General features: G+C 50.4%; 1 protein-coding gene across 3 annotated transcripts; it reads right to left on the bottom strand.

The window, feature by feature from the left end:
• Window positions 1-13,057: 13,057 nt before the first annotated feature.
• On the bottom strand, window positions 13,058-83,244 carry WSCD2 (WSC domain containing 2). Of its 3 annotated transcripts, none has more exons than XM_081113669.1 (9): window positions 82,610-83,244; window positions 34,892-35,788; window positions 30,533-30,647; window positions 29,907-30,091; window positions 24,063-24,184; window positions 22,633-22,807; window positions 21,973-22,137; window positions 20,854-21,054; window positions 13,058-15,051 (listed from the first exon to the last, which is right to left on the bottom strand). In XM_081113669.1, the coding sequence occupies exons 2-9, from the start codon at window positions 35,277-35,279 to the stop codon at window positions 14,699-14,701; spliced, it is 1,704 nt and encodes a 567-aa protein (XP_080969795.1). In that variant the 5' UTR covers window positions 35,280-35,788; window positions 82,610-83,244; the 3' UTR covers window positions 13,058-14,698. The 3 variants fall into 3 exon arrangements, with proteins under 3 accessions (XP_080969795.1, XP_080969796.1, XP_080969797.1); XM_081113670.1 differs by lacking the exon at window positions 13,058-15,051 and adding an exon at window positions 19,556-19,754 and having other exon boundaries at window positions 82,610-83,228; XM_081113671.1 differs by lacking the exon at window positions 13,058-15,051 and adding an exon at window positions 19,557-19,762 and having other exon boundaries at window positions 82,610-83,228.
• Window positions 83,245-144,179: the final 60,935 nt, after the last annotated feature.

Genomic DNA, 144,179 nt, shown 5'->3' on the forward strand with positions numbered 1-144,179 from the left:
CCTTCGTGGGACGAGGAGGGCGCACGTCAAAATCTCCGGTGTCAGATTTTGAGGAGAGGCGGGAGGGGGGGGGGCGTGAGGGGTTGCTCTCTCCTTTGGAAGGAGGAAGTGGTGTCTGGATGTGTTTGTCACTTCCGCACAGCCCTGGGAATCTTAGGACCTTTAGAGTTTAGGACAGACTCTATTTCATCAAATGCATCCCTTCCCACTCACCCATTGTACAGATGGTGAAACTGAGGACTTTTTTTTTTTTTGCAAATAAGGTGGGGACCCCCTGCCTCACTGACTGCTGTGAGAAGAGATATGTATGAAAATGCTCATGGGAGGCACTTTTAAAGCATCATCATGGTAGAGACCTGGGCATTCACCAAGCCACCCTCTTCACGTCTTAGTTTGTGGTCAAGGTGTTTGGTGCAGATCTGCCCTGAAGGACCCCAGCCCAGAATCTGAAGGGCCCCAGCCCAGGATCTGAAGGACCCCCAGACCAGGATCTGGGAGTTTCCAGCAGAATTCTGGCTTGGGGGGTGGGGTGGAGATCTTGGGGAAACCTGGCACAGGGCAAAAACATGTTGTGTTTAAGTCACAAACTTCACCCTTAAAATTGTCCTGGCTTTTAACAGGGGAGGGTTACTCGATATCAGGGTCTAGGTGGTAGTTCCGAGTGCAACACAGCATGGCATGGCATGCCCGTGACTTTCTAGGTAAAAACCCAGTTGTCTGAACGTATAAGATGAATGCACTTCCTGCAGCAAGTTACGCCTCAATAAAAGGGTTTTTGAGAGAAAAGTCATTCATGTCTGCAGGAGTGACTCTCCCTTCCATTGGCGCTCTGCGCAGAATCAGGGCAGGTTCTCTCTGATTCAAAAGAATATCACAGACGGATGAGGTCTTTGCAGGGTCCATCCAAGAGCCTCAGGAAGGACTGAGCCCTCCCGGGGGTCCCCCAACCCTGTCCCCCAACTCAAAGGGCCTTAGATGGTTATGACACAGGATCCCATGGGCTCAGGAGTCAGACCGCCGGGGCTCGAATCCCAGCTCCACCATTTTCATCAGCTCAGAGTTAGGGCTAGAATTAGTCTCTATGACCTTGGCAAGCTACTCAACTTCTCCAAAGCCTCAGCTTTCTCACCTGTGAAATGGGTACAATAAGAATTAGCTGCTCACAGGGTTGCTGGGAGGATTAAATGAGATGCCACGTGTAAGCATTTAGCAGATGCTGGGCTCACGTGCGCCACCCTCTTTCATCTACACGGGTCTCCCTGGTCTCCCCATATCCAGGCTTGCTCCCTACAACCCTCTCTCCACGAAGCAGCCCGAGGGGGCTTCCATCACAGAGTACAACCATCCAACTCCAGGACTGCTCCCTCCATCCTCACCTCCTGCTGCTCTGCAGCCCGCCTGCCTCTCAGAAACAAGCAGCTCAACAGCAGCAACACGAATGCACCCGAGACCGTTGCCACCTCGGCCTTCGCATGGGCTGTTCCCTCTGTTCCCGGCCACTGTGTGCACGACCCGTTCCTCCTCCTCCTCCTCCTCCTCCTCCTCCTCCAGGTCTCAGCTCACCTGTCACCTCCTCAGAGGGTCCCTCTTCACCTGTCCCCCACTTCCAGTCGGCCCCACCCCCATCCACTGCCTATTAGATAAAAATGTTTTATTTTCATGACAGTACTTCGTGCCGGTCTGGAAGCTGCCTCCCCCCTACGGGGTGTGAGCTCTATCAAGGGCAGGGGCCATGTCGGTCTTGCTCGGCTCTGTATCCCCAGCACCCAGAGCAGTGCGTACACAGGAAAGGTGCTCGTACTGTTTTTGTTGAATGAATGAATAAATGAATGACCATAGGCTGCTGTTATTTGTGTCATCACCACCATGGAGTTTCATGACAATCACTATTCTGATACACCATTGGTAGAGTATATTCGCATTTTCCCCCATATCGATGAAGCTTGGGAAGGGTGGGGTCATCCCCATTTCACAGACATGGAAACTGAAGCTCTCGGTCGCTTAGTCAGAACTGGAGAAGCCAGAGTTCTTTCCCTTGGACCATCAGGAGCAGTCACACACGGAGGAGATTTCTGTTAATTACACACCAAGGAGGTTTCTCCTCCCTCGGCCTTTTCTTTCCCCTTTGTCTTAATAATGGCAGCCTGAAAATAAAGCAATCAGATGCCTCCCTCCCCCGTCTCCACCCTCCTCCTATTGTTTTGTAATTCTCTTCTGGCCCAGGGCTCTATCAAGGATTTGGCTGGTACAACTGTGACGGCCACAGGCTTCCTGTGTTTATCCTTCCACTTTGAAATCGTGGATGGAGCAATCCACTGGGCGCCAGGTCTGGGTCGGGAACTGGGCGAAGCGACGGCAGAAAGCAGAGCCAGATACCTGACCCCAGGTGTCCCTGGAGCCCAGGCGCCTGGCCCTGGGAGAGACGGAACTCAGGATTTTCTTTTCCGTGTTTCCATCATGCAGATGTTGGGTGCCCATAGAGCAAACATCTGGATGATTGAATGAGTTTCTGGTGTCGGTCGTGCCTCCCGGATGCTGGTGCCAAGCAGCTGGGACACATACAGGAAGGTGGGAAAGGGGGCTCCCAGCCTTGGCTGGTGTCTGGGAATAGCCTTTGAGCCCCTGGTTATGGCAGGCAATTTATTATTATTTAAAACATTTTTTTTATTGATTTAATAGAGAGGAAGGGAGAGGGAGAGAGGGATAGAAACATCAATGGTGAGAGAATCATTGATTGGCCGCCTCCTGCATGGCCCCCACTGGGGATGGAGCCCGCGCAACCTGGACATGTGCCCTGACCGGGAATCAAAATGTGATCTCCTGGTTCATAGGTTGTTCAACCGCTGAGCCACTCCAGCTGGGCATGGCAGGCAGTTTACAATGCCCAGGGCACCGCCCAGGCTCCAGTGCCTGACTGGGAAGGAGTGACGGGCGATGGGATTTCAGGCAGGGTGACAGGCAGCCTCAGTTTCACATCTATCACCCCATTTCATCCTCGCTGGAAACCTGAAGGGTAGACCCAATTTAATTTTAGAGATGGAGACGTTGAAGCTCAAAGGGGTCAAGTGAGTTTCCCGGAACCATACAGCTATCCACCTGTTGATTTTTGTTGAGCACCTACTCTGCGCCAGTCACTGTGCTAGGCTCTGGGGGAATACAACAGCTGTCGCCTTCCTTACTTTCATACATCTTTCAAGGTATTAGTGCGTGGCAGAGCTGGGATTTGAACCCACCTCTGTATAGCTTTGTGGCTTCTACTCTTTCCCTCGATATCCTGCTTCCTGAGTTAGAGAAGTTAGTACAGAACAGAGAAAGGCTTTCTGTGTAAAGCCATGGATCTCTCGGGAGTTGGAGAGCAAAGACTCACATCTCGGCTGGAGCTGCTGAATTGAGCTCGATTCTGGGAGCCAGGGCGCAGCTGTCAGCAGCTGCTCCCCATCCCCGAGTCCCCCAAATAGGAGAGTGATCCGATCCAAAGCTTTTCCCTCCTTTGAAAGAGCAGCAGGGTGGGCGATGGCGCGGCTTTACCCACATGAACCGCACGCCCACGTGGGGTTGCAGACACCGAGGCAGGTTGAAGGAATAGATGGGGGTGGGGTTGGGGTGGAGCGGGTGTTCCCTGGTCCCCTTCAGGTTCATCGAAGGGACCATTGCAGCTGTTGGAATCTGAGATGTCATCCCTTTCTGCTTCCCGAGGGTAAGCCTGGTCCCGGCCCCTGACCACGGCACCTTCAAGGACAAAGATGGCTCTATGGAAACAGCTTGCTGGTTCTTAACATGCCAGGTGACAAGGTTCTTAGGGTCGGCTGAGCTGAGGATCCCCGATGGGAAACCAGTCCCATCAGAGGTGAGCCAGGGCCGGAACCCAGATGCCCCTACGTCCAGTCCCGTTGCCCCTGCTCTACAATGTGATTGTCCATTCCCAGCAACAGCCCCGTCTTTTCCTCACATGCTGGCTCAGACACGTCCATCCACGGAACCTTGAGAAGCAGGGAAACAGAAAACCAGCGCCACTTCCAAGGCCGGGAATATAAATGAAACGAATAAAAGTCCTTCTTATCCACGCTCTTTAGACCCACAGCTTGAAACACACCAAGCAAACGTCAAAAGAAACAAGAGGACTTCTTTCCATCAGGACGCATTTGGCTTCAAGTAACAGAAGCCTCCACTCCCAATGGCTGAAGCAAGGAGGAAGGTGCCTTCCTTCCCTAACAGGGACACCCGGAGTTTGGGAATTTAGCAGCTGTGCCTGACCGGGATTCGAACCAGTGACCTTTGGGTTCATGGGCCGACTCTCAACTGCAGAGCTACATGGGCTGGGCTGTTGTACTGTTTTGCTCCCCCCCCCCCACCCCCCCACCCCCCGTTTACTGAAGCAACAAGACTGCATTTGCTTTGTTATCTCTGGGGGCCGTGCCTAAGCCAGGTCATTGATTCAGGAGGCTGCACCAACCTGCCTAAATTATGCATTGGAGCTGCACACGGAATGCTGGCTACAGTTTGGGTGTGTGAAGAAAATGTAATTTCTTTGTCTGTAGCTGACCTGGTCTTTCCTCTCAACCCCTCCCACACCACCCTGCATTGGCAACAAAACAGCACAGAAACCAAAACAATTAGGCGTTATCCATGTTATGGGTTGCGTGGTGTCCCCCCAGATCCATAGCTTCACGTCCGGACCCCCAGGACCTCCGATTGGGACCTGCCTTACAGAGGTCATCAGGTTACAATAGGGTCGTTAGGTTGGGTCCTAATCCAATATGACTGGTGTCCGTATAAAAAGGGGAAACGAACAGACACACACAGAGGAAAGAGAGACACAGGGAGAAGGGAGGCCTGAGCCAGCCTCCCCTGCAAGGAACGACCCTGCTGACACCTTGACCTTGGACTTGCAGCCTCTAGACCCGAGACAATACATTTCTGTTGTTTAAACCGCGCCCCCCCCCCCCCCCCCCCGCATGTGTGGTATTTTGTTACAGCAGCCCCGCCACGCTAATCTAACCCGTTTCACCATTTTAGTCCAAATGTCCGTTTTGCAGGTTCCTGGGCTAAGTCTCCCCTCGGTCAACACACTCACCCTCTCCAAGACACCGTGGGCCCTGCTTCTCTCCTGGTGGTTTTGGGCGCTGAGGGTGGGGCTTGGTGTGAGGGTCTGGGGGGTGGGGGTGGGGGAGTCTGGAGGTGCAGAGAGCCCTCTGCCAGGATCTCTCTCCCTGGTCCTGCGTGAGTGGGAAACCATGGAAAGTGGACTTCGCTCTGGGCCTGGCTGCTCCCACAGGTAACCTGCCCCCCTGCACCCTGGCTGCCCTCTTCTCAGCGAGAATTGGGGGGAGGCACCCCAGCTTGTCTGAAGGTCACCCGTTCCTGTCCCATGACTGCCCTGCGGGCTTTCACCCACGTCCAGCTCCGTCACGGGATCTCTGTAACCTGAGGGGGTCACGTCCCCCTTCTGGGCCTCAACCTTCCCTTCTGAAACATAGGAAGGGTTTTGACAAGAGAACTTGTCAGACGTGAGCACAAGACAAGTACCCACCTGATGCCAAGTGTGTCGATCGCACATCATCTCATTGACTCCTTCCCGAGCCCTGGGAGGTGGCCATGGCCGTGTCTTAAGGATGTGGGGACTCAGGTGTGTGTGTTTCCAGAGCCTTCTGCTCAGCCAGATGACCTCTAAGGGCCCTTTAAGCTCTGACATCCCAAGATTCCAGGCATTAAACGGATCAGGGCTCAAATCCTGCCTCGGCCGCTTCCTCGGCCTGTGACCTTCTGGGCAAGTTGCTTCACCTCTCTGAGCCTCGGTTCCTTCATCTGCAAAATGGGTCCAATCACGCGCACCTTGTGGAGTTACTGAGATAACTAAATGCTATACAACAGGCGTGGCCCAGGGCAAATGTGCCTCTTTGTGCCCTTTTCCTACCCACACTCCGAATGCTGTGCGAGGAGCCAGCTAAGGGAGACCAGGTCTCTCCCCTCCGCAGCAAACCCTGCCCTCCCCACCTCCCCGCTGCCCTGCGCCACCAAACTCCAGCCGCAGCAGCTGCGTTTAATTGGATTTAACTTAATAGTTTTATCGGATGCCTTTGGTTCAGGGGACGAAGAGGCCTCTGGGTAATTTGCACGTGTTTTTTTTTTCCTCACAAACCAAATAAAGAGCTGCTAACCATAAACAAGTCCGTTTTAATTGGATTAAGGGGAGGCTTGGCCTGGGGACTTTAAACCGTGGAGGAACTGGAGCAAAAAGGGCTCTTGGAGGTTTCAGATTTTCTGCTTCTTTGGATCCCAGAGCCCTTGACACCAGCTGCTGGCTTCCTTCCAGAAGATTCCGGTTCCCAGTGCCCCAGTGGAGCAGAGGAGAGCTGTCCCTGCTCAGATGAAACATTCGTAAACTGATAAGCGCACGGGCTCTGGAGCCAGCCAGGCTGCCTGGGTTCGAATCCTACTTCCGCCTTCTATTCCCTTTGGTCAAGTGAATTTTACCTCCTCGAGCCTCAGTTTCCCCATCTGGTAAATGCCATAGGGTTGCTGTGAGGATTAATTTAGCTCATCCAGTGTTTGGCAGAGGGCCCTTGCCGGTTCAGTTCTTGATTAACGCCAGCTCATCTTTATTTATCATAGTCATTGATTTTCCTCCCAGCAAGTTCTTCCCATCATCAGCGCCCCAGGCTCTCCCCATAAGATGAAGGGTTTGTGCCATTTGTTTCCCAGGTTCCCTGTGGCTACAATTTCCTGGCTCTGAGGTCTCAACCCCAGACCACACAGGTCTCTCCCAGCAGCCACCCTTCTAGCCCATGTGACACCCCCTTTCTCAAAAGAGAAAAGGCGCCCCTTCCTCCAGTCGCTTCAATGTCATTTTCCTGAAAGATTTCAGTGTCTGTTGAGGGCTCTGTTCCTGGTTTGCAGAGGGCCGCCTTCTTGCTGTGTCCTCACAGGGTGCAAAGAGAGATCTAGTGCCTGTTCCTTTTTTATAAGGCCCGGCCCTCACGACCTAATGGAATCCTCCTCACTTCTGAAGGCCTGCTTACCCCCAACACCAGCACCCTGGGGGGTGGGGCTTCAACATATGGATTTGGGAGGCCGCGAGCCTTTAGTTCATAGCAATCCTTGATCCCGTACGTTAGCCAAGGGCAGACAGGTCCCAGAGTTATTGCAAATGGAATTTCTCATTTGCGAAATCTTCCAAAATAGCATTAATGATAATAGTAACGATAATAAAGATAATACCTCTGCTCTTTCCCTCCTTGTGTATATGGTGACTGTGCCTAGCACAACCACCCCAGTCGTTCCATTCTGTGATAATCTCCATTTTAGGGATGAGGAAAGTAAAGCTCAGAGACATTTGGCTGCTAGCCCCTGATCACACAGCTGAGCCCAAATGTAAGTCAGGTTAGTCAATGCGTGAGAAGCTCCCTGACCCATTCCCACCCATTTCACAGAGGGAATGAATGAATGAATGAATGAAGCAATGAATGAGCAGCTCCTCTTTCATTACATTACATCAGGGTTTGTCAGCATTGGCCCTACAAATATTTGGGGTCAGATTATATATATATATATATATATATATATATATATATATATATATTTCAGAGAGGAAGGGAGAGGGAGAGAGAAAATCGATGAGAAAGAATCATTGATTGGCTGCCTCCTGCATGCCCCCTACTGGGGATCGAGCCCACAACTCGGGCATGTGCCCTTGACCGGAATTGAACCTGGGACCCTACAGTCCACAGACCGACGCTTTAACCACTGAGCTAAACCAGCTAGAGCATGGGGTCATATTATTCTTCATTGTGGCTGGTTGATATGTGCTTTATAGAATGTTGAGCACTATCCTAGGTGTCTCCCTAATAAATGCAATAGCATCTCTCCCTCTCCCAGTTGTGAAAACCAAAAACTATCTATCTCCAGACATTGTTAAATATCCCTGATGCATAATCTCCCCCCCCCCCCCCCCCGCCACCATAATTGAGAACCACTGTTTTAGAGATTAGGGTTTCATATTCGATTTTGGTTGAAGATAGGGTTCCGCTGCCCTGCTTTGGAAATGGCTAGATCGGATGATTTTTAATTCCCTGCTTTTGGTCCTGAGGGTTCTCCATGCTGCCTGTAGCTACATGCAGCACTGTGTGTGTGTGTGTGTGTGGGGGGGGGGGTGTATGTGTATGCTCACATCTTCCTGGGGAGACGATGCGTGGTTTTCATGCGATTTGCAAGCTGCTCTGAGAAGCCCTTTCTGCAGTCCCTTCCCAGTCTGACGATTGGCACTTCGAGGGTTTGAGACCCTCTTTCTCTTTTGTTCTGCCCCCCCCCCCCGCCTGCCCCTCAAATTTCCCTCCACCAGCGTCATCATAAAAGGGTCTCAGGCCATCGTTTCTTCTCCAGCAGTCTCTCCTGGGGATGAAGCTGTCACCTTGCTTCCATCAGTTGGGAGGGGCAGCAGTGCAGGCAAAAAGGAGAGAATTTCTGGAGAATCACTGAGCTGTGCGGAGTATGAGATTATTGCTTGGCAGTTGCCATGGGAACCTATAAACCAACTTTGCCGCTCAGAACCCAAAGTCATCTGGGGCTCCGGCTCGCAGCCTGCTGCACGAGTGATGGCCTTGCCTCTCTCTCCTTTCACCCCACCCCTGGGTCCTCGGCCCCACAAAGGCCAGCTGCCTTCTCCATGTCGCTTTGCCAGAACCATCCCTCCCTTCTTGGCTCTGGGCTCATGCCTCCCCCAGGATGCACTATGGTGTTTAGACATAGGGACTGAGGCTTGGCTGCCTGAGTTCAAAGCCCAGTTTTATCATTCCCCGCTGTGTGACACTGAGTGAGTTACTTAACCTCTCTGAGCCTTGATTTCCCCGACTGTAAAATGGGGAGACCTAGTGTCCCCATCTCCCAGTGATGTGATACACAGGAAGTGGCTAGCACAGCGCCCAGTGTGTAATTAGTACTCAATACACATTAGCTGCTATCATCCCTGTGCGTGGTTTTACATTCCCCGTTCTTTTTGGCCGTTGTCTGGGCAGGTGGATCCTTCTATCCATTCACCCCAAAGTTCGTGAGAGCTGAGAGATTGGTGGATGGTGTTAAATGCAATCGATGTGTTCATCCTTTGATTGGCTAAATATCTGCTCATCCCCTAGTCTGTGCCAGGAAATCCAAAGGTGAAGTCCCTGACAGAGTTCATGCCCTGGTCACACACACACACACACACACACACACACACACACACACACACCACATGGCTAAAGTGATCAGACAATGGCCATGTCCAGAGCAGTGACGGCAGAGGTTAGAGAAGTCGCTGAATTTGGTTCTTGGGTCAGGCAGGGGAGGCTGCCTGGAAGAGGAAGAGCTGAGTGTCAAGGGGGCAGAGATATCAGCCAGAACAAAGCTTTCCAGGTGGAGGGGACACTGTGCCTAGAATCACAGAAAAGACAAGAAATGGCACAGTGTGTGCCTGTGTGCTTTGGGCAGCTGTGTGCTGGTAAATACTTAACAACCGGCTCTCCCCCACACTCCCCAAAAGAACACCCCAAACCAAAACTAAAAATCCTGACTTTGTTGCATTTGCCATTTTTCCTGGTGTAAATATTCTCACTGTGGCCAATTTCAAGCTACCAATGTGATGTAACTGAGTGTGAATTGGAGAGAATATGTGCATCATTGGCTCTTGAGAGCCCGTATGAGTGGGCCACACCACACAACTCATGGGGTTTGAGGATTCAAGTGTGTGTGTGTGTGTGAGGGGGTGGTGGGGGGAGGTATGTGGGGCAGGAGAAAACCCAGTTCAGCACTGAGAGAAAATTCCAGACAGTGAGGGGCATGACTTAAGCCTGCTTCAGCTGATGACTGGTCGCTTTTCTCTGAACACCCTTCATATTCCTGATTCACGAAATCAGCAAGCATTTCCCGAGCACCTACTATGTGCCAGGTGCTGTGCTAGGGCCAGGGATGCATGGATCATAATGCATGGAAGGCCAGGGATGCATAGAGGATATTGACGATCCTTTGTGGGCGTCTGCTGTCCTGGTGCCTGGGCACGGGCCAGTAGTTACCAACAAGGCAACTGGGAACACAACTGGCCTCCCGCAGGCCCACAGCATCCCTCCCACCGACGCCTGGCTTTTGTGAAAACCTGCTTCAGAAGGTCTGGGATAAGGGTTGGGCATTCTCAGGTTTGGAGGCCCAGGTAACTATGGTTACAGGTTGGGTACCTGCCCCTCCCTCCAGTCCCTCATTGTAGGACACACACGTCTTGTCCCCACCAAGATCAACCGTCTCTCTCACTTCTGGTGACTGTGCACTCCCCATCATTGTTTAGTGAATGACTCAGGATACACAGAAACCGTTTTGTTGGAACACATTCTATTCCATAATGACTGTTCAGTTCAATTAGCTCTCAGCGGCCTGAAAGGCAGACGCGGGGCCCGCCCGGATGTCTCCCCACCTGCGTTTGAAATTGGATTTAAGGGGGCGGGTACTGGGGGTGGGTGAGGGGATGAATATTTTATCACCTCTTCCTCCTCGATGTTCCGCCTGTTTCTTCTCATTTCCATGTTTCTCCCCCTGCGCGCCGGCGGATCACAGACTGTAAATTTGAGGGGAAATTGTCAACGTGCAAACGTGATAAATAAACATGTTGCTTTCGCGAGGACGATGCGATGATCACCCAGATTTACAGCCCTCCTCGCCGCCGGTGTGTTGCATTTTGGGAGAAGCTGAGCGAGGTTTTCGGTGTTTGTGGGTTCCCCTGACCAACTTTCTGCCCTTTGCCCCCATCACCCCACTCCCCCCCCCCCCCGTCACTTAAATATCAGCCTGAAAGAGGGGGGAGCAATTCGTCTCCCTGGAAATGATGCATCTTGACAGGTGTTTTCTTTGGGGACATTATTTATAGCTGCAAAAGCGATCCTATGTGGGGCGCTTTTGTCTCCTCCCTCCCCATTTGCTGTTTCTCTGAGATTGAACGTATTTTTATTTTCCCCGTGGGAAAAAAGTACTGGAAAAGTGATTTAACCCCTCCCCCACCCCCCCCCCCCGCCCCGCCCACCTCTCCACATTTTCTACCCTGTTCTGTCTTCTGTCTTTGGGACAGGCTCTGGGGTGCTGGTTTGAACCCAAGGGTCCTCCCCTGAGCAAATCACTGTCTCTGTGCCTCTGAGGCCCCTAGGGCCGCTCTTGCTCTCCCGCGCTCCTCGTCACTAATTTATAGAGAACTGAACGCGATATTGCCGTGTCTGGCTCCACCTCCCCCCCACCCCCCACGCCCCCAACTAGATGGTGAACTCCAGGGGACAGGGAGTGACATCAGCTCACAGCCGTTCCCCTCCCTCCCTGCTGTCAGCCCAAGGACCTCCTCCCAGGAGCTGCCCAGGAAGAATCGTGGGGGCCTCTCGGCCTTGTCACTTCCCCCTGCCCACATCCGGTCTGTCACCAAGCCTGTGGCTTCCTCCCTCCACTCTCTCCATGCCATATGTCTCTCTCTGACCCCACACCCCACCTCCCCCCAACCTCTCCGATTTCTGGTGTCTCCACAATGCCAGGCACAGAGCTGGTCTCGGACCACGGGCCCCTCTCAGGAGGGTCACAACAGCAGTGTCATGACTGGCTTCCCTGTGTCCAGGCTTGACGCCCACTCCCACCCCCACCCCCACCCCCAGTCCTCACTGTAATAGCTAAGGGATGGGGCAGTGGAGCACATGCCTGCAGATTCTGTTGCTAAGGAAACCACTTCCTTGGTTACTGGCCTGGGTAGCATGTGTCTCACTGTGTCTGGATCCCGCTGAGTCACGCCCACTCTCCGGGAAGACGAGGAGGAGGAGGACTGGGGAGAGGACAATAGGGTGGTGAGGAAGGGAGGAAGGGCAGGGAGACAGGAGCTCAGAGCTCAAGGGATAGATGTAGAGATGCTTGCACAGCAGAAGCAGAAACCAAGAAAGAGATACTGATGAAATGAGGGAGAGGAAAGAGAGAGGACAAGAAAGGAAAGAGGGTTATGAGCAGCTGGAGGAAATACACGAGACCACAAGAAGGGAAACTGAGAGAGGGGTAATGGGAAGGAACACGGTGAGAGAGGGAGAGCGGGGGAGGGGGCAGAGCAATGCGCCAGAGAAGGGGGGAGGGAACTGAGGCCGGGCCCCTGGGGGATCAGGGCTCAGTCTGTGATCAGGATTCCAGCTTCATTGTGACTCAGGATCAGTCATCTGGGACCAGGTCAGACTGGGCATACTGGTTCAGGCTCAGGCTGGGACCAGAGTCCAGATGTGAGACGGGGGTCAGAGGTTAGCTTGGGGCCCAGTGGATCACCACAGAAGGACTTGTGGGGCCAACAGAAGCCCCTGGAGGAGGAGGACCCTCCCTGGATCCTGGAACAGCCCTCCACTCTCCCCTTCCTGAGGTCCTCCTTTCCAGACCTCCACCCCCCCTCCGGGTCCGGGCTCCCCTTCCCCCTGCCTGTCCCAGCGGCTGACCGCCCTCTCCCCCACTGTCCACGTGGTTGCGAGCAGTGCCCGGGGCCGCGGCCCCTTCCCAGAGAGGCCCTCTGCCTGTGCGGACAGAGGCAGGCCCTCCCTCCGGGGCACTGGGAGGTGTGGACACAGAGACTCACCGCCCACCTGGGAACGGAGGGCCTTTTCTGACTCTTTGCCTCTCAGTGGCTTCCAAGCAGGGGCACTGACACCTCACCCTAGTACCCCTTCCCTCCGTACCCCCACACCTCTCCCTGTCCATCCTCCCCCCCCCCCCCGCCACCACACACCATGGACAAAAGGCCCGGGTAGAAGACGTCCCTCCACAGGCACCTTCTCACGCCCAGGTTCACACACACCGGCACATCCTCCTCCACGCGTGTGTGACTCCACACATAGGAACCCACACACACCCCAGAAAGGGGCCCTTGGCGCACCTGTGCGGGCGGGGGGGGGGCAGCCTCGGGTCAGTGTCACACACAGAGGCACACAGTTCTCCACAGGCAGTTCCAGAGTCACCCAGACACAAACGGGTGTGCACCCCAGACACCCCCGAAGAACACCCCACTGTGAGCGCGCCTTACACAACACTCCGCCACGGGTGGAATTCTCAACAAAACTCACTTTTAATGATGGTGTTGACCTGAGGAATCTTCAGACAGAGGCCCGTGGCCCGAGGTGACCGCCGGCCAAGAGCGGCCCAGGCCATGACCCAGAGGCTCCCAGAGCGAGCTGGCCTGTGGGTGGGAGCGGGGGGAGGCTTCCCCAAAGACTAGACATGAGCCCGGGGGAAAGAAACGCGGTACAAAATACATTCAGAGCCCCTGGGCTAGGGGGGTCCTGGGGTCGTCCACAGCCGACAGGGGAGGGGCTCAGGACGAGAATCCCAGGTCTGAGCCCCTGGCCCCTTCGCTTTGCATGGCCGGCTTCCAGGGGGCAGAATGTATTAGTCATATTCCTCTTAAAAAAATATATCTCTTTACGCTCGCCTTCTCCATGGCCTCCTGGCTACTTGGGAGTGAGCCTGTCCTTGCACCCCAAGGCTTTAGGGGGGCTGCTGGGGAGGGGGTGCTCTGGACAGAACAGTGAAGAGCTGTGACCTATGGCTTTTGCATCTACGTGATGGGGGCGGTGCAGGAGCTCAGGTGGGAAGCCGCTGGTCTCCAAGGTAGGGAAGCGGAGGGATCCTGGATCCATGCTTTCGAAGATCGAGGATCGGGGACACGGGGTCCCCAGGAATCCTTTGGTTTGATGTCTCAGCTTCGGGGAGCGGCGTCTGTGCGGAAGTGAAGAGCCATCGCATTCGCTTCATTCCTCAAAGGCCTCGAGTGGGAAGCCACCCCTTTGGGACTGTGATCATGGGAGGCCAATGGTCAGGGAAGGGAGCTGGGTCTCTTTTGGGTCTGGTCCCACCTGGCCGGGAGCACCCTTGCTCTCTCGCTGGAGCGCGCAGGCCCCAGCGGCGGGGGTCAGAGGCAGTGTGAGCTCCATGTGCCGCACCCGCGGTGGAGGACTGTGACCGGGCTCTCGTTCTTAGAGTCTGCACGGGCCCTCGGCCATCTGCTGGGCTAACTGTTGGTGCCCGGAGAACCCTGGACGTGGGACCAGGGATCCCCAGGTCACCTCCTGGGCCCAGTGGGGGAGGAAAGAGCAGAATTTGACCTTAGCTCCGTCTCAGGAGCAGTGTGACCTGGGGGTGGGCTCATGATGCAGGGCCCCACCTGGTGGTGCCGGTGAACCTCCTGCGAGCACTGGGGCTCCCCCACCCACCGGGAGTGTCAGAAACTGGACGCTAGAGAGAAACCTCCACAACCCTTCTCCCACCCAAGTGGCCTGATGAACCCGGGGCCGCTCGCTGCTGTTTGGTGGAGAGAAGAGCCCGCGAGAGCCCAGCCCTGGAGGGCGGAGCGCCGGGGGCACCTTTCCCAACATCCAGGTCCTCAGCACCATGGGAGGCACCCGAGTCTCCGGGACACCCAGGAGCCCGCCCTCCCACGGGGAGAACCAGAGTGGTGGGGGCAGGGCCGTGGGAGACAGAAGCCTGTGTGGCTGGGGCTCCCCCCATCAGGGGCCTCCTGGGCTGTGAAGGGCTGTGAGCAGGTGGCTGTCCCCCGAGGCTCCTGTGTCACGCAGGAAACGCGCTGAAGGCCAGCAGCAGCCGAGGGGGCTGTCCCCAGACCAAAAAGGGGCCAGACGGGTGGGCGGGGTCCCCAGGGGTCTCGAGGCCCCTCCCGGTGGGCCCATCATCTGGGGTAGTAGTCGTCGGGCACGCCCGTGAGGTTCCGCCCCTTCAGGGCCGCGTCCACCAGCTTGATGTAGGCCTGGATGGTCCTCCGCATGTCCGCCGTGTAGGGGTCGTACTCCAGCTTGCGCAGCCCCGAGCGCTTGAAGTTGCCGTCCTTCTGGCTCTCCACGCACAGCAGCCGGTCCTCGCGGACGGCCACGCCCAGCAGGCGGACCATCCGGCCCAGCTGCACGAACAGGTCCTGCTTCAGGTCCTCGAAGTGCACCACCAGCACCTTCTTGCCGAACTTGAGCCAATCCAGCGTGTGCGTGGCCCACCACGGGGCGTAGTTCCTCACGAACTCGGGCCACTCTGTGGAGAGAGGAGGGAGGGCCGAGTCAGAGGGCGGAGGGGCTCCCGGGACCCGGGTCCGAGTGGTCGCTGTCACTCACAGCAGTGAGAACACCTCAACTCCTGGTAGATCTCCACACTCCCCTTGCTAGGTTTGTAAAAGGACAGGATGGACTGTCACCAAAATTGGGAAGGTATTTTGGGGATCATCTGACTTGATGCTGGGGAGGGGGGAAGGGAGGCCAGCCGGGAGGAGGCTGAGACAGAGAAAGGGAGGCCAGCCCAGGAGGATGCTGGGACAGAGGGAGGGAGGCCAGCCCAGGAGGAGGCTGGGACAGAGGAAGGGAGGCCAGCCCAGGAAGAGGCTGGGACAGAGGGAGGGAGGCCAGCCCAGGAGGAAGCTGGGACAGAGGAAGGGAGGCCAGCCCAGGAGGAAGCTGGGACAGAGGAAGGGAGGCCAGCCCAGGAGGAAGCTGGGACAGAGGAAGGGAGGCCAGCCCAGGAGGAAGCTGGGACAGAGGGAGGGAGGCCAGCCCAGGAGGAGGCTGGGACAGAGGGAGGGAGGCCAGCCCAGGAGGAGGCTGGGACAGGAAGGGAGGCCAGCCCAGGAGGAGGCTGGGACAGAGGGAGGGAGGCCAGCCCAGGAGGAAGCTGGGACAGAGGAAGGGAGGCCAGCCCAGGAGGAGGCTGGGACAGGAAGGGAGGCCAGCCCAGGAGGAGGCTGGGACAGGAAGGGAGGCCAGCCCAGGAGGAGGCTGGGACAGAGGGAGGGAGGCCAGCCCAGGAGGAGGCTGGGACAGAGGGAGGGAGGCCAGCCCAGGAGGAGGCTGGGACAGAGGGAGGGAGGCCAGCCCAGGAGGAGGCTGGGACAGGAAGGGAGGCCAGCCCCAGCTGGAGAATCACGGGGCAGGCTCTCCGAAACCCTGAAGCCAGACCCACTGCTTTCCACGAGGACAATGCCAGGTGCTCCCTCCAGAAGGAAATGTTTATTGAAGGAGTGTCAGTGAGTCTCCTATGCCCCGCTGGGGAGCCCAGATGGTTCTTAATAACTAAATCTGCACCCCTTGCCGGGTGATGGATCCCCGTGATCTCAGTGCATCCTGACGACTACCCTGGAAAGAAAGGACTACTCTTCACTATCACCGTTGGGTAAACTGAGGCCCAGAGAGGTGAAGTGATTTGCCCAAGGCCACGCGGCCAGGGAGCACCATCCAGACCGGGCCTGGCTGATTCCAGGTTCTGATCTTGCTCTTTTGTTATTTCGAAGGCACCAGCAGCCTCACCCCTACATTCTCCCACTGCCTCCCACCCAGCAGGGGCTCAATAAATAGTTCTTGAGAGGAACTGAAATTCCCAGCCGCCCGCCCGAGCTGTGATAAAGGACTCCTCTTTGTCTGCAGAAGACACCAGGCCCTGTGGTGGGGCTCCCGCTCCCCCAGAGCTCCTGCTGGCACACCCTGACTGCTGGGGAAGTATTTATGCTGGTGAGAAGGATATTCTTTATCCCTAAAATAGATTATTTACAATGTATCTGGCTAATTGGGCCTACACTGTTATAATGGGTTGAGACCAGATGTATCTGGGTGATTAGAGAAAATTTAGCATGAACATAGTCTGTTTCACTATTTTTTTTTTTTTTTTAGAATTTTCCCGCTCACGAGTCACCTCCCAGCATCCCCGGTGATTCAGGACAACTGCCGCTCCCGTGGCAGAAGCCCCTGGGGATGGAGACAGCACTCAGTCACCAGGGACACAGAGATCCCGACTCCGGGCCTGGCCACTCTGACCATCGCAAGTGGTCACTGCAAGAGGGCTGCAGGGTGGTCCTCAAGGAAAAGGGAGGGGCCTGGTGGCCGGGTCCCGCAGCAGGTTGGCCTCCTTGTTGGTTGCACACCTCCGTGGGACGGGAACGTGTGTGGCCTAAGCACCCACTGTGAGTCAGGGCTGTGTTGGGCAATGTGCAGGCATTACCTCATGCAGTGCCCACAAGGAGCCTGAAGAGTAGGAATTACTAGTACTAGCCCCATTTTACACCCAGGGGAGAGAGCGGAAGCTCAAAGCACGAAGCCACACGGTGTATCCAAAGCAGGATTCGAACCCACATCCAACCTAGGCTGAGCCTGGCTCCTGCCCTCCTAGCAAACCCTTTGAGCTCCTGATCTTTTCAGCTCAGGCGCTCTTCTCTCCCGATGTTGTCTATGACGACTTTGCAGACAGACTGCCTGCGTTCAAAACCTAGCTCCTCTCCACGTTAGCTGTGTGACCTTGGGAACATTAGTTGATGTCCTTGAGCCTCAGTTTACCCATCTGTGAAACGGTGACTGTGCTGGACCTGCATCCTAGATGCTGTGTAGATGAAATGGAGTGAGATTTACCAAGGCCCTGACTCAGGGCCTGGGATACAGGAGAGAAATGTTGGCCCCCAGCATCTCTGAGGTGCCCCCCAGGCCCCATCATTTAGGTCAGAGCTTCCCCCTAAGACCACATGTGATATCCAGGCAGTCTGGGCAGCAGCTGTATCCGCCCCCATGGCACAGATCCCTCAATTAAAGCTACTTCGTTAGAAAGAAGAAGGATAAAAATAAAAAACAAAAGCCATGATTAGCTCAGGGTTTCCAGCAATGGATTGCTGCCTTCAAACTGGGCAACGAAGGCTCACTGAGCCACGGACCACTGGTCACGGGGGCTGGCTGCGCCGGAACTGTTGCGCACGTGGGCCTGGCCACGCGACTCCCCCTTCCTGTGGATGGGAGGAACGGGGCCTGATTAATAGCTTCACTGGACTCAGTTCCCCGCGGAATCATTAAGCACAGGCCCTGTTTCATTAAGCAGACTCAGGACAATTCACCTTGTGTAATCACAGCACATAAAACTTTGCTTTGGACCCACTCCAGGGACACCGTAAAATTAATGTTATGGAACCAACTGGGGGGGGGGCATTATAGGAGCCTCAACCCAGCTCTAATCCGGAGGGGACACAGGCCGGGTGGGATGGACACGCTCAACAGCGGGGTGACCTCTGCCCTGAGGGAGGTGACCCTCACATTCAAGCTGAGGGCATCCTAAAGCAGAGACTCTCAAACTTTCAAGTGCGCATGAAGCTTTTCATTAAAATGCAGATTTGGATCCAGTCAGACTGGGCAGGGGAGAGGGGTTGAGATTTGCTTTTCCAAAAACCCCAGTGAAGTCGATGCCACTGGCTGACAGGCCACTGCTGGAGAAGCAAGGATGTGAAGCAGCGGCTGGAAAATCGGAGGGCGCGTCGGAAACACCGGGAGGGGTCGCTGAAACACAGGTGGTGGCCGGGCCTCCCCGGAGTTCTGACTCAGCAGGCCAGGGGCAGAACCTGCTGTTCTAACGGGCTCCCAAGTGATCCTGACATGGCTGGTGCCGGGCCCAAAAGTGAGGGTCTCAAACCCAAGTGCCAGATGCAAACCCAAATGAGAGAGAGGGTGGGTGTGGGCTGTGGGGCTTGGTTCTTTGGGGAAGGCTCTGGGCCAGAGCTCTGGAGGACCTGAGTCAGGCTTGGGAGGGGAAGGTTCCCCTTCAATTCCAGACTCATATGGGGACCCCAGAACCCCAACATGAGATGTGTGTGCTGAAACCCCCCACTCTCTCACCCCCCGAAGCTTCCAGGCTTAGCCAATCCTAACCATCCCTTCTCTCTTTTTAAAGCTCCCAGCTGTCCTGAATGAGGAAAAAGGCAAGGCGGCCCCTTTAAAATGGTCTGAACCCGAGACACTGGCCTATGCCAGGAGAGGAGAAGCTCTGGGCGCCCGGTCAGCAGTGCCCCGGGCAAGAAAGAGCCTGGTAGCTGGTCAGCACCCAGCTCAGTCTACACCAGGGGCCTCGGCCACATGACTTCCTCCCTTCCTGCGATGGTGTCTCACCTGTGAAATGAAGGGTGATTATGGCGCCTTTCTTACCTCCTCGGCCATTAGATGGTTTAAATGAGATAATGAAGGCTAAGTGCCTGCATCCCCCTGAGCTTCTCAAGGGAGTCCCCCCTTTTCACTTGGGCGGCAGGACCGTGGCAGGCCCCCGCCTCTCTCTGGGCCTCAGTTTCCCCCTTAATAAACAGAGGATGAGGCAGGGTTCTCAGTCCCGCCTGAACACTGGAAGCAGCTGGGAGCTTTACAAATGCTGATGCCCGGGTTGCAATGCAGTCACGGCCCCGGGCGCAGCCTGAGCACGGATTTTCCCACACTCCTCTGGGGGTTCGGATGCACAGCCGGGCTGAGGACCACAGGGCTCAGATCTCTCAGGTCCCCTCCAGCTCGGCAAGCAGAGGGTCTGTTCCCGGGACAGGCTCCTGCCATTTGCATCTGCAGACTTTCCCGCCTGGCCCTGGCCGGTGAGTGCTCCCTTGCAATTGTTCTACAAATAAATAATTCAGAGGCCTCTTTGCTCCTGGGAACAATAGAACAAATGCCACCACCTGTCCAAGTTTTCATCCCCTCGCTGAGCGGGGAAGCAAGGCGGAGAGAGGGACAGATGGGTGAACAGGAACCAGGGCACGGTTGGTCAGGCCGGAGGGTTTTAATCAACAACATCAACATTGAGGGTGTGATTGGTGGATGCCGAGTCCGCTACATCCTGCCAGGCTCCAGTCCTCTCGGGAGGGACCAGGGCTTTGGAGCAGCTGGGAGCCGGGGGAGGGCTGAGAGGAGCCGGAAGCATCCCTCCTGACTTCCGGCTGGAACAGCCTCGTTCCTGGATGAATTCTGGGGGGCTTGAGCGGGGGAAGAGCTTGCATTTACAGGGGCTCTAAACTGGGTGAGTCCTAACCACAGACATTTCATTGAATCCACCACCGAGGATTAGCACAGTGGTTAAGAGCAAGGGCCCTGGAGGAAGATGCCTTGGGATCCAAACCCCAGCTCCCGGGACTTCCTGAAAAGTCTCCTTGGCCTCCCTGAACGTAGCTTGTCCCATTTGTAAAATGGGTTAATTGTGGGCGAATTGATGTGATTCTCTTTACCACCATGGAGCTACGGGTGCTAACTGATAGGGGCGTTTGAGACCCAGTAGGGTTAAGGGTACTCAAGACGGCAGACGTTGGGTCAGACCTCAACGTTCTCACCACGACCCTGGGCTGCCACCCACCCCACACTGAGACATCCGTCCACGCGGCAGCCACCTTCTCACAACGTCAGAGTTGACTCTCAAACCCAGGTCATCTTAATGAAGTTCAGTGGTGGTTGGGGGGCCAACACTGCCACTTTCCAGCTATGTGACCTGGGTGCCAGACACCTAACCTCTCTGAGCCTCCCAACCCAGAGCTGTTGGGCTTGTTCATCAAAGTGACCCCTCAGGACCTCATGGGCGACCTCAGGGCCACTTAGCCGTTGACCTTGGTCTGGATTTGGGTCTCCTGACTCTTGAACCTCCGCCTCCTCCCATCAATCAGATCACATCAACCTGAGGGTCTCCATTTCCATAATGCATCATGGGTCACATCTACTGAGTGGCTTGCAGGGTTAAACTTCTAGAGCTGCCCTCATGTTACAGATGGGATGATCTGAATTCAGGGCGGTGGGGAAGCTTATCCAGGAAGTGATGGAGCTGGGATTAGAACCCAGGGGCGTCTTGCTCCACAACCATATCCTTAACCACTGGAGCATCCCAGCCTAATTCCCAGAGGGTGATGCTAGCAGACGGGTGGGATGTGGGAAGAGCACTAGAAGCTGAGGGTCTGGAGTCTCACGCATGCCCTCAAGGAGGCACTCCTGGACTCCTCGCAGGAGACAGCACTGGCCCAGTGCACTGCCCGCTGCACCCCAGGACCCCTCTCCTCTGTACCCCTCCTCTCCCTAGTCATACCTTTGCCCTTCCAGTGCGCATGTGCAGCGAAGCCGATGTGTCCGCCATACTTGCGGTTGAACTCCGCCATGAGGGCCTTGTAGGGGTTACGGATGAGCAGGATGGCGGCATCGAAGGCCTCGATCTCCTTCTGGCCGCTCTCGTGTGTCTTGATGCAGATGGTCCTCCCGCTGCGCCAGTGGTCCCGCTCACCTTTAAACCCTTGCCATGGGGAGCGGGGGTGGGGGGAGGAGGACACGTGGCCGGTGAGTGGTGGGGGGGTGGGGAGGCAAGAAGAAACCCACCCCGCCCCCTGCTGGGCCCCTTCGGGAGTCTCATACATTCACTTGTGAAGGCCTTCATTCTCTTACATGTTTATTGAGCACCTACTATGTGCGAGGCACTGGGATGGGAACTAGGGATAAAATGATTTGCAAGGTCTCTGGCTGACTTAGGTATCCTTCTCCTTTATGTTCCTCTACCCAGGGCACTCCATCATGGCCCTCGTTATTACTCATATATTCATGTCGCTATTAATACTAATAATTGTTGGCATTTATTGAATGTCTACCATGGGCCCAGTGCTGTGTGTGACAAGTGATTTATATACTTTGGGGGGTGTGCGCAGAAGGTCTGTACCTGGCAAGTAGGCCATTCCTCCTCCTACACCCTCAACAGGCATCACTACTAGATGAAGGCACTTTGTTCCTGGAGAACAGAAGCTCAGAATCCTTCTCAACACATCGTCCTAAAGCAGGGATTCACTGGAACTGACACATGAGATGAAACCACTCTGGATCCATGAACCAAATGATCTGCAAGGACCCTTCTACAATTTGTGACAATCTCGGATTCCCTGACAAATAGCAGTAGGTAATCAATGTCCCCAAAGTGAACAGAGTTATTGGATCTCTGTGCACAGCTCAGAGTTGCTGGTCAGTAAATGTCTGTGTTGAGGTACCTGCACAGATTAGGTGTTCAAGGAATGTCTGCAGTGATCTAAGCAAAGGGAAGGTACCAAGCACATAGTAGGTCTCAATAAACATGCTCGGTTGAGCTGAGCAGCACACAGTAGGTGCTCAGGAAGGGTAGTCCCATGGCCTCCCAGTGTGCCCTTTGGAGCCCAGGCAGCCTCCTCACCTTTGTTGTAGAGAGAACCATCGAAGTAGTAGCTGCCGGTGTAGAAGCCGGTGGCCAGCTCGATGAGGTGGCGAGCCCACGTGTTGCCGGCACCTGGGAAGCTGGCCAGAGCGATGAGCTGCTTGGACTTGGCTGGGAGGAACCTTCTGTCCATGCAGCGGTTGTCTGCAAAGAGCAGGGCATGAGCAGGGGTCAGGGGCAGATGAAGCCTGGGTGTGAGTCCCACCCCTGCCACTTCCTAGCCGTTCGACCCAGTGCACATGATGGAACCTCTTCTGGGCCTCCGTTTCCCCATCTGTAAGATCACGCAGTGGGTCTGTGTTGGAGACCCAGGCCTCCCCGTCCCAGCCCGGATGCGTTCCCACTCAATGCCACAGTCTCCATTTTAAGAAAAAAGCTACCAAGGAGGTTTGCAGTATGAGGGATAGAGTTGAGGGTCCTTGGAACCCACCCCCCTTGCCTGGGCCTCCCTCTGTGGCCCATCCAGGATCTCTAAGCCCGGTCAAGGTCACCAGCCCTGCCCCTGCCCTCCGCCCTCCGGCCTCCGCCTCTGCCCTCTGGCCTGCACAGTATGGGCTGTGTGAAGTGGACTGTCCCGGGCACCTCTGGGAGGGAGGCCCTGGGAGAACAGGCAGGATCGCTAGGGGAGGCCTGGCTTACCCTGCACCTGTGTCTGGTACACGATGAAGTAACTGGGGGTCCCGCAGCTCTCAAACTCCTCCGCGCTGCACTTCTGGGCACACAGCTGTTCGTCTTCTCTCTCGTGCAGGGGGAATCGCGTTGTGGGGAAGCCACAGTGGCAGGCGGTGCCTGCAAGGGCTGCCAGCGGGTACTCCTGGGGAGGGAGAGGGAGAGGATGAGGAAGAACTCTGCTAAACCCCTGGACACGGAGCAGCCGAGTCTTCCTGTCTCCATCCCTCTCCCCAACTGAGGATCCCGAAACTTCATGAGTGAACCCCACTTTTACAACGTGGCCCCGTCTGTGCACCTCCTGCACTATGGTATTCTTCCAGCTTTACTGAGGTATAACTAACAAACAAAAATAGTATGTCTTTAAGATGATGTATACGTGGTGAATTAATCATCACAATCAAGCTAATTAACATACCCGCCACTTTAATGGTGACCATTTTCTGTTGTTTCCCTGTTATTTATTTATTTGTTTGTTTGTCTCCTTTCAGTCCACTCACTTTTTGGGACTTAAATTTCCAAGGAAGCTTGTACCACTCCCAGGGCTTCCATGGTTTCCATACTATAAATGCAAATACGATGCACACACAACAGTGTAATTAAGTTCTCACTAAGACCTTCTGCCTGCCAAGACTGAGCCCTGTGTCGGCTCCATTTTTCCTGCAGAAGGGAGATTAGTTGAGGGTAGAGCGTGTTCAAGACACTGCAGCACTGAGATGAGCTTTCTCCTGGAGGAACTGGAAAAAAAACTGAGAAGTAAATGCCTTTCTCACGGCGTGTCACCCGCCACGGTCCATGTCCCCGGCCTGACGGTGAGACAGAACCCACGCCTCGGGGAAAGCTGCCTGGATCCACGCTTTCAGGCCGAAGAGGATCCTGGGACCTGCGTGGACCACAGTCTTTGCTGGGAGAGCGGCTCCTAATGGCCTTGTTTGTTCTATGGGACAGCAAAGTGGGAGCAGGACGACCTGATTCGGAGGGCAGGGGGACTGACTGTCCATTGTTCAGTCTGTTTCTACTCAAACCCGACAGCCGAATTTCCCCCGGAAGCCGGCCCAGGAATAACCTGGTAACGAGCCAAGGTCGCTCCTACAAGGCTAGGTCCAGCGAGTTTTATCAGAGTAGGTTTGGTGTCTCTCTTAGCAGTGACGGGAACTCAGTCCGTCCCAAGGTGGGACTATCCCTGCCTTTACCTTCCGAAGGCCATGCTTTTAGGCCCAGTTCATTCCTGAGTATTCCTCACAATTGCGAGAGACACTGACCCTGTGTAACTCCTACTCGGGGACAGATGACACGGGCACACCCTCTCCCACGTCACGGGTCACAGGAGCCCTCTCCAGCCCAGCATCCTGTTCCTCCAGCCGTTCCACACCGCCCCTCCCTCGGCCCCCCCGTCTCACCTTCTCTGTGCAGAGGTCCACACACTTGTCCACGGACATGTTTGGCATGGCGGCCGTCACAGGCAGGGCCAGGGAGAGGTTGTGGGGCCTGCGGAAGCAGCCTCGGAAGACCGCGCTTCCATCTGCAGAGCCAGAGGGAAACGGGTCGTCAGATCTAGGCTGGGAGAACCACCTTCTGACAGAAGCACTTTTAAACGAGAGCCCAGAGAAGGCAAGAGTCTTGCCCGAGATCGCACAGTGAAGCAAAACGGAGACTAACGAGCTAGACAGCTCAATGCTCTCCTCCACCTGGGCATTCGTCAGCAATCCAGGTCACGGGGATGTTCCTGCTGGGCCACATCACCCCGCTTCTTTGTCAGCACACCTAGGTCTCGCTTCCCCATTTTCAACTATGGCAACTCCCCGTTCAGGGAGCTGAGAGATGCCAGGGAGGGTTGACGGGAGGGAGGGCAGCAAAGGGCCCAGGTTTGTCCTGCCTCTCCTCACAGCACCAGGGTAGCCCTCTCCTCCCATCACCTGGGGGTTTAGGGGGAAAACCCACCCAGTGCTGAGCACCTGCAGGCTGCAAGGGAATGATGTGGGAGCGACTCCCTTTAAAATAACCCCATTTGGAAATATCCCAGTTAGTTGACTGTAAGGAGACTTCCTTCCAAGGAGTGGGTGAGCCTCACCTAATCAGTTGAAGGCCTTAAGAGCCAAACAGGTTTCTCAGAGGACTTCTGCCTTGAGACGGCAGCATTAGCTCCTGCCTGCACTGCCAGCCTGCTGGTCTGCCCTACAGCTTTTGGACTTGCCAGCTTCCTTAAATAAATATAAACACATTCTATCCTGTCTGTCTGTGTGTCTTTCCACCTACCTAACCTCCTTCTGGTTCTGTTTCCCTGGAGAGCTCTTGAGTGGTAAGAAGTAGGATTATAGGCAATTTTTATTCCCAACTTTTTTGTAAAACTTTTCTACAGTGAATATGTAGATTTTAATATAATAAAGACAAACTAAAAAAAAAAAGTGGCCCCAGTCAAATTTATTGAAAGGTTCATGAGGCCCATTTAAAACGGCTCGGTTGTTTTCAGAACTCTGAGCTGCACATCCCTTTCTAGAAGCACAGCTTTCACGTAAAACAAGGGGCGCGGTTGGTGCAGTGTGAGTGTCATTGGTGCCAAGGATGTTGCACACACTGTATCGGAACGAATCCTCAATGCAACCTGTGAGGCAGGGGACACTCTGATCCTGCTTTGCAGACAGAGACCCTGAGATGTGACACGGCTCCATCACTTTTCCAAGTCCCTCAGCGAGCGAAGAACAGAGCTGGGCTTTGACCCCAATCTTGTCTGACATCACATCCTAGTTTCCACCTCTCTGCTGTTCTGCGGGAGGCCTGCTGCTTCTCACGTGGTGGAGCCCTAGGGATCCCGTGCTGGCCCCGTGCATTTCCCAGAAACCCTCTCAGGCCCCACCGCAGGGGCCCGAGGATCACAAGGGCCCATGCCCCACATTCTGACAGAGCCAGCTCCTCACTGCCAGGCTAGCTGAGACGGGGCCTGACCTCCGCGGCTTGGGGGTTTTATGAGCGAGAGGCGAGCAGAGCAACTGTTCAGCAACTCTCTCTTCTGGGGGCAGAGGAAGAACAGCCCGGAACCAGCTGCAAGTGCCTCTGAAGTCCCATTATCTCTTTGTTCTGGGGCTTCACAAAAAAAATGAAGTAAATGTCATCAGGCGTCAGCTTAAAGGCGGGCGTGGAAGAGTTCTCCTTGGTTTGAAAGAGGCTACCTTCCTCCCCCCGCCCCCCGATAATTAGGCCAAGCTCCACTGCATTAAAGATGCAGGCGAGGAAGAAAGGCAGCGAGCTGGGAGCTGTTAGCAGCTCCCTATAATCAGAGAGAGATGGAATTACACAAAGAGCCTAACTGTCTGAGAAGAATTCAAACCAGCCGTTTCCGGGCACCACCGCAGGCTCCCGTGGGCTTGTGCAAATTTAAAGAACCTGAACTGGGTGTTGCTCAGCATAGATTGAGGAGTTTTCATTTTAAGAAGATGGGAGGGGTGTTTACAAATACTCCATAATAGGCCCTGTGCTGGATGCTTTCCCCATTTGATCTCACTGAGGGGGTCCCAGCAATCTTTAAAGGTTGGAATTGCCCCATTTTACAGATGAGGCGGTTGAGGCTCAAAGAGAATACATGGCTTGGCCAAGGTCAACAGAGCAAATAAGTGAGAGAGCTGGCATCGAAACCATGTCCGCCTGACTTCAAAACCCGCGTCGCTCCCACAGCCTTCTGGGATTGTGTGAAGGGGGGAACAGCTAGGCAATTCTCCCCCCTCATGAGGGAGAAGGAGAAAAAAACGTCTAGTTACCATCTCCTTGGTTCTGCACTGCATAATTCATGAAGGCCTGCATGAATGATAAAATTCAGGACTCCCAGACATACATCAAGGGCAAGGAGAGGCCTGCAGGCCAGGCAAAGAAGGAGCTAGAGTTGGTCTATCCATCAAAACGGGACTTTTCCGGTGATCATCTGAGGCTCCCCTCAGCAGAAGTGGTCAGAATGGAGTATCAGTGAGCATAAATCACCAGCATGAACAAAATTCCCCTTCTAACTTTGGAAGACCAAAAGAAAAAAAAAAATCACCAGAACTCACAATGGCACACAAAATCCACTACATGAACTGTGAACCATGAAGTCAAGGATCTGTTTTGTTCAGTCATCATGTAAGCTTCGTAAAACTTTCCCACAGAAAAGGCGAAATGAGAGGGAAAAGGGCTGAGCCCTGGGAGAGGCTGGCCTGCAGACATGGAGACTAGGCAGAGCTCAAGGATGGTCAGCACCATGGACAGCCGCCACGGGACTGACATGTAGAGATACTCTTCCTTGTTCCGATGGACCTTGCAACACAAATCTTGCAAGAATCTTCCAGGAAAATGACATTTCTAGCAACACCCGATAAAGCCCTGATGTTCTCGAATCACGGCAGGTCTCTGCCCCTGGAGCAGAGCTGCCCTCGCCGACACATTTAGCCAACTGCTGTGAAAAGTGTAATCCAACCAAGAAGGAAGTCCGTTTCTCGGTTCTTTTGTAACAATGGGGAAGGGTCCGTGAGAGTCGGTGTCAAGGCAGAATAGCAGGGTGCCTGCAGGCACTTGCTCTGCCAACCTTTTCATTCGCCTGCTGCCGTGGGAGCCTCCCAGCGCCTCCCTACGGAAGGTGGATGTCCCCCACCTGCCCCAGCGGTGCCTGGAAGGTAACAAGCCCCCTTTGAGTCCGCACCGTCTTCAAGAGTTCTGTGCCACTGCTCGGGGAAACACAGCCACGGCACAGTGCTGATTCCAACGGGTGATGCTACAAATGAGATTTGGTGTCCGTCCTCCCTGCCTCCTGGAGGCAGCAGGTCGTTTCTGTGACGGATGGAATACCAGCGAGTGTCATGTGCTGGTGACCTGGAGCCTCCCGTTCTCCAGGCTTCGCTCGCTCTACTCCCTTTGCCTGGATTTCTCTCCCACCTCTTGGCAATGTGTCTTGAGTCTGGATATCTCCCTCTTCTCCATCACGCGAAAACCCATGGGTCTTTCGAGGCCCTAATCAAACAGCCCTCCTCAGGGAGCCTTCCCGAAGGAGGCTCCATTGAGCCACTTCTGTTCTCTGGGCCTCAGTTTCCAAAACTGTAAAATGGGACATCGGAAAGGAAGGCGCTTCCCACACGGCACCCAACACCTGAACTCTGCTGAGCCTGGACTTTTGCTCGTGGCTAGAACACAAGGCTCTCTCTTTCACCTGGAAATCTCCTTTGAGGAAGATTCAGCTCCAATGTTGCTCCCTTGGCACATACCCCTCCCCAGTGGCCTTGGGCCTGTCTCTCCACTAAACACTGTAGGGGCTGCTCACAAGCAACCAACCCGCCCTCCTACTGTTACAAGGGCAAAACACATCCTTGCTTAGTGGTCTTCATGTGTTGAGACTTATATTTCAGTTTATTAAAAAGTCCCAGATGATCAGTGAGCATTTTATTATAATAGGTGATCTCAGAAATGTGTGTGTGTGTGTGTGTGTGTGTGTGTGTGTGTGTGTGTGTGTGAGAGAGAGAGAGAGAGAGAGAGAGAGAGAGAGAGGGAATGAATATCCAATTTGAACATTAACCAAAAGGACATCTGGCCGATATCTGGCTAATGATACTCACAGCCCCATCCTTGTTACCTGGCTCATCCCATCCACTGGTTGTTTGAGTGGCAGCATCTTTCCCTCTAAATACCATGACACAAAGGCCATCTCTTCAGATGGTGAAAGCCACCATCAAAACAACATAAATATTGGCACAAGGGTTCAGTGATGGGGATGATAAATCTACCATCAAATTAAAACCTCATTACATGAATGGCCAAACCAGGAACTGGCTGTGTGAACATTCTCCAGCCTGGATTTTTCATACGCCACCTGCGCCCTCTGCCAGCCAGGCCTGCAGACCCACAGGGAGGCGGGTGGGGCATCCATTTGCAGAAACTGGCCCCTTTGCAAACTGGCAGCAGGCTCACTCGACCTGATTGCAGAGCAAAGCTTGAACCGGGCTTCAAAAACATGGCGTTTGTAAAACAGAATACATTATCGAGCAAACCATGGATGAATTTTTATAAACAATGGCATGTGCGTGCAGACAGGCGTGAAGTTCTGTGTGGGCAAGCCTGCATTCCAGGCGGGCCTTATGGGTTCCACTGGGGCCTAAGGCCTTATTGCTTATTAAAGTGCGGTCCCTGGACCAGCAGCCTAGCATCACTTGGGAGCTCCTTAAAAACGCAGTATCCCACCCGGACCTGCTGAATCAGAATGTGCGTTTTAACAAGATCCCATAGGCTTCAACTGCACGGTCAAGTCTGGGCAGCGCTGGCCCCAGGGTAAACAGGACCATCCTCAGCCCTCCATCTTTTGTCAAGGCCATTAGCTCTTTTTACAGGTCTGAAGGTCACCTTTAATTAGACTGCATGGCCTTGGGCAGGTTTACTTAAATTCATTAAACCTCGCTTTCCTCACTATAAAATTCTCAATGGTAACATCCCTGCCCAGAAAGGTTGTAGGGAAGGTAAATGAGATGGGTCCTGCCGTGGGCTTAGCACGGTGCCTGAAACAGGGCAGATTTTGACATTCAGATATTAATTGCTTTTAAACATCCACAGAGGGGACAGTGGGACGGTGTCCATAGCAGAGGCCTGGCTCCCATCCTCTCCATTCGTCCCGCTTCCTCCCTCCCTCAGGTTGGAAACTGAGAACTTTTCCAACAAGACTGAAGCACTGACAAGCGAGGAATGAACTCTCTCCACGGGAGCATTAAAGACACAGGCTCTGGAGTTGGTTTCAATTCTCTGTTTACGTGACCCTGAGCCTCAGTTTCCTCATCTGTAAAATGGGAGTAGGTGACGCATAGTGCCTATTTGAAGCATGAGTGTGAGAATGAGATGTACTATTCCATATAAGGGACTTAGCAGAGGGTGCATTGTCTGCCACGGTCATTGTTATTGTCATCATCGTTAGAGACAATCTGCTTTCAGAAACTCAGGAAGGACAGGCTCAGCTCAGGCTCTAGCTCGGATGAAGGAGGAAGATGGGGGCAAGTGGTCCAGCAGGCAACTCAGGGTGGGGGGGGGGGTGGAAACATGCCAAGCAGCTGAAGCAAAGGGCTCTGCACGGGGTGGGTGGGAGGTGAGTCTGGGCAGGACTGTGGCAGCCTTGGAGGGCAGCCAATAGCATGGGAGTGATGGGAGCCATGGAAGGTGCGGGGTAGACATGCAGGTAGGCAGGTGAGGGCCAGGGCCCGCTGGCCAAGGAAGGAGCCGCAGAGAGGGGCAGTGGCCAACTCACGTACACCTGCGGGCCGACTCCTGGGCCAGCTGCAGCCGGTAGACGGAGAGGCGGTTGGCGCCGCCGCACAGGCTGCCTCGCTCGCCCTTGCACTCCATGTCGCACTCGGCCTCGCTCACGTTTGTCGCCTGGATCTTGTGGCCGCAGTAGCACTCGGCGCCGAACTCCAGCCCGGCATACAGGTAACCCCTGGGGAAGGCTGCAGTCAGGCCAGGGCAGCTGCCACCATGGAGACCCCAGGGACAGGGAGACTCACCCAGCAAGGAGACCTGGGGATGGGAGGGCTCTGGGGGCCAGGACCCCTAGGGACCACCCACCTGCCTTCATCGCCGCCTGGTGTCTTATACCCCCATTCACCTATCCACATACACATACCATGGCCATATTGACTGCCACCTGTATACACCTTCAGCACAAGGCATGCTTCACACACATACATACACACACACACACACACACACACACACGCACACACGCACGCACTTATGCATCCACAGCCTTACAAAACCCTTTCTTTGTGGCCCCATGCTCACCCTCCATCACATGCTCCCATGGAAAAGAACACCACAGGCAGGAACCTGAGAAGGAAGGGGTCTGAAACGAATGGAGCCTGGGACGTCGGGGCCCTACCGTTCTGCACAGTTGTCCTGGCAACGGAAGACGGTCATCTTTTTGTAGTCGAAAAAGGACACGCCTCGCAGGGCCCGGCTCTGGGTGTCGTCCAGGTAGCAGCCGATGTACTTGGCTTTGGGGAGAGGAGAAAAGTCAGACAGGGCTGGGGTCAAGGCTGAAAGGGTGACAGGAGTGAGCAGGTGTCTTGGCTGTGTGGCCTCATGGACTTCTTGGTACCAATTCCTTCCTCTGAGCAGAAAAGCAGCCAGGAGAGACTGACAATCATGGGCATTGGTAGTACCTGGTCCCTAAGGGTAGCGGAGTCCCAGGGGTAAGGCTGGGGGCCCTGAAGGCCAGCAGAGATGAGGAGGGGACTCCTCTGTGGCCAGGGTTAAGGTCAACCCCAAGCTCCACTGGTGACGAGTGGGCCCGCGGGAATCCAAGCAATGAGACCCACACTGAGACAGCTCTGAAGAGCCTGATCCTCGACATCATGTTATTATTTCTACAAGAGGCCTTAAGATATTTCCCTTAGAACGAACACGGGACTCAAGGTCAAGGCCTTCCTCTAGCCCTGGTCACCTTCTAGCCCTGGCCTCGGGGGGGGGGGGGCGGGGGGAAGATTGGGCCAGTTCACCTCTCTTGGCCTAGCTTTCTTCATAGTGGGGATGAGCATACCAACGCGGCGAGGTTAAAAGGGGACGACCTGTGTCGATGTTTCTACGTAGTGTGTTGCACACAGCAGGCCGGACGTTAAGGGGAGGGGGTAGGACACTGGCCGGTCACAGTGCTGCGTGTCAACTTCACAGGCTGCCTCCACTGGGGGCCAAGGTGAACGCTCCCATCCGAAGGGAAATTTTAAATTATGTCCAACGACCATCTACGAGGTACTTCATTTTCTTAAAGGTAGTAAACGCCTCCCTGTACTTTGTGGTAAATAGCAATTCTGACCTACGAAGATCACACTTACCATTTATAAAGTCCTTTCCCATAGGTCTGACAATTATTACTATTAATTTGGACACAGAATTTGCCAGGTGCTTTACATGTTGAGTTTTTACAATGATCCTATGAGATAAGCACTAATATCCCCATTCTACACAGAAGAGGAAACCAGGGCCCAGAGAGGTGAAGTCACTTGCCCAAGGAACTACAGCTTGCGCATCTGAACCCAGGGTTGTACCCATACACTCTGGCCCATCTTGCTGCTTCTTAACTCTGGGGAGCTTTGCGATGACCCACGTGAAGGGGGAAGTGCTGGCATGCTCACACTCTTTTCTTTTCTTTTTTAGAAAACGTTTTTATTGATTTTAGAGAAACAGAGAGATAGAAATGTCAGTGTAAGTGCAATATCAATGAACTGCCTCTTGCATGGGGCTCGAGCCCACAACCCGGGCATGTACCCTGACGAGGAATTGAACTGGTGACCTCTTAGTGCAGGGGTTGACGCCCAACCAACTGAGCCACACTGGCCGGGGCACTCACACTCTTCTTAGATGACTGATCAGAGGCCCAGAAAGGTGGAATGGCCTGCCTGAGCGCGGCGGCTAACTGGGATCAGAACAAAGGTTCCATGGGATCCCAAACCAGTGCTCTGGAAATTGGACGCAGGATCCAGCCAGCCCTGGAATTACACGGCCCCCAGAGGGATGACCGAGGCCAATACCACATGCCGCTTGCTCATTCTCCCTGGCTGGCTGCTGTCTGTCTAAACTGCGGGCTCCTCGCCCCCTCACTCCTGCTGCAGAGCAGGGTCTAGCAGAGGGAGCCGGCTCGCTGCATGGCGCCCCTCAACACCGCTCTGCTAAGTGCAGGATTTGTCAGCCCCGCAGGAGATGCGCCTCGACCTCCATCACCTTGAATTTCTTGCGAGAGACAGAGGTGATCTGGCCGACTAAGAACAGTTCATCTTTTAAGAGAAACATCGCCTCCCTGGAGCAGGCGTATCACACGGTGACAGCTCTAGGGGAGCCCACGTCTCGTCACTGTGCTTGTTCAACAACGTATGTCCCTCCTGCCACAGATGGGATCATGCCCTGTGACCACGGGGAGACACTCACCTTGGCAGGGCCAATCAGTATTGTCTCTCCCACCAGCCAGTGATGGATTGCTCTGGGGAAGGGCACATGACCCATTCGTTCGATTCTTATAAATTAAAGCTGGGTGTGTGTGTGTGTGTGGGGGGGGGGGGGCGGGAGATCGGTTTCTCCTGGGATATGACGTTGGCATTCTCTAAGGCCAGAGCTACCAACAGCCACAATCTCTGGTACCAAAGTCACTCTGTGTTGAAGAACCAAGCTCAGGCAGACACAGCAGAGACGAGAGTAAGAAATCATTCATTTAAAAATCCAGCCCCTTCCATAGCTGGGGACAAGTCCCAGTACATTTTCCTCTTTAGCTTAAGCTGATTCAAGATTTCAAGATGGGTTTTTGCCCCTTGACTGATATGCTGATTCTCAAGCTAAGTGGCTTGGGTCTGTGCAGCTCTGAGGGTCTACCAGGGGTGGGCAACCCCTGGCACGTGTGCCAAACATGGCACGCCAATAACTTTTGCTGGCACGCGAAACCCTTACGTACACCTTAAGAGACATCAAGTAGGTGTAACATGTCTTAAAAAATTAGGGTTGGCACGCAGAAGAATTTTGAGTCAGAGATTTTGCTGGTTTTGGCGTGCACTCACAAAAAGGTTGCCCAACCCTGGACTCTAGACTCTAGACCAGTGATGGCGAACCTATGACATGCATGTCAGAGGTGACACGTGAACTCATTTTTTTGGTTGATTTTTTTTTAAAATGGCATTTAAATATATAAAATAAATACCAAAAATATAAGTCTTTGTTTTACTGTGGTTGCAAAGATAAAAAAATTTCTATATGTGACACGGCACCAGAGTTAAGTTAGGGTTTTTCAAAATGCTGACACGCTGAGCTCAAAAGGTTCGCCGTCACTGCTCTAGACCAAATCCGTGTCAGGCCTTTCTACTCCTTTTGTTCCACGCACCACACCAAGTCCCAGCTTGACAGAAGGGCATCTCCATCCTCACCAAGGAGCCCTTCATGGAGGGAGAATGGGGAAGGGTGGTTCCTTGGGAGAAGAGCTGGGATTCAACTGTACGTCATGTGCCCCCAAACCTGGGCTTTTAAGTGCTGCTGCACCCCCCCTTTCTCCCTCCCCTAGGCCAGGCATCAGGATGAGATGCCCCATGTAAAGACTTTTGTATGGCTGGCTGGCGTGGCTCAGTGGTTGAGCACTGACCTATGAACCAGGAGGTCACGGTTTGATTCCCAGTCAGGGCACATGCCCAGGTTGTGGGCTCAATCCCCAGTGTGGGGCGTGCAGGAGGCAGCCGATCGATGATTCTCTCTCATCATTGATGTTTCTATCTCTCTCTCCCTCTCCCTTTCTCTCTGAAATCAATAAAACTATATTTATAAAAAGAGACTTGTTGCACGGACAGATGATGTTCTGTTCCCTCATCTGTCAATAGGAGGGATAAAAAGACACACGGCCCATGGGCATATTATACACTGCGACCTGCCGAGTGGCTGAGCTCTCCTGGCCAAAATATGGATATGGAGGCGGTTTCCTCCCCGTCCTGGGCCAGGGCTGGGGACGCCTTCCCCACCGACACTTCAGTGCAGGTGGTGACAAACACAACGTGGTCCCTGTCGGAGTTCTCCCTCCCGCCTAGCCTCCAGATACGTGTGGGTGCCTCCAACCACTTCAGCCCTTTCCCCAGAGCCCCGCCTTCAAATCTTGCCCAGGCGGCAGAATCCCTCAGACAAGAAGGGGAGGCCAGGGGTCTAAGACAGTCCACATCACAGGCCACTTGAGGGTGGATGAATGGCTGAGGCCACACCATCTATCAGCTCATCTCCACTGCTGTGCACATATCGCTGAGATGGCAAAGTCACCCCAGCTGGGCTATTTGTCTCAAGCCCAGAGACCAGCAAGGGCTGAGCATGGGAAAATGCCCTCCCCGTGGTGTTTTTTCCTTTCCTTTCCTTTTGTCTTTTGCTTCAGTTAATCTTCTTCTCCAAGAAATGTTGCTCTCTTCAATAAAGGTGATTTGTTAAAAGGGGAGCTAACCGTGACTAATTTGTATCCCTTTTATTCACTGTCTGTGGGTAGATTCACAAACAGGGGACCGTGCATACGAAAAGAACGTTTTTGAGGTCAACCGGCTCTGGGTTCAGATCCTGCCACAGCAGTGGCCTTGTGCTATTTATTACTTATGCTCCCAGAGACACTGTTCTCCTGCCTGAAAAGTGGGAATAGAAACAGAGGTGTTGTGTCCCCCCCTAAAATCCATATGTTGAAGTGCCCCCTCCCCCAGCATTTCAGCCCCCTCCATGCCCAGGTGCTCGCCCCTCTTACCTCGCTCCTCCTCCTTCTCCCGGACAGCCCTCCCCTTGAGGGCTCGGCTCCAGGCTCCACCTCCATAGTCGCCCAGCTTGGCTCTCTCATTCCCATCTTTGCCCTTGAACCAGGGTCCGTGTCCGTATCTGTGGGCGAGGCTCAAGGTTTCCCCCGCGTCCCTGAAGCCTCTGCCCAGATGCCAGTCTCCGAGGAAGGGCAGCTCGGCGCCCTCGGCCGGGGCCCTGGCGGCAGGGCTGGCCTGGTTCTGGGAGACGGCCGGCTGGCCCACAAAGCCAGCATGAAGGAAGACGAGGCTTCCGGCCGTCAGGTAGAGCACCAGGAAGGTAAAGAAACGCACAGGTTTTCGGCGGAAGTACCGCTGGAACTTGAACCAGAGCTTGGCCATAGCGGGATCATTCCGGACTGGCTGGCCGGGGCTTGGCTGGAGGGGCCACAGGGCAGGGATGGAGGGGGCTTCCTTTCCCCAGCTCCCCTTAGGGTTGGAACCCCTGGGAGCCTTCAGTCTTCTTCCTTCTGGAAGGCAACTGCCAGGATCAGAGCTGGAGGGCGTCTAGCACGTGGCTGACCAGCACACCCAAGGTCTTTGGGCCACAAGAGGAGTTTTGAGGCTCAGGACACCCAGGAGTTGGTCCCATTTTCCTACATCTTGTTCTTGGCCTCAGAGAGCCCCAAAGAGCTTTGAGAAGAGCAAGTGGAGGAGGATTCGCGGGTCAGCAGCAGCCACAGCGCCCTCCTCGCCTTTCTCAGCTGCTCAGGCCGGTTGGGGCTGGATTGTTTCACCGAGGCCGTTTCCGGCTTCTTTCCCAGCTGGGGACCACACTCTGTGTGTCCACTCGTGGAAACAGAAGCTGGCGGGCTTCCATCCAGTCAAGCATCAGGGCTCAGGGCTGCCACCTGCAACGCAGCACAGACACTGGCATGAGAAGCTTCCACACAGAGGCCGGAGCTTGAAGGCTCTCGAACATTTCACTCATCGATCGGTTGCCTCTGGATCGGTTGCCTCCTGTGTGCACCCCGACCAGGGAACAGCAACCTTTCAGTGCATGGGATGACGCTCAACCAACTGAGCCCCACCAGCCAGAGCCATTTTTGAAAAAAATAAAAGTTTAGTGAGCAGCTACGATATGTAGCAGACACTGTCCTGGGTGCTGGAGATAAAGCTGTGAATGAGAAAGGCTCACATTCTAGTGGGAGAGGTCAAGTCCATGGTCCCTCTCCTTTATACAATGAAGAAAAGGGGGAAAAAGGTTTATTTAGCAACATATTCATTCACTAAGATTTACCCTGCTTTGTGCCACGCCCTCTGTGTATTATCTCATTTAATCTTCCCCATGGTCCTATGGGAGGTCACTATTTCCCCATTTTACATCTGAGGAAACTGAGGCCACAGACTTGGTGAGTGGTGGCATTGGGATTTGAACTCAGGATCGTCCAAATGTAAAACCACAGCTCTTATCCACTGCCTTTCTGACCGTGTCCTTTCCCCACATGGTCTGGACTTCATTTGGGAATTTGGAGAGGGTCCCTGAAGCAGCAGCCATCTGCACTGCCTCCCACTGACCAGCAGGGGCTCACCCTTTGGACAGGGTCCCTCAGAGTGTGGTCTGAGAAGCATCGGATTCAGAGTCACCTAGAAGCCTGGTTAAAGATGCCTGACTTCTCCAACCAGGAGAAGGGAAAACCTAAGGTGTAACGAGGTGCCCTCAGGTGATGGTGATGAGCACAAAGGTTTCAGAACCACTGCTTTAAGAGTAAACCTTCAGGATCATCACCAGGAGAAAAATAGTACGTACATTAGAAAAGAGAAAAGAAAACTCAGTTTGGCTGGTGTTGTTTCATATTAACACCAGCAGGGGGCCTCATCACAATCTTGGTCAAAGCATGGATTCAACTGTCAGCCACTGGGCCATCTGAATGGTAACAGCCCCTCCTAATCCAGACAGTAGCACGGGAATTTAATTAACTGTGGTTCAAGGTAGAGACAGCCAATCCCCCATATACCTTTCCATTCACCCAGGAACTAAGTACTGAGCACCTACTACGCACCAGTTATTATTCTGATCACTGAACAAAACAGCCCCCAATCCATGCCCTGGTGGGGTCAAACTATCTGTTCACCCATAGATCCATCCATCGCTCCATCATCCTTTAATCCATCCATCAGTCCACATACCCATCCATCCATCAAGTCACAATCTATCCACCCATCCATCATCCATTCCTTAATCCAACCATCAATCTACCTACACCTCCATCCACCCACCATTCATCCATCCATCCACCCATCTGAACTGTAACAGCACTTCATCTATCTAACTCTCCACCTATCTACTCAGCGACCCATTCTTCCATTCATTTAAAAACACGTGTTTCTTGCCTATCTTGTGTGTGCTTGGGATGCAGAAATAAATAATTCAGAGTCTCTGCTTTCAGATAATTCAGAACCTCCCCTGAGAAACAGCAATTTAAATAATCACTACACTAAATCACTGTACAGATAGACAGTGATAAATCCTGTAGTAGATGTAAGTATAAGATATAGAACAGCAATTAATATGAATAACTCATGTTTGTTGAGCACTTACTGTGTGCCAGACATTGCTCTAAACACATAATACTCTGATTTCATCCTCATAACAATTCTATGAGGGAGATCTGTATTGATTTTACAGAGGAGAGAAATGAGGCTCAGAGAGGTTAAGTAACTTGTCCAGGGCCACACAGTTAGTAAGCCGCAGCTGGGGTGTGAACCCAGGGCCAGTGGATTTCACAGGCTGTATTCCTAACCTTTGTCTAGACTGGTCTTGTATCCCTTTGAGAGCCTGATGAAAATTACAGACATACACACAGAAAAGAATGCTTGTACATAGGCACTCAGATTTGGCTTTACAATGTTAGGGGGTTTGAGGACCAGGGGGTGAGGAGTCCTTGGAATGTGAGAGCCCAGAAAAGTTAGGGTTTGAAAAATAAGGGTCTTTGAGCTGGCAGGTCTCTCAAGAAGGACACCCCAGGGAGGAGGAACTGCACAGATGAAGGGGGGGGGGTCTGGGGGGGAAGAAGCTTCGGGCATGGTGGGAACGCAGGTAAGCAGTGGGCAGGGGCCGGACCGTGAGGAGCCTGGGACGCCAAGCTCAGGAGCCTGGGCTGGGCTCTAACATCGCATGTGGGGATCACGGGAGTTTTGTGATCACACTGTCACTTGGAAGCTTCCTGGCAGTGGATGGTGCCTCCTGGTGTTCCATGTGCAAGAACATGCCAGATGTTTTTGCAGCTGGGCCAGGATGAGAAAAGGCCAGCAGCCCTCATGGGATGGACAGGGGTTGCCAACCCTCCAGAGGCTTTCAGGCAAAAGCATGGACTCTGGAGGCAGGCCGACCCGGGTTCAAATCCTGCCTCTCCCATGGGGGCAAGACACCTCTTTGCACCCACTGAGGTGCCTCATCTGTGAAGTAAACATAAGAATCTTGACATCACACAGATACACTGCTGGGAGGATTGAATTAAAAATTGCAGGAAGAGGTCCTAGCTGGTTTGGCTCAGTGGACAGAGCATCGGCCTGCGGACTGAAGGGTCCCGGGTTCTATTCCAGTCAAGGGCACATGCCCAGGTTGTAGGCTCAATCCTCAGTAAGAGGCATGCAGGAGGCAGCCGATCAATGATTCTCTCTCATCATTGATGTTTCTATCTCTCTCTCCCTCTCCCCTCCTCACAGAAATCAATAAAAATATATTTTTAAAAAATTGCAGGTAGAGTGTCTGGCACATAGTAGGTGCTCAAGAAAAGGGCCCCGCCCCCACCCCGCTCATGGGCACACGTGAGCAGCCCCTGAAGCCATTTGCCAAGCAGCTGTCGCAAAGATTTGGGCTGCTGTGTTCTCCATGGCCTTTTCTCTCTCTGAGGGTATTTCTGGGCCTACTCCTTTACTGTTGTTCCCTTCTTATTCTTTTCTATTTCAGCACATCTTTTCTCTAAGTGGGTGCCAAGTGGGTTTTAAGAGGATGATGAGCTCATTGGGAACTGTCAGGGAACAGACGGAGGCCTTGGTGGGGTGGGGAGTGAACAGGCCTCCCAGGAAGGGACTGAGGAGGGGGCTCCTCCTGGGAAGGGGGTGCTGACTGAGCCTCCCATACCACCCTGCCAGTGCTGGGAGGCAGGGGCGAGTCGGGAGGGAGAGCAAACTGGATCTGAGCTCCACGGGGTAGGACCATGTCTGACCTCTCACTGTGTCAGCCCCAGCATGTGGTGCGGTGGGTCCCCAGGAAACACCAGTGGGGGAGATGAATGCAAAGAATCAGGGACCAGCCTCCCCACCAGGGCTTGAGCTACACCCACGGCTCCACGCCAGGTGTCAGAGCACCTGGTGACCGCCTCGGAGCACTGTCCATTCAGGCTCTGTGGAGGTGACATCCTGCATTACTCAGCTCTGGCTGGGCCAGGGGTTCAGGGTCCCTGCTGAGCCGCAGTCTCACCTATCCAAGGGAACCCCAAAGTCTTCTCTGCCTCTCATATCCATCCATCATTTCCTCCCCACACAAGCACCTCTCTCTCTCTCTCTCTCTCTGACAGAAATTCTACCCCAAAGATCATGGGGAAATGAAGCTAGCTGCCACTTGTTGAGCGTCTACTATATGCCGGACACTATTTAAAGGTTTTACAAACACATTCTTACAACCTTGTCTCTCCTGGCAGCCTGTGAGCAGGTGTGAAGGTCCTCCCTGATCCACAGGTTGCGCATCCACAGCCTTGGGTGGGGGCTCGGTTGGCCTTCAACAAGCCCCTCCGCCTCGCAGTCTCCACTTGTTCATTCCACGTGGGAAACCGCGACCGCATTAGCATCCTCCCTGGTCAGCGCAGCTATGAGGCCAGGGCAGGCGTCATCACCTCTGAGCTGCAGCTTTCTCTCCATTAAGCGGGGTTTGACCATAGACCAGGGGTGGGCAAACTTTTTGACTCGAGGGCCACAATGGGTTCTTAAACTGGACCAGAGGTCCAGAACAAAAGCATGGATGGAGTGTTTGTGTGAACTAATGTAAATTCAAAGTAAACATCATTACATAAAAGGGTACGGTCTTTTTCTTTTTTTTTTTTAGTTTTATTCATTTCTAACTGGCCGGATCTGGCCCGAGGGCCGTAGTTTGCCCAAGGCTGCCATAGACTCTCCCTCCTGGGGTTTGGGGAGGATTCAATGAGAGGCTCCCTAAGGCTGGATGGAGTGCGTGCTTGCTGAGACCTGGCAACCATCGCTTCATGCCTCTTCGTTTTACGTGAGACCCCTCTGAGCCTCAGTTTCCCCGTCTGTCGAGCGTGGCAGATGACGCCTACCCTGCTCCCCTCTCAGGGCTAGCGGGAGTTTCTACAGGGCCGTGGCCCAGGGCCCCCCTCGGCGGGAATGGTGGCATTTGGTTACTGCAGCCCGTGTTTCCAGGCGGAGCTCCGAATGTCTAAACACAGCCTATTTTTAGCCCACAGTGAACCTCTGGGGTTAAGCTGCCAAGAAAATGACTGGCGGGCAGAGCTGCCCTGCGGGAAGGGAACACAGAAGGTGCGGCCGGCCTCACCCTCCCTCCCCTGAAAGGGCCACAGTGCTGCTCCTTCCAGATTCCGGGGCAGGCGGATCTGGCTGGAAGCCCGTGAGGCTGGGCAGCAGTCCAGCCCTCTCTCCACAGCCCCCTGGACTCTACTTAACGGCACAGGATCGGGGACCAGCTGACCCCCTGGCCATCCAAGCTGGGCCAAGATAGGTCCTGAGAGAGCGGTTTTGTGATTTCTTCACAGGTCTAGGTAGGAAAGGCAGCTGGGGATGTCCAAGATACTGGGAGCCCCAGGCAGAGGTGAAATTTTAGTCTTGGTCTAATGATAAAAATATCAGAAATCGCTGGTATTTGTTGAGCATTTACTATGTGCCAGGCACTGTGCTGAGCATTTTATTCCCACTGAGCCATTTAATGGCTCACGAGAACCCCCATTGAGGTAGCTAGTCATCTCTCGGTGTCTTCAGTTTCCCCATCCATAGAATGGGGAAATAATAGTACTTATCTCATAGGGTTGGTGTGAGGACGAAACGAGTTAATATATGCAAGTGGCACCTAAGTGTTACCTTTCATTATAATAATTTGTTGGGCATATGTGTGGTTTTTTGCCCCTTTTCCTGGTGTAATTACCCCATTTTCCTTCACGGAGGTTCTCCACCATCAAGTCTCAGCTCATATGGCTTGGGCAGAATGGAATCTCCTCACTAGCTGCAGGAAACTAAGAATGCAACTGCCTAAGAGTGCAATTGCTAGGTCCTACTGTGAGCATTTCATGACTATCCTGAGAAGTGCCGACTTGTTTTGCAAAGTAGCTGTAGTGACAACAACTTTCAGTAGCGTGTGAGCATTCCTGTTGCCCAAATCCATGTCAACACTTAATGCTATCAGTCCTCTTCATTTTGGCCAGCTGGTAGATTGGTACAGATGCTGGATGTGGCCCGCCCATAGAGGTAACTTCCAAATGCCATGCAAAGGCAGCCTCAGTCAGTGACTGATAGGTGTTGGGGTACACATTCCCCAGGTCTCTGCTGAACTAACTCTGAAGCTGTGTTTATCCTGAGGCTCCCCAGAGGGGCTCAGCCTCGATCACTCTCTGTGGTAGCTGACTTGACAGCACACGCCTTATGGGTTTCTTCCCCACTCAGGGAAGGGAAGGAGCCACACGCTCTTTGCCTCCTAAATAAATGACTTATCAATGATACCAATTACTTGGAATATACCAAGATTTGTTCAACCTTTTCCTTATCATTAGATAGGTAAAATGTTTCCAGTGTCCCTCCCTTATAAACAAGTATGCTATGATTCACCTCCTTTTGTCCTGATTCCTGAGAAGCAACACAGGACGTCTCAGCAATGATGAGATGTAGGCACGCTTATACCCATTTTACAGATGAGGAATCTAAGGCTCATGGAGATTATGTAACTTGCTCAAGCACATAGCCTGCCAGAAGTGGAGCATGGATTTGAGGGCAGAACTGTCTAAGCCTCAATGTCATGATGCAATGGCACACACCCAGTGGACCACCAGGACAGCCGGCCCTCCCGTACCCACTGCATCTCTCAGTAACATCCCTCAGCTGAATCCCAGCCGCAAGGGAAGGACCTTCCTGAGCTTGTAGACGTGGAACGCTGTCCCTCAGACACTTCTCCAGGTAGATGGACCGCCTCCCCCCCCAACTCCTTTAATCAAAGTCCCTCTCCTCCTTCTAGCTCCTGGACCAGCCACTTGGCAAGTGGAAGAAGTGATCAAATAGTCTGAGAAATACCATTATGAATGTCCATCCTGTGGCTTTCCCTCATACTCGTAAGGAATCCAGAATTTTATTAACCCAAGTAACCCTGGGAAGAATTTGGCACCTTGACATGGTGTATGGATGCCCTGTTGTGTTTTGCCAGTTTGGGGCCAGTCTTTGCAAAGCTGCAAAGGGCATTTCTGTACAGACAGACTTACTTCTAGGGTCAAAACAGTGGGATTGCCATGTCCGAGATATTCCACGTGTGTGTGTGTGTGTGTGTGTGTGTGTGCGCACACACAGGCTCCTAATCTCAGGATGTGCACCCTTGAGCATCCTCATGCAGCTCCATGCACCTCCTAGGAAGAGTCCCCAAGACCCCCCCACACTGCCTCCTCTGAGTTCCTCGGTCGAGGACTTACCCGCCACTACCTGGCACTCACAGCACGCCGTCTATATTCATTTCCGTTCATCCTTCCAAAACTCGGGAAAATAAATGAGAAGGCAAAGTGCCATTAGCTAAATGGCCTTTAACACCCAGCCATCTGCCGTGATGTAATTAAATAAAAAAATCAGAGGGAGCATATGGTGCCCATTAGAAATAAATATTAAAATTTTGTTTCCCTGGGTAATGACTCCAGTGCCTCTTGCTCAAACTTTATGGCCACTGTCACTTGCTGTGGGGAACCAGGCTGGGCCAGAGAGAGTGGGTGTGACCGCCAGGAAGAAACACAGGAAGTGGCAGATCCAATGTTAGACCTGATCTGAACCTGCCTCGGCCACAGGGTGGCTGTGAGATCTTCCGCAGGTGGCCTCTCTGAGATTCAGTTTCCTCAGCTGCAAAACAGGCCAATCCACTCTGCCTCAGGAGGGAGGTAGGGAGCTTAAATGAGCTCACATCTTTAAAATACATTAACACAGTGATACTATATGTGCTAGTATTTACTGAGCACCTACACTGTGTCAGGCACTGTCCTAGAAATTAACTTATTTAATTAATCCTTACAACCATCCTATAGGAAATGTCTCATTTGTTAGCCCCACTTTACAGATGAGGAAACTGAGGTTCAGAGAGGTTAGGTCACCAGTGCAAGGTCACACAGCCAGGAATGGTAGAGCAGAGTTCAAACCCAGGCAGTCTGGCTACAGAGCCTTCACTCTGCTAAGCCTGACCTAAGAGTTTCTCAATCGACAGCCATTCTCTGCCCCAACTCCGGCCAACAAACTATCTCCTTCTTTCTCATGACACTACCACTTGCCCAGACTTCATCTCAAGAAAAGGTAAGAGTCATGAATTGTGATGATTAGAGACCACCCAAGGTACGTGCGGAAGATACATTTAGGGGGGAAGGTCTCTGTAGTGAGTGGCCCCCACTCCCTGTGCAGCGGGGTAGGTCCCAGTGGCCATCTTTGTGCCACACAACCCTGCCCATTGGCATTGCTGGTGGACCACAGGTGGACTCAGCTATGAAACTAGTCAACCGATTCTTGCCTTCCGGAATGTGGAGTTGAGACTTGAGACATTCGATCTCTGCAGGTCACCTGGACTAAGGACCTGCAGCCTGAGGAGCTCTCAGCACGAGTTCAAAGGAAGAGCAAACGTTACTCTGCAAAGAGAAGACGTAGAAAGCAAAGGGGCAGAGGACAGACCCAGCCAGAGACGCCGAGGAAGCCTTGTGGTTCCTGGCTCGTGGAGAGCCTTCCAGGGTCACAGGAGCACAGAACCCGAAACCTGGGTACCTTTCTTCCCACAGTGCTGGGTATACAGCAAGGACTCCATACGAGTTAGCTACATAAAAGGGCAGCCATTCAAAACTAAACATCCTCTTACCATGACAACATCCACTCTCCTCGGTATTTACTTCAGACAGTCGAACGTTTATGTCCACACGAAAACCTGTGTGCAGATGTCTAGAGCAGCTTTATTCATAATCGCCCAAACCAGGAAGCAACGAGATGTCCTTTAGTAGGTGAGTGGATAAATAAACCGTGGGCAGCCATGGAAATATTACTCGTCATGAAAAGAAATGAGCTATCACGCCACCAGAAGACACGGAGGAGCCCGAAATGCATACTGCTACGTGAAAGAAGCCCATCGGAAAAGGCTGCGTGTGGTATGATTCCTACTGAATGACATTCTGGAAAAGGCAAGACTAGCGAGACAGTAAAAAGATCAGTAGTTGCCAGGGGTTGGGGGGAGAGAGGGACAAGTGGGGACACACAGGGGGATTTTAGGGCAGTGAAACAACTGTGTGAAACTATGCTGGTGGATACATATCATCACATACATTTGTCCAAACTCACAGAATGTACAAGACCAAGGGTGAACGCTGATGTAAAGTCTGGACTTTGGGTGATAATGATGTGTCAGTGTAGGTTCATCCACTATAATAAGTGGACCCTCTGATGGGGGGCGGGTGTTGATAGTGGGGGAGTCTGCCTGCGGTTGGGGGCAGGGGGTCTATGGGAAATCTCTGTACTTTCTGCTCACTTTTCCTGTGAACCTAAAACTGCTCTAAAAAGGAAAGTCTGTTTTTAAAAATGAAAGGGCAATTATATACTTGAAAAGGCAGGAACCCTTGGGAGAAGGTGTCAATGAACCATCCAAATTCTGGGCTGGGGGGTGGGGGGGCCTGAAGAGCCTGATTTGCTGGAAGGGACAGGGGGCACGAGGAGGCATAAACGGGTGAAGTGACAGTGTCCCTTGTCCCAGGGTTTGATGAAGGAGGCCCGAGCCACAGGTCAGCCAATCCGCTGGCCTTCCCCGTTAGGTGGCTGGCAGCCCTTCCCTGAGCCCAGATCACTTCCCCCCCCAAGAGGGACCCCTAAAGAAAGGCCACAAATCCCTGTCGTGAGCCACCTGCCCTGGCATCGCCTCCTGCTGCAGCACTAGCCTCTGACCTTTGCAGGGTGAGTGGGGTGATTCGAGGTCCCCCACGACCAGGGGGAATTTCCCAGGGAGACCCTTCAGCACTCAGCTGGGAAGGAGGGAACTGAACCCCTTCTAGAAGGCACAGGGGTCCCCAAACCCCTGTAGTATCTTCCATGTCCTTTAGGGGCCCCAGGGGTCCTGCTGACCTCCTACAGAGGTGTCCCTCCCATGACAGCAAACACTGCCAGAATCTGATCAGTGCTTCACCATCTCGGCACCATCGCGAAGGTGGTCACACACACACACACACACACACACACACACACACACACACACACACAGTTAGTGCTGCAGGTAGTCAGGCTGCAGTGTTCGTTCTCACCAAATGTGGTTTCTTATTGCCTGGGATTGTCCACAGATTAACTCAGTACATGTCCTCAAAAGTCTAGGCCAGGATCTCAACCTCAGCACCACTGACAGTTTTATATATATTTTTCAAAAATATATTTTTATTGATTTCAGAGAGGAAGAGAGAAGGGGAGAGAGATAGAAACATCAATGATGAGAGAGAATCATGAGTGGGGGCGTCCTGTGCATCGTAAGATGTTACACAGCATCCCTGGCTTCTACCCACTAGATCAGCTGTGGGCAAACTACGGCCTGTGGGCTGGATCCGGCCCGTTTGAAATGAATAAAACTAAAAAAAAAAAAAAAGACCGTACCCTTTTATGTAGTGATGTTTACTTTGAATTTATATTAGTTCACACAAACACTCCATCCATGCTTTTGTTCCGGCCCTCCGGTCCAGTTTAAGAACCCATTGTGGCCCTCGAGTCAAAAAGTTTGCCCACCCCTGGTCTAGATGCCAGCTTCGTCTCCCCAGTTGTGACAATGAAAATGTTCTCTAGACTTTGTTCTAGACCTTGCCTTTGTGGATACACTGAAGAGTGGGCCCATCTGATTGCAGATTTACAAAGTCTGAGTCTCATATTACAGAGCTCAATTATGATTGAATCCCAGGGCTCTATCATAAGATTCTACTGTCAGGCTCCACGCTGGGGCCCCAACTTCTAGCACCCTAGGCTGAGACGCAGGTCAGGTTCCACGGTGGCGAGTTCTCTGATTCTGAAGTTCTGTCCTAAGCTCCTCAGGCGCCATCACCTCCTGTGTCCAGGTTGAAACTCTCCCTGGGATACAGCCACGCCTCGCTGCCTTCCAGGGACCAAGGTAAACGATGCGCCCGTGAATTATATATCTCAAGTCATCTCTAAGTTGCTCGGCAATCACAGAACCCCAAGGGTGAGTGGTCAGAAGCACGAATCTCCCTTCAGCGGGGAGAAACAGCGGGGTAGAAACACACCAAGGTATACTAGCTGTCACCTCTTTTGGGGTGGGGTTAGGAGTGATTTTTTAATCTGTATTTCCCTTTTCCACCACACCTGTGGTTTAAAGAGAGATGCAGAAAGCATGAGGTCTTTAAAAAATGTTTTTTAAAAATCCATTTGAGAGAGAGAGAGAGAGAGAGAGACAGGCAGACAGATGTGAGAGAGAAACATTGATCAGTTGCCTCTGGTACACACCCTGACTGGGACCAAACCTGAGACCTGAGCATGTGCCCTGACCAGGGATAGAACTGGCGACCTTTCCACGCACAGGACGATGCCCAGGGCCAGAGAGCATGAGTTCTGATGTCAAACAGACTTGAGTTGAAATCTTGGCTTCACTACTTACTAACACAGAGAATGTAAGAAAGCCACTTACGGTCTCTGAGCCGCAGGTTCCTCATCCCTAACATGGGGGAGAATGACGGTGCCCTCTGCGCGGGATGTGGAGAGGGTTAGGGTAGCACGAATCATGTACATAAAATGCTCAGCATGGGGCCCGGCACACGCTGGGCCTAACACTATCACGGCGCTTATTAAATTCATGTTTGAGTCGACACAAGCAGCCATGGCCTGGCCGAAGACATGTGGGTTCTGGAATGTGCTGGAGCCATCCGAGTCCTGGTTCAGCACTGTCACTTCATGACTCAAGATCTCAGGAGGGCATGTCCCCTCGACTTTCCCGACCTGTAAAATGGGCACAAAGCTGCCACTTCTCAAGGTCTGCCACAGGCATCAGGCAGCAGTGGGCATGCCTTACTATTATTACCCAGCCAGAGGGGCTGACAGCCACAGAGCCAGGTGGGGTGGTGGAGTGGAGGGGGGTTGGAGGGGACCAGGCAGAAGTTAGAACTAGAGGTGGCACCTTCTCTCTCAAATAACTTGTGACTCTTCTCAAAGGAGGCCTCACCAGCCCCAACATTAATAAGTCCTTGCTGTCACGGTGTCTTTAAATTTGGAGGAACCCCTGCCCCCACTCCACAAACACACATCCACCCACACAGCCCCAGGAATAAACCTCGCCGGGTGGGAGGGAGGAAGTCTGTCTTCTTATCCAGGAGGGAGAGGGAGACAGGAGCTGGGTGGGGGCGGGAGGCTCCAGCTCAGGTGCCGGGGGCAGGGAAGCACCTCTCAGTCTGCACAGGCCCCTCCCTGCCCAGGGCACTGGGTGGGGGTCACAGCAATTGGGACGCTCAGATGGTGGAGAAGGGGGGGGGACTCATCAGCAAGGCCAGTACAATGAAGGGGTGCACGAAATGACCACTAAGGTTCATGGGTTTGAATCCGCTGGCCCCTTGCAAAGCAACCTATGGAGCCTCTAGCCTGGTCTTTCACTTCCCTCTTCCCGCCCCACATTTCCAGCTCTGTCTATCACTGTGTGGCCTGGGCAAGTGGATTACCCTCTCTGTGTCTCAGTTTCTCTTTTATAAAACACAAACAAAAACTACAAAGTTTCTTCTGGCCCCTACTTACTGCCCTCCACATTGTTCATTCATTCATTCATTCATTCATTCAATAACCCGTTCACTGAGTGCCAGCCACCTGCCAAGCCTGGCCTGAACCAGGGGACCTATCATGGGGAGAGTTTATCCTGCACAAACTTCACAAACGCATCATCTCTGGACAAAAGTTCTCCTTCCTCACCTCAAAAGACCTCCATGCTGATCCACAGGAGCCCAGTGTCCTTCCCTCAAACCCAGCCTGGGAGGCAGCTTGTTTTTATCTCGTCACTCAACAGACATTTACTGAGTCCCTACTGTGTGTCAAGGCTGCGGATCCACCTCTGACGAAGATGTGGCTCCTGCCATCAGGAAAATCATCACCTTATTTTGTAACTTTTAAAATCTCAGGGTCTGTACTGGGTTTAAGTGCTGACAACGACAGTTTCCCTTGAGCTTCCAGACCTAGAAATGATGTCACAAGGTGGGTTCTCGTCTCCCCACTATACAGGTGAGAAACCGGAGGCTCCAATAGGTCAAGGACTCACTCAAGGTCCCACAGCTCCTGAGTGGCAGAGCCCAGATTTCAACCCAGGGCTGTGTGGCTCCAACGGGCTTTTTGGTGACACCACTATCTCTTTGTGTAGAAGTTTACCTTCCTAAGGAGAACATGTGCTCCTGGGGGCTGGGGGCTTGACGCTGCGTGTTCACCTCATCTCCGTAGCTCACTCACAGCTTGGGACACGCACCTTCCAGCCAGTCCTGGGTGAGTGTCTGGAGCACGCTGTTCCTGAAGGAATCCCCAGTGCAAATGCCAGCCCCACCCGACAAAGGTGGGGGCCTTTCCGGTGCTCCTCACACAGCAAGACGGTCCCTGAAGTCTCCCGAATCAGAGAGAGGAAAACATTCGAGGCCAGAGAAAGCCATTGGCCAGGAGCCACTGGAGATTGAAGCTGTGGGTCCCAGCTGAGATCTGAGGTGGCCTTTGGATCTGGAGGCAGTCTGGCAACTCCATGCTGGGAGGATGCACAGTAGGAGTTCTCAGACTGGAGCCTGCGTGGGAAGCCTCTGGAAGTGGCTGGGCCCTGCCCACGAGTTTCTGACTCAGCAGATCTGGGGTGGAGCCTGACAATGCGCATTTCTCACAAGCTCCCGGGTGAGCTGCTGCTGCTGGGCCAGGGACCAGACATTAAACTCCCTGGGTAGGAAAGGGAGAGCAGCCCTCATGGAAATGATTATAGGAGGCTGGGAGGAACCAGACCTTGATTTTAAATGCCAACCCCACTGTTGGCACCCATGAGACACTGGATGTGTTCAGGAGCCTTTCTGAGCCTCAGTTTCCACATGGTAAGTGGACAGCAACTCCCTCAGAGGTTGTGGTAAGCTCTGAATGAGTGCTACCTTAAAATACTAAGAATGACCTAATACCCAGAGAGTCTTCTATGTGTTGCTATGGGTTGGATGTATCTCCCCCAAATTTATTTATTATTTTTTAAAAAATATTTTTTTTATTGATTCCAGAGAGGAAGGGAGAGGGAGAGAGAGACAGAAACATCAATGATGAGAGAGGATCATTGATTGGCTGCCTCCTGCACACCCCACACTGGGGATTGAGCCCATAACCCCGGCATGCACTCTTGATTGGAATCAAACCCGGGACCCTTCAGTCCATAGGCCAACACTCTATCCACTGAGCCAAACTGGCTAGGGCTGTCTCCCCCAAATTTGTATGTTGAAGTCCTAACCCTCCAGGATCTCAGAAGGTGACCTCATTTGGAGATTTCCTACAGAGGGAATCACGTTACAATGAAGTCAGGAGGGCAGGCCCTTGTGTCCGTATGGGGAGGGGTAATTTGTATATAGACAGGAACAGAGGGTAGACATGTAAAGACTGATGAGACGATGGCCATCCTCAAGCCAAGGGGAGAGCCTGTAACAGATCCTTCCCTCAGGGCCCTCAGAAGGCACAAACCCTCCCAACACCTTCATTTCAGATTTCCAACCTCCAGAACTGTGAGACAATAACTTTCTGTTGTGTAAGCAACCAGCCTGTGGCACTTTACTATGGCAGCCTTATGACACTGGCCCACGGGTAGGTGCTCTGTGGAACACAGCTCAGATTTTTTTCCTGTGTGTGTGTTTGTGTGTGTGTGTGTGTGTGTGTGTGAATGAGAGAATATACATACAGTCTGGTAAAAGTGCATGCATCTTAAGCACAGGTTACTGGACTCTTACATATGTACACACTCAAGATAGAACACTCCCCTCACCTGCAGAGGTTCTCTGGTGCTTCCCTCAGCTAATCCTCCCTCTCCAGTTATAATCTAACTTCTATTTCTATAGACCAGTTTTGCCCATTCTTAAGCCTCATAAGTAAGTGACTGAATGATACGGAACAGAGGAAACAAGCCCTTTACATTTAAACTCACTTGAAGCTCATAAAATTAAAAAAAAAAACAACACCCGAAAAAGGCACTATGGTTATCACCATTGGACAGACGAGGAGTTAGAGGCCCAGAGAGGTTCAGGAACTTGCTCAAGGTCACACAGCTAGGATATATGTAGCAGAGCCAAGATGTGAACTCTGGGAGCCTAGCTCCACTCACTATACCTATTGCTTTGTAAATACCCAGGAAATATAATCATAATGACTTCTACCAAGTAATAAGTTATGTCCAAGGTCATGGGACCGTGAGAGGCAGAATGGGGATGAACTGTGGTTGCTTGCAGAGGTCAATGACTTCGCCTGCCTCCTGCCAGCTCCTGCTACATAGCAGCCCCAGGACCACAAAACTCAACAGCCTTTACCTCCATTAAAACCACACTGAGCTACCACAGCACACCTGCTGGAATGGCTCAACTATGTAACCCAACCATACCAAGTGCTGGAGAGGATGCAGAGCGACAGAAACTCTCAGACACCAATGGTGGGGAAGCCAAAGGTATACAGCCACTTAGGAAAGTAGTGTGGCAGTTTGTTAGAAAAACTGTTGTGTAAGCACTTACCATACAACTCAGCAGTCCTACTTACCATCCACTTACCATACAACTCAGCAGTCCTACTCCTAGAAAAGAAATAAGAACCCCTGCTCTCACAAAAACTCATATGCAAATATTTGTAGCAGCCACCCCCCTCTTTTTTGGTAATTGTCCCAAAGGAAACCACCCAAATGTCCTTCAAGGGTGAATGGACCAATTGTGTTGCATCTACACAGTGGAGTACTATGCAGCCATAAAAAGAATACATTACTGATATATACAACTGCATGGATGAATCCTACAGCCATTACGCTGAGTGAAAGAAGCCAGACTCAAAAGGCTGTCATTCCACTTGCTAGACAAGGCCAAAGGGACACAGATTAGTGGTTGCCAGGGCCTAGGATGGGGGCAGAGAGGGATTTTTGAGGCTGATGGGACTGTTGCAGATCTCAATTCTGGTGGTGGTTACATGGCTAAATACATCTCTTAAGACAAGTAGAACTATAAACTACAATGGGCGGATTTTACTATAGGTTAAATTATAGTAAAACATTTTGTTTAAACCCACTGTGCTTTTTCTTGCTATGCTGGCTGAGCCCTGACGAAAGGGATGCTCCCTTCTCATCCGGGGACCTAGGATGCTCACCTGGAGGGAAGGGGGAGGGGCTCTTTCTGGACAGGGACAGCTCCCATGAGCACCTGGGTTCCCACGTGACCCTCATCTCATCGCCTGCTCTGTTCCGGGAGCAGGAACATTGGGGTTATTTTTGCTCTGAGAAGTACTAGCCACCGGGTACTTTCTCCACAAGGAGCCGCCACCCCCTGTGGTGTTTACATAAAAACACATTTGCACTGGGTTTTGTTTTTACATTTGCCTCAGCTGCTTGGATTCTATTAAAACCTGGGGAGGCCTGATTATTTGCTTGGAGGCAGCAGAGGAGAGGAGGCAGGCTAAGCAGGGTGCTGCAGGCTCGTGTGGTTCCGGTTCCTCCCAGTCCTTTGGAGCCCTGGGGGCTGGATGATTTGGGGGGGGTGGCGGGGGGCTGTCCATGGCATTGCAGGTTGTTTAGAAGCATCCCTGGCTTCTGCCTCCCAGCACCTGTCCACCAGTCGAGACAATAACAATGTCTCTAGACATTGCCCAGGTTAAGAACCACTGGCGCACACACACGAAGATGCACACGCAAGCTCAGCTCAGCTCAGCACCCCTCTGCCTTCCAAGACCCGCCTAAGCAGACAGCTTCTTTACCTCTATATCCCTGGCTCCTTCCACGGGGCCCAGATATTCACAGAGCAGACGTCCAAGACATTGGTTTGGGGGGACATTGTCTAGCAATCCAGCTCTGGCCACCATGTGTGGGTTTGTATTGTGTGTAGGCTGTCCCGTATCATCTCACCTAGTGCCCAGCTCAAGGTCCATGATTCTCCCCATGTTGCAGGCGAGGAAACTGAGGGACTCAGCTAGTGTGTGGTGGAGCTGGGACCTGAATCTAGACAAGTCTGACACCACAGCCTAGTTTCTTAACGATCACGCTCTACTTAAGACAGCTGCCTTTTTAAAGGACAAGATGGGGAATGAAGAACGACAAAGATTCTCTCCCTAAGCAATCTCTACTCGTGCTCCTCTCAGCTCTTTTTCACGTAGGCGTCTCTGCATTGTCCAATTTTAGCAAGAATCCTGCCAACTTGGTTTCACCAGAATCCCCATCCTCCACATCTGATCAGCCTTGACATCTAACTGGGTTTCCCACGCCCCTGCGAGATTCAGAGTTGAGCTGGTTCTGTCCTAAGGCCTCTTTCCCCCCATTGCAATAGTCCTGAATAAAATTGGTTTTTGTCACTGTCCAGCTCTGATTTTAGACCCAGGCACATGTATCACCACACGTGGGGAGGGAACATGGTCCAAGGTGAACATGGTAAGGAGTGTGGAGTCTGGTGCAAGACAGACCAGCCTCTGAATCCCATTTACCAGTTCTGTGAAGTTGGGCAAGTGCCTGGGCCTTGATTTTGTCATCTGTAAAATGGGGACAAGGGCCATAATACAGCACAGGATTTTTGTGAAGATGAAATGAGACAATGCTATAAAGTGCTTACTGGAGCCTGGGAAAGAGCCAGCACTCAATACATGCTGGTTGGATGGATGCACACACTAAGCTTGGAGGAGAATGGCTCCCCGGTAAGATGGAAACCAGAGGCAGAGGTGAGTTTATATGAAACTACCCAGCAAGGCAAAGGTGTTGGAAACCCAGAGGGTCCTCACTACACACACACACACACACACACAGAGTGAGCCAGGAACTGGCTCCTCCTCAATGGCCTCCTGCTCTCTGATTGGACCAAATAAAGGCCCACTGGGCATGCTGACCAATGACAGGCCATCAAGTTGGATAAGAGACCCACTCAGGCTCCTCTGCTGGAGGGGTCAGAAGGCTGCTGGCCCCTTAGAAACTGCAAAGCCTAATTAAGCATCCCTTGGCCCCTTCTCAACAGATGCATGGAACACAGGCGACTGTGACCTGCCTGCAGCTGAGCCCGCCCTTGTGAGAGCCACCAACAGGAACAGCTGTCCCTGCAGGCCTGACTGAGGGACAAGACAAAGTGGGCCTCGGGCCATCAGCCATAGAGGGCTCCACTTCTCTGTGTTAATTCAAGAGCATCCACGTCTCCTGCTGAGCTGCTGAAGAGCCCTCCTGGAGCCTCTTTTCAACTGAAAACAGTAATTTGCAAGAACTCATAATGCACGGAACCGACAGGATGGCACAGCTGAACCTCAGCTGGCCTTTCTCTCCGCCCAGAGCCCACAGGGCCCCCGCAAGGCCCAGCAATTGCTGTGGGCTTGTGGGACGGTCTGGAGACAGGAGGAGGGACAGCGCCACAGCTCCCTGGACAAGCTGGGGCTTTCACAGCGAAGGGGCAGCAAGCGTGTGAGGCCTGGTGTATTTGTTTTCAAGAGCTGCCCAAGTATCAGAACTGGGTGGTTCAAAACAACAGAAACGCACCCTCTCAGGGTTCTGGAGGCCAAGCATCCAAAATCAAGGTGTCGGTGGGGCTGGTTGCTTCTGCAGGCTCTGAGGGAGGATCTGTTCCCCGCCTCGCTCTAGCCTCGCTCTAGCTCCGGTGGCTGCAGCAACTGGTTGTGACAAATGTGTTGCCTTGCAAAGGTGTCACTCCAATCTCCCTGTCTTCCTGTGTCCTCTCTCTGTGTCCCTGTGCGTCTCTCTCTGTTTTCTCTTCTTGTAGGGCACCAATCACTGGGTTAGGGCCCATGCGAACTGATGTGAGAGAAAAACACCAATTGGTTGCCTCCCATAAGGATGGAACCAGCAACCTGAGTATGTGCCCTGACCAGGAATCGAACCCGAAACCTTTTGATGTACAGGACGACGCTCCAAACAACTGACCATCTGGCCAGGGCAGTCATTCCTAGTGGAGAGAACATGCCCACTGTTCTGTAATAACACCTCCTTCTTCACAGAGTTGGCAGAGGGATCAAATGAGGAACTATAGGGATCACATTTATCTCTTCAGCACTGATCCAGCCATCGATTGAGGATGTTACAGGGAAGTGCCATTTTATCCCTGTTCGATGGGTAGGTAAGCCGAGGCTCTGAGAGGTGCAATAACTTGCCTAATATCACATAACTAGCAAATGATGGATTTAACTATAATACACCTTTTCACATGGGGTGGTTGTGAGAATTAAATAAATTAGCAAAGTAAATAAAAACTGGGCATATAGTGTGGGCTCAGTAGATTTTTTTGCTCTCATCTTCATCACCATCATCACAGTCATCACCATCAACATTCACATCATCATTGACGTTACCATTATATCATCACCACCATCATCACCATCACAGTCATCAACATTGACATTATCATCAATGCTGTCATCGTCCTTGTTTTTGTCATCATCACCAAAGCTCTCATTGTCATCATCTTCTGCCTCCCTGTGTGTCTTATGAACACAAAGCACAGAGCTGGGCACAGCGTTGCCAAGCTCACCTTGAACAAGTTTCTTGACAAGGCCAAGACATAAACTGTGTTCAATCCAAATAATAACACAAATAGTAAAGGTAAGGCTGCAAGATGAGTCTTGTTTGGAGTGAATGTGTGCGTATGCACACATACATGCACACACGCACGCACCCCTACATCCAGGACATTTTCTTTGGCCAGAGAACACTGGCAGCACACAGCTTTGACATTGTCTTTGGGAAGAAAAAAATAAGTCACCGGCCACAGGTCCTGTGAAGTCTATTTTCTCCTTCCCAGTACAAGAAGGCCCAGGGAGCACTGTGTCCATCTTCAGCTTCTTGGCTACCCCTGGGGAAAGCTGCCAAGTGAAATAACCTCCCTTAAGTCTTAATGGGCTGCTCAAACAGAGGGGGCCTTGTTTGGGGGCATTTTATTTATTTATTGTTAGCCCTACTGCCAACCAAGTTTATCCAGAGTCACTGCAGGTCAAGCTCTGGGCAGAAGCGAAGACATGCTCTGGCTCCCTCTCCTCTCACCCAGGGAGGTGCCCTCTCGATGACTCTCCCTTCCTCCATCCCTGACCCTGCAAAACCTCCCCGCCCAGAGTCCTGCTCCCCCACAGGCTGCTCTTCTAATGAACTCTTCAAAACCAGTGACACGCTCGTGATAATGACTTTAGATGCAGCTATTAGCATGTTAGCCGGGTTTTCCTGAACATCAAGGCTCTGGGGTGGGGGTGGAGGGGGGAGTGGATGGCATGGAGAATGGAATTTCAAAGAAGGGAAGCAGTTCGAGACCACTCAATAGAGGAAGACTCCCACTCCCAGTTCACACTGGCCTTGCAAACTTGACATTTCTGGTGAGCCCTGTGGACAACCTAATTGTGCAATTCCGGGCTCTCAACAGAGCCAGGGGAATTCCCTAGAACATGCTGAACTGAGACATTTAGTCCACATATTCTTTTGAGCATCTGCTATACGCCAGGCACAGCTCTAGATAACGAGGTGGAAAAGAGAATGACAGGAAATCCCAGTTCCACATATTTGACACCATAAGGGAGGAGAGGCCTGATTTCAATAGCTCGATATTTCACCCGGATAGCAGAGTCATCATTCTTTGAAGCTGGCATTCCCTGAGCCCAGCCCTGTGTTCAATGCTTACAACAATTATCCAATGCAACAACCCCATGAGACAGGTATCACTTTCCTTATCCCCACTTGACAGATGAGGAAACTGAGACACCGTGAGGTTGATAAACTTGCCCTAAGTCATTCATTAAGAAACTGGAAGAATTAAACTGGGGAACTTAAAAAAACTATAGAAGAACATGGAGGGGTATCCAACCCAGTCCTGGGGTGAGAAGTCAGTCTGCGACCTGAGAGCTGTACAAGAGAGGGGGTGCCCAGTGGAGGATGTGGGGCAGGAGGAAAGGGCACTGGGGGAGGATACGACCCCTGTGAGGGCTCCAGGTGGACAGGAGCAGAGCATGGTCAGGACCCAGGACTTCTGCCTCCAATACCATGTTTCTGCTCCTGTTTTATACCCTTGACCTGTGAGTCCCACTCTCTAACCAGCTAAGCTAAACCAGGGCTCAGCAGGAGCCCAAAATAGCTACGGCTTCCAGGCAAAATTAGTGCCGAGTCAATCTTGCCTCATTCATCACTCTGACTCCAACCTTGCTATTTTCAGGCAACAGGGTGCTGGGAACAAGTTGGGGTGGGAGAGAGTGAGAGCAGCTCCTTCAATCCTGTAGCATCTCTGGGTTTCTTTTGGAAAGTCTATCCTTTCTTTGAGAAAGGTGTCGTCAGCACACTGGTTGATGGCAGCCCCAGCATCCTATCTTCAGCATCAGTACCTGCCAAACCCACATCTCCTCCAGCCAGTGTGGTTTGAGTAAGTTGACACATTCAGCTCCAAAAATGGGTCCTGACTGGCCTAAGCCAATCAACATAGCCCATCTCCCTTTCTCACATGGTGATTGGTCCAGAAACAGGCAGGTAATCTTATTAGAACCAACAAACTGGCTGAGGGAGAGAGGTTCTGGTTTCTTATGGATGAGGCATCCAGGAGAAGTGAGCCTGGGTTCCTGGGGACATCTTGCTATATAGTCAGGACAGCTGCAGACCGGGGAAAGGCAGATGTAGAAAAACTAAAATCTGATGGTTTTGGTTTGAACTTGGATCAAGCCACACCTGAAATAAGATGCTGGTGGATTTTGATGTCTGTGAACCAAAATAAGTTATATCCTTTTTAGAAAGTCCATTTGAGTTGTGTTTTTGCCACTTTCAACATAAAAACATTTTACATGCATCAGGGCTGTAGCAGGATTCTCACCCAGGTTCGGGAACACCCATGGTCTGGGCTGTGGGGAGGCAGAAATCTGGAGTGGAATTGAACTTGGGTGTGGGGGGTTTCCGAGACAAAGATCTGGGATGATCATGAGTTACAAGAAGCAGAATCAGCTCTGCAGAGAATTTAAATGCAGCCCATGGCTCCCTCAAGAAGGAATAACTATAACCATGGTCCATACCTATCAAATATCTGGCTAGTGTTCTGTGCATGATCTCACCCATTCCTTCTTACCACCCGATGAGATAGGAGTGACTGTTCCCACTGACAGATGGGGAAACTGAGACGCAGAGAGAAGTGGCCTATCCAAGGGACACAGGAAGTAGACAGTGGAACTGGGCTAGGAACCCACATGACTCGGACTGGGAAACCACCAGGCCTAACACATCACCACGTCCCTGACAGCAGGTGCACTGGGGAGACCCTGTTTACCCGCCAGTGGCTGGGATTTAACGTCTGTGCCTGCAAGCAAATGACCAAGTATGTGAATGTCATCAGGACCATTTTCTTCACTTAACCTTAGCAGAATCCCAAGGGCAATAAACATTCCCCAGAATGGCAGAGAACTTTGCTGAAGCTGACAGATGACTCCGCTAGGAGGGCAGCCCTAGAGGAGCGCAGTACAGAAATGTCCTGGGTATTCCCTCCCATCATGGTAACACCAAGACCAGAGTCATTCAATGGGTACCTCACTGGCCTGCAAAGCGTGTGCTGTGATGGTCCCACTGTACAAGGGAGGAGGTTGAGGCTCAGCGAGGGGAAGTCTGATCCAATGTCACAGAGCTAATATGGGATTCAGAGAGCTGACCCCCATACCAGTAGGACCAGCCTTGGCAGGAGGAAGAGTCCAGTATGAAGTAACGTCCAAATGCACAGTGAGAAAGTTATTCCTTTTTCATTTCCTTTCAATCCTCTGATCCCATCAGTAAAGAAGTCTCACTTTGGTGTAACAGATCTCTAACACCTCCTGGCCGACCTGCCTTCATGGCAGAGAGAGGCTTCGTGCTCACAGCCCCAGGCTGGTAACAGTGACCGGCTAGAATTGATCCACCTGCTTCTGTTTTTGTAGTGTTTATAGTGATTAACCTCTATTTAGGCAAAGTCATATTGATTTCATATTTGCAGGTAAATTAGCTTCTCAAACAAACCATTCTCAGTAAAAAAAAAAAAAAAAAAAAAAAAAAAAAGTCAATTCAAAGAAAAGTAAGCAAATGAGGCCCTGGCTGGGTAGCTCAGTTGATTAGAGCAGCTCCCAATACGCCAAGGTTGTGGGTTCAATCCCCAGTCAGGGAACATACAGGAATCAACCAATGAATGTATAAATAAGTAGAACAACAAAATAAATTTCTCTACATCTGTCTATCTTTCTATCTATCCATCTCTCTCTCTCCCTCAAAATCAACTTAAATAAAGAAGAAAAAGAAGCCAATGTGACAAAAATCATGAAGGTATTGGGCTGATGAGTTACGTTTGGGAGATATCTCCACCATACTCTCAACGGAACCCCAAATCTGCCTCATAAACTCAGCCAATAGGAGGGTCCAAAATAAAAAGAATGGGGCCCAAGTGAAAATAAGAGTGGGCCCCTTTCCTCTCCATCCTTTCCCTTGTCCCACACCCAAACTACCAGGTCCAATGATGCTCTCCTGGACCAGAAGGTGAAGGACCGCCTATGATGGTGTCCTATGAAAGGGGAAATGTGGACACAGACACGGGGAGAAAGCCATGGGGAGATGGAGGCAGAGATCAGGGTGATGCCTCCACCAAGCCCAGGAAGCTAAAAACTGCTGCAGACCACCAGGAGCCAGAGGAGAGGAAGGTGGAGTAGCCCGCTCTGCTCTGGCGTGACCTCTGACCTCATGAATGACATCCGCAATGACCCTGGTTCCAAATAAGGCCGCATTCTGAGGTATTGGGGGAGGTTAGGACTTCAACATATGGATTTTAGGGGCGGGGGGGGGGGGACATAATTCAACCCATAACAGTCCCTAAATGTACTCTGTATGCCATTTTCTCTTAACAGCTTTGCAAGGTAGATTAGAATCAACATTTCATTTTACAGGTGAAGAAACTGAGATTCACAGGGGTAAGAAACTCACCCAAAGTCACACCCGGCACGTGTGTGGTGCTGGTGCCGAGATTTGAATACCAGACCCCACAATTCCAAACTCTATTCTCTGTCGCACACCCGGCTGCCTCCCTGTGTGGGCCTTTCTCGGCCTTCCCAATAATGACCCAGTGAGGCGGCTTCTGGCATCATTGCCACTTCACAGGCGAGGAAACTGAGGCTCAGAGAGAGAATGTGGTGAAGCTAAGGGCTCCACAGCTTATCAGTGACAGAGCTGGGATTCGTATCCAGGCATTCATCTGCCTCTTCAGTGTGTGTTCTTGATCATGTCACCACCACCCTGCTTCTGTGAGCTCCTGGGTTTAGTACATAGTATGGAATATTGTATTATATATCATATCATACCATCATATCACATCATAATATCACATCACATAATCTCCATATCATATCACATCACATCACATCACATCACATCACATCACATCACATCACATCATACCATCCTATCTAGCTAAAGAGTAACCAGAAAAGGATTTAGAGCAAGCTCTGCCCACCCCAGACCTCAGGCTCTAACGCGAGTCTTTAGAACAGCCCTGCCTTTCCCCGCCCATCGCAGAAGGGCAGCGCTTCACCCTCACTTTGAGTCCTGAGAGAAGCTAACACTCAGCAGCCGCCCAACACCCAGCAGCCCTCACCCCTGTTCAGCCAAGCCCCTAAATTAACCATGAGGCTGCAAGGAGCCTTTGTTCTCACGTTGCCATACCCGTGTGTCTAATATCTCCACTACGTCCCCCAGCAGGGCCCCAGGCAAGCAAATTCCCTGTGTCTCGGTGCAGGGGTAGGGGGAACCTCCGGAGTCCCCACAGACAGAAACTCCCCATAATATTGACTCCTTGGGTTCCATTGCCTGCCAGGGCAGTATGTATTGGGAGAAAGCCAACACTGAGAAAAACAAATGATGGCAGGGGCCTTCCTCCCACGCCCACGTTCCCTGGCAAGAGATGCTTCAGGGACCGCCAGGGGCTCTCTGGAGCCAGGAGGCAGATTCCTCCCTCGGCTGAACCAACTTCAAATCCAAGAGGAATAATAAGAGTCCCCTGCAATCACATGGCCCCGGGCAACGTGAGTACCATCCTTAGCGCTTTTTCAGCTATAAGACAGTTATTTATCATTTTGTCAGTTTGCTGAGCACCTACTTCGCCAGGCCCTGTGTGTTACAGATGCAGAGACAAGTTAAGCCAGAGTCCCTGCTCCATGGGACTCGAGCTGGAGTGACAGAGGCAACTGCAGTACTGTGGAATCCCAGCATAGCTACTTCCCCCTTTGGGCCTTGGTTCTCTCATCTGTAAAATGGGCAGAGAGTTGCTGTGAGGACTGAAATGCTTTTATACAAGTAAGAGGCTTAGGAGAGAGTCCGATACACAGGAAGGATGTACGTTGGCTATCGTCATCAGGGTGCGATGGGGAAACAGAGAGGGCCAAGGAGGGCGGGCTGGAGGATGCGGTGTCAAGAGTGACATCCGAGAAGACGATGTTGTATTAGGAAAAGGAAACCAGGTGGAGGGAACAGCCAGGGCAAACATTCAGAGACAGGAAAGGGCTCCGTCAGTCTCAAGGGCAAAAAGAGGCTGGTGGGTTTCGATTTCAATTCAGGGGCAACGGGAAGCCACAGACAGCCTCTAGCGATCAGATCTATGTTTCCGGAAGAGCTCTGGCTGCAGTGTGGAGGGTGTTCCAGGAATCTAGGCAACAGACAGAGGTGGCCTGGCTCCGGGGAGTTGGAGGTGAGGGTGCAGGCATGGAAGACACAAAGAAGGTAACTGATGGGATGGCTGAATTGACAAGAGCAGAGGTGGGGACTTTCTTGTTCACTGCTGTGTCCCCAATGCCTAGAACGGTGGCCGGCACATAGTAGGAGCTCAGCAAATATTGTTGGATTGAATAAATATGGTAAGAAAGAAGGGGGACAACAGACTGGGAGAGGAGGTATAAAGGAACCCCCTGGGATACGACAACCCATTTATTCCCCTGTGACCTGTGAGAAAAACATTGATTGCCACCTTATTTTTTTTATTTTATTTTTGGTCTCTCTCAGTCTCCGCTCCAGAGATGGAAATGGAGACTCAGAGAGACATAGCAACTTGCCAAGATCACACAGCACAGAAGGGGGAGATAGTGGACCTGCACCAGGTGCTCCCCTGACCACTCCTCAGCCTGTCCCCGGGGCCCTGAGCCTAAGCATCAGCCAGGGACCTGCTAGGTGGAAGGATGGGGGTGTACTCACATCATGCCAGGGAGCGTTTCACTTAGAGACTCGGGTAAAACCCTGCAGCCTAATTAAAGGGCCATCTTCATTTCTGGCTGTGCCTTGACGGGCGATGCTCGGGCCCTGAGCCTCTCATGGTGTCCCTGTCCACCTGCCACCACCCACTCCACTACCAGCCACTGTAGGGGCAACTTAATCTCGGGGTGTCCAGTTCCCTGACACGGGTCCAGGAAGGAGGTCAGTCGGGTGAATTGCAGCATGAGCATCAATTATTGACCCAGAGCTGTGGCAGCCCCGGAAGGACTTGGTGTGTAGTCCAGGCCGGGGCCCACAGCCTCAGACAACAGGTTGGTTCAGGTTGTGCAGAAAACGCGGAAGAAATCTGGCGAATGTAGGCTGCTGGCTGACCTGGTTCCAGCCTCAGATGAGCCTCCCATGGGTTGCAGGATAATTTTCAGAGGAATTAATTTGTGTTCGATTTCCTTGGATGTTTCTCTCACCCCCAGTTCAAGCAGGTGGCTAGTCTTGTTGTGACCCATGGCCTCAGGGACATATCTGTAGGAATTAGAAGCAATCCCCCAGTCAAAGGCTGTTCAGGTCCTTGCAGGAGGCCAGAGCAGGGTCCAAAACTCAAATGCCTACAGGAGCCAAGGGAGGGAGACGATGTCATGTGTACCTTGACTTGGAAGATGGACTGGGAGAGGCCCCACCCCTCTGAGAGGGCAGCCTCTGAGACTAGGCTCCAGCCCAGTGTTACCTGGGATATGTCAATTTTTCAAGAGATATTGGACAGCCAGGTTTTTATAGAAAATATTCCACTTTTTAAAAGTTGGGAGATAAATTAATTAATTAAAAAACTTGGGAAAGACAAAAGTATAGAGTCAGGATAAAGATCGGTGGTTGCCAGGGGTTGGGAGGGAGGCAGGGCGGGACACGGGGATTTTTAGGGCATCGACACTGTTCCCGCAGAGAACAGTAATGGCGGATCCTGTCATCATACATTTGTCAAAACCCAGAGAATGTACAGCACACTGTGACCTCTAATGTAAACTATGGACTTTAGGTCATTGTAATGATCACTACTGGCTCATTAGTTGTAACGAATAACCACACTAACATAAAACATTCATCAGAGAAGAAACTGTGGGCAGGGGGCAGGGAGCAAGATTGAAAGGGGATATGGCAATTCTCTGTAGGTCGTGCTCCATTTTCCTGTAACCCTAAAATGCACCCCCCAATAAAGTCTATTAAACAAATAAACAAGCCCAGCAAGCAAAAGGGTAACATCTGGGGCCTCATTCAATCTTACAACTGTCCGTTCACAAACTGCCGAAAGGTCATCCGTGAGCCTGCGAAGTGGTCTGGGGAAGGACGCTGGAGGTTAGGAAGTCATTTCTCCGTGGCAAGGAACTGGCCAGAGGCTGCAAGTCCTGGCAGTGCCCGAGGGGAGGGGCTGGCACCTTGATGGCAGAAATACCAACCTGGGCGCAGGTTCCCATGGTCCAAGCGGGGCCCAGAAGAGCAGAGTTTCCAGACTTGAATGAAACATGCAGGGTAAGTGTATGGGGTTGATACTGACCAGGTAGACAGGGTCAGTTTCGGGGGATATCCATCTATCCTGGCAGGAGGGCGCCCCAGTAATGACAAATACTAAGTTTCTGGCCACCCAGTAGAGACTCCAAGTCTAATGTGAATTCATTTTAAGATCTTTAATAAAGTTGCTATTTGGTGTACACCTGAATTTGTGGGCTTAAATAAGATTCCTTGATACCCACCACCCACACCTGTCCGCCTCAACGGAACTCAGCAATCTGTCAAACCAGATTCTTAAAGGTGGCGGCTCCTAAAATACACAGAGAGAGCTGAATTTCAATCCATTCTTAGAAAGGCGCTGCTTGCCCTGGCTGGTGTGGCTCAGTTGGTTGAGTGTAGTCCCATCCACTGAGAAGATGCCGGTTTAATTCCTGGTCAGGACACATGCCTGGGTTGTGGGCTCGATCCCTTACAGCAGAGGGTGTGCAGTCAATCAATGTTTCTCTCCCCTCTCTCAAATCAATAAAAACATATTTAAAAAAAATAGAAAGGCTCTACTCAAATCCAACAGAAATTCACTCGCTGATCCCCCTTCCAGCTTATGTGGAAACTAACATCAACAAAGCTCCTACTGTGTGCCAGCTATTTCACAAGTTTTGTTTCAAACAGCTTTCATAGCTGCTATTGGTTGGGCTTACTCGGTGCTGAGCTACCCCGCTGGGTTAACCTGTGAGGGACTCATCGCACAGAGGAAGCAGCAGCTCAGAGCTACCAAATGGCTGTTGCTGAGGTTACCTGGTCACAAGTGGTAGAGCCGGGTGTGCACTCTGCACACTCTTTCTCCTCCTCCTTCAGATGAATCGAACCGAATGCCTCCATTTTCTCTCCCTCTGACAATCTATTCGCACAATGCAAAGCCAATTAACAATTTTATTTTCTGTTCACGAGGGATTTTTAGAGTTTTGGCAAGCATTTCAGACTATCTAAAAAACAGCTGCAAAATATTACATTTGAACAATATTTGAACTGCACCAGGTAGGTTTGTTGGTGCAGAACAGTGGAGGGGGGTTGGGCTGGGAAGTCAGCGTATATTTCAAAGAACCCTATATGCTTTCTCAGATGTGGGGTGTCTCCAACAGTTACCTACTTCCTCTGGATGGCCCGGGAGAGGCATGGGGTCCTATTGGATCATCTCCATCTTCCCCAGGCAGTGTGGAAGCAAGATGATAATGATAACAGTTGCAGCTGTTAATTTATGGAACACTACTTCCTGCCAGCCCCTGGGCTGTGCACTTTGCATAGATTATCTCATTTAAATATCAGCACAGACTTAGGAATTTGGTTCTATTATTGCCCCCATTGTACAGAAGAAACCACTGAGGCTCAGATAGGTGAAATAACTTGCCCTAGGCTGGTCAGCTCCTAAGTGGTAGCTCTAGGGTTTGAACCCACATCTGTCCGACTCACAGGTGCCACATGCTCACCACTAAGTTTTCTGGGACTCAGAGCTACCAAATGGCTGTTGCTGAGGCTACCTGGTCACAGGGGCCTTTCGGCAAGCATTGATGTTTTGGGACTATCAGGTGCATCTTCTGCCAGTCAATTGGTCACTCAACAACCAGATAATATACTGAGTCCTTATACGAGGCCTGGTGTGATGGTTACAAAACTCAGTAAAACTCAGTCTCCCCCCAAGAGCCACGATCCATGTGTGCACATGGTGAGGCCCCACAAGAACAGGTAACACTGGTCCAGGGTGGGTGGACCCCGCTGATGCCTCTAACAGCACCTCATACTCTAGCCATCCATGTCAAAACCTGCTCATACTCTAGCCAACCGTGTCAAAACTGCCTGTCCCATGTTCCAGACTCTCATTGCCAATATGCCAGGAGCAATAGTAGAACCATAGCAGGTCTGAGCTACAGAGAACCCAAGGAATTGTCCCTTTGAGGATACTGAGGCCCCAGGAAGAGAGGGAAACTTGGCCAATGTCACAGAGCAGAGCCAGTCCCAAACCCAGGTCTCTCCCCTCCTCTCTCAGAGCTTTTTCCCCAGCATCACATTGTACGTGTCCACATGGCTAGGCCACGGGTGCCTAGAGGCTTGGGCAAACATTACCCTGTGAGGGAGGGAGTTTCTGGATGAAACTAACATTGAAATCAGTGGACTGAGGAAAGCGGATTTCCCTCCCCAGGGTGGGTGGGCCTCATCCAGTCCTCGGGAGGCCTGAACAGCACATACAGGTGCAGTGAGGGAGAAGCTGCTCTCGGCCCGACTGTCTTCAAGCTGGAGTATCAGTCTTCTTCTGCTTTTGGACTTGGGCTCAAACTAGAACTTACACTATTGGCTCTCCTAGGTCTCTAGCTTGCTGACTACATAACGGTGTGAGCCAATTATATATCTCTATTTCTCTCTCTCTTTCCCCGCCCCTCCATCTCTCTGTGTGTGTGTGTGTGTGTGTGTGTGTGTGTGTGTGTGTGTTGGTCCTGAGTCTCTGGAGCACCCTGACTCATGCAACCATTCTGCAGGCAGCAGGCTGGGACTCAAGGTATATTTGACATCCAGGCAACATAACTGCCTTTTCACAGAGCGATCCAGACTTCGCCACCCTGCCGGTATACACATAGTCATAGTATTCCACCAGGCATTTTTATGAGGTTCAGATATCAGCTTTTCTTAAAATGTCAATAGTTATGTAATTATTTTAATGGGAATAGTGAGAAAGATTATAAGTGAACATCGAGCCTTGATTTTACATGTATTATCACTTAGGGTGAAGCTGAGCAAAACAGTGAGTTGATGTAAGACCCACTTAAAAGGCAAACATGCAGCCCTGGGAACATTCTTAAAGGGAGACGAAGACATGCGGGAGGTTGGAAACATCGTTATCTTCCAAAAAAGAGACATTAATGGGGGGGATTTCAGGTGACTGGGAATGGCAATGGGAGGGTATTTTTCCTTTGAGAAGCCTCCGAGAATCCTTTGGTGGTGAGCAGAATAATGCTCCTCCCTCCAAAGGTGTCTACTACGTTCTAATCCTCAGAACCTGCGAGAATGTTCGCTTCCACACAAAAGGACTTGGCAGGTGGATTCAGTTTAGAGATGGGGAGGTGGTCCTGGATTACCCAGGGGGTGCAATGCCATCACAGGCATCCTTATGAAGAGGAAGGCAGGGAAGGCAGAGTGAGAGAAGATGTGACAGAGCAGCAGAGAGGAGCTTGATAGACTTGCTGGCTTTGAAGATGGAAGGGGCCATGAGCCAAGGAATGTGGGCAGCTTCCAGAAGCTGGAAAAGGCAAGGAAAGGATTTTCCCGTAGGGCCTCACGAGGGAACTCAGCTGGGCAGACACCTTGATTTTAGCCCAGGGAGACCCACTTGGGACTTCAGACGTTCAGAACTGTAGAGAATAAATGTGTGCAATTTGTTACAGCAGCAATGGGGAACTAATACACCCTTCACACCTCTAAGGGGCCGCCCGTTTAGGCACTCTGAGGACACATGGAGCCCTCGCTTGCACTGCCTCTGCCTTCCCTCCTTCATTAGCAATGAGGAGGCCTTCAACCTATTGCTACAATGGTGTGCTGAGCATCACCCTTTAGCCAGAAGCGAGGCAGGTGGTAGCATCACCTGTATTCCACCTGCCCCTTGACACCTACTCCTTCCCTTCTCCTCTGTGCTCTCGGTTGGGGGGGAGGGGGGTGGTCTGCATGGACCACAGCAACAGGTTCTCTGACTTCCACTTGAATTTGGCCAATAGGAGGAGCCAATAGGAGGCACCAGTAGGAGATGTGAAGGTGGGGAGAGAATGGTCAGGGCATGCCTTCCCCTAGCACCTCTCTCTGTGGGGCCACTGGGGTTGGCAGGGCCCTTCAACTAAAGACCGCAGCTCCTAAAGATGGCCTCTCCACACCCTCCTTTCTCCAGGTTCTTGTTGCTGCTCCTGCCCTTTGCCTTCTCAGGACTAAGGGCGGTAACAGCTCCCCTCCACCAGCAACCTCGAGCGCTTCACAGTCCCTTGCGATTTCCCCACATCACGCCCCCCCCCCCCCCCAGTATTAAACTTGCACCCGCTGCCCAAGGTCAGTCAGTCATCGCTTCCTGCCAGGCTCCCAACTAATGCCACGTGATGCAAACGTGACCCAGACACGTTAAGTCACTTGTTCAGCCTGCGTGTCTCCGGCACCCTCGGCCAGAGGCTGCCAGCCTGGCCCCGGGCTGTGCTCTATAGTGAGCCGAAGGAAAGATTGCCGTTACTTATTTTTCTATTTGAATTCATTGCCAACAGTTAATGATGTGGAACTTTTTATGATAAACCCAGAGTTCCTGCTTCTCGTCAAAGATAAAGCGGACCAGCACTGTTCTAAGTGCTTCTCTGCGTTAACTCACTGAATCTTCACCATCACCCCACACGGTAAGTGCTAGCACTAACTCGGTTGTCAATGCGGGGAAACTGAGGCACGGAGGGAAAACTGCTTGTCTGAGGTTACTCGGCTCTGACCTAGCTCGGCGATCGGCACTGGTAAACCGAGCCCTTGGAGGTGGCACGGGCTCCCTGCTTGCCCAGGTCTGTGACAAACCTGCCTTCGGTCACCTGCCTGGCTCCTGCGGACTGGAGTTTGCAACCCCCTCCCCTGAGCTCTTCTCTGTCTCCAGGGGAGGAAACCCTACGCCCTCTCCTGGGGCTCCTGGGACGGGCCTGGCTCCTTCCTGAGAGGCATCTTCACCGAGAGCAGGCTCAGCCACCGAGAGGGGCACTGCTTCCCCTCCTCAGTGCGCTCACTCTGACATGCTCTTCCCACAGCTCAGTTACAGGGCAGCCAGCGGTGCCGCCCTGATCCTGTCTCTCCAGCCACACGGGGGATTGCTGATCGCATGCCTGGCTGGGGCCGGTGGGAGCCCGGGGCTCACATCCCTGTGCCATGAACACAGAGCCCTTGTTCTCCTGGCCCCCACCCTGCCCCGCTCACGTTGGACCCTTGCCTCGGTTTGCCCGCGTTGGGCCTCTAATTTTATCCTTCCTTGGGCACTGCCCCTGATCAGACCGCCAACGGGGAAAACAAGCCACGAAGAGGCACTTTCTAAAACATCTCTGAAATCAGAGCTGGCCCGGCCTCGTTCTCCCCGCCTGTCGCCTTCGCAATGGGCGGTTTGGCTGGGTTCTGTTTCCTCTCTCTCTCTCTCTCTCTCTCTCTCTCTCTCTCTCTCTCTCTCTCCCTCTCTCTCTCTCTCTCTCTCCCTCTCCCTCTGCTCTTCCTCCCGTTTCTGCCTCTGAGCATCCCGGGGGGAGGAGAGTTCAGCTAAATGCCCTCATTGTGAGGGTAACTGAAGCATCTCAGACGCCTCCAGACGGTTCCAGGAGGGCAGTGACGTTGGGGAAGGGGGCCGATAGCCCCTTATCGCACAGTGGCGCTCCCATCTGGCCCTGGGGTGGGCAGGGGAGGGCGTGGAGAGAATGAAAGAAACCACCAGAAAGAACTGGCTGGATCTCTGGGGAGGCCAACGCCATTTCTAGAAAAAAAGAGAAGAAAAAAATGAGAAATGTTATCCGACCAAAGAGAGCAATTAATTGGCCATTAGGCTGTGGAGTAGGATTTCATCTCCAATACTCCCGGAGTTTGGAAAGAGAACTGGATTAGTCCCAGGGAGAACCACAATGGAGTCCCCAGTCCCCAGGGGTCACTAAATATTTATGCGGTACCTTTGTGGGCAAGGCATTCTGGGAAATGCCTGGGAGGGCCACTTGGCTGGGGGCACCGGGGAGAAGGAGGCCAAGATTCTAATCTTGACTTTGATTCTAACTGGCTATGGACCTTGGCAAGTCCCTTTCCCTCTGGGCATCAATTTCCCCCGATGGAAACTGAGAGGGTGGTTCCAAATGATCTTAGCTCACCCACCTTTGATCAAGAAACTCTAAAAAAAGAGTTCTGGAGATGACTGGCAATCATGGTAGCAGAAAATAATGAGTGTATTTAATACTACCGAACCATACACTTAAAAACGGTTAAGACGGCAACTTTTATGTTGCATGTATTTTACCAAGATAAAAAAATTTTGAGAAAAAATAAAGGTAAAAAGGTCTTAAAAAAGCTGATTTCATGTCCACTGTACAAACAAGGTAGTGGAAAAATATGGCAGTTCCTGCCTTAAAGAAAGCATTTTTAAAAACATTTTTTTAAAAAATTGATTTTAGAGAGAGGAAGGGAAGGAGAGAATGAAACATTAATGGGAGAGAGAAACATCGATCGGTTGCTTCCCACATGCACCCTGACTGGGGATCGAACTCACAAGCTGGGCATGTGCCCTGACCAGGAATCACACCTGCCACTCTTTGGTGCCCAGGACGGCGCTCCAACCAACTGAGCCACACCGGCCAGGACTACAAATGTTTTAAAAAATAAATGAATGAACAAAGTTCATCATCAAAAAGTTAAGAATCCAGAACCATTAACTACACTTCCAGAAGCCCCTGCAGGACCCCAACCCCAGACCACCTTGACTCGCACTCCAAGGGCCTATGAAAACCATGGCGCTTGCCTCTCCGGTTAGGGCCTGGCTTCCAGAGCAGGGCCCCGGCCCACCCGTCCGTCTGCAGAGGGAACTGTGGCCGTCAGTCCAATGACCTCATTGTTCGGGGCCTAGAGGCCAGCCCACCCTGGGCCTGGCACCCAGCTGCCCCCCTTTGGAGCCCCAGGTCCCCATTCTTCTCGGGGCCCAGCCTGTTATCTGACCCTCCATCCAGGACAGCTTATCTCCCGGCTTTCAGTCGCCTGCACAAGTAGAAACCCGAAAATGTTTCTCGGGTTTTATTTTTCTCTCTCTTTCTTATTTTCTTCTGGGGCAATCCAGCCTCCATCTTTATTACATTCTGAAAGGAGAAGCTAACCGTGTCCTCTGGCCGGGTGGCCGCAGTGCCCAGCCACAGCGGCTAGGGCTGTTTGTGCACCTGCACGTGTGGGTCCCTAAGGAGGGCTTACAGAACAGAGGGGCCACAGCCCTGCTCTTTTAAGGTGAGAATAACTTGGCTTAAGACAGGATGGCCGAGAATGCTCTGTGCATAAGACTGAGCGATATGGCCCAGGTGGGGTCCCCACAAAGGTAAGTATCGGGGGGGGGGGGACACAGGAGATCCTTTCATGGGGCCCATGACCCATATACAAAAGAAAACACAAAACAAAATGTCCAGTTTGATGAATTACTGCACAATGAGCATGTGCCATGTAACCACCCTCCTGGGCAAGGAACAGAACGTGGCCAGCTCCCCAGAGCGCCTTCTGTGCTCCTTCCCCGGCCGAGGTAACCGCCATCCTGACCGCCAAGGCCATCCCTCCCTGTTTTTCTTCCTAACGCTCCCACCTAAGCGTGCACGCATCCCGAAACACTCTAGTGTGGCTTCTATTTGGAGCTTTTTGTAACTGACGTTATATACAGCATCGGCTCTTTGGTGTCTGGCTTTTGTGCTCGGCATTTGCTTTTGCACGAGCCGTCCTTTTGTGGCGCGTGGCTGTAGCCTGTTCATTTTCCCGGCTGTGTGCTATTCCACGGCATGATGGAACCGCACAGCACTTGTCTGCTACACCACGATGGATATCTGGTACTCGGCTGCCCCACCTCAGAGTTTTTCACTATCATGACATATACATCTCCTTTCCATACCCTTTGCGTCTCTACCTCAGAGTGGAATAGTGTCGTGCTGCTTTAGTAAGTATGGCCAGGTGGTTTTCCAAAACAGCTGTACTAATGCACACTCCTGCCAGCAGTGTACGAAGTTCTTCGAGCCTCCTTTTACATTTCGGTGAATAACCACATCTTTGTGCTGTATGCGTGTGGCAGGCTTAGAGTATCAGCACAGGAAGGGGGCTAAATGGTCCCCCGGCCCGCTCCAATTGACAGGCTGGTAGAAGACACACAGGTGAGCGAAATCATCGCAACGGCGCTGTAATCACAACCCCTGAAGGAATGATGTGGAGCTTGGAGAGTTCATGGCAGGGAGATCTGACCTGGTGCAGGGGAGCTCCAGAGGAATTCTTAGAAGCGATGCTTCACCCAAGACTGGAAGGAGCTTTACCAAGTAAAGGTGGAGAGGGAAGTGTTCTGAGCAGATATACAGCATGTGCAAAGGCCCTGAGGTGGAAGGAAGCAAGGTGAGTTTACGGAGCTGAGGGAAAAAGGCCCAGAGAGGTCAGGAAAGCCACCTGAGGTGACACAGCAAGTTAGTAGCAGAGCTGGGTCTAGGACTCCACTGCTAAGGAATCCTGGGCACCCATGGGTTTGTGTGGATGCGAGTGATTCCCTTAGAAGATAGGGCCCTTCACAAGGGGCAGGACCTCTGGGGTCAGGTATGCTGGGGTTCAAACCTTGGCTCTGCCACATCCTAGCTGTGTGACCTTGGCAGATCCCTTCACTACTCAGTCTATTTCCTCATCTGTAAGAAAAAGAAGACAGTGATCATAAAACCACTACCCTCAGGGCCCACCTGAGTAGAAAAGGGGGCGGTGCTTGCAAAGGGCCTGGCACGAAGTGAGTGCTCAGAACCTATAAGGAGCCTGAGCATCCATCTCCCTCTCCCCAGGCTGCTCGGGTTGAAGTTTTATAGGAGCTTTGCTGAGTGCAAACTATGTGCCCAATACCTCCTTATAAGGCAGGAGCAATGAGGACCCCATGCTGCAGATGAGAATGCTAGGCTCAGAGAGGCAAAGTGACTTGCCCTTAGTCACACAGCAGCGAGTGGGCGAGCCAGGAGCAAACCCTCACGTGGAGGGATGGTGGCTGAATTACCTTCTCAGCCTTTGCAGAGCAAGTTTTATCCCAGGAAACCAGGAGTGTGAAGCAGGAAATCAGAGAGAACATTAATAATCTCAGGCAGCGAAATGAACTGCTTTGAAGCAGCCGTTCTCGCTGAATCCCATCCACGGAGCCTGTTAAAAACGGTGTGGCTCAGAGTTAAAAGGTCTGCCCGTGGCCCTCCAAGGGGGTGCTGAAAGCACACAGCACATGACTCCGGTTTCTAGAACAACGGCCCGGGTGTCTCCGAGGTCATCCGCAACACGAGGTCTCTGTTGTTCAGACAGAACCAGCTCTGTGTCCCCCATGCTGGCAAGACCTGCCCTGACAACCTGGTCCAAGTCCAACTGAGCCACAGACAGGCTTGCTTGGTCTGTCCTGAGTTTTAAAATTGCTTGAATTGGTGGCCAACATTTACCATCAAGGGGACTTTGCAAAAAAATAAAAAATAAAAAAAGGACCAAAAAACTTGGGATGCAATTCTCTTGGAAAAACACAAGAGATATGGTCACCCTGGGCTTGCATTTTCTCAGAGCGACAGTGGGCTGGGGGTTGGGGCAGGATCCCCCCTTCTATACCCTAACAAGGCCCCTGGTCTCTGGTTCACTATTGCCCCTCTGCTCTGCCTCCCTTCTAGGGGACCTGTCCGGTTTTGCATTCCTCTCTGCATCCTCTGAGCCATCACGGCTTTTAGCTGGTGAAGTGACCCATGAGGTGGGGCTTATTAAGGGACAGTGGCTTTCAGCATCCGAAGCCGGAGGGGAAGGGGCAGGTCCAAGGCTCACAGGCAACAGTGCGATGTCCAGGCTGAGTCTTCTGGTTGTGTCTCCCGTGGCCCTGAATGCTTGCAGAGCCCCTGCCTGGCCTATATTATCACCACGCCAAGAATCATCATTGCAGCAGTAATACCAGCTGGCACTCACTGAGGACATGGCATGCTGGGGTCGGGGCTAAGGACCTTGCATGCCTGAGCTCATTTCATCCTCATGACCACCCTCTGAGGTGAGGATGAGACAGCCTGCTGGTCTATTGCTTTAGTCTGACCAGCATTCACTTCCCTCCTCTTCGGTTCTCTGGGTCCTGATTTTCCTTTGGGAATCCATCCCTCTCCCACTACTGGTCTTTGTGACTCAGGAAGCAGAAAAGGGCAATTGACTCCACCCCCCACCCCACCCCCCAACGAGGCTCCAGGGTTGGTCCCATGACCTCAATCTGGCCGAGCAACATAGAACATTTCCCTGGCTACGGTGATTGGTTCCAGGAGGCCCAGGGTCCCAATTCCAGGACTGGATGGAACGGAGCTTGCAGCTGGCTCAATGCAGGCATGGAGCTGCTGATGGGCATTTGTGCCCAGGAGAAGAGACCCAGAGCCAATCTCAGAAGGAAGCCACAGAGAAAAGGAGAGCAAAAAAATTCAGAGGGAAGGAGGAAGAGAGAAAGAGAAAGCTGTAACACTGTCAAGCTCCTGGATCCAGGCAAGCCTGAAGCTGGATGCTACTTACATGAGCCAATATATTCCGTTTTGTGCCTGACAATACGAGTATATTGATATATTTAAGTTGGATTTTCTGTCTCCTAGAGCCAAAAGAATCCTGGTGAATATAAATACTACCATTATTTCCATTTTACATGAGTAACTGGAGGCTAAGAGACTGCGGTAAATTACCAAGGCCACAACAGTTGTGAATTGATAGCACTTGGATTTGAGTGCTACCTAAAGCTAGTAGGTCAGAAATCCTGGTCTCTTATAGGCCTGTCCCTCTTCCTCGGAGATTTTAGAAACAGCATATGTTCAGAGCCGCTGGTATATTGTGGTGTTGTGTGTTGGCAGGGGGTGAGGGGGGGCGCGCAAGGGGAGGGACCAGGAAGAGAGTGGAGGAGGCTGCATGGAGTTGAAATATATAATTATTATTTAAATCAGTTCTGATGCCATAAGGAGAAAAATCAAAGCTTTCTGTGGCATTTCCCCAGTGCCATTTTTTTATTATCTTATCAAACATGGCTGGCATTTGTTTTACAAAAAAACTCCTTCAATTAAAAAAAAATGTTTCTAATAAAAGTTAAAATAGCCCACAAGCCATCGGGTGACAATGGAAGGAAGACGGGCATTTCAGCAACTTAAAGCAGATTAAAAAACTAATTTGTTGACTCTCTTTTCGAAAGCTCACCTCTCCCTTGGAAGGCTGTGTGTTTTGCATAATGAGCCTGAAATCCTGAAATCCCTGATGCCTGCTCAGCTCCCTCTTTGTTGGGATTTCAATGGGCTCCCACCTCACGTGGGGGCGAGATTTCTTCTTGTTGCTCTGGCCAGGGTTTAATGGAATCAGTTCACTCCCTGTACTTAAAATCTTTATAAAGCTTTTCCTGCTGCTGGGAGGATTAAGAGCAGAATATTTATGGGGCCCATAAGGCCCTGAGATTTATCCGCTTTCATTGTGGACCAGTTCCGCCCCACCCCAAAGATCTAGTGTCCATGTCCTCGGTTCATGCCACTCGCCTTCTCACCCCAGGACCTTTGCACGTGCTATTTCCTCTGTTTTCCCATCCCTCTGCACCTGGTTAACCCTAATCATCCTTCAGAGTCCAGCTCACTTTTCCCTTTCTTGGGAAGCCTTCCTTTTAAATGCTCCAATTTGTGCCTCCCCTTTCTCCGGAGTCAGATACTTTCCTTCCTGACAGTTACTTTGAGTTGTAATTACGTGACACTTCCCAGAGTTCTCTCCAGACTGGTTTCTGCAGGTGAATGATGGGAGCAAATGTCACGAGCCAGAGGCCAGGCACAGACAGAAGGTTTGATTTTCAGTAGTAGCTTCAGCTCCCGTGCAGCTGGCCCCATTTTACAGATGCGAACACTGAAGCCAGAGACTGTGCCACTGGCTGTTGTTAAGTTGCTAACATTGGAACCCACTGTCTGATTGCAAAGAATGTTTATTTCTTGAGGGCCTGCCATGTGCCAGATACTCTTTCAGGTGCAGAAAGATGCCACTTACTCAACACCGTGAAAAATGAAGAAGAGTTCCAGGTAAGTGCATTTTCCAGACACCGAGGCATCACGCACTGAAACAGTTACCCATGGGATCAAAATATTTTATACAGTCAACTATTATTTGCCCTTTCCCCTGCCTACTCAGTGGGAATTAACTGTTTCTTGGGGCCATCACAGCAGCCAGCAACATTTTTGTTGCTCTATAACATAGCACATTGATTGCATAATGGTATTCTTGTCTTATCGACGGTTTTACTTTCCACGATTTCAGTTATCTGTAGTCAACTGAGGCCCAAAAATATTAAATGGAAAATTCCAGAAAGAAACAATTCATATGTTTTAAACTGCACACCATTCTGAGTCACACGAGATCTCGCACCATCCTGCTCCATCCAGCATGCTCTATGTGCTCCCAGCCTGTGAGTAGCTTAGTAGCTGTCTGCATTCTCAGATCGACTGTCGAGGTATCACAGTGCTTGTGTTCAAGTGGCCTTTATTTTACTTAATAATGCCCCCAAAGCACAAGAATGGTGATGCTGAAAATTCGGATATGCCAAAGAGAAGCCATAAAGGGTGTCCTTTAAGTGAAAAGTTCTCTATTTAATAAAGCAAGAAAAAAAATCCAATACTGAGGTTGCTGGGGTCTACAGTTAAGAATGCATCTTCTATCTGTGAAATTGCTAATAAATAAGTTAAACTTGATTGCAGGAATGTATTATGGGGAAAAACAGATATGATAGGGTTCGGTCCTATCCGCGGTTTCAGGCATCCACTGGGGGTCCTGGGAAGCATCCCCTGCGGACAAGGCTACTGTTCACTGTTCTCTGATTGGTGACCTTGTTCTATAACATTGAGATGAGCATAAGCTGAAGCTACTGAGATGATGAGGTCATTTGACTCCTGCATTAAATCCCGCCCCCCTACTGGGATCCTTTCATTTCCACGTTTCTTCTTTTTATGATCTCTTCACCTGTGCCCTCGTTCTCTGGCTGCTGTCACTGAGCTTTCTCTACCATCCTACACATGTTAATTTGTCTAATTTGCTCCTTCTATAGGCTGTAAGGCCGGGTAACCAGGTCGCTGAGCTTGTCGGGATGGTGTGCGAAATGAGAGTAAAGAGGCTCCAAGTGGAGAAATGTTGGCTCTTTTCTGATATGGACTCTGTGGCGATTCAATGGGATGACTTTCTCTTCCTGCTTCACAGGGAGTTGAGTTTCTAGGACAGCGGTTCTCAACCTGTGGGTCGCGACCCCTTTGGCGGTCGAACATCCCTTTCACGGGGGTCGCCTAAGACCATCCTGCATATCAGATATTTACATTACTATTCATAACAGTAGCAACATTACAGTTATGAAGTAGCAATGAAAAGAATTTATGGTTGGGTCACAACATGAGGAACTGTATTTAAAGGGCCAGGAGGTTGAGAACCACTGTTCTAGGACAAACAGGGACGTCTCTTCCCTTCTCTGGGCCTCCATCTCCCCACTGAAGAATTCTCCCAGCTCCCGAAGTCTCTGGAGCTGCTGACCCTCTGGAGGCCTGGCCTGTGGATAGATGTGAGCCTGATCCAGGGTCACTGACTTGTGGACATTGATTTCTGACCTCCTCTCTTTTCGCTAAGGCCCAGGACCCCAGCTGGGCTTTTTAGCTCAGAAGTTAGCACATTTTTCCTAGGAAGAGCCAGATAGTAAATACCTTAGGCTTTGCTGGCCACATGGTCTCTGTCACAGCTTCACGACTCTGCAGTTGCAGCTGCAAAACAGCCACAGACAATCTGTAAACGAAAAGGTGTAGCTGTGTCCCAATAAAACTTTACTGACAAAGACAGGAAGGGGGCCGGATTTGGCCTGGGGGCCCTAGCTCGTCAAGCACTGCCTGAAAGCATTCTAAGCTGCGTCCAACCCTCCTCTGGGGCTAGGGCAACCAGCGTTCACTGGTTCCCACGGGACTCTCCTGGTTTGAGCACTAAAATGTGCGTTTGGGAAATCTGTCCGTTTCAGACAAAGCAGGATGGCTGGTCTCCCTGTCTGGGATCCCGTGGCCTCTGGTTTCTTCCATCTCGATGGTGCTCTGGCTGTGACATTCAACCGTCTCCTCCTCAAGAAGGAAAAGGAAGAGAAAGAATAGGAGGAAGGGCTCCTGTTTCCGATGTGCCGGGCACTGTGTGAAGGGCCCTGTCCACATGACCGCCTTTGATCCTCACAACAGTCTGGCTGGGGTGCGGTGGCTGGAGATGGCCACAGGGAGGGGTCGAGGCTGGGCTGGATCTCGGTCCAATCTGCCTCCAGAACCCAGGTTCTCCTGCTTCCCCTCTGGACTGTAAGCTCCTTGAAGACAGAACTGGGTCTCCCATCTCTGCATCTTCAGTGCCCACACAGAGTATGACACTTAGAAGATTCTGAGCAAATATTGTGTCAGCAAATACTGATGCGCAAGAATAAAAGAATGAATGAATGAGCAAATGCCCCCATACTCCCCCTCCCCCCACACACACACAAATAGGCACTTTCCACTTCTATGAAAGATTCATTCCTGCCTACCCAACCTCCAGGAGAGTGAAGGGGGAAATGCTGAATGGATGCTAGGATGTCAGTATGTCAAACGTGCCTGCTGGCACCGGGGAGGCAGTGTGACATCATGGTTAAAAACATGGTCTCTGACATCAGGTGATCTGGGTGCAAATCCCAAGTGTGCCTCTTCCAGGCTGTGGGACCCGTGTAAGCCAACTCCCCTCTCTGAGCCTCACAGATTATAACAGAAGATTATAAAAGAAACTGTCTTGTAGACAAGAAACTGCCTGTTGTAATAGATAAGACATATATAAAGCCTCTGGCTTGGGGTATGGTATCTGGTAAACACTCCACAAACACCTATCATTATTATTACTATTGTATTATTACTGCTAATGTTGAGATGAGCAGAAAGCGAGGTAGGAATAGGACATCCATAGTGAGAAGTACAGGTATTCATTATGCAGTTCTGAGTGAGTACCAGGCGTCAAACAGGACAAGGAAACACAGACTGCTTGTAACTCATTGGTTAGCTACAACCACACTAATGCTGCGTAACAAACACCACCACACCCCAGCGACGTGCAGTGAGGCATTTATTTAGCTACCCAGATAGTGGCTGACCTAGGCTCTTCACTGAGGTGTGGGCTCAGGGAGGCTGGACATGAGTTCATTCTGGGGCCAGGCTGCGGGGGCAGTGGCCACCTTGGGGGAGCTCTTCTCCCAGTCATGGCAGAAACACACAAGGCTCTGAGTCCTCGGCTAGGAACAAACACACTGTCACTTCCGCCTCACCCGAATGGCCAAAGCTGGTCACGTGGCTGGACCCAAACAAAGGACCAGGAACATAAACCCCGTCTGTCCCTTGAGTGGGAGGAATGACGATGTTGCGTGGCTAAGGGCATGAACACCGGGAAGAAGGAGGAATTAGAGCCTTTGATGCATGTACCCCGATAACCAAACAGCAGCCACACCCTGCCTCACACTGCCTTGCCCGGCTTCCTCTTCAGCCCCTGCCTCACACTGCCTTGCCCGGCTTCCTCTTCAGCCCCTGCCTCATCAGCTCTTGGTCAAAATCTGTAGGCTGTGGGGACCCTAGCCCCACCTTCCCAACATCTGGACCTGCTCCAGGGAGCCATTCATCTCGGGCAACTTCTTTCCTCACTTGATTTGTTTATTTAAGGAAAACAAGTTGCTCCTAATTAGAAACACTGCTGTCGAGATGCGCGGCCCATCCCAGGCTGCCGATGTGCAGACCTTCTGCCCGAACTGATACCTGCGCTCTTAACATCTGCGAGTTCGCTCAGCAGCACTCCTCAGGTGCAGGCTTCTGGCCACAGCGACTCGGGCTGCTGTGGGGGTTGAGGGAGCCGGGGGCAGGGGAATACACCGGCCTCGGAGCTAAGGCGCAGAGAAAACGAACACGCAACATCCCGGTGCGCTGCTCAGAGCCAGCACCGATTGCTGAGCCAACACTCGGAAGGTGCACAGCACGAGCACAGCTCAAACCTGAGGAGCAGGCGGAAGAGTCGTTGTAAAGGTTTGGAAATGTTTTCTGCTTGGAGTCTCAGTTGTGTTTACACCACACACACACACACACACACACACACACACACACACACCTTTACGCCCCTATAGATACTCAGATCTGCAGAAACGCACATCTCGGAAACATACACATATACATGAGACTTGCACAAAAGTGACATGGCCTGACAGACAAGCCAACATGCTCAGAAACACACAATGGACACCCAGAGACATGTGAGGAAGTACAGTGCAACAGCCCAGGTGCACACACACAGAAACATGCTCATACACAAAAGTTACACTGCAACATGCCCAAACACACTTTGAGACACACACACAACATTCACATCCACACAGAGACACACTCAAATGTACACTGGAACCAACACACCCAGATACCAACACCAGGAAACACACACATACACATAGAGATACAACTGAGCATGCAATGCTACACACAGGCACAGACACTCAGCAACACGTGTGAGCACACAGATGCTCAAAAAGTGTACACTGAATACACATATGTGCATACCCACAGAAGCACATGTATACTCGACGCAATCAAATGCACCCTCTAACACTCATAGATACACATGCCCTGAACATCATACATGCTCACAGAAACAATCACAGAGGTTATACCATGACCAACAGATGCACACACTTACACAGAGACAATCAAGTGTGCAGTGCTATACACACGTACGCACACAGAGACATGCACAATGTACACTGGAAACCATGTAGACAGATAAGCCTGTGAGTGCATACCACAGCTCACACTCACATAATCAGTGCACACACATGTACACTCACAAGCGCCCACATGGACATGTGCAGACAGCATGGACAGCTAGCAGAGCGTGTACCAGGCAGACCTGCACAGCTTCTCAAACACAAGTTAATACCCACACAGCACATGCATGCAGCTGTGTGGCCATGCACCTGCCCAGTCACAGAGACACATCCAACTCACATACAAACAACTGCTTAACACTCACAAGTGCACACGCACCCTGCACTTGTGCTGACTCACACAGGCACGCGTTCTCTTGTGGGCATGCACACGCACACGTACTCAACCCATGTTTATGCGATCTCCTAAATACACACTCATATTGACACTGTTCTCACATATGTTCACATACACTAAGGTTTTTATGTCAACCATACTCACAATGAGCAAATGTGCCCCAAACCTGCATGAGAATATACACATGTGTCTACACACACACTTACATCCTACTCCACCAGGAAAGCAAACTGTTGATTTTTTCAGGCAAGCCCACAGGCTGAGCTAGCCCACGGCGGCACTGCTGCTGCCCAGTCCCTACTGCACGCCCATGAACTCACTCGTCAGCAGAGATGAAGTCTGCCTTCCCACGGTGATTTCAGCCTGGACCCTGGGGAACCCTAGTTTGGGGAGGGACAGATGCCCCAAGCCTCAGAACCACTCAGCACGAAATAAGACTGACCAATCTTCTGCCTTCCCCCCACAATCTCAGCAACACCCCGTCCCCTGCCTACACACACACACACACACACACACACACACACACACACACACGGAAGGCACTTTCCCCAGCATGGCTGTTCCTACAGGGAACAGCAGCCTCACCAGCTCAGACAGCCTCAGCAGACAGTGCCTGACACCCAGACACACCTACTAACTTCTCTGCCCTGGGTCCCTACATAGCTTCTAAGTTGAAGCCATGGAGACAGCTTACCTCCACCTCCTGTTGTCATGGTGACAGCAGCTGGATGCCTCAATTCCTCCCCAGATGGCCCTGGGTTCCCCACTAGGAGCTGCTGGTCCAGCCATGCTTTTATGAGGCAGCAGCGAAGGGGTGGGGACTGCAGGTGCCAGGTGATTGCAGAGGACAAGGGCCCTGCCCCCCAGCCAAGGATCACCTGATGCGATAGGGCCAGCCCCTGGGGGGAAATAGCAGCCGGATGCCCACACACAGGACCTGAAAACAGGGCGCTCTGCTGCTGTGTGTGTGGAGCTCCACTCCAGTCTCCGCTCCATACACTGCTTACATGCACCATCTCAGTTAGTCCTCCCAACAGCCTTCTGGAGCCGGAACTATGAGCTCCCCATTTACAGTGGAGGGAGTGAGGTTTGGAGGGTGGAAAGTTGGTTAAACACAGAGGTGTCCAAGTCCCAAGCCTCTTAAATTATACCAACTCTTGGGATTTTGAAAATGTCATCTGTGATAATTGCTCAGGGTCATAGAGTGCCTGAACTGGGACTTCTGAGGATACATGAGATCTTTTCCTTTTACAGAAGCAGCTACAGGGGCCCAGAGAGGTCTAGCGATTTTCCCAAAGTCACACAACAATTGAGGGCAGACTTGAAACTGAACCAGAGATGGAGTTCCTGAACCAGAGATGGGGTTCCCCCAAGACATCAAGAACCGGTCTCCGACGCCCTGGAGGAATACCCGGGTCTCAGCAGCCTAGGGAAGCAACTCCTAGGCTGGCCCCAGGTCAGAACCCCAAGCAACGGCAAGAGGTCCTCAGACTCCCACCTCACGCCTCAAACACTTTCCAAGAACCACGCGGCAATGCTATTCCCCAGAGACAGCCTCCCAGCCCCAGCAGGCGATTGCAGGAATATGTCCCACCTTCTGGTCATGGTCAGAAGCACGTCCACTGCCTGCCTCACTGACCAAACAGTCCATCGAGGGGACCCCAGCCCTAGGCTGGAACCTCGGTGAGGCAGCACAATGCCTTCTAGAGGTCTGTGACCGCAAGGGTGGCTCCAAAATGATCCTTGGAGACTAGGTGGCCTCTTTGAATCATGCTTTTCATTAGGAGGAAAAATAATCTGGCCCAACTCATGAGCTATGTGCTGGCCTCAGCACAGCCTCTAGGGACATGAAGCGTGGGGGGACCACCCACATCCTCAGAGCTGGGGATGAGCATGCCAGGAGTCCTTAGACAACTGTCCATTCCAGCTCCTTTTTTTTTGCAAAAAAGTTTGCACCTCCCCAAGCTCCAATCTGAATGGTCTCATTGAATGGCCCAGGAAACTTGCCCCAAATCTTTTGCTCATCTAAGGAGCTGCAAGGAACGGAAGGTGATCCCCGCCTCTCTTAGTGGCTCTGCCAAGGATGTGAGTCCTCTCCTGGGATGACACTCGGGGCTTGGATGGAGGTGATCTGACTGAACTGAATGGATCCCCCTGCCTTCAGTTCCCTCTCCATCTCCTCACACACACACACACACACACACACACACACACACACACACCCCAGAATGGACACAGGCAAGCCTGCAAAGCCCTGGACACAAAGCCCATCACCCGGGCAGCCTGGACGCTGGCTCAGATAACAAGGAGCCTCCTCCACCAGAGTATCATCCCAATGAATACCTTTAAAGCCAACTGGAAAATATGACCAGTGCTTCCTCCCTCAGAACTCGGAACTGCCCAAGAAGGGGGTGGGTGACTCATGAATCAAATGAAAAGGGCCCGCTGCCTTCCTCCTGGCCCAGCTCAGCGGGAGAAGCCCTTGAGTGCCTGCCTTTGGGGACCCGCAGGATGTCCAGGGAAAGGCTGCCTGGCTGAGCCAGAATGTCCCACCCTCTGCCAGAGGAGAGAAAGTTTGTCATTTACCCGGAGCTGGGCTGTCACCGCTCTGGGTTCTTTACTCACCTGGCTCTGGGCGCTGAACCCCCAGCCTGCGGAGAAGCGGCTGGAACTGGAAGCTGGATCATTTTGCAGAAGCTCCCCACCCTCTTACCCTCTTCAGGGCCCTCAGCCCTTACCTGCGGGGGTGTCAGCCACTTGCAAACTCTGCCAGCGGAGCCCAGCAGGCGCCTGGGGTCTCTCTCGGAGACTCCCGCGTCCCGCTTGGCGTGCCCGCTCTGTGGGCGCCTTCCCAGCTGCCAGCTGCTGCAGTGGCATCAAGGAGATCCGAGTCCAGATCTCCTTCCTCGCGGCCAAGGCTCCTCCAGCCGGGCCCGGGGCTCTTTCTCCGGGGCTGGTGCAAGGGGCATCCCCCGCCTCCAGCGGGAAAGTGAAGTGTGCGTCCTGGCTTGCAGCAGCGGCGACAGCGGTGGCCGGGGACCAGGAGTGGTGGCGACGCCAGCCGGCGAGCTGGGGACGCGGGCGGAGGCGAGAGGAAGTGAAAGCCCGGCTCCTGCGAGCCTGGCGCTCAGGCGGTCGGCACTGCGGGGACCCCGCGCCACCGCGAGGCCCCGCTCACACGCCCGTCCCAGGGATGCCCAGGCCCCGGGCGCGCGGGGCGCGGGGATCGGCTGGCGCTGGACGTGAGATCCAGCCGCCTCGCTCCTCGCTGGCTGCCTCCTTCCAGACTCGTTCCTCGCTTCCCCGCTCGCCCCGGACTTCACGTCTCCAGCCCCGGCTCCCAGCGCCACTGCCTCCGCGCCAGCAGCGCCTCAGCCCGGCGCGCTCCTCACACGGAGCCACAGCACTGCCTACCGCTTAACTCCTTGCATGCCACCTGGCCCTCCCGCCGCCTCCCGGGTAGCTGGGCAGAGCCAGGGCCAGGCCTGCTGGGGAGCTCGGCAACGGCCGCCTCCTCCGAGCCTCGGTTTTACTCTTCTGGAAAATGGGCTGCAGAGACCCATGTCCTAGGGTCGTTTGGAAAATTCACCGTGACTATTGTGCCAAATACCAAGATGCCTGGCACTGAGTAAGCACTCCATACAGGCAGAGTATTCACTGCTGCTGCTGTTGCTGTTCAAGAGGCTTAACTGGGTGACTCACAAAGAGTAAACATCCCGATAAAGGGCAGTTTGGTTTCTGGTGTTTAGTTTGTTGTTTTAACAGGCAGTAGGGTTAAGCTGTGTGGCCTCTGGCTGGTCACTTACCTTCTCTGAGCCGGTTTCAGAAGACCCCTTCGGAGCTCTGTGACTTTGGGTATGTTTCAGCATCCCCTCTGGGCCTCTGTCTTTTCATCTGTAAAGTGGGAACAATAAATAATGATAGACACGCCCACCTGCCAAGGACCTACAGCAAATCTCTGGGGAAGGGGCCTGTGACAAGATCCACCACTGACTGACAGCCTCCTCAGTGCCACACACCGAGTTACGTAGTTTTAAACACTTGATCTTATTACGTCATCTAAACCACCCAGGGGGAAGTTCCATTTCTCAGGTGGGAGAACTGAGGCCCAGAGAGGTTAAGAGGCTCATCCTCAGTTGGCACAGCTAGAAAGTAGCAGAGCCGGGATTTGAACCCTGGGCTTTCTGACTCCAAACCAGTCCCTGTTAAGTTTGGGCTCAAGGAGAGGTTCTAAGGTGGCCATGGGCAGACTAGTCTTTGTGGGGACTAGCCACAAGAATCGGTATCTGGACTTATTTTATTAAAGTACATTGTTTTTCCAACTAATTCTCTACTGTAAGATCATTCAGAAAATGCTGAAAAGTATGAAGGAAAACTAGTGAAGCCAATTCCCACCACCCAGAGATAATGGTTATTAACATCTTCATGTATCTCCTCCCGGTGTTTTGGGGTTTTTTTTACACCTCCATGTAAAAGCTGTTGACACAAAGAGAATCTCCCCAATCCCCCCTAGGAATGGGAGTTGGGCTCCCCAGGAAGTAAAAGAGCCCCAGGATTGCAATGAAGCAGATGAGGCTCAGCTGCGAGGCAAGGTCCTTGGGCTGGTCACTTGTGCCTTCGGGCCTACGTTTCATCACCTATGAAAGGATGAATAATGTCTTCCCTGCCTGCTTGATAGGGCTGTTGGGAAAACGATAGATTAGAAAACACCTTGAGAGTGGCAAAAGCTGTAAAAAAAACATAATGGTGATGTTATAATCATCACTCTCATCATCATAAAAACATGAAAGATCAGAGCACTGCGGCATCGTGTTGTGGTTTGTTTTTCCCACCGTATGGATGTCCAATGGACCTGTCACAATTTACTGACAGAACTGTCTTTCCCCCACTGCTCTCATAAAGCATACACCCCCGTGTGTGGAGGGGCCGGGTCCGGGCTCTCCATTCAGTTCCATTGGTCAAACTGGTTATCTTTGTGCTATATATTTGGTTATCTTTATCATATGGTCTCAATTGCTATAGTTTTATAATAGTCTTGATATCAATTAAATGTATTCTTTCTCTTTCCCCCTGGAAAATTATTCTCGGCCTTTTGTATTAGCATATACATTTTAGCATATACAGTGTAGCATATACAATTGATCAAGTCTTTTATTCAACAACAACAAAAGACCTATTAGGTTTGGATTGGGATGGGACAGAGTCTACAGGTCAATTTGAGGATACTTGCCATCTTTCTAATATTGAGTTTTTTCCATCCCCCTACCTCACACCATACACACAAATTGACCTTGGTTGGGTTGCATATCCATAAAGAAAAACACTGATATATTTCATTACATTAAAACCAGAAGACCCTCTCTTTATTAAAAGACACCATTAAAAAGAGTGAAGTCAAACCATAGAAAACAGATGCAGTGTTTTCAACACATATAACAAAACAGGGGCTCCAGTCCAGAATTCCCTCTCACCTCATTGTTTCTCTCTCCCATTTTCCCTTCCTCCCTATCCTCAGGTGAGGATTAAAAAGAAAAATTCTGGTAAAAGAAGGGATTTATTACGGTACATAAATGTAGTAGAAAGTGTTCTGCAGCAGATTTTAATGGCAGGAAAGTGAAAGAATCTAAATGTCCATCAACAATGGAATAGATGGATCAATTCGAATATATCCTTAAAGGGGAACACTAGGCAGCAGTGAAAATTAATGAACTAGAACTCTATCATGGTGGAGAAAGCTCAAAATTATAGTGTTGAGTTGGGGAAAATAGTTAGCAGCGAAAAAGACATATACAGAACAGTACCACTGAATAAAATTCAAAAACCGGAAAAACAACTCAGTATATTTTTATGAGTACATACATGTATGGTAAAAATATAGAAACATATGTGAGAATGATGAACACCAAATTCAAGAGAGAGGTTACCACTTCTGGGGGAGGGGTCGGAGCAGAGAGGAGACCAGAGAATTATAACTTGTGTTTTAAATGTTTCATCTCTAAGACAGTTTGGTGGATACGTAGGAGTTCTGTTCTCTGCATTTTTTGTATGCCTGAAATATATCATTAAAGGAAAAAAACAACTGCGGCAGCAGTTGAGAGTGAAGGCTAGGGTGGCTCTGGCCTTATTCTTACCCCTGTTCTGACATTTGCTGGGTGTCTTTAAGTAAGGGATTTAACCTCTCTGGGCTCCAGTTTTCTCATCATTACAATGGGGCTAATAAATCTTGGAAGAATGAAATGAAACAATTTGCATAAATTATTTAAAGCAGTGTAATCACTCAACAAACGATAGCTATTCTTCTCATAATTAATCATTGACAGCAGTCAATTTCAAATTATTTGAGAACTGGAAACATCTAAAAAGATCCCCCATTTCTAACCTTCTTTACAGATGAAACCCCTGAGGCTGGAGAGCTTGAATAAATGGTGTGAGGTCATGTTGTGGGTAAAGGCAGAATTGAAGATCTGAGGAGTGGAGGGACCCCAGTGGAGAAGGCTACACCTCTGCTGTGGAGCTCTTCCCACAAAACCTACTTCCAGGGGCCAATGATGGTCATATGGGGAACATGCTAAGGTTGAGACACAGATCCCAGAGGCAGCAGGGGACCCCTAACGTGGTTGCGCCCTTTATATCCCAACCCTAAAGTATATTTATATCATCACGAAAGAGATCGAGAATAATAAGCCCGCCCATTTCTAATTTATATGTTTAAAGTAAAAAGTCTGACGCCTGACACAAACATGCAGCTGTGATCACAAAAACACGCACGGTGGGTAGAATGCACTACTTGTAATAGCCCCAAACTGGGGACAATTCAAATGTCCATCGATGGAAGAATGGATGGTGTTGCATTCAACAGAATACTGCCCAGCAATGGGAACGAAAGAACTACTGCCTCTTGGGTAAATGTCACAAACATAATGTGAACAAAAGAAGCCAGCCCTAAAGATGCTGTCTGCTGCCACTTATATAAAGTTCCATAACTGCGAAACTAGCCAGGCTGCTAGAAGTCAGCACCGTGGTTATGCCTCGGAGGAGTGGGGGGGGAGGTTTTGCTAGAAGGGCCTTGGGGCTAATAGTGTTCCTTTCGTAGACCGGGGTGCTGGTGACTTGGGTCTTCTCTGTGAAAACGCAGGGGCTGCACACTTCTTGTTTGTACTCTCAGGGACATGTATTGCACTTCAATTAAAATGTTTTAATGTGAAAATTAGCCAGCTCCAGTCATTTTAACCTTTACTAGTTACTGATGCCTATGGACCGTCATGAATCAAGCCATGTAATAAAGAGGGTGAATGTAGGCCTCTAAATCAGCATCCTCTCCTAAGCCTTGACCTTGAACATACCTGCTGAAACCAGCTTTCATTTCAGGCTCACTGAAAGGGGGATTGTCTGCCCAGGACCCGGCCAGATGCAGATAAGGGCCATTACTCAGGACATCTGATCCAGAGAGGCGGGCAAACCAACCGACTTATCTGATTTGGCAGTTGCCCAGGATCAAATGACCCAGATAATGGTCAGTCTGCCATGGTGACACCACACATCCCCGCCAAAACACCCATGAGGTGGACCCTTTCCCTGGGGCCATATTTGTGGGCAGAGAGGAGAGAGGCCCATGCCAGCCTCGTCGGGTCTAATTTCTGCAAGAGGAGCTCATTCAGAGTCTGCAAGGCCGCTGAAAAGTAAGACATCTCCAGGCAGGCTGCTCCTAGCTCTGCGCTAAGGCTCTATCTCCCACGGCCTCCGAAGGACACAGCTGAGCCATTAAGCATGCATTTCTTTTACTTTTATTGATTTCAGAGAGGAAGGGAGAGGGAGAGAGAGAGATAGAAAGATCAATGAGAATCATTGATCGACTGCCTCCTGCGTGCCCCCTACTGGGGATCAAGCCCACAACCTGAGCATGTGCCCTGACCAGGAATCAAACTGTGACCTCCTGGTTCATAGGTTTACGCTAACCCTTGAGCTATGCCAGCCAGGCAAGCATGCATCTCTTTTAATCTGACGATTCTAGGAAGGAGGTAATATCCTTATTATTATTATTCCCATGTTGCAGGGGATAAAACTGAGACACAGAAGGGTTAAATGAGTCATGTAAGTGTGAACACCAGAAAGGGGCAGACTCTGCCTGGCTGGAGTGGCTCAGTAGTTGAGCATCGACCCAGGAACCAAGAGGTCACCAGTTCGATTCCCGGTCAGGACACATGCCCAGGATGCAGGTTTGATCCCCAGTAGGGAGTATGTAGGAAGCAGCCAATGGATGATGTTTCTCTCTCATGGATGTTTCTATCTCTCTGTCCTTCTCCCTTCCTCTCTAAAAATCAATAAAAACTTATTTTTAAAATAAAGACAGAAAGGAGCAGACTCATTTACTTTTGAACTTACTCTTTTTCTATCATGCCCTCTCCCACCATCCCATCCTCCAGGGACACTGTTCCCATCTGAGACCCCAGCTACTCACCCCTCATGACTCCCAGCAACCCTCATTTCCACGGCATGCCCAATGAGTTCAGGGCCTCTGCAAAGCAGGCACCGAGATGGAATTAGAAGTGCATGGACTCACTGGAGGAAACCCCTGTGAAGGTTAAAGAGAGAGGGAGCAGGATTGGGTAGGCAGAGCCTTCAGACTGGGGTGCGGGCCTAAAGCCTGGGAAAGGAGAAAGAGAAGGAAGGAGACTGGGCAGGAAGAGCCTCAGGCTACAGCACAGCTCTGAGAAAGACCAGTCCCCCAGGGGCCCCAGAGTAGAGACTGTCCATTGGTGGAGTCCCAGCTTGGACAGGGATGGCTCAGGCTGCTAATCTTTAGTAGGTCATGGATCAGTCAGCATGGATGGGTCAGCATGGATCAGTCAGAAGGCAGAGTGAGCATCAGTTGGTTTGGTACATTGGTTGTGATCAGGGGAGCAGGGTCTCTTAAGAGCAGCCATTAGAACTATTATCGCGTGGTTATCTTCCCCGCTGGACTGCAAGCTGCACAAGGGCAGGAATCAGCCCGTGCAGACCGCAGGTCTGGAATGTAGTGGATGCTCAACCATATTGGTGGTCTGACAAACTCCCCTGGCCAAGCTCCTCAGAGTTCACTGACTGCCATACATTTCCTGAGGCTGCCCCCTGCAGTGTATTTTAGCGACAAGGGGGGAGAGGGGGGATTAGCTCTTCTGATCTGTGTGACCTGAGGCAAGTCACCTCACCTCTTTGAGCTTTTGTTACTCATCTGTAGAATAGGGACAATAACTACCCATTAGATACTATGTCTGTTTTAAAGATCAAGTGAGATACTGCTATCACAGTACTTTATCATTATTACTAGAGGCCCAGTAAAGGAATTCTTGCAGGGTGGAATCTGGCTGGCCCGCCCTGATGGGGGCTGAATGGGCTGGCAAGGGGGAGGGGCCACGGGAGGTCGGCCAGCCAGCCCCGCCCCCAATCCGGGTAGGGAGGGACAATCTGGGGCAGGGCCGGCCAGGGGGAGGGGCTGTGGGAGGTTGGGAGGGGCCAACTGGGGCCCGATTGGGCCGGTTGGTTGGCTGCTGCAGCGCACGTTATAGCAACTGGTCATTCCCATCATTCTGTCGTTCAGGTCACTGGGCTTTTATATATATAGATGACATCAGCGCACTTATGTAGAGACAGTTTACTTTTAGTGTTTGTGATGATTTAAATAAACTCTAGGGCCCCAGCACCCGAAGCATGAATGCTATCTCAAAGTATATCATTACTTCATGGAAAAATCCTATTCAACATACACTGACACACCTGTCATAGAGAGGAAGAGTGCTAAGCACTGACTATCTCATATCATTTGGGGTGCGTTCAGTTACCTGTACCCCAAGACCACTCTTGAAGCCAGGATTCATGTCTTACTTGTCTGTACTGTTAGCACTTAGCAAGGGGCTTACGCATCACAGGGACCAATACATGCACATTCCTGATCCCAAACTGGAGACACGGTCACGTGACCATGTGCCACATGCATTAGGGGACTTAATCCTCCAACAGCCCCATGTGGATGGTACTGTACCCATCCTCTGAATGGAGAAACTGAGGCCTACCGAGGTGAGTGCAACTGGCCTGAACTTGCGAACTTGCAGTTCCAGGCCTGCTTCGTCCTGGCTCCGCGCTGGGGTTTTTCCACTGGGACATGTGGGTTTCAGGACTGCCAACCAGGTCAATCCCAGGTGCAGTCTAAAATGCAGGACGGTGCCCTCAATTCTCCCTGGAGACTCCAGCCTGGCCTCAGGGAAATGCTCTTGGAAACCAGCCTCCTCTGGCACATTCCAATTTAGACACATGAGTCTCCGGGGAGAAGCAGGGAAGGACCATGGGCATGTGAGCTGGAGGATTTTTACCTTGGAGTTAAGGAGACGTCAGCCTGACCTGGTTACAGAGCTGCTCCAAGAAGCTACGGTAATTTGAATATCATTTTTCCCCCCATGTCTTCACTATTCAAACTTTTTACATGCAAGTACACTCAGGAGCAAGAGTCCATTCATAACAACAGCACCACCCCTGGCTCTTCCTATGTGCACGTCTGGGGTTTACTGGTCTGGGGCCATCACATACATCCATGTTAGCCTTGCAATCTCAAAACTGCCATGTACATGGACACAGGTATTCCTGCCCCCATTTTCCAGATGGGGAATTTGAGGCTCCAGAAAATAAGGGAACCTGCCCGAGGTCACAGAGCTGGGAAGTGGCAGAGCTGAGACCAGGATCCAATATGATTGAGGTCTGCAGACGAGACAGGGAGAGAGGACACCAGCAGCCAGAACAGAGCTTGGTGTTCCACCGCCCACCCAGGAAGCAGAAGTTCCTTAAAGACATATCGGGACAGCTTTTGTCCTTGGCACCCTGCCTCCCATCACCAGCTTGTCCATCCTCCAAACCCAGACATAGCAATCTTAGAGCACACACAGCTCTGACGACACCACCGCTCTGCCTAAGACCTCCAAATGGCTTCCCATTTCCCACAGGCGACATCCAAGCTCCTTCAGTCAGCACTCAAGGCCTCCTGCAGTCTGGCCTCAAGTCCACTTCCTGCTCCCTTGTCCACCACTCCTGTCCACGCCCCTGAGGGGACTCTTCATTCCTCCCCCACAGGCAGTGTTCGGGCCACACCCTGCCTTTGCCTATGCTGTGTCTCCTCCTTGGAACTCGCTTTCCTTCCTTCCACGTCTCAGTCCAACAAACTCCTGCTCAGTTTTCAAGATCCAATGGTGCCTGCCCGCCCATGGATGCCTTGGTTTCCAGAACCCCATGGCCTCACTTACATGGCGCCAGGGAGAGTAGAGGAAAACCGATTTGGCCAATGGAATCTTATTCTCATGCCTTTAGACATCAGCAGAGAAGGCAATTTCCTATCTTCTGTCTAGTTCAAAGAAATATGTTTCAACAACTATTTACAGAAGCTGGAAACCCTCACTCCACCCCTCTCCCCACACTTATTCTATTGGCCTAGAAGAGGACATGCCATCTTTGTGAGAACTGCTACTCCTCACTCCAACCTGGTGTGTCTGGAGGAAGACATCCCTGACTGTAGAGGGGCATCCTTAAGTCCAGCTGGGCCAGTAGAATCTATTGCTTCTGCCACAGTGATTGGTGAAGGAATTAGCACATGACCCAAGATCAGCCAATCAGAGAACTTCCCTGGAAAAACAGCCCTATTTCATGTGATTCTAGGTTTAGAGGCCCAGAGCTACCTATGATACTGGTTTGAGTCCAGTGAGCATGACTAGCTTGAGGGAATGAATCAACATGCATGCAGACAAAAGGCTAGAGAAAAAGTTTGTTGTTGAATTAGTTTCTGGCTCCATTCCTCCCCTGATCTTTACGCAATTGCGTCAATAAAGTTTTTGGTAAGTTCAAGTTCAAAGTAGGTTTTGGTCACTTATAACCATAGGGTTCTAACAAACATGGTTTAAAATTCCTTCTCCAATTGTATTATGTCATTATGTGGTTCATAAATATTTATGAAGGACCAGATATGAACCAGGCACTCTGCTAAGGGAAGAGGAGCTGAGAGTGAGATAAAAATATGGTCCCTGCTCGTACAGAGCTCACTGTCTAGAGCTGTGCTGTCCAATGCAATAGCTGCTAGCCACATGTGGCGATTTGATTTTAAAATAATTAAAATGAAGTAAAATCAAAAATTCCATTCTTCGGTCTCACTTTCCACATTTCAAGTACCCAAGAGCCATGTACGTCTCTGGTGGCTACCGAATTGGGCAGCACAGATACAGAACGTTGCCATCTGCACAGAACATTCTATTGGACCGCGAGAGAATGGTTTAGAACACAGTGCTGTTCCTAAAACCAGCAGCAACAGCCTCATCTGGGGGTTTGTTGGAAATGCAGAATCTCGAGTTCCATTACCTACTGAGTCGGAATCTGCACTCAACAAGATGGTTGTGGCTTTGCTGAATGAAGATTTTAAATTAGAGGGAGGGTGGGGATGAATGCTGAAACACAGTTAAGCAAAAGGCTGCAAGGAAAATAGAGAATCTTATCACTCACAAGTCCCACCGGGTGTGCCAGCTGACTCGAGGGGCCACATGGAGGGGTCAAGGCAGAGGACAAGGGATCCATGCGTTTATTAGAGTCTGTGGGTTGAGTGCTTTGGGGTTCCCAGACTAAGGCTGGATTTGGTCAATTCAAACCCCAAAGAGTGGGATTTTGTTGAGCTTCATGGCCCAGGGAGGCAGGGAGAATGAGCATCACAAGAACAGTTGGGGGAGTCCTGTCAGGAACGTACACTTCCTTGTGACTCTGCAGGCTGTTAGGTAGGGCATGTGCTAGTGGGAGGCGCTACTATTAGTTAAAGGGCCCTGCAGGCCAGCTGACCACACAGATGGATGCTGAGGCAGCAATACTATGGAACCGTGTGGCAAAGATGCCCAGGGGACTCACGAGCACATTACAGTTTAAGAAACCCCGCCCTGACAGCCACTCCTAGTTGATCCCCCTCTGCCTAACTCTGTCACAACCACCCTCCCATGAGCATCAGAGAGGGTCCCCAAGTTGAGAGGGACGTGCGGGCCGGCCTGGCGACTGGCTCACTGACCTCTCTCCAAGCCACAAAATAAAACTGGTGTCTGTCCTTGGAGCAGAGGCTCGAAGGAACCATGTCAGCTGAACAGACTCCCTTGCATTGCTCTTGCCAAGTCCATCAACAGGATTTGCGTTAATAAGGACGAGGTTGGGGGCTTGGCAGCAATCCCACCCCAGGGACAACTTTCCAACGATTTATTTCTTCAGGGTGAAGCCGCTGAGGAGAGTTGGCGTGATCAGGGGTTTGTGTTGCATTATGTTTTTGCTTTTCCAGGAGGAGGAAGAAGGCCCTCCCTGTGTAGCATAGAGTTCTGTCTGTTCTCAGGCTGTAAAGGATGTGCCCGCCCCTGCGTGGGCTTAAGCTGTCAAACCAACCCAGCCTGGTGCAGAAGCCCAATGCGCTCTTTGAAAACACACACACACGCACACACACGCACGCACACATACACGCACACACACACACTTCAACTAATTGGTGGCACCCAACCATAACCAAGAAAAAAGGCAACAAACTCTCCATTTAAATTGCAGATTGTGACCTTTATGCTTGAACTCATTTCAAACATCCTGTTTATAGCTTTGGGGTTCTGGCAGTCAATAATCCTCCAAATTATTTTCCTCTGTTGGTGTTTTTTTTTTTTTGAATGGTTTTATTATGCATTGCATCCCCCCATTTCTGGGCCTCACCCCCAGCTCACGTCTCCTGAGAGGATAGGTAATTTGAAAAGGCCTGCGGCAGGACTTAAGAGTTGCCACTTTTTCTGTTCAGCGGGACCAGCTGTGGAAGCTGGTTTGCAATGCTTGGCCCCTCTACTCACAAGATAGAGGAAAGGAGGTTTAAAGAGGCTGGGGATGTATGGGGTTGAAGAGGGGCGGGAAGAGAGACAAGGGCCTTTTCTCCAAGCTGTAAAACTCTTCTGCCCCAAATATCTTTAATGCATGGGTCTAGGCTAGTCAAGAGCTCGTAGATTCCAAAGGGAGATGTTAGTAGGTGTTACAAGGTATCTGGGTGAAGCAGAGATGAAAAGATCCCTTCATGCGGGACTTCTCAGGGCCTTCAAATGCTGAAGTGTATGGGGAACGAACTCTCTTTTGTGTGAGGTGAGGAGGCAGGTTTATTGTGCAGTTTCCCACATTTATTTCATCAAAATGCACCGATGTCCCTGGGTGGTCTCATGAAAAGTGGTCTGCAGCCCACTTGGGAGACACTGCTTGTCGCCATGGCTACTGCAACAGGTTTCTTATGAGCCAGCCTTGGGCATCCAGGACATCACTTCTGCCACATGCTATTGGTGGAGTGAGTCACTAAGGCCCGCCCAGATTCACAGGAGGAGAAACAGCCTCTGCCCTTCTGTAGGGAGGGCGGCCTCTTCCATCTACCACCCAGCCCCAGGGGAGTTTCCCTCCATCAGAAAGAATGGAGAGAGCCCTGCTTCCCCACACCCCGCCAGGCCCAGGAGTTGGAGTGGACAGCGTTAGTCATTTCTGCCGTCCCACTCTCCTCTCTTTCTTCTAGAAACAAACCCCTCTTTCCTGAGCAAACACAGATACTTAGAATTGGCCTGTTGTGGGTAATAGCGAATTCGATTCCTGTCTGACGCTGATCCCCGAAGCACAAGAAGTGTTTGATCACAGTGATAAGACTGATGAGTAATTCCAGCAAAAATAAATAACAAATAATAATAAAAATGAGTAAGTGTTGTGCGCTTACGGAGAGCCAGGCCCTGGGCTGAGCAGTCTCTATTCATCTGCGCGTCCTCACTACAACTGTGGGAAGTGGCAGCCAAGGTTCATCCCATTTTACAGATGAGTCACTTGCTGATTCATTTGCTACCACCTGAGTCATCGGCTGCATGGCTAATGAGTAACTCAGAGATTCCTGGCCAGGTCTGTCTTCCTTCAGGAAACGCTCTACGTAGGACTGGATGGATGAAGCGAAAAGCAGCCGGTATCCATGATGGCTACCATTTATTTATGGAATATACTCTGTCAGGCTCCTGGGTTTCTACTTATTGAGTGCTTTCTGCATGCTGGGCTCTGTTCTAAGCACTGGACTGACTCATTTTAACCCTCACAGCAACCCCCTCATGTAGGAATTGTTATCAGGCGAGGAAACCGAGGCCCAGCAGTTAACCTGTCCTGTGCCATGTAGCTTGTTGGTGACAGAGTCGGAATTTGAACCCAGGACACCGAGTCCAGGGCCTGTGCGCTTACCCACGCTGCTGCCTTTTCTCCATTGCAGATGGCAACAACAGCTTGGACCAAAAGGCCGGATCACAACTGGATTCAGCTCTTCCCGAACCTTCAAAAGCTGGGATGTCCTCCAGCCAATGCCCCTGCCTCCCACCTTGGTTTGGAGGGCACGTACCTTTTCAGCAACCCTTGACCTCCTTGGACCAGTCCCTGCATGCATCAAAGCATTCGGGCAGGAAGAGGAAAACTACAGCCGGGCCGGAAGCCCAGACTCAGGGGTCCTGCTTGCCAGGCCCGTCTGACCACCGCTCCGACACTGGAGGAGCCAAGACATTTTACTCAAGGATCTCGGAAAGCCCATCCCACATTCCCCAAATTCTCCAGTGCCTGGGCTGTGAAGAATTTCCGTCTGAACTTGGCAGGCGGGAGGACTGTGGTCTGGAAGGTACTGTGCAGCCCTGGCAGCCCAGAGTGAGTTTCCTCCCTGAACTCCCTGCTAAGAATAACCCACCAGCCACCTCCCACCCTCCTTGGAGGCCTCCTCTGCTCGCAGAGAAAGTAGACGGTGAGCCCCGAGCCCTGCCATTTGAACCCAGTTGGCGTAGTTCCAGGACATACTACACTCTCTGGCTTCCTCGGGGAAACCACCCATGCCCAGGGCATTCCTGGAGGTCGGAGCTGTTTCCCATCAGGACTGAGCAGACCCTCAGCCCCCACCTGCCCCCCCCCTCATGGGAGGAGCTGCCAGTGCCTGCCAGAGTGATGCTGTCCCCAGGGAACACTGGGCAAGATCTGGAGACGTTCTTGGCTGTCACAGCTGGGGGGGATGATTGCAGCATCGACAACCTACAATGCACGGGGACTCCCCCTCCACCCATCCCCACATGTGCACAGCGCCGCTGTGGAGAAACCCTGGTCTAAGTCAACCTCACAGCATGAGCTGGGCACAGCACATTCATTAGTGCCTTTCCATTCCATTCACTGCCCACATGTCAACCTGGTACAGTGATCCTGGGAGGTATCTATGAGGAAAAAACTATTAATAAACATGGGGTGATGAAAAAGAGGTACTAGCTAGTGCTCTCTGACAGAAATATGATGCCAGCCACAAATGCAATTTTTATTTTTGTTAATTCTCACCCAAGGGTAATTTTCCAGTGGAAGGGAAGAAGGGGGGGGCGGGGAGGGGGAGACATCGATGTGAGAGAGACACATCGATTGGTTGCCTCCCACATGCGCCCTGACTGAGGCGGGGGATTGAACCTGCAACCCAGGTATGTGCCCTTGACTGGAAGTTGAACCCACAATTCTGAGACACACCAGCCAGCGCAACATGCAATTTTTAAACCTTCTCGAGCAGCCACGTGAAGAAAGGAAAAGGAAACAGGTGAGATACTATTTTAAATATTTTATTTAACCCAACCTCTCAAAGATAGTGTCATTTTAATATAAAAACAATATAAAATATTACTGAGATTTAAAAAAATACTCCCACTAAGTCTGCAACATCTGAGCTGAATGTTATCTTTCAGACCATCTCCATGTGAATTTTCTATGTTTCCAGTGTTCACATGTAGACAAATGTGGCTCCTGGCTCTTGAGCTAGACAACACGAATGCTAGACTAAGACCTTTCCGCTCACAGATGCTTGGTGACGTACAAGTCAAGCCAAGAAAGAAAAAAGATGAGGAGAAACAGCAAGGATGGAGGGAGGGAAAGGAATCTTTCGGAACATCCAAGCAGGACTAACATCTCCTAAAAAGGTCTGCAGCGCTGTTCTCTGCCTCTGGCCATTGGCAGCCCGGAGACAGCATCTGGACCCTATCTCTTCTCCAGGTTCCCCCTGCTCCCAGCCACCAGCAGGAGGAGGCTTGGGGGGGAGGGGTGATGCTGACCGCCTAGCCTAGGGTGCTTGTTCTCCGCCTGCTGCCTACAGTGGGGACTCAAGGCCCCCGGGGAGGGCCACAGCTCCCCTCATCCAATCAAAGAGACTGTTTGCATAAGCCTCATCCAAGGCTGGCTCTTGCAATGTTTTCAAATCACCTTTGGCTTAGGGAGGTAGACTGCCTGCTCGTTTCATCCAGCGAAGAGATAAAGCCCATTTCCACAGCTAATACGACGGAGCATTCGGAGAGTGCTGACTCCATTAGGGGCCAAAGTGGTTTCTGAGTGTCCTCAGCTGAAATCAGGTGACAGTACGGCTCAGGGCCCATGGGGTTGGCCCCGGGATCAGTGATCGGATTCCCAAGGCTGACTGCGGAGGCAGAGCAGCCCTGTTAGACCATCCATGGAGTAACTAAGGGCCCACACACTGGGGTCAGGCTCTCTGGGTCCAAGGCCCAGCTCTGCCACCTGCCATCTGACAATGGGCAAGCAATTTTATCCCTCTGATCCCTTCTTCAACCATAAGATGGACTGATCATTGCTATTCCCTCTGGACAATCTGCCCCCAGATGTTTCCTTGACTCTCTCACCTTTCTCGAGGTTTTGTTCAAATGCTATCTCCTCCCAAAGACCTTTCCTCCCCACCTTGCTAGAAACTGCAACTCCACCCCTTGACTCTCCAACTCCTTTCCTGGCTTTTGTTTATTTTTTCCATAACATTTATTAAGAATATATCATGGACTTTTACATTTTGTTTATCTTCTCTCCCCAATAGAATCTCAGCTCCAAGATCTGGGTTTTATCTGTTTTTTTTTTGTTGTTGTTATTGTTGTTGTTTTCACTGCTGTATTCCCAGCACCTAGAATAATGCCTTGAATGAGTTGGATGCTCAATCAACATTTGTTGAAATACTTTAATTAAATAAGTCCTAACAGTGCCTGGTACACAGTAGTTCATTATTCCTACTCAGACGTTGGTCACAAAGCAAATAAGTGCCACACGATTCCTACTTTCACTTTATTAATTCACCTAAAATATTTATTGTGCATATACTGTGTACCAGGCAGTGTGTGAGGCTCTGCTAAGGCTGCAATGGGCAAAAGGGACTCATAGACCAGCAGAGGATTTAATAGCACTTCCCTCAGAAGTGGCTGGGGGATTGAATGAACTCATGCATGGAAAATGCTTTGCACAATCCAGGAACAGAGTATTTGTGTTAGTCAGCTTTTGCTATGATAAGACTGTGTGACAAACACGCCCCCAAACATCACGAGCTCCAACAAAGTTATTTCTAAGTCGCACGTCTAATGGTTAGTTGGGTCAGAATTGGGATGTTCCATGTGTCTTCTCATTTGGGGCCCAGGGTAAAGGGTCAGCTCCTATCTGGGCATGCTGTTCTCTGGGGAAGCACAAGAAATGGCAGAAACTAGCTATGCCTGAAGGTCACTGCCTGGTGCATCATCACTTCTGCCCACATTCCATTGGCCAAAGCAATCCACATGGTCAAGCCCCATGTCCATGGGGTGAGGAAATCCACTCTCCTCACTGACCACAGAGGGGAGAGTAAATATTTGCTGAGTGATAGTACAAAACATATAATTAACAAAAAGGTCTTTATTATTACGAGGGAGAAAAAAATGTTTCTTGCGTAAAACACAAAACAGGTGGTGGTCAGCAGTTACACATTATCCCAGCCACCTGGTCGGTGACAGAGGTGGAGGCTGGAAACCCACTGGCATTTGTATGAAGCAGAGAGAGTGAGCGTGAGTTTGAAATCAAAGCAGCCATGACTGGGCTCTTCTCCACACGGTCTCTCATGGTCAAGCAGACTAGCCTGGGCTGGTTCTCACAGCGTCTGGGCAAGATTCTAAAACGCAGCAGAAGCATCCTAGTCCTCTTGACCCATGAGCTTGGAACCGTCACAGTTACTTCTACCGTATTCTAGGGGCCAAAACAAGTGACAGGACCAGCCCAGATTCAAGGGCCTTAGGGAAACAGACTCCGATTTATTTATTGAATTATTGGGGTGACATGGTTAATAAAATCATATAGGTTTCAGATATACAATTCTATAATGCATCATCTGCATATTGTATTGTGTGTTCACCACCCCAAGCAGACTCCACTTCTTAATGGGTGCAGCTGCAAGGCGCATTGGAAAAGGAGTGGATAGAGGGAAGGGGAGAGAATTGTGGCCATTTCTGCTTCTGTCTGTTATCTATAGCTCTGAAGGCAGGAGGTAGGAATGTCGTCCCCTTAGGCTCTGCCTGGGTAAGAGTCCCCAGCTAGCAAACATCTAAAAAAGGCCTTGGCTCTCTCTGAAGGTGTCCCTAGCCAGCCCCTCGGCTGGATTTGCATATTCTGATTGGTTCCCCTACTTATCATCTGTCCCAGCAGGAAGAGCCTTTCTTGTCACCAGCCCCTGGAGAATGATTAAAATCCCACACTATCGTCCAGACCTTAATATGAGGTTCCTGGAGGCAGAAACCTTACTTGCCCTAATTTTTCATAATTAATTCATCAAGATACCTAGTGTGGCTGCTGCTCCCTTCGGGGACTCTCTGGCTTCCCCCCAAACCGCCCACTGAGTCCCTGCCCTCCTTGTCGCCTGGGGGAAGGGAGGCTATGTTTATGGAAGACCTACTGTGAGCCCAACCCCAAAGTGAGTTTTATGTGTGTGAATTCATTGCCTCTCTCTACAGCCCTGCCATGAGGATAGAAGGATTCCCATGTTACAGATGAGCTGACTGAGGCTCAGAGAGGTGGCCACCTGCCCGAGGACACCTGAGCTACATAGGGACCCGTACCTGAGCAGATGCCAAAGAAACTGTGGCTTGAAGCCAATGCAGGGTCCTCTCTCTGCGCAAGGCGGGCCGCCTCAGGTGATACGATGACCACGGTTCTCTCTCCTACTGCCCGTCACAGTATCTGGACCCCTGCATTAGGCATTCCTTTCATCGGGTATTTCTTTTTCCATCACCTAGTATTAGTATCAGGCAAGGAGATTCTGTTAACATACAAATAATGTGGATCTACAGTTAGTTAAAAACACAGGTTTCTGAACCTCCCTTCAGCCCTCTTAACACTGGCTCTTTAGGAACAAGGCCTAGGAATAAGCATGTTGCCGTTCTCCTTTCTGGATGATTTTGATATGCAGCCCACTGACTGTGTGGAGAAAGACACCCGCGTGGTTGTTGCTAAGTGACAGGACCACTCCGTATTTGTTGTGTCAATTATGGCTCTGTATTTGACAAAGGGAAGAGATCGCCACTGGGCACAGAGGAAAGTCTGGGGATTAGTCAACAGTGGGAAGGTCCCACTCCGAGTGGGGTTGTAGGACTGGACCCAGGATATCGGTGTTGCTGGAGCCTTGTGCACCGAGCATGTGTGCCCTTGTAATCAGAAAATGTAATAAGGATCTTTTAATGCCAATATTCTTGAAAGAGAGAGAAGGCGTTAGCAGCTGGAGAATATTATGCTAAATGAAATAAGCCAGTTAGAGAAAGTCAAGTACCACATGATTTTACTTATATGTGGCATTTAATGAACAAAATAAACAAAATAGAAACGACTCATAGATACAGAGAACAGACTGGCAGCTGGCCAGAGGGAAGGGGGGCTCGGGGGGTGGGTATAAAAGGTGAAGGAATTAAGTAAAAAAACAACAAACCCAAAACTCATAGACATAGACAACAGTATGGTGATTACCAGAGGGAAGGGCGAAGGGGGAGGTAGTAAAGGGTAAAGGGGGATAAATGGTGGTGGAAAAAACCTGACTTTGGGTGATGAACACATAATACAACATACAGATGATGTATCATAGAATTGTACACTTGAAACCTACATAATTTTATTAACCAATGTCACCCCAATAAGTTCAATTTTAAAAAAGACAAAGAACATCATACAGAAAACACCGATCCCATGAAGGAAATAACAAAAGCCCCGCTGTGCTAGACGCTGGACACTGGGGCGGGGTTCCAGTCCCTTCTCCTGCGCCCCTTTCCCGTTGGAGATCCAGTGAATTCCGAGAGCTCCATGGAGCAGAGTTTGAAAACAACTGGTCAAGCCCAACCCCATCATTTTACAAATGGGGGCAACTAATTGGCTCAGAGAGGCAGGAACTGCTTAAGGTCACACAGCTCATCACGTCAGAGCTGGGACTAGAACCTGGGTCTTTTTGCCATCGGGACAGCACTCTTTCTGCTGTGTGACTCTCAAAGTTCCCAATAATTCTGTCACAATCACCTGCACAGTCATCATTCACTGAGCATCTTCTACGTGTCCAGCAATGTGCATACATCATGTCCACTCCTCAAGACCACCACCAGGGGGTAACTGAGCCTTAGAGAGGTGACAGGACACACCCAATGCCATACAGCTAAGAGGTCAAAGAGACAGGATTTGAACCCAGATCTATCTAAATTCAAAACAAGAATGCTTCCCACTGTACCAGAATCCCCCAGGTAAAGCAGCTGCTGGCTATGAGAGTGGGGGGATAGAAGAGGGGCTTCAGCCCAGCCCAGGTGGCCCCTACCCCCACCAAGTTGTGCTTTTCTGGCAGGATTTTCACCATCTTCTCTTTCTTTGGGTATCAGCTCCGTAACCACTGAGCACCCAGCACAGCCCGTGGTGGATACGCAACATCTGTTATTTGCTGACTCCTCATTCTCAGAAGCCTGCTAGAGGTCATCTATGGGGAGAGGAGGCTGGAGGCAAAGAGTCCTGGGTTCACAATAGAATTCAGTAATTTCCCAGCTGTGTGACCCTAGACAAGTTAACCCACTTCTCTGAGCCTTCTCCTTTATGGACAAATCAAGGTTCTGCAATAATAGTGCTGCATTGATTGGGATGCTCTGGGATGCAGGTAACAGAAATCCCAACCCACATTGGCTAAAACACTGAGGAAATCTATTATCCCACAGAACAGGAAGGCCAAGGGTCGAGTGAACTTGGGGGGTTAGAGACGTAGTGGCTCAATATTATGTCAGTGCAGATGTAGTTCCTCTCATTTTTCCACTCTACCAGTGTCAAAATTAGCATCCTCTTCTATCTTCTGGCTCGTAGCAAGATGGCTGTCAAAGTCACAGCTGTCACAGCTGCACATCCTCCAAGCAATGGAGAAGAGTGTCCACTCCTTCCTATAGCTCCTTCTTAGTAATGGGGAAATGTTTCTCTAAATCCACCAACAGGCTCTTTTTCACTTCTCATTGGGCGGAACTGGGTCACATGCTAACCCCTAAGCTAATCACTGGCAAAGAGAATGGTATGGCTGCGATCAGCTTAAACCCGTGGTTGGCAAACTGCAGCTCTCGAGCCAAATGCGGCTCTTGGGCCTCTTGAGTGTGGCTCTTCCTAAGCCTTAGGAGTACCCTAATTAAGTTAATAACAATGTACCTACCTATATAGTTAAAGTTTAAAAAATTTGGCTCTCAAAAGAAATTTCAATCATTGTACTGTTGATATTTGGCTCTGTTGACTAATGAGTTTGCTGACCAATGGCTTAAACTGATCGGCTCTATCGTGCAGTGACTGATGGGAAGCCAACTACCTATCTTGAAAAGCTGCATTTAAGTGTGGCCAGCACAGTGGAACATCTGCTTCTTTCAACTTTGAATCCCCAGGCCCTAGGACATTGCAGGCACTCGGCGATGAGTGAGTGAATATATGAGTGAGTGAGTGAATGAACAGATGAAGAATAGCTTTCCTTCCCCTACTTTCTCCATTTCCCAACTTAGTCATCTCTTGATGACCTCCATGTCCAAATGAAGCCACAGAAGATGGTGTATCTGGAACAAATTAGGACATAGCTTGAACCCTCTTAAGAGCTACTGAGGAAATAAGTGGATCCGGGCCAGGTACAAACTGTCTATATCCAAAAATACTCCTCACCGCATCTCCAGGCTCCCTTGGGTTAGGGTGGACTCCACATGACTGACGTTGCTTTTGTTGCTGCTGCTGCTATTGTTTCCAATGAACTCTTCCTGGTATTGAGATGATTTTGGAAGCCTTGTTTATCAATACGGTTAACAGCGGCCATTGGTGTCCAGAATAAATAGTCAAGCTGGTTTTGGAAGTGGAGCCACCGAAAACTTCAGCCAGAGAAAACAGCATGGGCAGTGTTGAGCCCTAATCATTGGAATCTCAGTGGTCACTATCCAACATGGGGCTGCTCCGGGTTTTTCCCCTCACATTAAACCCACAGCACGAGTGGGAGGGTGGATGCCTTGACCACATTCCAGCAGTAAATTAGGATTTCTCTGGGAGTTCATGCTGGAGGCTGCTCATCAAAACCCCACTGGAATAAGACATCCAGTGTCCTTGTGGCAATCTGCCAATCCACAGACTCACTGTGACCGGAGACAACCATAGGAAAGGGCTGAAACCTCAGTTTCTCCATCCGTGAGGTGAGAACCCTTGGTGAACTGCTAAACCTTAGACCAGTGATGGCGAACCTATGACACGCATGTCAGAGGTGACACGCGAACTCATTTTTTTGGTTGATTTTTCTTTGTCAAATGGCATTTAAATATATAAAATAAATATCAAAAATATACGTCTTTGTTTTACTATGGTTGCAAATATCAAAAAATTTCTATATGTGACACGGCACCAGAGTTAAGTTAGGGTTTTTCAAAATGCTGACACGCCAAGCTCAAAAGGTTCGCCATCACTGCCTTAGACGGTGATGTTGGGTAGGTGATGGAATAATCTGACAGTCATGCTATGAGGTTTGACATTTGTGGTAGTGGTACAATTTGCTCATGAATCCTTTTCCTTTCTCCATCCTTCCTATAGTTCACTGTGGGGGACATGTACCCTCCTATTGGGCTGAACATATGACTTGCTTTGGCTAATAGGATACGATGAAGTAAATGTGGGCCACTTCTGAGCTCAAGCCTGAAGTGGCACCTGTGTTTTCACTCATTCATCTTGAAATTTGTTTCCTGCCTTTAGAAGGGCATATCCTGAGTGGCTCACTGGTCCCCAAATGAAAGACAAGGGGAGCAGGCTTAAGTCCAAACCTGCAGAGCCATCCCCAATGATCCATGGAACTATGAGAAAAATAAGTGCTCTTGTCTATCGCACGAATTGTTGGCATCATTGCATCATTATTGCGGCAAAAGCTGACTCATATAGAAACCTGATCACTAACAGTAAGAAAAATAGCCAATAATAAATATATTGGGTATTTACTATATGGCAGGCTAATCGTGCCATCATAATGACCACATAATACAGGAATCACTGTCCCCATTTTATGGATGAGAAAACTCAGGCTCTAGAAACTAGGGGACTGGCCCAAGGTCGCACAACCAGAAAGCTGCAGAGCTGGGATTTGAACGGCCCCAAAGGCTGGGCTGGCCCCATCTTCTCTGCCCACCCAATCGAATGATCAACAATGAAGAGTCGTTCTTTCAGGGCACAAGAACAGGGTCCTGCCATCTGAGCACAGGTACAAAGTATGAGCCTTTTCTGGAATGCCCCTCTCAGAGACCCAGGGGAGCCCTCCCCAAACTGGAAACTCTGTGGAAGTTCCTGGAGTGGTCCCAGGTGGATGCGCCCTTGTTCCCTGGACAAGCCCATGAATTTCCCAAGGACAGAGACTGTCCCTTGCTCATTTTATATCACTTCCCAGGCCAACATGCAGCATCACGTGGGGCTCTGGGTACACAATCTATTTGGAAATCATGCCTTTAACATTGTAGAGCACTTTTCATTTTATAAAGAGCTTGCCTGTGGGCTCCACGGTGGAGTCCTGGACCCCTACCTTCCAGCCCTGTGACTGTGGGAAGGTGCTCACCTGTCTGAGACCTGCCTGATCATATCGCTGGAGGATTCCAGAAGATCATCCATGAAAAGCAACTAGCGGAGCACCTGGCTCATAGTCAGCACTCACGAAGCGCAATGTATTCATAGGACTGTTGCTGTCATCGGTTCCCCTGGATTTTGAGATATTAGATGACGATGACTCCAGATTCTAGGAGTCAGGAAACCTTTTCTCTGTGGGTCAGAAAGTAAATATTGTAAGCTCTGTGGGTCAGATGGTGTGTGTTGCACAACTCAACTCTCTTGTAGAGTGAAAGCAGCCACAGATGATGTGTAATGATTAAGTGCGGCTGTGTGACAATAAACCTTTATTTATATAAGTGGACAGCGGCCCAGATTTGGACCATGGGCTGTAGTTTGCTGATGTCTGCTCTGGGAAATTAGAGGATACGAGAGATGGAACATCTACTACACCTATTCAGAGCTGCAGTTCTTCAACGTGGATCTCAGGTTGCAAAGGGAGTCACAGGGCAGGGGAGGGAGCATTCTCACTTAAAAAAATTTATTGATTGATTTGAGAGAGAGAGAGAAGTGGGGAAAGGACGGTGAGAGAGAGAGAGAAAGAGACATCAGTATGATGTTCTACTTATTCATGCATTCATTGGTTGATTCTTGTATGTGCCCTGACCGGGGACCGAACCTGAAACCTTGGCGTATTGGGACGATGCTCTAAACAACTGAGCTACCCGGCCAGGGCAGAGGGAGCATTCTTGACTTGCCAAGTGGAGGAAATCATCAGAATGCATCAAAGCACGGGCTTTGAATTAAGAGCATGTGGGTCCAGAGCCCAGCTCTATCACTTGCTGTGTGCGACTCAGGGCCAGGACCCCCTCTCTGTTCCAGCCTCCATCTCCCCATTTACAAAACGGAAATAATGACAACCCTCGTTTCACAGGCTCTGGAGACGATATAGCACATCAGGTGATTAGCTCCTTGGCCAGAATTTGTAGGAACGTCTTCAAAACGCTGAAGGGAGCATTACCTAGAGCCTGGGCAGCGGGAAGGGAAAAAATCGAAATGAAAAATGCTGACCTTCTATTAGCTTCCAGTACATGGGATTTCTCAGCAAGACCTTGTAAACCGCTTAACTTTCAGCAAGGCTGACATTCGGGGGATGATAAGCTTAGGTGTTGCTCACAGCCAAGAAGCTTTTTCTAACAGGACACGGAGGGGCTCAGCGAGGCAGCCACACACCTCTAATCTCACCCAAACAGGTGCAGGCAGAGAATGGGGTCGCGGCACCTCTGAACTCCAAGGCCCAACTTCCCCCAGGGGCCTGGGCACCTGGGTCCCTACAGTGTGGCCTGAGATGCCAGAAGCCCCTCCGTGGGGACTGTGCTCCTGATGACCGGCAATGGAAGGAAATTCAGGGGGGAGCGCACAGGTTAACACCGGCCAGCAGGAGGATTAAAAAGGATTTAAGAGGGTAAAGAGGAAGGAATGCTGATGTAGTGGATATTTCCATACTCGCTACACCAGGTCCTCCTCCCCCCCCACTCCCCCATCCTCCCCACCCCCGATTCCATGAAGCGTTTTAAAAATTCATGAGGCTTTTGTTTCTCTGGTTATTTATTTGGGTCCCCAGGATACACTCATGAAGAAAAGCTTCCCATTTGGGCGAGTCCAGAGGGGGCGGTCTCATTGTACAGTTCAGGCTAATAAATTCCACAATGTCAACGTGTTCAGGCACTAATGCCCCACGGCGATCGAAGGCCCTACCAAGGAGGGGTGTCCGGAGTAAGAGAGGAAATGGTCCTCCTGCGTCACCCCTCTCATCTCTGTTTCCTTCCTTTCCGTTTCTGAGGGGCTACCTGGTGCCAGGCACTGGAGACATCCAGATGAAAAGGCGACTACAAGGTCACAGCCAGGTGGGAGAATTCTAAGGCAATGTGACAGATGCTAGAAGAAAGGCAGGGCAGGCATCCTCAGTCAGCATTCAGGAAGCACCTGCTGTATACTCACAGCCGCACTGGGGACCAGAAAAGGGTAGGCAGACACTTCAGGACAAACCACTACACCACACCGCCCCTCTACCCCGTGCCTTTCATGCCCCCATTTAAACTGGACCCATGAGCCACCCCCAAAAGAGCTGGTCTGAAAAGGGTAATAATTTTACCTAGAAAGTTAAAAACAAAAAAAACCAAACAACTAGCAACTACCTAATGACCAACAATAGGGGGTCGGCTATGTAAATGGGGTTACTCAGTGGCATATTATGCATGCAGCCATTAAGGTAACAGGATGGAGGCTGTGCAGCAACATGGAGAAATGCTTACAAAGTAACACTGGGAGTAGAAGGTGAAAACCCTGTATTTCACCAAATGAGAAAGAAATCTCACAAGGACCTGGCTGTCCAGGAGAGCGGAACCCGGAGGGGAGTGTCCTGGGGACTGGCTTAGCTCTCTCCACACTGGGTCTGGACACGGAGGACAGGGACTGTGATACATACAAGAATAGACAGAGGTATATTTATGATCAGCTCCTAGTCCCACTGCCTGGTGGTGAGTACATAATAAAAGTTAAGAATAAAAAAGACGCCTATGCCACTCACCCCTGCACGCTGGGGGCAGAGCACAGCATCTTGCACACAGTGGCTGAGAGATCAGCACTGGAACATGGAGGGAGGGCTTGGGGAGCAAGAAGAAAAGACAGGAGGCGAGAGAGGAGAAAAGAAAGAAATTGAGAGGAAGGAGGAAACAGAAAGAAAACAAGCAGGTGGAAAGGACGGGAAGGAGGGAGATGGACGATTCTGCCTCAGTCTAATTCACTTACATTTGTCCAAGAAAAACCGCCAGGATCCAGCCAGGAGCCTACAGCTTGCACAGCTAAACCCCTTAAAAAGCCATTGTCCTCAGGGGACCCGAAGCCAGAGCTCCCGGAAGCAGTAGCCTGCACACCCCTGGGACAGCCTGGGGCCCGAGGCAGGCTCATGAAATGAGTCAGGGGAGGTGGAGGCTGGCCCCCCTCGGTCAGCACCCGATCTGTGTCGACTCCCAAATCAAACCTGGATCCACCTCTGGGGGCACTGACAGAAAGCCGGGGTTTTCCTGAAGGTTTAGGGGAGCCAGAGGATGGAGACTGTGAAGCATTATCTGTGAGCAAAGGTTCCTGTCACTCCTTTTCCATGTCTCTGTCCTCCCCAGATTCCCTCTCTTTTGGCAGCTGCCACGCCTCTCCTTCCTCCCTCCCTGCCGGCTTTCTCTGGTCAAGCTTATTTTCTCTGCACCTTGGTTCTCCAAACCCCCTCAACTTGCACTCCCCCACCCCCAGAGATCAATACCAAGCCCCAGCAATTAGCCACGCCCACCCCTGTCTGGCTTCTCCGAGCTCCCCTAACATCTTCCCAGGGAGTCCCAAGTCCTTCAAGCATTCTTTCCATCTCGCATCACACTGGAATGTTGTTAGTGACATAACTCTTTGGGTCTAAATTCCGACTTAATCTTTGCAAGCTGGGTGACCTCAGACAAGTGACGCCATCCCTCGGGACCCGTTTTTGCCTCTATAAATTGAGGATCATATAAACACATGCTCACTAACATGGCGGTGTTAAATGAGATGATGCCAAACGCTGCTCGGTGGACAGCGTGCAGTCACCGTGAGCCATTAGCACTGTTACCTATCTGCTGGAAAACTCCGTGAGGTCCCTCAGGCGAGGACGATGGTTCTTATTTTGATCTGAACAAACCAAGGACCAAAGTGGCGAGTTGACTGGTCCGGGGCTGCACCAGACAAGCAGCCAGGCCAGAGGGCGAGTCCCATTCCTGGAGCCCAGAGCCTTGGGATTTCAGCCCCAGCTCCTGAGGTCAAGGCCTCGGAAAGCAGGGACTGGGGAGCGGGGCCCCCACAGCTTGGACACTAGCTAGCATTCTGCGAGGATGAGGTCCTCCCTCCTGGCTTCGGCTTTCAGAGCCTCAACATTAAATGACGGTGAGGCATGACATGGGACTGTGCGCCCCTGACAATTACATTGCTTCCAGGCATGGCTCCAGAGAGTCCATTCTGCTGTCCTCAGCAGAGTCTGGAGTGACCGACTCTCGTCCCTCTGCTGGAGACAGGAAGTTCGGTGCCTCGTGAGCCATCTGTCACAGCGGCCACTCAGGGGCTTCCTATGTCGTTTCCAGTTGGCCGTGTGGTGCCTCTCTTTGGAGCGTTGTCATCCCTACGCTAAAGCACGGAACTGAGGTTGTCACCAGACACCCAGTGAGCTGCCAGGGTCCCCTCCCCTCTCCCTGCCATGGTCACACTTGGTATTTCAGTGTAGTGTGGCGTTTAGGGAATTCTGGGTTAGACAGGTGTAGTTAGACAGGTGTGGGTGCAAAGCCTGGATGTGCTACTTACTGACTCTGTGTAACAATCCGCATCTATTTTTATTTATTTATTTATTTTTGTTAACTCTCACCCGAGGATATATTTTCATTGATTTTTAGGGAGAGTGGGAGAGAGAGGGAAAGACAGAGAGAAACATCGATGTGAGAGAAACACATCAACTGACTGCCTCCTGCACACGCCCTGACCAGGGCCCGGGCCAGGGAGGAGGCCTGCAACCAAGGAACATGCCCCTGACCGGAATCGAACCCAGAACCCTCTGGTCTGTAGGCCGACACTCTATCCACTGAGCCAAATCTGCTAGGGCACAATCCATGTCTATATTAAGCTACATAGGAATTCATGCTGACATCCCCAGCTCTAATCCATTACAGCATGGATCACCCAGCCTCCTTCCTCCTCTTGCTTATCTGTAACCTCCCATGTGCACAGTGAGAAGCCCGGCTCCCGCCATGAGCCTTCCATTTACTTAATTCTTCAATTCTGGTCCATGTGGACAGCGGTATCAGAACCGGTAACCGGTATCTGATGGAAACAACTTCATCAACTAGAGGGCGGGGCTATATGCAGTTGTTTTTGCCTTTAGTCTTACCGACTCACCCATTTCCAAAGCGACTTGGGGCAGCACCTGTCCCTCCCACCCCCTTCAATGTGGTTGTTTCATACATTTGTGTTACAATTAGATTTTTCCTCACAGTCTTCCTTCCTTCCTGGGATCCCTGACCTCCTAAATGATTTTTTTAAATTGCATTCAGTAAAGATGCAATTTTTAAAATTTTTTTAAAATTGCATTTATGTAGAAAAGTTCTATGGGTTTTGACAAATGCATAATATCCTGTATCCATCGTGACAATATGATGCAGAACAATTTTATTGCCTTAAAAAATCCCCAATGATCCACCTATTCACTCCTCCAACCTCTCCCCACACCCTAGCATCCAAAGCTCATTTTACTATCACTATCCGTTTGCCTTTCCCAGAATGGCAACCTCAATTTTAAGTGCGCATTCTTAGTATTGTGGAGGGTGTGAAGAAATTGGCCTTCTAAATACTGCATGCTGAAGTCTGCCCAAGTTCCTTTTAAAAACGTGAAAAATGTTGCCTATCTTTTATCTTTTGATCCAGAAAATTCTGCTCCTAAAAGTTTATCAAAAGGAAATTTAAATGAGTGCAAAGATTTGCCAGGAGGAAGTTTATGGCAGCATTTTTTATCATACTGAAATAATCAATCCATCCAACATACACACAGAGATTTGCCATCTCCTTGTTGCATTATGTAATGATCACGATTACACATGTGAATACATTTATGAAAGACACAGTCTCTACCTACTTGGATGTATTTTCTATTGATGCCTCCGGGAAAGAATTGGGACAGAAGTCCCTGGAAAGGGAATGAGAACAGCATTTACTGAGGGCCCACTAAGCATCAAGTCGTTTTATGAAAATGTTACCCTGTCACATCCTTTCAACTCTGCATGAAGGGTAACTTCGTGCCCGTTTTTCAGGCGAGGGGACTCAGATGCTGTGACATTACGTGCCCTGCCTGAGGCTACACAGCTGGTAAATGGCAGAGCTGGCCTGTGGAGCGGAAGGAGTGGGCTGCCCACGGCTTCGGGACTGGGCTTACCTGTGTTAGTGCCTCGATCTCGCAGCCGTCTTCTAAGGAAGGAACTGCTACCCATCCCATCTGGCAGGTTAAGAAACTGAGTTTCAGAGCAGAACGCCCCTTCTGAGGTCAGCGATTCCATCCTCATGCAAGCTTGTCAAGGTCAACTGGATTTCACGGCAGCATGGCCCCAGCAAAAGCAGACAACGAACTTGGGGCCTCGCGGGCTTGCCCAGTGCCCCGAATTCCTTCATTATACTCTCCTTGGAGTCACGGCAGGCTGACTCCGGTGAAAATGCACATCGTACCTGGAAGGGATAACACAGAAAGCCAATATCAGCTTGGAACAAAGCCAGGCCACACTCTGTCCAAATTCTACTCTCAATCTCTTCAGGTTTCTTTCTAGTAACTGTTTGTTTGTTTGTTTGTTTGTTTGTTTACTTGCAAATGAATAATGTTGATTGTAGAAATTTTGGAGATGCAGCAAGGCAAAAAAAAGAATAAAGAAAATAATTGCCCGAAATCTCCCTGAGGCAACCATTTCTTCCCATTACATCTAGTCGTGATACAGTAATAGTCCCCCCCTTAGTTGAGGGGGTATGTTCTAAGACCCCTAGTGGATGCCTGGAACCGTGGATAGTGCCGAACACTATATATTCTGTTTATGATAGAGTTTACAGCTTCTCTTTGGCCATAACTTATATCCGAGCGGCCAGCATCACTACTCTAGGGCTTCGGGGCCATTATTAAGTACAACAGGGGTGACTTGAACACAGGCGCTGCGATGCCGAGACAGTCAATCTGATAACCAAGATGGCTACTAAGAGACTAACAGGTGAGTAGTATACATAGCATGGAGGCACTGGACAGAGGGATGATTTGTGTCCCGAACAGGATGGAGCAAAACATGCTACTCAGAACAGCATGCAATTTAAAATTTATGAATTGTTTATTTCTGGAATTTTCCATAAATGTTTTGGGATCGAGGTTGACTCTGGATAAGTGAAACCATGGAAAGCAAAACCATGGTTAAGGTGGAACCACTGTCCTCAAGTGTTGCTCTGGGAAACGATACTTGCCTCCCTCTCCACCCAACTACTTAGAAGCTGGCTCTACTCTCAGGCTGGTGGGGAGGAAGGAGCATGGGATCTAGACATGGCCAATCAGAGCATCTGGTCCTGGTCACAGTGATTGGCTCATGGAAGGGAGCACAGCCAAGCCCAGCCAACTAGAGCTCTGCCCAGAACTTTCCCTGGAATCACGGCGACAGAGGCCTTCTTTTCCTTGTTTTAAGCTACAAAGAGGCTGGAGCAGAGAGTGGCCATCCTTGCCCCAGTCTGTGGAGAGCTTGCCTGAGAATGAAGCCAACTCCACAGAAGAAAGGAGAGCTGAGGCAGGTGGAGAAATAGATTTCTGACAGTGTCTGAGCACCTGGATCCAACTATACCTGAAGCCAGCCCTTGAACACCTTTCAGTTATTGAACAGAACCACGTACAATTGCCAGTATTTGACAGTTTTTGATCAAAAACAATGACAATTTCATATCATTCAACTTAATAGCTGAGACAACATATTCCTTTTCCTACTCAAAAAAGTTTAAGTTTCTGACTCATATACCCATCACCCAAAGAAAAATCAACATTCACATTTCTGTGTCTCCTCTTAATACTTATTTTTCTGTGTGTATACGTTTGTATAATATAACAAATTTATGATGTTTTAATTTAAATTATCTGTGTAATTAGTTGTCTAATTTCTGCCTTTCTCTTTGGATGGAAAGTTTCAGGAGAACAATGTTTTACTCCAGCCAAACTGGGTCAGGACCATCGAAGGCGCTCAATAAATATTTGTTGACTATATCAATATGTGCATACATTAAAAGGGAGAATCCAGTGTGAAAGAATGATTTAGGGAAAAGTCAATCTGCAGCCAGGCATACAACTACTCTATAAAGATGAGATATACTGTCCCATTAGAGGAGGGCCCAGGTGCATAGCAAACAATGTAAGCACCAACATTAAAATATAAACGGGAAGCTAGTGGAACCAGGCAGGTTAGATAGAACGCTGCCTTGCTAATAAAAATATGTTGTTCAACTCATCAGCCTTTTAGAAATGTGGCCATGGAGCTGTGGTGGGGCGAGCACAGAAAAGAAATCCAACAGCAAGATTCATGGTTTGAAACCCAGAGATAGAGGTTCAGCAGAGGGTATTTTATGAATTTTCTGAGTGCTCATAGCTCAGACTGCAGGCCTGTGACTCATGACTGCTTCCTCAAGGTGGTATATGGCAAAATGCAGGGGCAGAAAGGAAAGGCAATCAATGAAGCAATCCATTGAGCCACTACCATTATCATAGACTCAACAGAAAATTTCTGTTATTGTTTCTCCTGCTGCTGCTATTATAACCATCATCAATATTCACATCAACAACAGTAAGAGGGGCCGGTGGGTATTGCTAGCTAAGGCACTCAGAAGTTCTGGTGCATTATCTCATTATCTCTTACAACACCCAATGAGATAGGCACTATTAGGTACCCATTTTACAGATGAGAAAGCTGAGGCTCAGAGTGGTAAAGCCACTTGCCCACGGGCACATAGGTGGTAAGTAGCAGAGCTAGGACTAGAACCCTTCCAACTCTTGATGATCTAATTGACACTCCCCCCACCCCACCTCATTGTTCAAGTGAGGACAATGACGTTCAGCCACCACAGTTTTAAAGTGGAGAAGATGCCAAACAGCTGTTAGGACCTTTACACGGTTACAACTAAAGGTTGACCTTCTGGCTTTTCATAAATGATCTTAGGCAGAAGATAGGGAGGGACCTGATGCAGCGGGACTCGGGTGGGATCCATCAGCAGATACTTGCAGACATTTGCATCACATGATGGTCCTAATTGGGAGGGCAGCTGAGGGCAGTCCACTGCAGAGAAATTCCACTGGGGCCCACATGAGGACGCTCAACACCACACAGTCTGTGGTGGCAGCACACTGGGGCCCTCTAGTGTCTGCCCCTAAATAAATTTGAGTAAACCATGATGGACACACCAGGGAGAACCTAGATGTACAGTACAGTAGGCATGACAACACATGTGGATCTTAAAATTACAGTGCAGGAAGAAAACAATAAACAGGATGAAACCCACAGCACAGTGCCATTTAGGTAAATGGAAAACGCATGCACACCAAGCATGTTTTACAGGAATAAATACAAATAAAAAGACATCAAACAGATTAGACTGGCTGCCTGTGTGGTGTGTGTCAGGTGGGGGAGGGGATGAGAGTGGGGCATGAGGATCAATGGGAATGAATGAATGAATTCACATGGGTGATGCTTACAGACAGTAGTGTGAATGTGCCATATGCTACAAACCTCAGCACCCCAGCTTCCAAAAAATAAACACAACCCAAAACAAAAAGCACTCTGCTAGGCTCTTGAGCAAAATAACATCCTAGCAGAAGAAATCCAGTATTTTTTTTTTCAACACCTACTGTGTGTCAGGCACTGTGCTCTGGGTGTTACATCGTCTGCTCTTCAATGGATGTGTCCGGGAAGTGTTGTTTGTTTCACAGATGGGTCAAGTAGAGCAGAGAGGTGAGGCAACCCCTGCCGGGCTGGTGGCTAGAGGATTGTGGTTATCACCTGGGTTGTTCCAAACCAAAGCTTCCAGACGGCGCCAGGGAGTCCACACTCGCAGCAGGTCTATTTTCCGGGAAGGAGTAGAAAGACATTCTTAGATGATAGTAAGAAAAATTGTGGCAATTCTACAGAATGGCCCCATTCTTGTAAAATATGCGTGTTGTGTGACTGCAGAGAAAACAGGCTGGAAGGATCTGTGTCCAGGTGCCCGCAAGGGTTTCCTGGGAGCTGGGGGCGGGGGGGGGGGGGAGGGGGGCCTGACCCGCAGGGGGGCTCAATGACATTCACATACATGAGTCTCCGGATGGTGAAGTGCGGCTTTCTGTACACCTTCGTGTATCATCTGCATGCTTTAGAAGGCCACAGATGGCTTCTCTGATCACAACAGAACAATCAAGCATTTTCTGCTTGGAAGGAAAATGTGTGTTTACCAAGAATGAGCAGAGGGATTCTGAGGCCAGCCCTGTCTGAGGTTCCCGTCTCCGGGGCAATGACTGCATGTCTATTTTCAGCGCCCACTCAGCAGGGTTCAGGGCAGAGGGCTGCAGAGGGAAAAGGCAGCTGAGGGAAGGAGGGCTCATGGTTAGCAGTGGGGCCGTGGAACCTGACTCCAGACTAGCATGTCTTGCTGGTTAAGTTCTTTGACCTCACTGAGCCTTTGTTCTGCATCTGTAAAATGGGCACAATACCAGCCATGGTGTCAGGGTCCAATGAGAGCATGCATGGGAGGAGTTCAGTGCTAATCTTAGCACAGAGCAATGAGCAATAATCTTGCTATTGTGGGCGAGGTCCCCTCAGCTGGCTGCAATAGCAGGGACTAGGGCTCTTGTTTTCAACTTTCTACTTTGAAGAAATCAGAGCCTGATTCCCAGCCTCCTCCAGAAATTTTAAAATCATACATGAGGTGTGCATTATATTTCTAGCGGGCAGTGCTGCGCCAACCACTGCACCACTTTGCTGCCAGCATTGGGAGGGAACTGTTACACTTGCCTCTCCCACGTATCCTTCTGATGTTGCTGCACTTGAACTTGCACAAGCTGACGAGCAAACTCCCTGTCCCTTACTCCTTAGTGAGTATGTGAGTGTGTTATGTGTGTGCCAACGTGGACGCACACACACAAATGCAGGCACATGTCCTTTGCAAAGATATTTCCTTCTGGGCTCCCTGTTCACCGCTTTCAGCATCACACCGGTTCCCTGAGGGTGGGAAAAAGGCAGAGGGGCGGCCATGCAAACACAGAATCACGGCCCTCCACTCAGCCTCCTGCCAGCGGCTGCTGCTGAGCCCTGCAGTTCCAGGTTCTGGCCCCTGGCAAGGTTACTGAAGCTGAGCTAGGCTGTCCTCCCTCTCCCAGGGAAAATAAAAATATTCTAATTAAAGCTGGGAAGGCCCTGGGAACAATAGTGCTGGCGCCGGGCTGATGGATGTAATTTAATTTGGAGCATGACGAGCAGGACTCGGGGCTCTGTCTGTTGTTACCAAGCCGTTTGGAGGGCAAAAATAATGCGAAAATGGATTTAACGAATGCCCACGTCAGGGTGGAAGTGGGGGCTTCAGCTGGGGGCTGGAATGAGTTCTGTTCCGTCTGCAGGCTGCCAACAGGGGAGGTCATGGGTTTTGGGGGCCCAGGTATCGCTGGCTCCTCCAAACCTCAGTTTCCATGTCTGGGCACAGCGGGTCACTTGGGTACCCGCCTTCTGGGTCCTCATGAAGACTGAATGAGGCAAGGCAGGCAAAGTGCTTGGCTTAGTGCCTGGCCCAGAGTGGGCCCAGAGTAAATGGGGGCTGTTCTCTTTTATCCCCCTCCCCCAATGGTGAGTGACACTGAACACGCCCGATTCTCGTGTTCTCAGCGGACGCCCGGCATTGCAGACAGATCCCTGGTTCTTGGGGGGCAGTGAGGAGAGGAGCGGGAGAAGCTAAGATAAGGGTTCGTGTGATCACCTGCGGTCATAGCTAAAAATAATCAAGGCCATTAAGTGGGACAAGTATTATGATACTAACAGCGGGCTACCGACATCTCAGGGTGGGAAATGGAAGTGAAAATACTCGGGCCTGATGTCAGATCTCCTAAGGCAGTGGTCGGCAAACTGCGGCTCGCGAGCCACATGCGGCTCTTTGGCCCCTTGAGTGTGGCCACGAAGTTTCAATCGCACTGTACGTGCGCGCCCGCACGTGGTATTTTGTGGAAGAGCCACGCTCAAGGGGCCGCAGTTTGCTGACCACTGTCCTAAGGGTTTTAGAGAGAAGTCCGAAGTGGCTCTGTATTAGACAACAAGAACAATAGTTTCCCAGGGTGAAGGGCAAGAAAGGAAGATTAGAATAGCTTGAAGAGAGGAAAGGAAGAAACACACCAGCCAGATGGGGAGAGGCTGGGGCTGAGGGAGCGAAAGGCGCGTTGGAGCACGTCATCGCCACCACCCACGCCAGAGTGTGGACCGAGGGACATTTTAAAAACCGCAACGCCTAAGAGGGGAAGGGATAGGAGGCTGGGTGGGAAAGGTGAAGGGATTACGATCTGTCAATTGGTAGTTATCAAAAGTCACGGGGATATAAAGTATAGCATAGGGAATGGAGTCAAGAATATTGCAATAACTATGCATGGTGCAGGCGGGTACTGGAAATATCGAGGGGATCACTCTGTAAAGTATATGATTGTCTACCCACTATGCTGTACACCTGGAATGAATAATACTGAATATAAAAAAAAAAAAAAGAGTCAGTGAGTATTCACAGAAAGCCAAGCATGCAAGATGAACTTAATTGCTCTTTTGAAAGATAGGGTTATTGGCCTAGAACCGTGGTCGGCAAACCGTGGCTCCAGAGCCACATGCGGCTCTTTGGCCCCTTGAGTGTGGCCCTTCTTAAGCCTTAGGAGTACCCTAATTAAGTTAATAACAATGTACCTACCTATATAGTTTAAGTTTAAAAAAATTTGGCTCTCAAAAGAAATTTCAATCGTTGTACTGTTGATATTTGGCTCGGTTGACTAATGAGTTTGCCGACCACTGGCCTAGAATATAATGTGGCTGCCCCGTACCCACTCTTATTCCTCTATATAGGAATTTAAAAACGGACCCACATCAGGTAATGCAATTATTCCACATACAGCCACAAACACATGCACGTCTCCTCAATGAGAAAAAGGCAAATAAGGCAGCCTATTTATCTGGAATTCTCACTTTCAGGAATTAGAGTAATATTTTTAGAAAGCTGTTAAGAACGTCAGGTAGAGGGAGTACGAGGAATTTGTGGGCTAATCTGTTCTCAGATTCGAACAGCTCACCTCTCACCAGTGGGAAGACTCCAGCCCAGAGTGTCTAGGAAAACACTATCATGGGGCTCTTGGAACTCGCTGGCTGACTGAGGAATTTGATGGAGCACGCAAATTCCTACTTGCCCACGTGTCCTGACAAGCCTGAGACCCCAAATTAAGCAAGTGTCTATGGGCAAGTACAGAGTAAAGAATATAGGCTTTGGAGTGAAGTAGGACCAGGTTGCAATCCTGGATCCTTGCTTCTTGCTGGTTACACAACTTCAGTGAGGGCTGTACCAATAGGAGCCTCAGTTTCCTCCGCTGTGAAATGGGTTAATCTGCTTCATAATGTCCTTCTGAGGCGTAAATGCGCCAACGAATGTCACATGCTTAGAACAGTGCTCAATACATGGTAAAGGCTCCATAAATTGTAACTATAATTATTTTCTTTCTTTCTGAGAAGTGAGGAAACTGACACTTGGGGAGGAAGATGTGTCCAGGACAACACAGCAGTTCACCAACTTTCATGAAGCAAAAACATCTGAGAGAAAGAATGGACTAGGCCAGTGTCGTTTAACAGCAATATAATGATGGTCACATATATAGCTTAAGATTTTCTTGTAGCCACATATTTTTGAAAGAATAAAGAAAAAGAAATGTATATGATTACTTTTAATAATATATTTTACTTATTATTGTATAAATATATATCCAAATGTTGTTATTTCCTATATGTCTAAAATATTATTTCAGCACACAATCATCATGAAAAGCATTCATGACATATTTTCCATTTCTTTAATCATACTGAGTTTTCGACATCTGGTGTGTCCTTTCACGCTCGTGGCCCATCTCAATTTGGACCTGCTGTGTTTAAATGGCTCAGTAGCCACATGTGGCTGCCACAGTGGACAGGGCAGTGGCAGACTGCCTGCATCGCATACAGTCCTCCCAGGAGCCCTGGGAGGTATAAATAGTCCTGATTTGTAGATGAGGAAATGGCCCCTGCAAGGTTAAGCGACTTGCCCAAGGACACACAGTTAGAAAGAGCAGAGCCATTTGGTCTGCTCTGATATAGCCCCCCTGGAACCCTGGTCCTTCCACCCCATGCCCGTCTCAGGGTTGTCTACCCCCCACACCATCGATTTACCACCATGATTTATGGCCCTCCTGCCAGGCGGCCCTGGAGACGTAATTAATTTGTTTCTGCCAGCGGAGGCCTGCCTGGCACCCTCAGCAACCTGCACCGCCTCTGCTTCCAGCCCAGACAATCGATCGATTCCCAGCTCATCAATGGTGCCAACGAATAACCTACGGCTGCGGTTAGATTCGCTTAATCAGGCACTTGCTCAGAGCAGCCCCTCTGACAATTTTATTGGGCCGGAAGCATCATATTTCAGTGTCTGTTTTCACCCTGGATTCTTGGTCCTAGACCAGCCTGGGTGATGTTGGATCTGCTGCTCTATGTATTACAGCAGGGCCTGTGCTCCCTGCCAGTGAGAGGAAACCCACTGACTGGAGTGTAACTGATGGTGTGACCTGGAAGGGGTCACTGTCAACCAACCAGCATATATTGAGCTCCATCCGTGAGCTCAGCGCTCAGTGGGATAGTGTTATTGACAATAATGCCAGTAACTATAACAACAGTAGTAGCTAACAATCATTCAGCCCTCACTCTGTTCCACGTACGGTTCTAGCAGGTTGCACATGTATAAACAATACTGCAGGGCAGATGCTACTATTATTTCCATTCTACAGGAGAGGAAACTGAGGCTCAGGAAGGTGAAGGGACTTTCCCAAGGGCACGCACTGGAGAGAAATAAATTTGGGATCTAATCCCAAGCAGTCTGACTGCCCTCAAGAGCTCACTGCCTGTTAAAGAGGCAAGATACATACTTAAGAAAAATGTGATGAGCCCTAGCCAGTTTGGCTCGGTGGATGGAGTGTCGGCCTTCAGACTGAAGGGTCCCGGGCTCGATTCCAGTCAAGGGCACATGCCAGGGTTGTGGGTTCGATCCCCAGTGGGGGGGCATGCAGGAAGCAGCCAATCAGTGATTCTCTCTCATCATATCTCTCTCTCTCTCTTTCTCTCTCTCTCTCTGTCCCTTCCTCTCTGGAATCAATAACAAAATATATTAAAAAGAGAAAAATGTGATGAATAATATAAGGCAATAAGGGCTACTGTTTGTGGACTCACAATGATAGTAACATAACAGCAAATACTTGTTGGGAAACTTATGCTGCACCAAGCCCTGCTCTAGCAACTTTACATATCCTGTCTCATTCAATCCCTAAAAGTCCCTGGAAGCAGGTACTGTGACAGTGACGTTTTACAGAAGAGGAAACTGAGGCTTGGAGAGGCTAAATGGCTTGGCCAAGGTCATGACATTGTAATCCCTGCGAATGGACGAGTGAGCCTGTTGTGACGTTTACCTGTATAATTCATTTATTGCTTATTCCCTGCCTTTTCCACACCTAATAGGAGGATTTTTTTTTTTAAAAAAGTCCCTGCCAAAGTGTGCTGGTGACTGCAATTTACCTTGACATGTATCAGAAAAATAAAAGGGTGGGTTGATCAGTGATAAAGCAAGAAAAATAAAATGTTAGAGGTCGAATCTTTACGTCAGATAAAATTCTTTCAAATTTGCGGTAGGTTTGAAACTTTTCATAATAAAATGCTGGGGAGAAAATCTCCCCAGGAATGATTCTTTTTTGACGCGAATGGTCCCTGTCGGCTTCCTGTATAAGTCACAGTGACACCCAAAGCAAGAGAGAGGCCAGGCAGGAGAAGACGAGAGCCTGGAGTGCTTCACTTCCCAGGGTCCCCTCTCTGGGGTGTTTCAGTCCCCAGTTTGCATTTTCTTTTTGGTAAGGAGTTGTCAGAGAGCACCTAGCCAGCAAGGTCCTCAGGAATGCTGGTTTTGATAGCAAGAGAGTGGGAGCAAGGCTACCGGTACCTGAGGGAGAGACAGAGATAGATGTCACTGGACGCAGGATGTACCTCGCAGTCACCAGATGTGACTTCACTGTGGGGCCCATGATAGCTCCCTGTGCTTTGGAAATCACTCCCATTTATCACCCTTTATGCTTCTGATTCATCTTGCAGGCAAGACAAGTCGTTTTATGCTGAAGCAAGGAGGATTCCCTTTATGGCCCTTCTCAATCAATGGGCTGTTTATTCTCTCTCCCCAAAGGCCTCTGTCAGACTGCGCTGGATCCATCCAGTTTCATCCTAAAAGTGCCTCCCAACAGCAGACAAAGCCACAAGCCTCACTGGTAATTCACCGGGGCCCAGAGAGAGGACCACACCACAGTCAAAACAACAGAGGTCGTGGTTAACAAGGTACCTTTTCACTGGAGGCACCAGGAAATGAGAAGAGGATGCCGGGCATCGGTCAAGGGCTGAAGGGTGGAGAACCAGCAACTATCCTGAAGTTTGTTTGTTTCCCTTTTTATGATATAAAAATTAACTTGACTTCTTGGTGGCAGTTCAATGCCCAACACACCGAACTCTCTTTAGCATAGAACCTGACCCATAGTAATTGTGAGCTAAATTATTGTTATAAGACATGAGATGTTAGCATTGTTTGGTGTGTGTTTTTCCCACAGCAAAAGCTGAAACTGTGTGATGTATATATATCATTTAACCCTTACAATGACCTTCCAAAGTAAGTGTGATGGACACTGTTATCTGTCTCCCAAAATGGGTTCTTTCCTTATCCCAAAGCAGGAGAATTTTAACTAGGATAGAGCCGCCTAGCTATGGACTACATTTCTCAGCTCCTTTTGCAGTTATGCATGGCAATGTGAATGTGTTCTTGCCAAGGATCAGAAGAGTGGAAATGATGTTGCAACTTCTGTCTCAATTGCTTAAGACAAACTCCCTAGTCCTGGAGTTCCACTGTGTTGCCCTTCCTGCTGACCAGACTGGGATGCTAGACTGTCTGTGTGTGGGAGGGAGCAGGGCCCTTCATCCTGAGTGTTCCTGGGAGGAGACATGCCCTAGACCAGTGGTTCTCAACCTTCCCAATGCCACGACCCTTTAATACAGTTCCTCATGTTGTGGTGACCCCCAACCATAAAATTATTTTCGTTGCTACTTCATAACTGTAATGTTGTTACTGTTATGAATCGTCATGTAAATATCTGATATGCAGGATGTATTTTCATTGTTACAAATTGAACATAATTAAAGCATACTGATTAATCAATATGTAATTATACATGTTTTCCGATGGTCTTAGGCAACCCCTGTGAAAGGGTCGTTCGACACCCAAAGGGGTCGCAGCCCACAGGTTGAGAACCGCTGCCCTAGACCCGTGGTCGGCAAACTGCGGCTCGCGAGCCACATGCGGTTCTTTGGCCCCTTGAGTGTGGCTCTTCCACAAAATACCACGTGCGGGCCCATGTACAGCGCGATTGAAACTTTGTGGCCCATGCACAGAAGTCAGTTTTCGGCCTGGGCGAGTCTATTTTGAAGAAGTACTGTTGATATTTGGCCCTGTTGACTAATGAGTTTGCCCACCGCTGCCCTGACTGTTAAATGGGCAAGAAAGAAACTTCTGACTTGCTGGTGTCATTGTGCGGTGGAGCCTGTTTGTTATAGCAGCTGTATTGTTGCCCAATACAATAGAGAATCATATCCTATTTTACAGAGCAGGAAGTAGAGGCCCAGAGAGGTGACATGACTGGCCTCTAAAACTGTACTATCCAGAGCAGTTAGCCACTGGCCACATGTCACTATTTAGATGTAAATTAAAATTAATTAAAAATCTAGTTTCTCAGTTACACTGACCACACTTCAAGCACTCAACAACCACATGTGGCTAGTGGCTACCATATTGGACAGCACAGATACGGAACCTTCCCATCATCACAGAATGCTCTATCAGATGGTGTTGGTGTAGAAGAGTGATTTTCAACTGGAGTGCTATGGTACACCGGTGTGCCACAAGCATTTTAAAAATATATATATTTCATTGATTTCAGAGAGGGAGAGGGAGATAGAAACATCAACAATGAGAGAGAATCATCGACTGGTTGCCTCCTGCACCCCTCCCCTTCCCCCCAATTGGGGATCAAGCCTGCAATCCGGGCATGTGCCCTGACCGGAAATTGAACCGTGACATCACTCAACCATTGAGTCATGCTGGCCAGGCCGCAAGAATTTTTAAAACATGCAATACCTGACTATTTAGTTAGAGGCACTGACCTCTTTTCCCTTAGACTGGCAAATTTAAAAAATATATATATAATAACCAACACAACAACAGTCATCTGGTATGAATGCATCAAAATGATACCTACTTTTTTGTCAGATCAGCAAAAAATATTATATAGACTTTTGGTGTGCTGCAGAATTTTAGTAATTAGTTTATGTGTGCCATGAAATGAAAAGGTGGAAAATCGTTGGTCTGGAACAGCCGTGGGCAAACTACGGCCCTTGGGCTGAATCCGGCCCGTTCGGCTGTTCTTTCCGGCCTGCGGAGCTGAAAGAGCGGAGGGTTCTCTTGCTCTCCCCTCCGCTCCTTCACCGGCAGCAGTGTTAACATGGCAACGTCGGGAAACACGGCCGCAGCTCCTTCTTCTGAGTCCAGTTTAAGAACCCATTGTGGCCCTCGAGTCAAAAAGTTTGCCCACCCCTGGTCTGGAAAGTGCAGAGCCGTGATTCTAACCATGGTCGGGGCAACCTCATTGCTCTGCCTGTCTGCCTGCCTCCTGCCGGGCAGAGTTCTTCTCAAGCGCTGCTCCCCTGGTGCACGTACATGTTTGTTAACAGATCATTATTATCTATTTGTCAGAGAAGCTGGGAGCAGGGAGGGGAGCAGAGACTTATAATTAAAGGATGACAGCAGCTGGCAAGAGGATCAATGAGAAAAAAAAAGGCAGTCATCTCTGAAATGTTCACACGAAGTCATTAAGAAAATATCACTTGATTTGCCAACGCCGGACACAAAACAATACAGATATCTTCACCTCCACCCTAACCTTTAAAGCAGGGTGACCCATCCTGAACAAGATTAACTGCTTCTCTCCTTGAAGCTGCTAAGAAAGGCTCATATTGATCTGTCTGGGATGATTACCACTGGAGGAAGCCTGGCGGCTCACAGAGGCACTGTTATATATATTCTCCACACTGGTCTGGTTGGTGAGATAGTAGAATGAGGCAGGCAGGGTGATCAGCCAAACAAGAGACAACCTACGGGTGGTGCACCAAAGGAGACACTGGGCTTGGGGGTGTGGGCACGCACCAATATCCCATCCTAGCCGGCTGAAGGTCAGCCTCCAGCTGGGTATAAAAGTGAGTCTTCCTTCTTTTCCCTCATCATTTAATCCTGAGGATGGCCAAGATGGCAGATATATTCACGTGCTTTATAAATATTTGTCAAGACCTTACTGTGTACCAGGCAGTGTCCTAAGCACTGTGGAGATTCAGCCGCGAAAACCCCAGTTCCTGCCCTCACAGGGGTACAGCCTGGTCAGGGAGAAAGAGAAGTAACAGGTCATACAGTACAGCATGATCATTTCTGAGTTAGAGAAAGGCGTGGGCTTGGGGCTGTGAGAGCAAAGAGAAAGGTAACTGTTATGGACTGAACTGTGTCCCTATCAAAATTCACACAGTGAATCCTTAAACCCTTGTACCTCAGAATGTGACTGTATTTGAATTGGGTCACTAGGGTGGGCCCTAATCTAAGATGATTGGCATCCTTTTAAGAAGAGATCAGGACAACACGGATTGAGGGCTGCAACCTTCTGAGGACAGAGAGAGAAGGCTGCTGTCCGAAAGTCCAGGAGAGAGGCCTCAGAGAAAACCAGATGTGCTGACACTTTGATCTTGGACTTTGAACCTCCAGAATTGTGAGAAATACATGTTTGCTGGGTAAGCCACCCGGTCTGTGTATTCCGTTATGGCCCAAGCAGACTGACATAGTCACCTAATTCAGTTTGGGGGTCAGAGGATGAATCCAAGAAGGCTTCCCAGAAGAGGTGATTATCACGGAGCAACATGAATAGGAGAGAGCCTGACAAGGGGGTGGCCCAGGGAGGTTGGGGATTCCAGGCACAGGAACACCATGCAGAAGACTTAGATCATGGAGGATGTTGTGAGTCAAATTGGAGAATCTGCTCTCCAGTTCCTGGAGGCAATGGGTTGTTGTTGGGGAGGGGGTCGTAGTAAGCAGAGGGATGGCAATGACAGGTGTCATTCTACAAAGATCGCCTTGCATGCGTCTATATGATGGCTTTCAGGGGCAAGGTGGGAGGCTGGGCAGGGGTCCACATCAGAGATGCTGGTGGCCTGGACTAAGGAAGCAGCAGCAGGAAGGAAGAAAAGAGGCCAGATTGGAGAGATATTTAAGGAGACAGGTGCTAAAGATTAATGGACATGGGGACACAAAGAGAGAGAGAGGAGAATCCTGAATTTCCCAGTAGTAGACCTTAAGACAAGAATCAAGAGTGAGAATCTCATTTAGGAGGAGGTGAGAGAGGAAGAGAAGACAGCCAATAGAGATCCAGTCAGCTGCCACGGAGGGCGAATGGAGCTTAATCTCTGCGGACAGTGGGATACATGACCACAGAGGAATCCACCTCGGGCAGCAAGGGAACCAGCTCCTGTCAGTATTAACTGAGAGCTACATGAGGTGGGGATGGCTCCCCAGCACATCTGAGCCACTGGATAGGTTACAGAGAGGACTCTAGTGACGAGAGGCCAGCAGATGAAGCCTGCCTGATGTGCCCTGAAGTGGTTAAGAGCGAGAGAGATGCGGTCAGGACACAGTGTCTACCCCAGGAATCCTGGGCGTTGCAGCATCCTGGCTTGGGGATCTAGATACGGTACTTCAAAGTGCTGAATCGGGGAATGGAAGGGGAGGAGGAGATTATTTTACAACTATTGCTGTCTATGGTGGTTTCCAGTGAGCCAATGGGTCGTGGGTTGGAGATGATGGAAACTTGCAGGCTATGGAGCTAGTGAAGGGGCCAACAGTCCATGGCCGGAACTTAATGCCACGGGACAGGATGACATGGCCCAGAGAGAATGCGCAGCAGGAAGAGATCTGAGGCTCCAGGATGGAGCCCTGAGGAGCACCCACCTCCACCTGACAACCATGTCCCAAAACGTCAGCCACTGGTCCTGGGAAGCCCCGGCTGCTGAGGCCATCCGTTAAACGAGCTGTAAAGTCTCAGGGAAGCACCGGGGAAAGTGATTACTAAGAAGTATGTGGATTAAGGAAATAATTCTCTAGCATTTTTTAATTAAAACCTTCAACCCAAGAAGCTTGTTAATTTTAGCTTCGGCAAGTGGTTCTGCGCCACTCGGCGTTCCTGCTGCTGTGCGCTGTCTGGAGAGGCCGCCTCCGATGCCCCTAATTGGCGAGGTGCTCGCGCTTTGGGTGGCAGGCGGGTGATTCTAGCCAGATGGGAAGCCAGCCCCTCCGGAGGCAGGTTGCCGTTGGATTTTTGCAGCCAGCTGCAGGCCGGAGGGAATCCTGGGGACGTCCCCCTCCCCTCCCTCCACTCCTCAGATTGGACGCACTGGAAGAGCAAGAGAGAGAAATCGCAATTACAGGTGGGTGACAAAGAGACGATCAAGACAAGCTGGGTGCCCTGACCGGTTTGGCTCAGTGAATAGAGCGTCGGCCTGCGGACTGAAGGGTCCCAGGTTCGATTCTAGTCAAGGGCATGTACCTTGGTTGCGGGCACATCCCCAGTGGGTGGTGTGCAGGAGGCAGCTGATCAATGTTTCTCTCTCATCGATGTTTCTAACTCTCTATCCCTCTCCCTTCCTCTCTGTAAAAAAATCAATAAAATATATTAACAACAACAAAAAAAGACAAGCTGGGTGAGCATTTCCCACTATGAGAATAAAAGAGTAATGTCAATTCCTGATTAGTTCCTTGGACAGACTAAGAAGAGTAGCTACTATTTATTGAGTTCTTTCCACGTGCCAAGCATGGTGCTCTTTGCCTGCACTATCTCATTTAATCCTCACAACGAGTCTGTGAATTAGATGGCATTATCACCCCCCTTTGACAGATCATGAAACTGAGGCTCAGAGAGCTGCAGTGACTTACTTAAGGTCACACAGCTAGTGAGTGACAAAGTCAGCGATCCAGGTTCCAAATAGTGGGTAAAAGAGCCACTATCACCGAAAACAAGCAAAGCCTGGGATCTGGAAATAGAGAAGCTGGTGTGGCTTCGCTTGCCTATATCCAACATGCTCCCTGCCACTATTCCCATTATTCTGATGACGTCCATGCTTTACATGGAATTGAGAAGACTACCATCCCAAACACGCAGATGTGGGCTAAGATTCACGTTCAGTGATATTAATCCAACGGTATTTATATATCGGTGAAAAGTTGGGGCCGATCTAGATGTCTAAAGATGGGGGACTGGTGTAATAAATGATGGTGGATTCATACAGTGTAATAGCTTGTATGTGTTAAAAGTCATATGCAGATAAATAGTAAATGACATGGAAAGGCGTTCAGAATACATTGTTAGGTTTAGGTGTTCTTTTAAAGCAAATCACCAAGAGTATAATACCATTTTGTATAAAAACTTTTGAGAAATAGTGTATGTAGTAATATGTATATATTCACACATATATATACACACACATATACTTAAAATATATAGTGATCATCTACTAGATGTCAATGTTCCAGGTGCAGGGACATAGTCAAGAACAAAAGAGTCCCTGCTCTCCTAGAAGTTTGATTCTGGAGGAGAGACAGACGTTGAACAAATCAACAAGAAACCGCACCTGGGAGAATGGCTCTGAGAAGTGTAGAACGGTGTGATAAAAGCCGAGAAGTGGCAACTGTCAGTGAGGGTCAGAGAGGCTGCTCTGAGAAGGGACCTTAGGGCTTGATGGGAAAGAAGGAGCCAACAAAGAGGAAGTCAGGGAGAGCATCCCAGGCAGGGGAACAGCTATGCAAAGGCCCTGGGGTGGAAACTGTGGAAGGACTGGGAACCATGTGGCCATCATAGCTAGGGCAGAGTGGGTGACAGAAAAAGTAGGCTAAGGTGAGGTCCAAGAGGTAGGTGGGGCCCAGTCTATCAGGTTTCATGGGCCACGGTCAGGAAATCCAATTTTATTCAAAGGCTTCAGGAAGCCTTTGCAGGATTCCCAGCAGGAGTTAATGTGATATGACCGCCTCTATGTTTCATCACGGTATCAAGTATTCCAGTTATTGATCAATCTGCCATAGCCTCCCCTGTGTAAACTCTGAGGAGAGAAACCACGTCCCCCAGGTCCTAGGAAATTGCCCTGGGCCCCAGCAAATGTTTGTTGAATGAATAAAGAAACAAAGAAAAGATGGATGGGCCTGTTTTCTTTGCATTTGTCTTAAACCTCCTTCTGCTTTTGCCAATTGCCTCCTAGGGGAAGTAGTGTCAACTTGGTTCTCGCTCTCTCATCTTTGCGAGAGAAGGCCCGGGGCTGGTGCGGGGAGATTTTTCCCTCCATAGGCGGGAGATGGATGAGCTGGCTCCAAAACACTCCCGTGTGAAACTCTCTGTGACCGAGGGGCTGAGCGAGAGCAATGATCGGGAAACAGGGCGGTTGGTGAAATGGCCGGCCATTCATTACCAGCTGGCGGCTCAGCACAAGATAAATCGGGCCCCTGGAATTCTAAATGAACCTGCCTCCCTGGGTGAAATAGCCGGGGTTCAACCCCAGCCCAGATGCACAGCCCTGGAAGGTATTCCAAAGAGATGGCTGCTACCCGGGCTCCAGCCAACGCAGGATTCAGAGTGAGTCCTGTGTAGGCTCAAGCACCAGGATTCCAAGACTAAAGAAATACACCGAGAGGAAAAGTACCATCTCTGACCTGTCACTTTAACCCCCTGCTAAAACCTCTTCCTGCTCTTGTGTTCTGTCTCTCTCGGTCCATCTGTCTGTCTCCTCTGTCATTTTTGTGGTTGTGCCTCCTGGGGTTCTGACATCTGCCTTCTATCACATGATGCTAATGATCTTACGAGGGATGGCGCATGCGTTTCATCTGCTTGCAGATTCAGATTGATAAATGGTGACTGCCTGTATTGAGAAGGCTCCTGAGGTTGCATCAGGGCTCAGATGGACAGAAGCTGTGATTGATTAATGGTGTCTGTCAGAACATGTGATTGGGGATAAGGGTCTAGGACAGTGATGGTGAACCTTTTGAGCTCCGCGTGTCAGCATTTTGAAAAACCCTAACTTAATTCTGGTGCCGTGTCACATACAGAAATTTTTTGATATTTGCAACCATAGTAAAACAAAGATTTATATTTTTGACATTTATTTTATATATTTAAATGCTTTTTAACAAAGAAAAATCAACCAAAAAAATGAGTTCGCGTGTCACCTCTGTCACGCGTGTCATAGGTTCGCCATCACTGGGCTAGGACCACAAAGTTTCCATCCTTGTTCTACAGCTCTGTGGGGACCATCCCAATGGCCCAGAGATGGCTCACCCAGCCTGGATATCCTCATATCCAGGGAACCAGCCTTATCCTCCACTGCCCACTGAGCATTCACGTATCGGGCCTCACCTCTTCCCCCTGCTCTGGCCCTGGGTCCTGCCTTATCCATCTTTAAGCTCATACTCAAAATTCTTTTATGCCACAATATTTAATGGCATATCAGAAAGTGTTGAAAAGAGACCCGTGCCTTTGGCAAGCTGTGTCATGCCAGGGCAGGCCCAGCGACTGGAACACAAAAGACCCTGTGTTCCCAGGATTTTTTATTCCACCTGGAAGGTCACCTTCCATCCAAGAATTAACCAAAAGCCTGATTCTAATGCCTTTTAATGGATGAATGGATTAGTAGCGATGGGTTACTAGTTTCGGACAATAAATTATAAGGTGGCCCAACATGCTGGGACCACCCAAGGCTGCTATGCCGGTTACACACATGTATCTCTTCTTCTAGAAGACGGTGTGCTCTGGGAAGATAGAGATGGTTATTCAGCTCTGTGTTTACCCGACACTGAGCTTCATTCATGGCCCACATTCACCAGCATCTTCTGAGTGGGACTAGGGCTAGATTCGGACGGTCTCAAACCAGAATAGAACATTCTTTCCTACCCCTGGACCTCCACCATTTAAGCCAGTAACCTCATAACACAAAGTCATAACATAATATCTCTCCACCTTCAGAGGGATGAGTATATGTAGTCTGTGTCATGGAAGTCCCAGCAATGTTTTTTTTCCTTCTTCTTTTTTGTAATGCAAGTGCCTGATTTAAGCTTTGATCGCTAAGGCATCCCCTTCAAAGAGGCACCGACTTCAGTCTCTCTCTTAAATAAATACATGGCCAGCCACACACGAGATACAGAGCCAGGCTGCCTCCCCACAGTGAGGCTCCTCTGTTTGAGTCTTCACTGACTTCAACAACTGACCATTTGGGCCACTTGTTTTTTCTTTTCTCGTGCATTACATTCCCACTCTCACATATTGAACTAATAAAGAGTGATTGTTGCTGAAGGGCTTCTTATAATCCTAAGAACCACAAGGGCCGGTCCAACTACAAACACTAGTTATTGATAGGCTGAGACTGGCCCAAAACAGCCTGTCAAATCCAGAAATTCAGACAGGCCCAGAAGGAAAAGTGGGAATTTATTATCAACAATCACTGAGCCCTTACATGGGCTAGGGACTGTCACTTATTCTTCGCCATATTCCAAGGTGGTTGTGATTATAACCCCCATTTTACATTAGGTAAAACGGAGGATCAGAAAGGTTAGGTACATGGGCCAGGACCACATAGCTACCTAACACCAGAGCCAGGGTTCAACCTCAGGGAGTCTGACTCCAGAATGTGCCTAGTCAACCTGTACTCCACACTGGGCGGGGCGGACCACCTGCCCCCTTGGGGAGTGTGGTCTGGGGGCCACTGTGAGCTAGGTTGGGGAAGGCAGGAGTTTCTTTCTCTTGGAAAACTGTATCATACAGTCTGTTTCTTGGCTGAGCCTCCAAGCGAGAATTCTGCTGCAATGAAAAATGATTCTGGTTTCCTTCAGGGGAAACCGATATTTTTGATCCCATCAGAAAAGATGCTCAGTGTGATTCTCTCTTCTATTTTGAACTCCTTCTATTCTGGTCATATCCTTACTAAACATGCAGAATCTGCTCTCTCTCTCTCCGCGGCTATTTACTCCAGAGGCTGCCCTCATTCCAGCCACACCTACCATTCTATCCCGTCCATCCATTCACAAATCGTAACTGAGGACCTACAGCAAGTCGGGTGCTACGCCAGGCACCAGCCACACCACTGCCAACGTCACAGCTAAGTTCTCCCCTCTGGAGTTGACAATCTGGAGGTGGAAGCTATATTTTCAGCTCCCTTCACAGAGCATCACTTTAAAACAAACAAACAAACAAACAAACAAAAACCAGCTAGGCCAGCATGCTCAGTGGTTGAGCTTCGACCTATGAACCAGGAGGTCGCCATTCGATTCCTGGTCAGGGCACATGCCAGGGTTGCAGGTTCAATTCCCAGTGGGGGTGTGCAGGAAGCAGCCGATCAATGATTCTCTCTCGTCATTGATGTTTCTCTCTCTCTCTCTCTCTCTCTCTCTCTCCCTGAAATTATATATATATATATTTTATTTTATTTTTTTAAGAAACGTGGGGGCTGTGCTGAGGAAAGAGAAATAAGGGGTGAGTAGGAAATGCCCTGGATGTAACCCTCAGAGTGAGGGTGGATGAAATGCAGTGGGCCGAGGGCTGCAGTGCAGTCAGCCCAGCTGCAAATGGAGAGAGAACAGCAAGTTCCGCAGCCACAGCTGCCCTCCTACCTCCCCTCCTGGCGGCGCCGGGTCTGCTGCAATCGGACGGCAAGGTCACCAGCGATCAGCCGCAGAGCATCCCCTCTGCACGCGGTGGTTCTCCCAGAGTTCCCAGCGCTCCCCAGACGCTTTTCCCCAGTAGCAAAACGCCTCCTCGAGGGGCTGGCAGACGGCTAAGGGCCTGGCGGACTGCAGGACCACCTTTCAGGGATTTTGACAGGAGGAGTTCCATTTGCAGAGGCTTCTGGGGCAAAGAGATAGGACAGCTCTTGACGGCACTGTCTGCGAATGGTCCCAAACGCAACCGCATCTTCCCAGCATCTTCCCAGGGCCTCGCAATGAGCTGCCCTCGGGCCTTTGGGGTTTTTTCTGCTCTAAAGGCTTTAAAGGACAGAGAAAGGGGGCTACCCCCTCCCCGTGGAGCCGCCGTGAAGACGAACTGTGAGCATCTGGCTTGAAACTTGGCCACAAAAAGTACCGGAGGCTGGTATCTCTCAGTCAGCCGCTAGCTCTCGGGCGAAGGTGGGTATGTCATGTGACCCTGGCCCTGCTGCCCTGCTCACAGCTGATTGGACAGGGACGGGCACGTGATCGAAGACAACCAATCCCGAAGCTGCTTGCAAACAACGTGGCGGCTTCGAAAGAAGGAGTGTGTCCGGGCGGTGCCTGCCAGGTAGGTTGTGTGCAGCTGGCCCACATGACTTTTTTTAAAAAAAATTTAATTGTTAGGCCTTTATTTTAATGTCTGCGAGGAAAATGCTGATTCCCTGTTTATAATGCTAATAAAAACGTTCCCTCTAGGATACGTAATATTAAAATATACGAGTTGATTTTTTTTTTAAATGGTAGGAGTCTATGGCAAGCAATACAAGAATGGAAGGTGAAGGAGTCCCCCGCGGCCAGTCCCCAGGCCTCGTGCCTCCCTCGGGAGTTGGAAATGCGGGAAATGGACGGCGGGGGGAGTGGACGGGGAGCTGCAAGTAGGCTTGGGTGGCGTTCAGTCGGAACCACAGCAAACCACAGCCACGTGCAGGCCGAGGCTGCGAGGGGGAGGAAAAAACACAGGGGGGTGCGGGGGGGACGGGTTGGTGTGAGAGAAGACTGGAGAAAATGTACGTACAGGAGGAAGGAGCAAGAAAGCAAGGAGACCAAGGTAGAGATGGAGACACAGAAAGAGAAAGACAGTAGGACAGGTGGCTATGTCCCGAGTTGCCTACCCCCTCGGACTTCCTGTCCCACCTCCACTCTACACGCGTCCTTACAGCGAATCCTGCTTGTTTCCCGTTCAAGATCCCTCCAGCAGGACTCTGTTCACCTGAGAAAGGCTAGCTAAATGGATGGGCAGGAAGGAATTGTCTTTTGAAGATTTGGGGGCACCAGCCCGCACATTTAAACCTATAATGGTGAGCCATGGGGAGCAATTGAAGGTTATATATATTATTGATTTTTTTTACAGAGAGGGAGAGAGAGGCATAGAGAGTTAGAAACATCGATGAGAGAGAAGCATCGATCAGCTGCCTCCTGCACACCCCCTACTGGGGATATGCCCGCAACCAAGGTACATGCCCTTGACCGGAATCAAACCTGGGACCCTTCAGTCCTCAGGCGGACGCTCTATCCACTGAACCAAACCAGTCAGGGCCCATTGAAGGTTCTTGACAAAGAAATAGGGAGGGACTAAGGGGAGGCAGGGGAGGAGCATAGGGAGAAACTGAAGGAGATACTTGCAAGCTCAGATATCAAATACCAGCAGATGGCTGATTTCTGCAGGTTTTCTTGAAACTTCCTGGGATTCATTGATCATAAACAAGCAACTTCTGTGAGTCCCTACTCCATCCAAACCGTGGGTGCCCATCTCTAGAACTTTGCTACTCTGCAAGCACATTGAAAGAGCCAGTTGGTATATAATTTAAATTCTGCTAATGTGTATTTACTATCTGTACCCAATTATCACCAATCAATATAACAAGTTATTAGTTAATGGGTGACTATTGCAATTCCAGTGCCCCAGATCGTCAGGGGGCGCCTTACGGCTAATTGGGACAGAAGTTATTTAGGAGCATAATGAAAATGTAAATTTCCACACATTAATCAGACAATTATTTCTATAACTGCGAGACAGCTGATCCTAAACCAAATTAGGAAATAAACCAAGTTAATCGGCGAGAAAACAACATTTACTAATCACATATGTGTCACAAGAAGAGAAATATTAGTCAATGATTCATTAAAACCTCCCAAACCTCAACAGAGTCTACAATCCCTAATAATATAGCTTCGCAGCTTTGAGAAAGCAATATGAGAGTTTTTATTAAAGCATTTTTTTCTGCTTTAGGGTCTAGGAGGCAATAAAGAACAAAGAAATATAGTGCCATGTACAATGAATAATTGCACCATTTTAAGTAACAGAACCAAGAACTGGAAATGTACTTATGTGATATGGTGGACACCATCTGGCTTCCTTTGAGCTTAATTATCAGAGTTTTGTTCTCTTCGAGTGAGAAAGGGAAAAAGAAGCTAATTCTAATGCAGACATAAAAATTGTAAGACAACATAAACCAAAGCCATTGTGTTTCTCTCTACACGGTGCACCCTTACCTTCTCGTCAAAACTGTTGTCTGGGAAAATTTTCAGCCCAAAGGTGATTCTTCTCCTCAACTTGCCTCATCCTGGATCAGCTGCCTCCTGCACGCCCCCTGGTGGTGATCAAGCCTGAAACCCAGGCATATTCCCTGACCAGGAGTGGAACAGTGACCTCCTGGTTCATAGGTCGACGCTCAACCACTCAGCCATGCCAGATGGGCAAGGTGCTTTTTTCAAAACAAAGGAAAAGCTTGCCCCAAAGGGCATTTCAATTTTCACCACTTACCACGAGAATCATTGATTGGCTGCCTCCTGTACACCCCACACTGGAAGACTCTTTCCAGTTAAGAAATGAGAATTTTTCCAGCCTCTGCTGGTCCCAGCAAGGTTTTTATACCTTTGTAAGCATCAGGCAGGGCACCTGCTATATCCATTAAAGTAAAGTGGTGCAATCCACCATTTTTTGATCAATAGATTTTCCTTAGTGCATTTAAAGTAAGGTTTTAAATGGCCGACAAAAAGCAAAAGTCTTATCTAATATGATTTTTATAAACTCCATGAGACCAGGAGATAGATTTATTCACCTCTCATTCACTTGGAATTATTTTCCCAGTGCCTTAATAATAATTGATGCCCAATAAATATGTTTGGATTGAGTGAATGAAGGCAGTTTCTCAGGAGTGTTAATAGGTTAAGAGGTGGAGACCAGGCACTCAAGAATGCCTGAGGTGTGCGTGCATTTGTAGAAGGAGAGAGAATGGGAGGGAGGGAAAGAGGAAGAATGAAAGAAAGGAGAGGGAGAGAGAGATCTTCAAAGTAAACCCTGATCTAATTAATCAGCAAACTGAATGTTCAGAAAGAGTAGATTAAAGGGGGGGGGGGGGGGAGCCTTTCCATTGCTGAGTGTCCTTAGGCAAGTGAGTTCACCTTTCTGGTCTTGGTTTTCTCATCAGCAAAATGAGGATCACTTCAGAGTCTTTCTGATGAGCTCATCCATGTAGAGCACTAACTACACAGTTTAGCACAGAGTAAATATATATAAATATGAGCTGTCTTTAAAAAAAAAGGGTTATATCTCACCAAATCTAAGATGCTGCTGGTTGTAAGACACATGTTATTTCACGAACCACTAGAAATGAGAAAATGGTGCCAGTTACCTTAGGACACAGCACTTCCATGTCAGCTGATGGCAAGAGACATCCTGATTTCAGAGATGTCAAAATGTGGGGGGAAATGTGCACCTTAGAATCACTGACCTATAGGATAAAGATAAGATGCATCTTTTTATCAGTCTCTCTGGGAAGAGAGAATTTCCATAATCTCCAACAGAACCTCCATAATCTGCTCACTTTAGAAAAAGCCAAGGTCACCTGGGCAAGGTGAGTGGGCAGCCACTTTCTCAACCAGAAGTGGAGTAGATGCACCTTCTCCTCTGGCCCAGGCTGATGTAATCCTCTAGCTACCCAGCGTGTGTGCTACAACCAGGCTGGCTGACTGGGCTTTAAAAAATACATAAATAAATAAAAAATATATTTCAAAAGAGGGAGGGAAAGGGAGAGAGAGACTGAAACATCAATAATGAGAGAGAATCATTGATTGGCTGCCTCCTGTACACCCCACACTGGGGATCGAGCCCACACCTGGGCATGTACCCTGACTGGAAATCGAACTGTGACCTCCTGTTTCATAGGTCGATGCTCAACCACAGAGCCATGCCGGACAGGCCTGACTAGGCTTTTGATATTCATCCTTACAGGGTTCAGACTTATCCCAGTAAAGAAAGAATCCAGCTTCACAAGACACTCAGAACCTGATCCTACTCTCTGTGATCTTTGGCAACTGCCCAGGGTCTGGATTTGAACCTCCCTGGAAAGCCGTAATTCATGCCCTCCTTCTCAGTGCCTGACATCAATCTGGCCTCCCAGAATCTGCTTGAGGCCTCGCCAACAGGAAATCAAAGTGTGTGGGCATTTCAGAACTGTGTCCTCCTGCTGTCCAGAAACAGGGTTGAAGATGTAGGCCAGGCTCACCAGCAAGGAGACATGAATTGAGACATCCTAGCCCCTAAGTCTGAATGAACCATGAATAAAATCCAACAGTAAAGGGTCTGGAGTAATGAGTTCCAACCACAAAAAAAGGGATAATTATCAACTACTACCTGTTGAAAGCTTATTATGTGCCAGGTAATGTTCAACTTATTACTTAAAAAAAATTTTCATTGGTTGATTTTAGAGAGAGAAAGAGAGAAAATCATCGATTGCTCACTGGGCCTCAACTTCCTGGCTTAAAAAGTCCCCCCGTAATTGGCTACTCCCTACAGGTAAGCGCTGTCCTCTTGGCCTCTCTCCGGCCCTTTCATGTGCTTCTCTCTGGCAACCCCTGTGGTCCTGTGACTTTGAGCGACCCACTCTATTCCCTGATCTGCAAACACATGTTCTTTCTTTTCAAAGAGCTGCTTTCTCTTTCTCTTTTCTTCACCCCTCAGGTGGGTTCCAATATCCAGGTCATTGGGCCTTCACAGAGCCCCTCTCAGCAATCCAGAGTGACTGTGTGAGACATGCTTGTGCCCCAAGTTCCCTCCCCTTCAGCCATGGCACCTCTCCCGCATGGCTCCACCAGGCCAACCGGAGACCAGGCACTATTTCTGTCTTCCATCACATCTCCGACTGCCCTCCTGGTAGGAGCCACAATAAGGAGCGGAACTTCCCCTATGCTCACGTTGCCTATTAGTCCAGGATGAAGAGTAGGGTGTGAATAGCTGCCGCTGGGCATCACGCTCCTTCTAGGAAGCTGTTCCTTTGCTTCTCCCCATGACACGTGAGTAGACCAGTGGTTGGCAAACTGCGGCTCGCGAGCCACATGTGGCTCTTTGACCCCTTGAGTGTGGCTCTTCCACAAAATACCATGTGCAGGTGTGCATGTACAGTGCAATTGAAACTTCGTGACCCATGCGCAGAAGTCGGTATTTTGTGGAAGAGCCACACTCAAGGGGCCAAAGAGCCGCATGTGGCTCGCGAGCCGCAGTTTGCTGACCACTGGTCTAGACCACTAGGTGGGGGATGAATTTGAGCGGCAGTCACAATTCCATAATCTTCCCACTCAGAATCCTCACATGCCATGAAAACTCAGGCTTGGCTGTCATCATGCCAGGTCACCCCTTCCCTTAGGGTGAGTTCTTTCCCTGGGGATCCCCTGAGTGACAGCAGGGGTCCCGTTTTAGGCTCAAGACCAATCCATACTTGTCAATCCAATGAAAGTCCACCTTTACCTGAAAGCATTTTGTTTACAGGAAAATACGTGACAAATCAATCCAAAGCATGCTCAAGGGGAGGGGAGGTCAGGGAGTTCGGCCTGGAAAGGAAAACACTTTTGCCCAAGCCTAGACCCCTAGCACATCCCCAAAGGTGCCGAAAAATCAACCTTTCGATGCTGCTTGATTAGATTTCCATTTGGCGTGAACATCTTTCCAACTGCTGAGGTCTAAAAAGGCCTCTGGCCCAAGCAGCAGGAGGACGGGGGAGCAATCAGCATCCTTATTCGTACCCTGTATGTCATCTCATACGAAGAGAAAATGGTCAGAAACTGGGGGTGAGGAAGGAGGGGCCACACAAACCAAAAGGCCCGCATCCTCTGCAAGTGTGGTTGGTTGAAGCTATGACCCTTTGTAGTGGACACTTTGAAACCAGATCACCTTCCTGCCAGCAGGAGCTCGGGGGCTGCATTAACAGGAACCCGAGGTGATTAGCACAAAATTGAAATATCCCTTCTGGGACAAGAGCAAAAACTGCAATTCATTGCACTTGACTGACTCCGGCCTGAGCACCATTGACTTTTCAGTCTCCAGTACGTGCCATTGTAGATCATTCCCACGCCTTCTGATCACTGAGCCATAAATACTCATCTCGACCACCTGACCAGACGTCCTGGGGATGCACCGAGTTCCAGATGGAGAGCTCAGATGATGGACAGGCTGTGTCCTCTCCAGGGCCCTGGGAGCCAGCGCTGTACAAGGGAGCCACTTGCAAAAGCAGAGCTCACAGCTAGGGGCTCAGGAGCAGGACAGAGCAAGCTTCAGTCAGTGTCAACAGTGGAAGCGAGGAAATTGGAAGAGGGAAGCAAGAGTAGCCGAGGCCTGTAAGTGTGGGCTGGCGGCCTTCAGAGTCTATGGAAGACATATGGATAGGTACACCAATGATGTCATTGACAATAACAACAATAGCATGCTTCTACAGTTCTCCGAGCATGCCAGGCTCTGCCCTCAAGTGTGTCATATACCGTTTCTCTTTTAGTCCAGGGAGGTAGGTATTATGAAACCCATTCCACAGAGAAGGAAACCAGCTCAGAGAGGTGCCGTGGCTTTCCTGGGGACACAGGGCTATTAAGTTGAGAAAACAGGATCCCAAATCAAGCCTGTCTGGATCCAAGGCTATAGCTGTAAATACTCTAATATACCAGGGGAATTTCTCTGATCTTCGGACCCCATCCCTCCACTCCAGGTTCCAGCTGGCCTGACTCAATCCTCTCATTAGCCATTGCTCCAGCGAGAGAGGCATAAACACTAATTTAAAAGCCCCCGCTCCCTCCTCCATCCCTTGCTGTGGTCACTGGGGCAGGACCATGTATACTGAGCTCATAGCTCCACCCCCAAGCTCCTCTCTCAGCACAGCCAAGAAAGGCATTTCACTCACACATCCGTTGAATGAATGAGTGAATGAACGTGCTCAGCTTTGCAGAGGCACCCTGGGGGATACAAACTCACTGTGGCATCCTTTGCCTGGAATGATGCTTCTTCCGTCTTCGTTGGGGTCTTGTGGGATCCAATAAGATAGCACATGGAAGCATTTAATACAAGTTGATGAATGAATGTATGAGTGAGTGACTGACTGAATGAACATAACCAGCATCTCCCATATGCCAGGCATTGGGAAGAGCAAAGGGCTGCAGAGTTGAGGAGCTAAGACCTTGGAGTCAGACTGTCTGGTCTGAATCCTGGTTCTGCTGCTCACTTGCTGTGTGACCTTCCCTAGGTCTCAGTTTCCTCATCTGTAAAATGGACACAATAAGGGCATCAGCTGGCCAGCCCACAATAGGCATCAGCTGGCATTAGAGATCCAGAGACCAGAAAGTTCTGCATGAGGCAGTGGGCGGGGGGGGGGGGGGCAGGGGGGGGGCAGCCCTGAGCCTGTTTTTCTTCCTACCAGGGTGCTGGCCTTCACAGGCTGTGAATGCCGGCCATCTTCCAGCTACTAATTCTGGACAGTCTCCAAGGGAAACTCAGACCCCACAGAGAAAATCTGCAAATGAGAATTCCCGCATATCACAGCTGACCACTCTCATCAGTCGCCTTGTGCTACTTTCAGTTCCAATAAAGCCAGGGCTTGTCGCCCAACCCATGACTCCATCCCCTCACTATGATCAGCGAACATGGAAGGGAGGTGGCTCCAGGGCTAATGTTCTGAGACTCGTGTCCCTGCTGTCACCGTCTCCGTAAATGAGTTGTGAAGAACTCACGGTGTCCACGTGCTGTGATTCTACCCGCCACTGCCCCTGCCCACTTAGGCCATTTGATTCATCTCTCCAATTTAATAAAAACAGCCTCCTCCCGGTCTCCTGCCAAGGCCAGAGACAGGCAGGAGCCCTCCAAAGTTTAAAGCAGGCCAGCCCTTAATTAGCCGGCAGCATCGATATCACTTTCCCCCTGATTAGCATTTCAAAGTAAATTCCGCATCCTGGGCTGTCAGCATCCAGGAGCCTGGCAGAAGTTGATTGTGTGCAGCAGGAAAAAAATTGCAGCATGGGCGCCTGGGGTTTGAGAAACTCAGCAACTTCGCTGAGGCTCCTTCCCCTCAGCTGCTGACTTCATGTCAAGGCCCCTGACTGGCTGTTTTTCCTATTTTGTCTGTGGGGCTAATCTTCACACTCAGAGGCCTGGGTCCACAATGGGTCGGAGAGATTCGCTGTGAATGAAGCTGAGGGCCACCTCCTCCAGCAGACATGTAAATAGGAAACTGGATACAAACATCTCCCTTTCTGGCTTCTTCGGAGGCTGCATGGGTCTGAGTTGAGTGAGAGTAGGGAGCAGCTGCCCCTTTTAGACAGGCACAGACTCGCCAGTTTGCCGCAGTCCCCACCATTCCCTAGTGTGTTGCACCAGGCTCTCTGGTTTGTTATGGGCCCGGCCCTTGTGAAAATTTGAGTTTTTGTTCCCTGTTGTAGGGGCTAGGTTGAAGAAGGCAGGACTGGTTACAACAGGTGTTAAAGGAAGAGGCAGACCATTCAGAGGTGAGACCAAAGAGGCTGTCCCTTGAGAAGAGGGGTCGGGGAAGGGAAATAGGTGAGGAGAGAAAGGCCTTATGGGGTGTGAAGGGAAAGCAGAGGGCATAGGATGTACTCGAGCTGTCCTCCTGCTCCATCCCATGCTAGCTTCCCTCTCCCTCCGGCTCCAGTCTCATAAACATCTCTGAGAGGGAGGAGAGCGTGGAATGGGAAAATGACAGGATATATGAGCTCACACCTGGATCTGTCAGGAACCTGATGGGTCACCATGGACAACCTTCTCTGTGCCTCGGTTTCCCTTCTGTAAAATGAAGCTGTTGCACTGGGTTACTGACCTCTGAGCTTCCTTCCAGCTCTTCGTCATTTGTCCCAAGTAACCCAGAGGTCTCTGAGCTCTGGAGAGGGACAGAGAGACCCTCCCCTGAGGATTTAGTCACACCCCCCATCAACCCCGATCACCTGCCTCTATTTGTGGATATAAATGAACATTTTCTGAATCTTAGGAAAAGGGCTTTTTCCATTGTGCAGCTTCATGTCCATGGTTCAGGCAAACTTGACCCCTAGGCGCCTTCTGGAGAGAAATTCTGACACACTGAGCCCCTGCTGAGGGCTTGGACCTCTGTCTGCTTTCAGCAATTCTTAACTTTCCGTTCAACACACTGTAAGTTTATTTTAAGCATCTTTTTTTGTGACAGAAGGGTACAAGGCCCCAGGGCTGTGGTGTCTAAGGGAGTGTAGAGAGAATTCTGTTGCGGATCCCACTGTTCTCTGCCTCCCCACCCACCCACCACTCCCCACAACCAGAGAAGCTGGAGGTAATGATCATTTATTGAGCACTTGTATGTGCCAGGCACTTGACTTGTTAATTCTCCCATTGACTTTACATGGCAAACCACATAGATTCTGTTATTAGCCCCATTTTGCAGATGAGGAAAGCAAGGCTCAGATAGGTCACCTAGCTAAAAATAAATAAATAAATAAAGCACATAAATCGGACTACTCCTAACGTCTTTGCTCTTGAGCGCTAAACCACACTGGCTCCCACGTGGATAACAAAAATAATGATAAATCATAACTGTGAGAGTTCTGTCTTTCTCTCTGATCCCACTGCTCTTAAAAAATAAGAACATTTATCATATTGTTCAGTGACTGTTTATAAGTGACTTTCAATTCCTTAAGAGGAAAGATAGGCACTTACTCATCTCTGAATCCACAGAACCTAGTAAAATGTCCAGTATATAGCAGGTGCTCAAAACAAGTTGCATGAATTGAATAGTGTCAGTGGAACCAAATGGTGTGGAATGGGATGGAATGCGATGGGATGGGGTGGGGTAGAGTGGAGTGGAATGGAATGGAATAGAATGGAATGGGATGGGATGGGATGGGATGGAAGGGAACTCTTGCCAGGTAGGCTACAAACCAGAGAGGCCACATAAAACATTATAATTCCTTGCATATTGGACCTCTTATCAGCATGGATTCTCTTGAGTTGCAAGACCCAACCCAAACCAGCTTTAGAAAAATTGGAATATTCTGGCTCATGTAATACAAAATCGCAGAGTCCGTTTGGGATTCAGACAATAGCTGGATCCAGGAGTTCAGATTGAACTCTATCAGGGAACTCTGCCTCTCTCTCTTCTCTGTTTTGTTCTCACGATGTGTCAGGAAACACAGCCATTAGCAGCCATGGACCCACATTGTCCTGAAGCTGTCTTAGCAAGAAAACCAACTTTCCCAAGAAGTCCAGTAGAAAAATCCTAGGAAGGGCTCTGGTTCGTCCACTTGGTTCATAAAACCACCATCTAACCAATCACTGTTACCAGAAGGAAGAGCTATTCTGGTTAACTACATGTGGCTACACATCCATAGGTTTGACTGGCCAAGGTGGGGGGTTGGCCCTACCAAGCCACATGAACTGGACCCCCTTGGGAAAGAGGGGTTTGGACTCTAGGAGAAGAGGACCGGGAAGTTCCCAGCAGAAGCCCAACCCAAAACTCCACTCTCCAAACCTTCCCCAGACACATGGGGGTGACACTCCCTTTTTCAGCAGCTGCTTGAAACGTAAACTCCACCTTTCCTGGAGCCAGCCAAGGCCATCTGTCTTTGGCCACTTCCCTCCACCTAGGAATGTCAATACCGTGTTAAATTGACTCTGAATAGAGACAAGATTATGGAGCCCCTCTGGCCTGAAGTAGGTGTCAAAGGAAAATGATTTATGTTCCTTCATCTGGAGGCCAAACCAGGAAACTATTTCTGATTCAATTTATCAGAGGTGGGAGTAGCAGCCCAGGGCATGGCTCTTTCTGCCTCTCTGGAAGCTAATGGCCATGGAGGGGCAACTGGCTTGGGATTTTTCCAGAATTCTTTTCCTCATTCACAGACATCCATCCCAAGGACCTTCACAATCAGGGAGGATTCCTGACACTCTCATGCTCAGCTGTGGCCTGCCCATTGGCACACGTTTTTATTCTCATCAGAGTCCTTATCACTTTCTGATTTTTTTCATTTATGTACTTGATCATTGAGTGTTTTCACTCTACAATATCTGGTCCTTGAGAGTAGGGACCTGTTTAGTCATATTTTCTACCATATCCTCAGTGCCTAGCACACACCTGGCACATGACATATGTTCCATACATAGTTGGTGAATGTATGTACAGGAAGAGAGACAGACAGACAGAGACATACCCACATGCACACACACACCACACAGGCATGGATGGATGGGTGGGTGGATGGATGGATGGGTGGATGGATGGGTGGGTGGGTGGGTGGGTGGGTGGGTGGGTGGATGGGGGGGTGGTGGGTGGAGAGAGGGAGGGACTCCACAGATCAAGTTTTTAACCACTTCCTTGGCTTTCACGCTACCAGTATTTCCTTTTCTCTTGCTCTTTCACCGTCTCTCCTCTTCTCCCCTTTTCTCCCCCCTTCCCTGTGCTCTTCAGATTGAGTGAGCATAACAGTTCAGACCAGAGACCTGTTCTCTGCCCTGCCCTCTTGCTCTTCCGGGTTTGGGGTCTGGTAACACTCCCTGGGATCACATACCATACACTGACCCCTCATTCTGTATGTCCACCCAGGGGTACCCAGAAGCCTCTGTGGTTCCACCCCTGCCTGTGGAGCAGAGCCCACAGTGTCAGGCCAGGGCCTCTCCCACTGAGAAGCCCACTCACCTTGGGGACCTCTAGAGTCAGAAACAGGAGGGGAGGGGGGGTAGTGAAATTGAGGGTGCTTTGCGACCTCAGCAAAGGCTGGGCTGCTACTGGGGATGGTATTCTCTTCCCTCCTTTCAGGCTCCAAGCACTTTGTTGAGAATATTTGCTTTGGCGACTGCAGGAAGCTGACAGCATGTGATCAAGCAGTTCAGAAGGCTGCTGGAGGCAGGGCCAGCAGGCGGCTGCCTTCCAAGTGAGCCCAGCTCGCTGCTGCCAGCCCAGGGTCTCCTGGGGAAGGGGCTTCTCTGCTCTCTCTCCAGGTCTCCCTCCACTCTGTTCCTCCTCTCTCATCTCTCATCTCTCACCTCTCTGCTCTCTCTCCCTCACCTGCTCCCTTTCCTCTCTCATCTCACATTCTCTTCAGCAAGGGGGTACAATGTGACCTAACAGTCTGAGAGGCCTCCAGATCAGGGAACCCCCACCCTAGTAAGGTGGGGAGGCCACATAGCTGAAGGGTCTCCGTGTACTGTATCCTTGGAGAATCATGAAAGGATTCAGGGACCTGTGAATCTCACCCCCCTACTGACTGTGCATTTTCCCAGGGAAACATCCATTACATCTCTGAGCCAAGGGCACCGAGTTAGAATCCTGGAGTCGGGCAGCTTGACACATCCTGGAGGAATGGATGATGGACTTGGGAAAAGTGGACCCACCCTCACCACGCCTCGGTTTCCTTTCC

Source organism: Myotis nattereri (genome assembly GCF_964212035.1).
Source record: "Myotis nattereri genome assembly, chromosome: 19".
NCBI classification, from domain to species: Eukaryota; Metazoa; Chordata; class Mammalia; order Chiroptera; family Vespertilionidae; genus Myotis; species Myotis nattereri.

Bases quoted from the DNA above. Each gene is read 5' to 3' on its own strand.
- WSCD2 (XM_081113669.1), bottom strand. From the start codon at position 35,279: ATGGCCAAGCTCTGGTTCAAGTTCCAGCGGTACTTCCGCCGAAAACCT. The intron at 30,092-30,532 runs GTAGGGCCCCGA...AGCCTTCCCCAG, and splicing joins CAGGACAACTGTGCAGAACG to GGGTTACCTGTATGCCGGGC. The intron at 24,185-29,906 runs GTACGTGAGTTG...CTGGCTCTGCAG, and splicing joins CCAGGAGTCGGCCCGCAGGT to ATGGAAGCGCGGTCTTCCGA.